At 41.1% G+C, this 144,179-nt stretch overlaps 2 long non-coding RNA genes and 1 other non-coding gene across 3 annotated transcripts; 2 read left to right on the top strand and 1 right to left on the bottom strand.

Annotated features, from left to right (window-relative positions):
* Positions 1–38,736: 38,736 nt before the first annotated feature.
* LOC108351238 (uncharacterized) lies at positions 38,737–40,623 on the bottom strand. The gene is made up of 3 exons (XR_015623041.1): positions 40,340–40,623; positions 39,373–39,548; positions 38,737–39,005 (listed from the first exon to the last, which is right to left on the bottom strand). It is a non-coding gene; the product is annotated as an uncharacterized LOC108351238 (long non-coding RNA).
* A 679-nt stretch (positions 40,624–41,302) lies between these two features.
* Positions 41,303–41,433, top strand: LOC120093450 (small nucleolar RNA SNORA17). The gene has a single exon (XR_015623619.1). It is a non-coding gene; the product is annotated as a small nucleolar RNA SNORA17 (small nucleolar RNA).
* A 10,926-nt stretch (positions 41,434–52,359) lies between these two features.
* Positions 52,360–131,203, top strand: LOC148005253 (uncharacterized). Its single transcript, XR_015623042.1, has 4 exons — positions 52,360–52,585; positions 68,642–68,747; positions 81,355–81,532; positions 127,642–131,203. It is a non-coding gene; the product is annotated as an uncharacterized LOC148005253 (long non-coding RNA).
* The last annotated feature ends 12,976 nt before the right edge of the window (positions 131,204–144,179 follow it).

The following is a 144,179-nucleotide window of genomic DNA, read 5'->3' as shown; positions in this document are numbered from 1 at the left end:
CACACATACACACACACACACCCTTCATTGTCAAGGAAAGTACACTGAACACAACATTATTTATTTCTTTCAAAGCTAGCTTTAGAGACCTATTCAGTGGGGTCACAGAACGAATCAAAAGGTCTAAGTGTGGGAAAGAGACCTGTAGGAAGTAGAGAAGTAACAAGGAGGCTGGGAAAGAGAGGAAACGGCAGGGACTGAGAGTAGACAATGGACAATATAAAACTGTCAGAGAACAAGCTTAAGCAATAAGAGTAATGTGCAATGTGCAAGAAAGGAAAGTCATCTAACCTCCCCTAACTTGTGGTGGCCAGTTTGTCAATACAAATTTATCATTATGTATAGATTAGTTCTTGATTTCAGCTAAGAACAGGTGCTTAGCCTTATATATCAGTTTCTGGGATACATACATACATACACACACAATGTATATCGATCTACTATTGATCAGTATCTGGATAAGGATGTGTGTAGACAGCTTTAAGACAGTATTGTATAGCATGAACAGAGAGTAAAAGAGGAGCTAGGTCCAGAGCCTGGGTATCTTGGCTAAACATTATCCCCATTTATTAACTTTATTAACATTTATTAACACTTTATTAACATTTCTCACGCACTGTAGATTCAGATGGAGCAATGGCCTAGCCATAAAATTAGTCACTAGATATAATTCATGAAATATAAGTTCATGTAAAGGCAATGCTGAAATCTCTATAGCTTTATGGCTCAGATTATGTGTATGTGTGTATTAAGTTCATTGACATTCATCTCCACTGTTATGAATTATGCGTTAAGTGTGGACATGTGTGTTTCCGTATGTGTTTTAAGTGTTAGGCATTAAGTTTACAGTCTCACACACACTACACACATGCAATCTACATCCCTAACATGATTTTTCTCATAGCAAACATTTATTTAAAAACTAAGTTTTATGTTTTAAAAGAAATTAAAAATATACTTAAAAAGAAAGAATTAGCATTTTGTAAATTCTTGTTCATCTTTTGCCTATCTGTATGGAATTCTCAAAGCACTAACAAAAAGGTTTGCAGTGGAAAAGCAAAGAAAAAATTTAATCCAATCATAACTTTACTGATGTCTACACTTTACGTCTAAAATGTCATAGATGAAAGTTTTGCTTTTTCGTTGCATCCAAGTAGCCACGATGGTTTAGTAGGAGAGATTTAAAGACACTGACAAACACTAAGTCAACCATGCAATTTGTGGGAATCTGAGGTGAGCAAATTGTATTTTCTGAAGTCTGTTTGTCTAGGTCAGCTGCTTCAGTCAAAGACACAGCAATTACATCATCCACACTTGGACCGTGCGTCCTTCTAAAGAGCTACAGCCATCAAACATTATACTTACATAAGCCACGTGCATCCAGGACCTAGAGCTCTGTGGATGACCCTTCCTGCCTCCTACTCTTACCCACCAAGGTGTGGTTCTGCTGGGATGGGGCCTGCATCTTCCAGAGGACCTAGGAAGGGACTCTCCTACAAGTGGAATTACTTTACTTTAACCACAGTGAGCTGGGTGATAATGTGACTCTGTTGGTGTCATTTTTGCTAAGTTCGTTATCATCAAATCTCTTCCTGGATTCTAACCATATTGCTAGTACCTGCACAGATAGCCATCAAGAGCTATGGAAATGTGCTTGCTCCACCAACTGGTCAGCTATAATATTTTATTAGAGAAACAGAAAGAAAAAAATATTGTTTACCTATGGGAGAAGTGAACAGCAATTACAAATAAAAATTGAAGTGAGTTTTAAAAAAATAAGTCTCAAGATCTTTTTGGAAGCCCATAATTGTGAAATCAACTATTATTTCTGGCTTTTTTTTTTTTAAAAAAAAATCATGTTTTCTTTCCTATTTCTGAAATCTCATATATTTACAAGGTTTTATGCTCTTGTTCCTTGCATGAGCCAATAACATTTTCCAGGGGTGTGAAATATTAAATGAGAACTCAACTCCCAACACATGCCAAATAGATTAACTCTATCACAGAGCGCCCTCAAACTCCATTAATATGTGCATTGTCTCCACATATATGCATACTGGGCCTGACTGACATCTTTAGCTGTTTCTTTGAGATTTTCCTGGGCAAGTGCTGTGCTCCAAGCCCTAAAGGGACTCCAGACAGTCAGTCATCTGTCTCCATGCTTGCAGAAAGTGTGGGGGAATCAAGTCATCTCACAAAGCTTACTGTTATCGAGTGGAAATGTCGTTATTTGCTCATTCATGGCATATCCTGAGCACTTACTGAATTCCAGTCTCCGAGCAAGCAAGGAACATTTGCATCAGAGAAAGAAGGGACAACTGAGGAAGAGAATACTTTAGTACAGGATAACCTTTAGCACAGGGTAGCCCGGCTGGGACAATTTATTTTGGAATGCCATCCACTAAAATGCTGCTGTTGTGTGATTGTTTTAAGTGCTGACCCTGCAAAGAAACCAATTTGTGCCTTTTACAAGCGTTAAAATCAGAGAACGTGGTGGAGAACAAAACGTGGGGGTGGTAGTTCCGAACACGTAGCCTGCCTAGACCTTTGTCTGGAAAACAGTATAGAATCTGGCAATATATCACTTAAATGGAATGCGCCAAATAATTGCTGTGTTTGAAGAGTCAGAGAGGAGGCAGTCACTAAAGCAGGAAGATAAACCTGAATGAACCTAAAATCAGAATAAATACAAATACCCCAACTCAAAGCAATTAGGCTCCAAATCATAATGTTTCATCATAATGGGAGAGACTGAGATGGCGCAAGAGGATTCCGAAGCTCCGAGTACCTCTGACTCTTTTGTTACCTGATTTATCACCCAGGGAACAGCGTCTGCTCACTCCCACACACTGTCTCACCCTCTTGTATTTGAAGGTGCTGACCGTGACTCAGCCTGCGCCTCGTCTTGCTTTCAAGCCTCCCTACACAATGCATGCCAGTACTTCAGGATTCAGCTTAGCAGCACGATTCAGGCTGTTTCCATTTTCCACATCATCTTTCCCCACCCGAGGACCATCACCTGCCCTCGCTTTTGCGGTAGCCGGATCTGGGTGAATACAAGGACCACTGAGTGAATGATTGCTCTCTCTCTCTCTCTTGCTCCGCTCTGCGGCCTTTCTAACTTCCCACAGGGCACGGCTTGCCTGCCCTCGTTGCTTTTGCACAAGGTCAAATGTGAAATAGCCACATTTCAGGAACTGCTTTTGTAGAAACAGGACACGCATGGAACCCATAGCAAATGCCTCAGAAGCCAGCACCTTGCAGCAGATAAAGGACGAGTGTATGTAGATCCCATGGCTCCTCTCGAGCCCATCTTGGTTATTAGGGGTTCTGTCTATTCTCCTAGATGTGATTGTTACATACACTCTCTCTCTGTCACTCTGTCTCTGTCTCTGTCTCTGCCTCTGTCTCTCTCTCTCTCTCTCTCTCTCTCTGTCTCTCTGTCTCTCTGTCTCTCTCTCTCTCTCTCTCTCTCTCTCTCTCTCTCTCTCTCTGTGTGTGTGTGTGTATGTGTGTGTTAAAACAAAAGTGCAGGTTTGAAGGAACTGAAGGAGTTTGCAACCCCATAAGAACAACAATGCCAACCAACCAGAGCTCTCAGGGACTAAACCACTACCCAAAGTCTACACACGAACTGACCCACGGCTCCAGCTGCATATGTAGCAGAGCATGACCTTGTTGGGCACCAATGGGAAGAGAAGCCCTGGTCCTGCCAAGGCTGGACCCCCTCAGTATAGGGGAATGCGGGGATGGTGGGGTGGGGAGAGGGGGTGGTTGGGGAAGGGGAACACCCTTACAGAAGAATGGAAGGGGGATGGGATAGGGGGCTTATGGCCAGGAAACCGGGAAAGGGAATAACATTTGAAATGTAAATTAAAAATATCCAATAAAAAATCATAAAAAAACAAAAGTGAAATCACTTTAAAACTTTTTATTAAGTATTATTTGTGTATTTGTGTATATATATAGTATATATGTATATGCATGTTTATGAGTCTGTGCACATATGTACATATGTGTGTATAGGCCAGACCACCACATCAATGGTCACACCACATGGTATAAGTCGGTATGGTCTATCTTTCCTGACAGGCTGCTGTTGTAGTATTCAGGGTCCACCTCTGTGGGAATCCATTGGTGACCTTTCTTCCCTGTAAACAAATCTAGCTCTGGGAGCTGCTTTAGCAGGTAAGGGCAATCTGGGGATACAGCTGCACATAGTGGTGTGTATCTGTAATCCCAGCACTGCTTGTGAGATCCCAGAAGCTCCCAGGCCAGCTAGCCTGAAGTGTGTAAATTAGCAGTAGAAAACAAGAGTGACCCTACTTCAACGAGGTGGAAAGTAAAAACTGATTGCCAAAAGCAGTCCTCTGACCCCCACATGTAACATCCCCCGACTAAATAACTATTTTAAAAGAAATCAAATCTGTCTTCCCCAAAGATAGTAAAAATATATGCTTGGAATATCATTCCAAAAGTGCCAGGTTTGATTCCTAGCAAAAAAAAAAAAAAAAAAAAAAAAAAGAAAAAAAAAAAGAAAGAAGGAAATGTTTTTTGTTTTTTTTTTAAGTACTGAATGTCTCCATTCATGCCCTCACCCTTCCCCAGTCTGACAAATGCTAGTGAACATCTGAGTTTCCTTGTTAACCCCGAATTTCTTACACTGAGATTTATCATCAGGTAAAATAAGAATCTACTTCTAATCAAGCGATGCATTTTCACAGAGTCCCGGAATTTACCCTTTGAGCTGCTGCAACTTGGTTGAATTTAGCTTTCCCTCTGCTAGGTCCATAGCCTTAGAGCTACATAGTCAAAACTGTGGGCAGTGACACCACTGTGCTCTGTGCAGGAGACAGGGAGAAGAAGAGGGAAAGGGTGGCTTTGCCTTACAGAGACTAAAAGGAGCACAGTAGTTGTTTCTGCTGTTAGTGATAATGATGATGAGAGTGATGTAACGGCGATGGTGATGGTGATGTGATGGTGATGGTGATGTGATGGTGATGGTGATGGTGATGGTGGTGGTGGTGGTGATGGTGATGGTGATGCCGTGGTGGTGGTGATGGTGGTGTGGTGATGGTGGTGGTGGTGGTGGTGGTGATGGTGATGGTGATGTGATGGTGATGGTGATGGTGATGTGATGGTGATGTGATGGTGATGTGATGGTTATGGTGATGGTGATGGTGATGGTGATGGTGGTGGTGGTGGTGATGTGATGGTTATGGTGATGGTGATGGTGATGGTGATGGTGGTGGTGGTGGTGATAGTGATGGTGGTGGTGATGGTGGTGGTGGTGATGGTGGTGGTGGTGGTGATGGTGGTGGTGGTGGTGGTGGTGGTGGTGGTGGTGGTGGTGTGGTGATAGTGATGGTGGTGGTGATGGTGGTGGTGGTGATGGTGATGGTGATGGTGATGGTGATGGTGGTGGTGGTGGTGATAGTGATGGTGGTGGTGATGGTGGTGATGGTGGTGGTGGTGGTGATGGTGATGGTGGTGGTGATGTGATGGTGATGGTGATGGTGATGGTGATGTGATGGTGATGTGATGGTGATGGTGATGTGATGGTGATGGTGATGTGATGGTGGTGGTGGTGGTGATGGTGGTAGAGGTGGTGGTGGTAGTGGTGGTGGTGGTGGTGGTGGTGATACAAATTGAACTGCTGTCTAGTCTGAGAAACAGAAGCTAAGTATTATCCCAAGTACTTTGCATGCAACATGTCATTTAATTCTTATTTGTAGAGCACTCCCTTTGTGTCCAGGCCAAGTTCCCGAAGCAGTTCTCTATGAGGTCTGTATACAGTGAGGGGGTGGGTTTGTGTTGAGAGTTGTCCATTGTGGAATGTACACGAAATAGAGCATTGCAGCACTGTGATTCTTCACTCTGCTGTTGGGGATGTTGTGAATGTGATTGAATGCTTGCTTTATGTTAATTGGGTTTCCAAAAATTAGTGAATGTGGTGCTGTGGGTCCCTGCCCTCAGCTGGTTCTTTTCTTTCTTTTTTTTTTTTTAAATTGGATTTTTTATTTACATTTCAAAAGTTTTCCCTTTCCCAGTTTCCTGTCCATGAACTCCCTGTCCTCCCCCTCCCCTTCTTCTCTAAGGGTGTTCTCCTAATCCATCTCCCTTCCTGCCCCTTCTCCCCAACATTCCTTTATACTGGGGATCCAATCTTGGCAGGGCCAAGGGCTTCTCCTTCCATTGGTGCCCAACAAAGCCTCTGCTGCATATGCAGAGCCATGGGTCTGTCTTTGGGTAACGGTTTAGTCCCTGGAAGCTCTGGTTGGTTGACATTCTTATGGGTTGCACACCCCTTTGCTTTCAATCCTTTCTCTAATTCTTCCAATGGGGGTCCAATTTACAGCCGCTAGCATTCACCTCTATATTTGACACGCTCTGGCTGTGTCTCTCAGGAGACAGCTATATCAGACTACTGTCAGCATGCACTTCTTAGCTTGATCAATCTTACCTAGTTTTGGTGGATGTATACATATGGGCCACATGTGGGGCAGGCTCTTAATGGCCATTCCTTCAGTCTCTACTTCAAATTTTGTCTCCATATCCCCTCCTATGAATATTTTTGTTTCCCTTTTAAGAAGGACTGAAGCATCCAGACTTTGATCATCCTTCTTCTTGAGCTTCATGTGGTCTGTGGATTGTATTTTGGGTAATTTGAGCTTTTGGGTTAATATCCACTTATCAATGACTGCATACCATGTGTGCTTTTCTGTGACTGGGTTACCTCACTCGGGATGATATTTTCTAGTTCAATCCATTTGCCTAGGAATGTCATGAAGTCGTTGTTTTTGATAGGTGAGTAGTATTCCATTGTATAGAGGTACCACATTTTTTAATCCATTCCTCTGTTGAAGGGCATCTGGGATCCTTCCAGCTTCTGGCTATTATAAATAAGGCTGCTATGAACATAGTGGAGCATATGTCTTTGTTATGTGCTGGAGCATCTTTTGGGTACCTGCCCAAGAGAGGTATAGCTGGGTCCTCTGGTAGTGCAATGGCCAATTTTCTGAGGAACTTTCAGACTGATTTCCAGAGTGGTTGTACCAGTCTGCAATCCCAGCAACAATGGAGGAGTGTTCCTCTTTCTCCACATCCTCGCCAGCATTTGCTGTCACCTCAGGTTTTGATCTTAACCATTCTGACTGGTGTGAGATAGAATCTCAGGGTTGTTTTGATTTGCATTTCCCTGATAACTAAGAATGTTGAGCATTTCTTTAGGCACTTCTGAGTCATTCGATAATCCTCAGCTGCAAATTCTTTGTTTAGCTCTGTACCCCATTTTTTAACAGGGTTATTTGGCTCTCTGGAGTCCTTTGTATATTTGGATATTAGCCCTCTATCAGTTGTAGGATTGGTAAAGATCTTTTCCCAATACATTGGTTGCCATTTTGTCCTAACCACAGTGTCCTTTGCCTTACAGAAGCGTTGCAGTTTTATGAAGTCCCATTTGTCGGTTCCTGATCTTAGAGCATAAGCCATTGGTGTTTTGTTCAGCAAATTTTCCCTAGTGTCCATGTGATTGAGACTCTTCCCCACTTTTTCTTCTATTAGTTTGAGTGTATCTGGTTTGATGTGGAGGTCCTTGATCCACTTGAACATAAGCTTTGTACAGGGCAATAAGAATGGATCGGTCTGCATTCTTCTACATGCTAATCTCTAGTTGAACCAGCATCATTTGTTGAAAATGCTATCTTTTTTCCATTGGATGCTTTTTGCTCCTTTGTCAAAGATCAAGTGACCATATGTGTGTGGGTTCATTTCTGGGTCTTCAATTCTATTGCATTGATCTACCTGCCTGTCTCTGTACCAATACCATGCTGTGAGGAGCTGTCCGAGGAGCTGTCCTCACAGATGTGAGGAGCTGTCCGAGGAGCTGTCCTCACAGATGTGAGGAGCTGTCCTCACAAACTCCATTACAAGATGGCACCGGCATCCGGCAGAACGCACCTAGTAAAATGGGCAATACGCAGGCGCCTGGTAACTTCCCTACTCAAAGGGACACGTACGTTTTGGTACGTCATCTGGCATAATTGGCAGCGACCAGTCAGAGAGTGACACGTCCTAGGCGAGGATAGTTTCCTATATAAGGGACGGTTATTCCTCACTCGGCGTCTCCGCATTGTAAGCTTATGCTCTCCCTCTCAAGATGCATTAAAGCTTTTCTGCAGTAGGATCCTGTGTGTGCCGCGTAGTTCCTGCTGGCGAGACATAGCGCGGGACATCTGGTGCCAAAAACCCGGGAAAGACCTCGCCATCGTCAGCACCTTCGGAGATCCCTTGGCAACAAGGAGGATTCAGAACTGCAGTTAGATACGTTCGGAGAGGCAGCCCTCTCTTGGACTTTGGTCTGGGGTTGTCACCGCCTTGGGAAGGATTTGTTGAGGCTATAGTATTTGTCCTGGGAGCCACCCTACTCTTTATGTTCTGTTTTCACCATTTTCGCTGTTAAAAGGACGATCACAGCAGCTGAAGGCGCATCTCAGTCTCTCGTATATAAGTGAGGTTCGCGCAGCTCCCTTTTACCTTCGATTTTGACTGTTGAGGAACAAGGACGCGATAAGGCCGACGTAGATAAGCGGCACCGTCCGGGGAGACGCGTGTAAGACTCCCGTACATAAGAGAGCAGCGTGTCCGTCTCTACCCTTTCACCTCACGCCTTGTCAGACGGACGTAGATAAGCCGCCGGCGTTCCTGGCCCATCATGGGATCCCCACAGTCTGTGGTCACGGCCTTGGAAACAGTGTTAAAGCAGAGGGACATCAAAATTGGAGGAAGAACACTTAAAAACTTTGTGAAGGAGGTGGAGAGGGTGGCGCCTTGGTTTGCCTGTTCAGGCTCGTTTACAATTGCCTCATGGAACAAACTTGGAAAAGACCTTGACAGAAAATTGGCGGAAGAGGATCTGCGCCTAGGGACCAAAGCTATATGGAAGCTGGTTAAGAATTGTTTAAAGGATGAAACGTGTAAGGCAGCAGTAGTAGAAGGACAGGCCACTCTCGAGGTAGTCCGGGAAAGTCTGTCAGAAACCGAACGTAGTGAGAGGTTGGGCGCGCGCAAGAAAAAAGACATCCTAAGAAAGAAAAAGGGCCCTCCCGGTAAGTCCGCAGACAAGGGAGCGTTGAAATTTTCAGATTCCAGCACTTCCTCCTCTACACATAAACCAGGAGGGGGAGCCAGCCTATACCCTGTGAAAGAGCTAGAAGCACTGAACCTTGACAGTTCTGAAAGCTCTGAAAATAAAACCTTAGACTCAGAGGAGGAGGCCGAGCTTGTGCTGTTAGTATTCTTGAAACCGCCGGTATAATTAAAACCACTAGTAAGGTGGCAGATATTTTCCGAAAAATCCAAATTATCCTATTAAATAGAAGATTCCCTGTATACATTACTCATATACGGGCCCATTCTGGACTCCCTGGCCCAATGAGTTCAGAGAATGATTTGGCTGACAAAGCCACAAAAATGATAGCTGTGGCCCTGGCCTCTCCTTTAGAGGCCGCTAAAGCCTTTCATGGCAATTTCCATGTCACCTCAGAAACTTTACGCTGCCGCTTCTCTATAACTAGAAAAGAGGCACGTGATATAGTCACCCAATGCCAACAGTGCTGCCAGTTCCTCCCAGTTCCTCACATTGGGGTCAACCCAAGAGGAATACAGCCATTGCAAATCTGGCAAATGGATGTTACTACAGTATGTGCATGTATAGACACATGTTCTGGCATTCTACATGCCACCCCACTTACAGGAGAAAAAACAACACATGTCATTCAGCACTGCCTTGAAGCATGGAGTGCTTGGGGAAAGCCAAAATGTGTAAAAACTGACAATGGCCCCGCCTACACATCTCAAAAATTCCGTCAGTTTTGTGCTCAGATGCAGGTTACCCACCTGACGGGCCTGCCCTACAACCCTCAAGGACAGGGAATCATAGAGCGTGCTCATCGGACGCTCAAATCATATTTACGACTTACTCGGAGCATCACAGCAAGTGATCAAGAAGGGACTGGGACTCTTGCACCTCCTCACTCTTCTTCCATGGATGCCAGCAACGGTGCAGGGCGAGCTACGATGGGGAATAATGTCAACCTTTCCACTCCCGATGCCGGTGATATACCACTAACAGGGATTTAGGGTTGGCCTATTTACCTAAGGATCCACAGGTTGAACGACTAAAAGAAAATAGGACTATTCCCCTTAAGGGCAACCTTTGTTTTGGCATATTCAACAAAACATTTTTTGATCTCCCTTGCATTATGTTATATAATCAATCTTCTGCTTGGTTAAGGGAGGCCACATGGGGAACTGGTGAGGAGGACATTGTGGCTAACGCCACAGTTCTCTATGGTGGTGGCCTTACATTGCGTTAATGGTAGCTGCACTGATCTTACGCCCATGGCGATGCTACTTGGAGGAAAGGGCGAAAAGGGATGGTTGTCATTTTCCTGGATGGGGAACATCAAACCTGCTGCCTCTGTCTGGACAGCTACTCATATAAAATATCGCAGTAGTTACCCGCATGCCTCGCTTTATCCCGATCCCTGTTGATGCCCTGGGGATCATGACCTTATTTAGAGGAAAAAGAGATTTTGGTACTTCTGCAATTATTGCTGGCATTATTGCTACGACAGCAGTCGCTGCCTCGGTTACTGCCTCGGCATTGGCCTTGTCAAATTCGGTACAGACAACCCAAACTATCAATGATTTATCGGCCACCATCTCTGTGGCTCGGGACAGACAGGCCTTGGCCAATACTCAGATATAGGGAGGCCTTATGCTTGTCAACCAACGTATAGATCTGGTCCGAGAGCAATTAGACATTCTATGGCAACTGGCCCAGCTTGGCTGTGAGCAAAAACTCCCAGGCCTTTGTGTCACCTCCATATAATATGACAAATTTACCCGAGCTGCTAATCTGTCTAAGAGTCTTTCACAGCATCTGTTACAGAATTGGACCTCGGAGTTTGAACAGACACTTCGAGAGCTGAGAGCGACCATCATTCAAGTAAATTCTACCCGACTGGACCTGTCTTTGACGGAGGGATTGTCGTCCTGGATCACCTCAGCAGTCTCTTATTTCAAGGAATGGGTGGGAGTGGGACTTTTTGGAGTGATCCTCTGCTGTGGATTAGTGTTACTCCTCTGGTTGCTTTGCAAATTGAGATCTCAAACAAGAAAGGACAAAGTAGTGATCGCCCAGGCACTTGTAGCCCTTGAACAAGGAGCGTCAGCCGATATCTGGTTGACCATGCTCAAGCAACAGGTCGTCGGCTGGACAGCTCTTGCACTCCTAGAACCTCGGTTCATTGCACAGGATTAGAGTGTCCAGCTTGAGCAGCCCATGAGGGGTAACGAGCTTAGCATCGCACAGGGAAGTTCTACCAAATACGCTCCCTGGAAGGCATGTCATATTACATGAGGGTTTCTGCCCCAGTTTTCCCTCCCTCGAAAAATGGCAGTGCGACGGGTCGGGGGTGCCCTGGGTCCCAACAACAGCCTAAGGGCATCTCTCTTGTACAGGTTCGCCAACTTTGTACAAGGATATGACCTCTGTCTTCGCCCTCCTATATCTGGGTGTCCTGTTTGCTTAAAAAAACAGAAAAGGGGGAGATGTGAGGAGCTGTCCGAGGAGCTGTCCTCACAGATGTGAGGAGCTGTCCTCACAAACTCCATTACAAGATGGCACCGGCATCCAGCAGAACGCACTTAGTAAAATGGGCAATACGCAGGCGCCTGGTAACTTCCCTACTCAAAGGGACACGTACGTTTTGGTACGTCATCTGGCATAATTGGCAGCGACCAGTCAGAGAGTGACACGTCCTAGGCGAGGATAGTTTCCTATATAAGGGACGGTTATTCCTCACTCGGCGTCTCCGCATTGTAAGCTTATGCTCTCCCTCTCAAGACGCATTAAAGCTTTTCTGCAGTAGGATCCTGTGTGTGCCGCGTCGTTCCTGCTGGCGAGACGTAGCGCGGGACACCATGCAGTTTTTATCACTATTGCTCTGTAATACTGCTTTAGGTCAGGTTCTTTTATTGTTGAGTATAGTTTTTGCTCTCCTGGGTTTTTTTGTTATTCCAGATGAATTTGCAAACTGCTCTTTCTAACTCTATTAAGAATCGAGTTGGAATTTTGATAGGGGATTGCATTGAATCTGTAGGTTGCTTTTGGCAAAATGGCCATTTTTACTATATTAACTCTGTCAATTCATGAGCATGGGAGGTCTTTCCATCTTCTGAGATCTTCAATTTCCTTCTTCAGAGTCTTGAAGTTCACTTGCTTGGTTAAAGTCACACCGAGGAATTTTATATTATTTGGGTCTATTATGAAGGGTGTCGTTTCCCTAATTTCTTTCTCGGCTTGTTTCTCTTTTGTGTAGAGGAAGGCTACTGATTTGTTTGAGTTAATTTTATACTCAGCCACTTTGCTGAAGGTGTTTATCAGCTTTAGTAGTTCTCTGGTGGAACTTTTGGGATCACTTAAATATACTATCATATCATCTGCAAATAGTGATATTTTGACTTCTTCCTTTCCAATTTATATCCCTTTGACCTCCTATTGTTGTCTAATTGCTCTGACTAGGAATTTGAGTACTATATTGAATAAGTAGGGAGAGAGTGAGTAGCCTTGTCTAGTCGCTGATTTTAGTGAGGTTGCTACAAGTTTCTCTCCATTTAGTTTGATGTTGTTGACTGGTTTGCTGTATTTTCCTTTTACTATGTTTAGGTATGGGCCTTGAATTCCTGATCTTTCCAGGACTTTTATCATGAAGGGGTGTTGAATTTTGTCAAATGTTTTCCCACAATCTAATGAAATGATCATGTGTGTTTTTTTTCTTTGACTTTGTTTTTATAGTGGATTACGTTGATGAGGTTCTAAAAATTGAACCATCCCTACATCCCTGGGATGAAGCCTACATGATCATGATGGATGGCCATTTTGATGTGTTCTTAGATTCTGTTTGCAAGAATTTGATTGAATAATTTTGCATTAATATTCATAAGGGTGATTGGTCTGAAGTTCTCTTTCTTTGTTGGGTCTTTGTATGGTTTAGGTATAAGCGTAATTGTGACTTCACAGAAGGAATTCAGTAGTGCTCCATCTGTTTCTATTTTGTGGAATAGTTTGGACAGTATTGGTATGAGGTCTTCTATGAAGGTCTGATAAAATTCTGCACTAAATCCATCTTGTCCTGGGTTTTTTTGGTTGGGAGACTTTTAATAGCTGCTTCTATTTCTTTAGGAGTTGTGGGATAGTTTAGATGGTTTATCTGATCCTGACTTGACTTTGGTACCTGGTATTTATCTAGAAAATTGTCCGTGTCCTTCAGATATTCCAATTTTGCTGAATATAGGCTTTTATAGTAGGATCTGATGAGTTTTTCTAATTTCCTCGGCTTCTGTTGTTATGTCTCTCTTTTCATTTCTGATTTTGTTAATTTGGATACTGTCTCTGTGTCCTCTGGTTAGTCTGGCTAAGGGTTTACCTATCTTGTTGATTTTCTCAAAGAACCAGCTCCTGGTTTTGTTGACTCTTTCTATAGTCCTTCTTGTTTCTACTTGGTTGTTTTCAGTCCTGAGTTTGATTATTTCCTACTTTCTACTCCTTTTGAGTGTATTTGCTTCTTTTTGTTCTAGAGCTTTTAGGTGTGTTATTAAGCTGCTAATGTATGCTCTCTCCTGTTTCTTTCTGGAGACACTGAGAGCTATGAATTTTCCTCTTAGCACTGCTTTCATTGTGTCCCATAAATTTGGGTATGTTGTACCTTCATTTTCATTAAATTCTAAAAGTTCTTTCATTTCTTTCTTTATTTCTTCCTTGACCAAGTTATGATTGAGTAGAGTGTTATTCAACGTTCATGTTTATGTGGGCTTTCTGTCATTTTTGTTGTTATTGAAGACCAGCCTTTGTCCGTGGTGATGTGATAAGATGCATGGGATTATTTCAATCTTCTTGTAACTGTTGAGGCTTGTTTGTTACCGATTATATGGTCAATTTTGGAAAAGGTACCAAGAGGTGTTGAGAAGAAGGTATATTCTTTTGTTTTATAATGAAATGTTCTGTAGATATCTGTTAAGTCCTTTTGGTTCATAACTTCTGTTAGTTTCTCTATGTCTCTGTTTAATTTCTGTTTCCATGATCTGTTCATTAATGAGAGTGGGGTGTTGAAATCTCCTACTATTATTGTGTGAGGTGCAATGTGTGCTTTGAGCTTTAGTAAGGTTTCTTTTATGAATGTAGGTGCCCTTGTATTTGGAACATAGATGTTTAGTATTCAGAGTTCATCTTGGTGGATTTTTCCTTTGATGAATATGAAGTGTCCTTCCTTATCTTTTTTGATAACTTTTGGTTGAAAGTCTATTTTATTCGATATTAGAATAGCTACTCCAGCTTGTTTCTTCTGACCATGTGCTGGGAAAGTTGTTTTCCAGCCTTTTTCTCTGAGGTAGTATCTGTCTTTGTGTCTGAAGTGTGTTTCCTGTAGGCAGCAAATTGCTGGGTCCTCTTTTCATATCCAGTCTGTTAGTCTATGTTTTTTTATTGTTAAGAGATATTAACATATAGTGATTGTTGCTTCTTGTTATTTTTGTTGTTAGAGGTAGAATTATGTTTGTGTGTCTCTCTTCTTTTGGTATTATTGCAAGGAGATTTCTTTCTTGCTTTTTCTAGGGTGTAGTTTCCCTCCTTGTGTTGGAGTTTTCCATCTATTATCCTTTATATGGCTGGATTTGTAGAAAGATATTGTGTAAATTTGATTTTGTCATGTAATATCTTGGTTTCTCCATCCATGTTAATTGAGAGTTTTGCTGGATATAGTAGCTTGGGCTAGCACTTGTGTTCTCTTAATGTCTGTATGACATCTGTTGAGGATCTTCTGGCTTTTCTAGTCTCTGGTGAGAAGTCTGGTGCAATTCTTATAGGTCTGCCTTTATATGTTACTTGACCTTTTTCCCTTACTGCTTTTAATATTCTTTCTTTGTTTTGAGCATTTGGTGTTTTGACTATTATGTGATGGGAGGAATTTCTTTTCTGCTCCAATCTATTTGGAGTTCTATAGGCTTCTTATATGTTTATGGGCATCTCTTTAGGCTAGGGAAGTTTTCTTCTATAATTTTGTTGAAAATATTTACTGGCCCTTCAAGTTGGGAGTCTTCACTCTCTTCTATACCTATTATCCTTAGGTTTGATCTTCTCACTGTGTCCTGGATTTCCTGGACGTTTTGTGCTAGGAGCTTTTTTGCATTTTAAATTATCTTTGGTGGTTGTGTCAATGTTTTGATGGTATCTTCTGCCCCTGACATTCTCTCTTTTATCTCTTGTATTCTGTTGGTGATGCTTGCATCTATGATTCCTGATCTCTTCCCTAGGTTTTCTATCTCCAGGGTTGTCTTCCTTTGTGCTTTCTTTATTGTTTCTATTTCCATTTTTAAATCCTGGATGACTTTGTCCATTTTCTTCACCTATTTGAAGGTGTTTTCCTGTAATTCTTTTAGGGGTTCTTTGAGGGATTTTTGTGTTTCCTCTTTAATGGCTTCTATTTGTTTACTTGTGTTGTCCTGTATTTCTTTAAGGGAGTTATTTATGTCCTTCTTAAAGTCCTCCATCATCATCATAAGATGTGATTTTAAATCCAAATCTTGTTTTTCCGGTGTGTTTGAATATCCAGTATCTTCGTTGGTGGGAGAACTGGGCTCTGATGATGCCAAGTACTCTTGGTTTCTGTTGCCTAGGTTCCTACACTTGCCTCTCTGGTGTTAGCTTGTCTTGCTGTCTCTGATAGTGGTTTGGTCCTCCTGTAGGCCTGTGTGTCAGCACTCCTGTAGACCTGTTTTCTTTCAGCGGGATCTGGGGACAGAGAGCTCTGCTTTTGGGTGTGTAGGCACTCCTGGCGACTGGCTTTCAACTCTTGGCACAGTTAGAAACAGGAAGGGTCCTGTCCCTGACTGCTCCTAGGTCCCTGTGTCCAGTGGGCATAGATGGCATGAAGCAATTTCCTCTTGGGTCAGGAATGTGGGCAGATAGTATTATTCTCTTCTGAGTTCTTAGGAGTGTCCACACTTCTGAGGGTCCAGCTCTCTCCCTCACAGGATTTGGGTGCAGGGAGCTGTGGGACTGGTTCAGTTCAGTTCTAGGCAAAGCCAGAAACCTGGAGGTTTCTGCCACTGACTGCTCCTATATTCCTGTATCCAGAGGCACTATGCAGTTTCCTCTTGAGCCAGGAGGAATGTGGGCAGAAGGGGGCAGAAGTGGGCAGAAGTGTTGGTCTGTCCTGAGGTCTTAGGATTGCCTGCACTTCTGAGGGTTAAGCTCTTTCCCCCACGAGAATTGGGTCTTGGGAGCTGTGGAATCAGTTCAGTTCCCCTCAGTTGGTTCTTATTGGTAAATAAACTTATTTTCGGCCAATGGCTGGGCAGTGAAACAAGGGTGGGATTTTAGATTTCATTGGAAAGGGAATCAAGGGTGAAGAAGGATTTAGAATCAGATCTAGGCTTGAGAGTGGCAGGAAGAGAGGCATACCAGCCCCAGGGGGACCCCTGTTGGGTCTAGGGTAGTAAAGATGGAATATAGATTTTAGTAAGTAATATCTCACAAATATTAGAGAGGAAGCATTAGCAACATGAAAGTTTGGGAGTGGCCCAACCATTGAGCTGTTTAAGGCACATTAAAATAGAAGGCTGCGTGTGGGTATGCGTATGCGTGTGCGTGTATCTCTCTCTCTCTCTTTCTCTCTCTCTCTCTCTCTCTCTCTCTCTCTCTCTCTCTGTGTGTGTGTGTGTGTGTGTGTGTGTGTGTGTGTGTGTTTTGAGAATCCAGTTCATTGGGGCAGATAACAAGGAACTCACACCACTGTCACCACTGTTGCCGCCACTGCCACCAGCAATTAGAGCACATTAACCAACTACAACTTCAAGGAGAAACTGTAATTCTCTTCCATGTCTATTTTGTTTTTGTTTCTTTGGGACCACAGATTGGCCTCAAATTCCCTATTTCCTTGCCTCAGTTTCCATAAGTGCTGGCATCATGAGATTCAACCATCACATGTGAGTCTTTCCTTCTGACTTGGTGAATTCCTACTCATCCTTCAACATTCAGTTCAAACATCACCACTGTGGAGTCTTCCATACAAAAAAAGGCACAGAACTCTCTTGATCAGATAAACTTAGGGTTAATGTAGCAGCAAATGCAGACAATCATGTGCCAGCACTCCTGGGATATTCAAAGCTCTTTCTTCCATGTCAATACCAGCATGTTCTGTCTGTGGAAGATGGGCATCATTTCCATAAAGAATTGCTTTATACATGCAATATGCAAAGCCAGGTGATGTTTCTTAAACACAACATTAAAAGCTATCATGTGGTTTATTAAAGCATCAGTTTTGTTCAGTCACCAGAATAATTAGGATACTCCAAAATCATAGTAATTAGCTGATGAATGATGTTAAATATCTCAACAATGATCTTATTTCATTATGAAAAAGTTTAACTACAAAGCCTAACGGATTTTATAATGGACATCCATTTATCCACATCTAGATTTTACTATCATATAATTACTATACTTTTTCTAACAATACACAAATTTATTAGCTATTTCTCCCCATTTTATCTTTTGAAGCATTTCAAAGAGTTAACTATAGCTATTAGTAGAATAAGAACATCATTAATTGTAGTTCAAGTTTTAAATGTTCCATTTTTAAAGTAGCATTTGCACACAACTGATGCACGGTGCAAGTGCATTGTGCTTGACAAATGCACGCACTTGCATAGCCTAAGCGCTAGGGTGTGGAGGATTAGCCAGCGAGTACCAGCATCACAGGACCCTGTTAACCTCTTCCCATCCCCTATCAATAAAAAAAAAAACTTCAGTATAATTCCAACAACTCACTATATTTACTTCCTATTACTAATAATGTGCCCAGAATCTTACAGTGCATAAAATTCACCCAATTAGATTAAGTTTTGCTTTGCACTTGCCCCTGACATCTGCTAAGGAAGAATATGGCTAGCTTTATGCTTTGTCATTAACAGCATCCTCTCTCTTGCTTTTGTTTGTTTGTTGGTTGGTTTTTGTTTTGTTTTGTTTTGTTTTCTGAGACAGGTTTTCTGACTGTCCTGGTACTTGCTCTGTAGACCAGTTTAGCCTGGAACTCAGAGATCTGTCTGCCTCTGCCTCCCAAGTACTGAAATGGAAAGTGTGCACCAATACAGGGTTTCACACTTTATCCCCTAAACTGGTTTAGAACTCATCACAATCCTCTTGTCCCTGCTCAAATTCTTGAATTCCAGGAGAGAGCCATCATGCTTGGACGTTAATGACATAGTCTTTGCAAGATTACCAAACAAAATCCAAATATCATTTTTTGCTTATACATTTGTCTAAATCATGATGAATCTAAAAAAATAAATACCATTCTCTATATGATTTAGCATTTATAGTTCAAGGTTGCACAATACATAAAGACAATAAAATGATTACTATAGTGAAATGAGCAAACATAATCATCTTTCAATTTGTAGCATGTGTATTGTGTGTGTGTGTGTGTGTGTGTGTGTGTGTGTGTGTGTGTGTGTGTGCATGTGTGTACCTTTAGGAAAAAATCTTTGCTACAATACGCTAACATTTGTTACTGTACTCCTATTGTATTTTAGATCTCTGGATGTATTCATCTATATCTGCCACTTTGTTTCCTTTGATATACATTTCCCCATTTCTTCTCCTCACCCTACCTCAAAAAGTTAGTTTTATTCTCTGTCTCTGTAAATTTGCATTTATATAAATGGTATAACTCAAAGTCCCTTGGGAAACTTTATTCAGTCTCATTCCTGTAATTTGGGAACACGATGACAGAAGGGAGCTGTCCATACTCCTCAGACCGTTCCTCTCTAAGGCAGTTCTCCCACCTCTTTCACTACTGACATTTTTGCCATTTTACCTCAGTGTTGGAAAGGAAGGATAATATTCCAAAGAGCTGCTGTTCAGTTGGGTTGTAGATGAGCTCTAGGAAAGGATGTGTTACTGACAAGAACTCTCCTGCAGCTGAAATAGAATGAGTAAGGCAGAGCATGTGTCTCCACTTGGGTTTGGACTAGAAAAACACCAGAGGAGAGAAAGGAGCAGAAAGATAACAGTAAAGGTGGAAGGAGCATTTAAGGGGATTGCCTTCATTGCCTTATACACGTATCTTCCAGCACTTATTGTCAGTCCCTGCATGCTGAGGGCTGCTCAGACACGCCACAGTGACCTTTCTGTTTGTCCCCTGTATGCAGCTCACTCACTAAGGCCCAGAATCTTTGGCTTCTTCCTGTCCCCACTACCAATGGGGTATGAGAGAGTTTTCTCACTGCTCCAGTCAGAGAGTGAGACAGGTAAACAGTGGAGCTGAAACAATCTAGCACCATACAGCACTGTAATTCTGACGGTGTTCCTCTGTGGTTGGTACAATCATTGCTTGAGGATAGAAACTATACACTTCCAATGTGCAATAGAAGCACATCCATTTTCAACATCATAGCTTAACATCCATACCAGCTCTAATGAATGTAACCAATTGCTAATTGAGCTGTGAATCGTCTGCCTTTGAAACCACTTTGAATAGACACTGTAATATACATTAGGGATGTCGTATATACAATGTTATAATTGTTCAAGGAACTTACTTTCAACATTTGAATTGGTTAACAGGTTAATTAATGCACCAAATTGGGAACAATGGTACCACTCCAAGTCATCAAACGCCCAAGACTGATAACTTCAGAAAGATGTTCTCTTTGATCTTAGTTACCCAGTCTTTGCCTTTTGAAGTACAATGGTTCTTCTTTTATTTCAGACAAAACTGTTGGTAATGAACTCTTTACTTTCATTAATATTTCTAAAAAGAAACTGGGCAATGCCTTTAATCCCAACACTCAGAGGCAGAGACAGGTGGATTTTTGTGAGTTTGAGGACAGCCTTATTCACAGAACAAGTTCCAGGACAACCAGGGCTACACTGACAGAGAAATTCTGTTTCAAAAAACAAAACAAAAGAAAGAAAGGAAGAAAGGAAGGAAAGAAGGAAGGAAGGTAGGAAGGAAGGAAGGAAGGAAGGAAGGAAGGAAGGAAGAACTTTTCAGAGAGATACAACCACAGAGTTCAATTTTACTTCAAGATCCTCAGTCAGCCTCCCTCTTTTTTTTTTTTTTTTTTTTTGGTTCTTTTTTTCGGAGCTGGGGACCGAACCCAGGGCCTTGCGCTTCCTAGGTAAGCGCTCTACCACTGAGCTAAATCCCCAGCCCCGTCAGCCTCCCTCTTAACCTCACTGTGTCCAACCCACTCCCTCCAACACAGCACACCTCACCTTCTTGTATTTGAGACTTTCCCAACAAGACAATGAGCTGACCCGGTCTCAGTTCAATCTCAGAATTAGAAGGTCCTATGCAATGCAGGATTGATGAAAGCTACAGATCTCTGGTTGATGGCAATAGGGTGAGCTCACTGCGTAGCTCAGAGCAAGCAATTGATAAGCCACAATGGAGGAAATGAGGGCCAGTGGGAACTTTACAACAATCTCTGCTCCCAAAGGACTTCTGATCTTCTTGGGTAGTCAGAAAGCACTTGCATGTGCCAAGGAAACTCTGAGAACAACTTTTCAAGACATACCACTTAGTACATCCCAGAAAGGCCAATGAGCAGCTCTAGAACTACAGGAAGTCAATTTATAAAAAAAAAAATTGCCCAGGGAAGAGGACTTTGAACTTAATTCAACAGTAGAAGATTATAGCAAAGGCTGAACAAAAAGAGAGGCGAAGGAACAGGGGCAAGACAACTGAGTGGATGGAGCAAAATATTCATTCATCAATAGTGAAAAGGTAGAGCAGTGAGGTGTTTTAAGGGCCATGGTGTGGGGACATTGTGAGTATATCCTGGTTATGAAGAATCACAGGGAAACAGTCTTTTTTGTGGTTGGCTTTGGATCAGCCGACTTGGACTTAACTCTGGCTTCTCATTGGCCATGTGACTTTACTTATTCCTAACTCTCACTTCCTATCATCTTGAAGATAGGAAGAAGACAAGTGGTGACTTTCTAGATCAGGGCTCTTAACTCAGCTGTCCCTAGTTCAGCAGCACAGCTCCTAGGATCTCCAGCTCCATGCCAGACAGACCGAATCAAACACTCAGGGTGAGGTGGGGACCAATACTACGATTTAACACCTCTGAGGTGATTCTAATGTTTGCTAAGATTTGAGAGCCACTGTTATAGGGTAAGCATTAGATACTTAGAAGTCAAGGAAGTAGCATCCATATACCAGTGTAGGCCTGGAACAAATTAAGTGGACAGGAATTTGGTAATAGAGGTGGTAGTGTAATCACCTTGACTATGCAGATTAAGGATGTAAATTAGACAACCTGGTATGAATGATATCTGCCACTCCATCAACCTGCCTGTCCAGGTAGCTGTCTCCTTTCTCCTTAGCACTACATATGTGTCCTTCCCAGAACTGGACTCTTGGAGGAAGAGTTTGGCCTTCTCTATGGAGTAGGAGCAATCTGTGGTCCAGGAGGCATGAGTAACTGTGCTTCTCTGCTAGAAACCCCAAACAAGTCCCCCAAAGTGGATCAGGAAGGTTCCATTCTACAAGGTTACCAAATGGAGTGGCCTATTTTCAAAATAGTAAAAGCTCATAGAGTCACTCCATAAGTAAGCAAAGCAAAGTTTCTTTTCTAAAGTTGCTGAAACACAACTTCAGACTGTACATACCAATTAGCTGGCAATAGTGACAGGGAAAAACAGACTCTGGACAGAATTCCCACATGAGATGCAGTCAAATCAATTGACCTCTGTCAGTAATTGAGCATAGATTTGTGGACTGCAAGGTAACTTACCTAGAAAACAAGTCAAAAAACAACCAGTGTCTTGACTTCTTTTTTCTCTTTTTCCTTTTTTAAAAATTTTTATTGGATATATTTTTTATTTACACTTCAAATGTTATTCCCTTTCCCGGTTTCCTGTCCATAAGCTCCCTTTCCCCTCCCTCTCCCCTTCTTCTATAAGGTGTTCCCCTCCCTATTCATCCCCCTCCCTCCCCTCAACATCCCCCTATGCCAGGAGTCCAACCTTGGCAGGACCAAGGGCTTCTCCTTCCATTGGTGCCCAACAAGGTCATCCTCTGCTACATATGCAGTTAGAGTCCAGGGTCAGTCCATGTATAGTCTTTGGGTACTGGTTTAGTCCCTGGGAGCTCTGGTTGGTTGGCACTGTTGTTCTTATGGGATTAGAATCCCCTTCAGCTCTTTCAATCCTTTATCCAATTCCTCCAATGGGAACCCTGTTCTCAGTTCAACGGTTTGCTGCTAGCATTAGCCTCTGTATTTGACATGCTCTGGCTGTGCCTCTCAGGAGACATCTATATCTGGTTCCTGTCAGCATGCACTTCTTAGCTTCATCAATCTTATCTAGTTTCGGTGGCTATGTATATGGGTGGTTCAGGCTACCAGTCTAGCCATGATAGCCTCTAATGTTTGTGATCAACGTGGGGTGCAGTTTGCATTAGGACTTTGGAAATAATGACTTTCCTGTTCTATGATGGGGGATAACAGCTTAGGTTCCCTGCCCCTCTTGTTTCTTTGGGTAGCACTCCTTCAGTATAAGGGAATAAATACATACCTTCAAGTGGGATTTTACTCTGACTTGTGAATAAGGGATCAAGGCAACAAAATGTAGACCAATAAATACTATATAATTTTATGGCTTTCTATCAGTTTATTTAAGAAATAGTTTTGACTGGTCTTCAATAACAATAAGGGAAGAATGCCCACATATACGTGGAAATTGAACAATGCTCTACTCAATGATAACCTGGTCAAGGAAGAAATAAAGAAAGAAATTAAAAACTTTTTAGAATTTAATGAAAATGAAGATACAACATACTCAAACTTATGGGACACAATGAAAGCTGTGCTAAGAGGAAAACTCATAGCGCTGAGTGCCTGCAGAAAGAAACAGGAAAGAGCATATGTCAGCAGCTTGACAGCACACCTAAAAGCTCTAGAACAAAAAGAAGCAAATACACCCAGGAGGAGTAGAAGGCAGGAAATAATCAAACTCAGAGCTGAAATCAACCAAGTAGAAACAAAAAGGACCATAGAAAGAATCAACAGAACCAAAAGTTGGTTCTTTGAGAAAATCAACAAGATAGATAAACCCTTAGCCAGACTAACGAGAGGACACAGAGAGTGTGTCCAAATTAACAAAATCAGAAATGAAAAGGGAGACATAACTACAGATTCGGAGGAAATTAAAAAAATCATCAGATCTTACGATAAAAACCTATATTCAACAAAATTTGAAAATCTTCAGGAAATGGACAATTTCCTAGACAGATACCAGGTATCGAAGTTAAATCAGGAACAGATAAACCAGTTAAACAACCCCATAACTCCTAAGGAAATAGAAGCAGTCATTAAAGGTCTCCCAACCAAAAAGAGCCCAGGTCCAGACGGGTTTAGTGCAGAATTCTATCAAACCTTCATAGAAGACCTCATACCAATATTATCCAAACTATTCCACAAAATTGAAACAGATGGAGCCCTACCGAATTCCTTCTACGAAGCCACAATTACTCTTATACATAAACCACACAAAGACACAACAAAGAAAGAGAACTTCAGACCAATTTCCCTTATGAATATCGACGCAAAAATACTCAATAAAATTCTGGCAAACCGAATTCAAGAGCACATCAAAACAATCATCCACCATGATCAAGTAGGCTTCATCCCAGGCATGCAGGGATGGTTTAATATACGGAAAACCATCAACGTGATCCATTATATAAACAAACTGAAAGAACAGAACCACATGATCATTTCATTAGATGCTGAGAAAGCATTTGACAAAATTCAACACCCCTTCATGATAAAAGTCCTGGAAAGAATAGGAATTCAAGGCCCATACCTAAACATAGTAAAAGCCATATACAGCAAACCAGTTGCTAACATTAAACTAAATGGAGAGAAACTTGAAGCAATCCCACTAAAATCAGGGACTAGACAAGGCTGCCCACTCTCTCCCTACTTATTCAATATAGTTCTTGAAGTTCTAGCCAGAGCAATCAGACAACAAAAGGAGATCAAAGGGATACAGATCGGAAAAGAAGAGGTCAAAATATCACTATTTGCAGATGACATGATAGTATATTTAAGTGATCCCAAAAGTTCCACCAGAGAACTACTAAAGCTGATAAACAACTTCAGCAAAGTGGCTGGGTATAAAATTAACTCAAATAAATCAGTTGCCTTCCTCTATACAAAAGAGAAACAAGCCGAGAAAGAAATTAGGGAAACGACACCCTTCATAATAGACCCAAATAATATAAAGTACCTCGGTGTGACTTTAACCAAGCAAGTAAAAGATCTGTACAATAAGAACTTCAAGACACTGAGGAAAGAAATTGAAGAAGACCTCAGAAGATGGAAAGATCTCCCATGATCATGGATTGGCAGGATTAATATGGTAAAAATGGCCATTTTACCAAAAGCAATCTACAGATTCAATGCAATCCCCATCAAAATACCAATCCAATTCTTCAAAGAGTTAGACAGAACAATTTGCAAATTCATCTGGAATAACAAAAAACCCAGGATAGCTAAAGCTATCCTCAACAATAAAAGGACTTCAGGGGGAATCACTATCCCTGAACTCAAGCAGTATTACAGAGCAATAGTGATAAAAACTGCATGGTATTGGTACAGAGACAGACAGATAGACCAATGGAATAGAATTGAAGACCCAGAAATGAACCCACACACCTATGGTCACTTGATTTTTGACAAAGGAGCCAAAACCATCCAATGGAAAAAAGATAGCATTTTCAGCAAATGGTGCTGGTTCAACTGGAGGGCAACATGTAGAAGAATGCAGATCGATCCATGCTTATCACCCTGTACAAAGCTTAAGTCCAAGTGGATCAAGGACCTCCACATCAAACCAGACACACTCAAACTAATAGAAGAAAAACTAGGGAAGCATCTGGAACACATGGGCACTGGAAAAAATTTCCTGAACAAAACACCAATGGCTTATGCTCTAAGATCAAGAATCGACAAATGGGATCTCATAAAACTGCAAAGCTTCTGTAAGGCAAAGGACACTGTGGTTAGGACAAAACGGCAACCAACAGATTGGGAAAAGATCTTTACCAATCCTACAACAGATAGAGGCCTTATTTCCAAAATATACAAAGAACTCAAGAAGTTAGACCGCAGGGAAACAAATAACCCTATTAAAAAATGGGGTTCAGAGCTAAACAAAGAATTCACAGCTGAGGAATGCCGAATGGCGGAGAAACACCTAAAGAAATGTTCAACATCTTTAGTCATAAGGGAAATGCAAATCAAAACAACCCTGAGATTTCACCTCACACCAGTGCGATTGGCTAAGATCAAAAACTCAGGTGACAGCAGATGCTGGCGAGGATGTGGAGAAAGAGGAACACTCCTCCATTGTTGGTGGGATTGCAGACTGGTAAAACCATTCTGGAAATCAGTGTGGAGGTTCCTCAGAAAATTGGACATTGAACTGCCTGAGGATCCAGCTATACCTCTCTTGGGCATATACCCAAAAGATGCCTCAACATATAAAAGAGACACGTGCTCCACTATGTTCATCGCAGCCTTATTTATAATAGCCAGAAAATGGAAAGAACCCAGATGCCCTTCAACAGAGGAATGGATACAGAAAATGTGGTACATCTACACAATGGAATATTACTCAGCTATCAAAAACAACGAGTTTATGAAATTCGTAGGCAAATGGATGGAACTGGAAAATATCATCCTGAGTGAGCTAACCCAATCACAGAAAGACATACATGGTATGCACTCATTGATAAGTGGCTATTAGCCCAAATGCTTGAATTACCCTAGATCCCTAGAACAAACGAAACTCAAGACGGATGATCAAAATGTGAATGCTTCACTCCTTCTTTAAATGAGGAAAAAGAATACCCTTGGCAGGGAAGGGAGAGGCAAAGATTAAAACAGAGACTGAAGGAACACCCATTCAGAGCCTGCCCCACATGTGGCCCATACATATACAGCCACCCAATTAGACAAGATGGATGAAGCAAAGAAGTGCAGACTGACAGGAGCCGGATGTAGATCGCTCCTGAGAGACACAGCCAGAATACAGCAAATATAGAGGCGAATGCCAGCAGCAAACCACTGAACTGAGAATCGGTCCCCTATTGAAGGAATCAGAGAAAGAACTGGAAGAGCTTGAAGGGGCTCGAGACCCCAAAAGTACAACAATGCCAAGCAACCAGAGCTTCCAGGGACTAAGCCACTACCTAAAGACTATACATGGACTGACCCTGGACTCTGACCCCATAGGTAGCAATGAATATCCTAGTAAGAGCACCAGTGGAAGGGGAAGCCCTGGGTCCTGCTAAGACTGAACCCCCAGTGAACTAGTCTATGGGGGGAGGGCGGCAATGGGGGGAGGGTTGGGAGGGGAACACCCATAAGGAAGGGGAGGGGGGAGGGGGATGTTTGCCCGGAAACCGGGAAAGGGAATAACACTCGAAATGTATATAAGAAATACTCAAGTTAATAAAAAAAATAAATAAATAAAAAAAAAATAAAAAAAAAGATAAAAAAAAAAGAAATAGTTTTGAACCAATGCAATATCCCAGACCTAATGCTACAAAGACCCTTTAAGATATATTAATCAGATTGTCAGATAACTAATTTAAAACTATAATAAATAATAACAAGAAGTATTGTGTGGGCCTGTATAATGGAATTAGAACTGGGTCTTAAGTTTGGGTGATGTTTCTCTGTATAAGTAAGCTGGATTTGAGATCCACTTCTAAGGTGGACTCCTGAGCTTGGCCCTTTGGCTTAGTGCTTAGGCAATCTCTTCTTTGGGTAGAGTAAGGCTCCTGACTTGTTTCTAGTTAACAGAACATACACTGGTGACCATAGCTGTGATCAGACTGTATATACTCATTAGACCAAGATGCCGGCATTAGTGATGGAGAAAAACAGGTTGGGAAAAATAAGGTAAAGTTGATACAACTTTGTGATTGTGTAAAGTTAATGGTGTGTGTGTGTGTGCGTGTGTGTGTGTGTGTGTGTGTGTGTGTGAGGGGGGGGGCGGGATGGTAACTCCTCTGTTTCCATATTTGCTGTTTTTGGAAAGAGAACACTAAAAGATGACTAGATATTAGGCAAGAAGCAAAGAGTTGTTTATGGTTGTTGTCTGAGGTTCCTACAGGACATCTAAAAGATGTCAAGCACTTCTGTGTAGCAGTCCAGGGCTCAGAGAACTGCCTGGGCAGAGGATGAACATCTGAGGATTTTGTTAGGGGTATAGACTCCCCCCGCTCTTAGGGTGAGAGGTAAAGGGAGAGGACAAATCCTATCTGAATTTTGTGGGGTTCTCCCACATGATGCTGAGTAAAGGCAGTGCAGGGAGAAAGTTGCAGAGGATGGGCAGGGGAGCAGGGAGGGGGGTAGGGCAGCTAGCTTCATGAGGAACATTACTTAGCCTGTTTGCTTGGCTGGAGGCAGCTGAACTCTCTCCTCATACTTAACTCACACAACTTGGTGCTCAGCATGCAGAGTAGGCACTGGTCAAACAGTTCCTAGGAAAAAAAAATGGAGTGAATAAATGTGGAGACTTATCCTCCAAGCACAGAAATACGTAAGCCGCGTACAGGATACTCTCTTTAGGTAGAAGGCAAATATACAACTACGTGACTGAAATAGTTCAAACGCCCTTTCAGCAGTGTCTGCTGCAGAAATATGCTTGATCAAATGTTTAACCTCCTAGAGATTTGGAGCACTGATAACAAAATGAGCCATTGGGCCCCACATTACAGTCAGAAGTTAATTATTGCTCATGCCTTTGGTGTTCCTTGTTTCAGATCCTTCAAGAAGGTGAAGTCCCAGAGAAAAGGGTCTTGGGGAAGATCATTGACTTTTTCAAAGCTTGAATAATGAGCTCACTGCATTCATTATTGGACACTGACCCAAACTCACCAGCCGATAGGGGTTTGGACCTCTTAAGACTGAGTCTTAAAATCCCTTGATGCCTCCTTGGGTTTTAGAAGATAACAAATATAACCAGACAAGGTAACTAAATTCAGACCTCTTAGAAAACAAGTGTAAGAGAGCCCACCTAGACCCTGAAAACAAACAAGCAAACCACTTTGACATTATCAACCACAACCCACAAGGGACATGCTTGTCTTGGTTTTTGAGCTGCTGTGATAAGTCACCACAAACCACACAGGTTAAATCACTAGATGTATGCTCCCTCAGTTCCAGAGGCTGACAGTCCAACATAAGGTGTGAACAGCACTCTGCTTACTCCAAAGCCAGGAGATACCTGTTCTTTGTCTAAATACTAGGAGCTCTAGATAGTCCTCAACTCATAACTCATGATTTACAGTGTTCTCCTCTACCCATGACTCTCTCTCTCTCTCTCTCTCTCTCTCTCTCTCTCTCTCTCTCTCTCTCTCTCTCTCATGCACACATGCGCGCATGCGCGCGCGCGTGCGCGCGCGCGTGCGCACACACACACACACACACACACACACACACACACGCAGACACACCACATACCCATGTCTTCTTGTCTGTCTCTCACAAAGGCACCTGTCATTGGGCTCATGTCCTACCTGGGAAATCCAGGTTGAGCTCTCCTGGGCATCTGTCCCTTAATTAAATCTACAAAATCTGTATTCAAGATTAGATGGCATTCTGAGGTTCTGGATGGGTATAGCTCTTTGCCAGCATTCAGCTGTTCAGATCCTCATACTATCTCATGAAGTAAGCAATTATTTTTATATAAAGGATAGGTGGGAACCTTGGATTTTCCAGCATGTTATAAACCATTTGTCTAAAATAATGAAGACCTCGACTATAAACTTATGTCTCCAAATAACCTAATCTGCTACTAAATAATAACCCATATGTTTGGGGGACTCTAGTCCACGCTGTCATTAATGTTTAAAATAAGATAGAAGATATAGTCAAGACTAATGCAGTTTGTAAATTCATCAGGTTGTACTACCTAGTCTGCCCAGTGGTCTGGAATGCCACATTGGGAGAATTGTATATGGCCAGAGAAAGTCTCCTGGTGGCCTGGAGGAGGATAGCATGCCTGGGATACCAAAGAAACCAAGTGGCAACCTGCCTGCTCTTAAACTTGTACCAGGAGGCAATGCTCATCTTTCTCAGTGGAGCCAAATGATACTACCATGATGTATCATCCTTTTTCTTATTTTTCAAAATAAGGTTGTGGTATCTCGAAGGGAACTATTGAGGTTTATGTCTTTTACTGTCTATTGTAATGCTAAGTGTAAGCCACCCAAGACCTGGATTCTGCACATAGCCCCTGGGACCCTGTCCCCAAGTTAATTCTGATTGGTGAATAAAGATGCTGACAGCCAATAGCTAGGCAGAAGAGAGAGAGAAGTAGGGTTTTAGTTTCATAGGCTTGGAAGAGGAGGAGGAAGAGGAAGAGGAGGAAGAGGAGGAGGAAGAGGAAGAAGAGGAGGAAGAAGAGGAAGAGGGGGAGTAGGAGGAAGAAAAGGAAGAGGAGGAGGAGGAGGAAAAGGAAGAGGAGGAGGAGGAGGAAGAGGAGGAGGAAGAAGAGGAAGAGGAGGAGGAGGAAGAAAAGGAAGAGGAGGAGGAAGAGGAGGAGGAGGAAGAGGAAGAGGAGGAGGATGAAGAGGAGGAGGACGAAGAGGAGGAGAAGGAGGAGAAGGAGGAAGAGGAGGAAGGGGAGGAGGAGGAGGAAGAAGAGGAGGAAGAAGAGGAAGAGGAGGAGGAAGAAGAAGAGGAAGAGGAGGAGGAAGAAGAGGAAGAGGAGGAGGAGGAGGATGATGATGATGATGAGGAGAAGCTGCCGCTACCATGGGCTAAAGGCCAAGATAATGTGGCTCAGAAGGCTGTCTGGTTGGAGCTGAGAGCAGCCCAGGAGGAACACAGTAAATAGTGAGTGATGGCTTGGGGTTATCAGTGGGAAGGTAGATTCTAACAGCATGGAGAGTAGGCAGGTACCCAGCTACTGTGCTGCTAAAGGCATATTTAAAAAGATAAGGCTGTGTGTGACTTTCATGTGACAGTCTAAGGTGGGTAGAAACCCCATGCTGAGACATTCCGTTAGAGGTGGTGACTTCTCATGCTAGAGTCTCAGGGGCTAGAGATGCCAGCACTGAGATCTTCAGAGTCCATCCTTAGAGTCCCATCTTCTCAACTCACCCATCTTCTCTGTGCTCTACCATGGCAGGCGAAAGTAAAACCTCAGGCAATGGCTTGAGAGGATGGGAAACATAACTTCCTCATATTTGTTTGTTAATTATAGAATTGGACCTCTTGTATTAAAGGTTCTCCTTTCTATTGTTGGCTAGTGTAGGAGGTCACACCTGCACTTCTGAGGTCAACGCCTCATCCTGTTCCTGGAGATCTGCACTACCTTATGTCAAACCAAACCAAACCAAACCAACCAAACAAACAAGGAAACAAGAAAACAAAACACAAAAATAGCTCTCACAGTCCAAGGAGCCAAACAAGCCGAGGAAAGAAGTAAAGAGACACCAATGCTGTATGAAGGCAAATCGTCCCTAAGCCCCTCAGGACGGAAGAGGGCCACAGTGAAAACAATGACAGTTTCTATCCCCCGAGCACCTGCAGTCTACCAGGCACCGTGCTAAAGGCTCCCCACATGCAGTCTCATGCAGGGCTCAGCATTGTTAGGGGCTTGCTGCTAGAACATTCTACAGGTAAAGCATTGAGGCTGCAGAGATCAGATGGCCATGGTCACCCAGCTAAAATGTGGCAAACTAAACCTTCTGCCTCTAGACCACAGCAAGTGCACAGATCAGACATGGGTTGTGGTCAGGAGATGTAGCAGTGTGGCAAAGGTAACCTGAGTTTCAAAAGGCTTACCCCTTCCCCCAACTTAATTTTTTTAAAAGGTCTTTTAACACATTCACTGGTTACTGTCCCATATTCCGTATGGGAGACATATAGCTTTCCTTTACTAGTCCTTAACATTTCTAAGTGACTGCCATCCTACAGCTCAAGCCCACCTACACTGTGCTGAAGAAATGAAGGAATAATGGGTTATTGCAGGAATCCAGACAGGAGGAGAACACGGGCAGTGACGGGAACCCAAAACACCTGTCACTGAAAAGCTTTGCCATCCTACAACGAAGGCATGAGTGGGGGAAGTTTAACTCACTAATTTTCTTCCCATGTCTGAGCTCTCGGTGAGTCCCTTCCCTTCAGACACATTCTAGAATGTGTGGGGCCACTCCAGGGAAATAAAAGAGGGAGAGCTGGAGAGGAACAAACTCAGTTTGGGAGCCTCATACAAATTGTCATCCTGCAGTGAATTTCCTGGAACGTAATGACTCTCGTCCTGATGCGTGTGCACGGAGCCACTGACTCCCTAAAGCATCTTCAGAGCTCAAGGCAACGCCAGGCTCAGTGTTTGCATGCCTGGACTGTTCTCCCGAGGCAGAGCGAAAAGTCCCTTCTGATTCCTGCTTCATCCATAGGAAAAAAAAATACATACTAGAAAAGTCCTTAGTGGTGACAGCACTGTCACCGAGCATAATAGAAATATTTAAAAGATAAATTTCTTCCAGTTTCTGTGGCCTTTTATCTGGCAACCCAGAGGAGGGTGTTAAAATTGATAAGCAGATTTTCTTCTCTGTAAAATAAAATACCCAAGGCAGCATAGGAAGAATGGCCACGCTTAGGTTAGCTAAAATAAAGGGCTTGGCTCTTGTACGTGTAGATCTACTCAAGGTATCACTGTCTATCTTCTCCCAAGCTGATTTACCTGTTTTCTCACCCTTGCAAAAAGATCTCAGAGAAGACCTCTTGATTTTCATTTGTATTTTGAATAAATACAAATGCTGGCGGCAACTCCCCTGCATTCATCGGGGAGGGAGGCACAGTGCGCCCGAGGAGTCTTTTTCTGGAACCTAGTCGCCAGTTCTCAGAAGATTAGGATGAACAAGTATTTCAGGTAGACTCAAACCCCCTTTTAAATGATAGTCTCCAAAGGAGCCCTGGTAGCTCCTTCAGGAGCTTAGATCTCCTCTGTGTGCCCGGGAGGACTTGCACTTTGCCCTTCCCCCATCTTCAGCCTTCCTCTCATGACTCACAGTGGGCCTCATCGGAAGGCAGGGGGACAGATGCTCCCAGAAGGAAGGCAATCCCAACCTTGCAATGCCAACTTCCTGTGGCTTTGCGTTGGCCACCTCCCACCCTCCACTTGGCAGTCCATGGATCCCCGTGGAGGAGCAAAGGGGAAAATGTAGCCAGCATGTCTCCACTGAAGTCAGGGAGGGCTGTCTCATCCACAGTGTCTCCCTGCCGAGCATTTGGAACTCAGAGTTAAACATTCTTTTTTAAAGCTTAAATTTTTTAAAAACTCAATTATATTTACTCACTGATTGCGCATGTATACAGGTGTGTGTGTGTGTGTATGTGTGTGTATGTGTGTGTATGTGTGTGTATGTGTGTGTGTATGTGTATGTGTATGTGTGTGTATGTGTGTATGTGTGTGTGTATGTATGTGTATGTGTGTGTATGTGTGTGTATGTGTGAGTGTATGTGTGTGTATGTGTGTATGTGTGTGTATGTATGTGTATGTGTGTGTATGTGTGTGTATATGTGTGTGTATGTGTGTGTATGTATGTGTATGTGTGTGTATGTGTGTATGTATGTGTATGTGTGTGTATGTGTGTATGTGTATGTGTATGTGTGTATGTGTGTGTATGTGTGTGTGTGTGTGTGTGTGTGTGTGTGTGTGTGTGTACACATAAGTGCGTCTAAGAATATGATCCAGATGACTCAGGAGACAGCAGATGCCTTTTTTCCTGCTCAGTCATCTTGCCCACCCTTGTCAGAGTTCTTGATAATGCTCTTGCTTTTTTTCCGGGGGGGGGGGGGGAGGTGTTGTCCCTTAGCTTGACCTGATGAGTTTGTTCTATTTGAATTGCATCTTGCATGGCTTGGTGCAGATGTGTTTTGAGAAGTGGAGGAACCCTGGATAGCTCACATTTGAAAAGTGGTTATCATCATTCTTACCATGCTGATCATCACCTAAGGAAAATCAACCCAGGAAAAGCAACCTTCCTAATGCTTCAACTGTCTAATACAGTTCCTCATGTTATGGTGACCCCCAACCACAAAATTATTCTGTTGCTACATCATAACTATAATTTTGCTCCTGTTATGACTCATAATACAAATATCTGATATGGGGCCCCACAAGGGTTGCAACCCACAAGTTGTTGGTTTAGTGTCATCATCATACTGAAAGATTTCTAGCCCAAAGCTTTTGGTCTTAGATCAAGATTAAAACAAAGAAAACCTTTCGCTCATTTATATAGAAATCTTGTCATCAGCAAACACTTTCAATGGGGCCTAAGTCACCTCAGTTTGTTACCTCTTCTTCCCAGCAACCATCCCCACGTTGTGATTTTATGTACATGAGTACACTGTAGCTGTCTTCAGACACACCGGAAGAGGGCATCAGATCCCATTACAGATGGCTATGAGCCATCATCTGTTTGCTGGGGATTGAACTCAGGACCTCTGGCAGAGCAATCAGTGCTCTTAACCACTGAGCCATCTCTCCAGCCCCACCCCCACATTTTAAAAAAATGACAGCCCAAAGTAAAAAAACAAAAACAAAAACAAAAAACATCCTGTTCTATAAGCAGAGCTACAGGAAGTAACAAGAACTAGAATAAGAAAACAAACCGTGACAGAGTCAGTAAGAAGTGCTAACAGCCAGGGTCATGGGTAGGACCTACAGTCTGGAGGCATATGGCTTCATCTGAACAAATCCTGACTGGGCAACAGACAAGGTTAGACCTCATTCTTCCTCAGTGCAGATGAGGAGGCAAGGACTTCTATAATTCATACCTTCATGCCCTTTTCCTGTTTTCCTGTTATCAGTTGACATTCACAAATTAATAAAGCAATTTTATCGGAATATTTCTGTTGAAGGGACAGAAAGAATTTGCCTTTGAAAGGCCTGTGGCTAAAAACCAGATGAAGTAATTCACTAAAATGCCCACCAAACTAATGAAGCAGAAGATATAAAGAAGTGAGCGAAGGGGCTGGTGGGATGATTCGGTGGGTTAAATAAAGGGCCTGTTGCCCAAGGACCTGAGTGTAATACCTAGAACCCCATGGTAGAAGGAGAAAGAACCTTGCGAGCTGTAGCATTCGCACTTCCTCTTCCTTACAGGTGCACACACATTCATACACACACTAAATGAATAAAATGCAAAACGAGTGAGAAGAAAATAGGACAACTTAAGGCAGAAGGCAGTGTGTACAAAACTTGCTTATGGTTCAACTACCCTCATCTGCAGTCAAGACGTTGCCAACAGAAACGCCCCTTTAAAAGAAGCAAACATGTCTGTTACACTAAATCCCTCAAAAGCGAGGAGAGAATTCTTAAGGGGTACACTGAGGCAGCTGTGGAGGTGGGAGGTGGTGATGGTGCACGCATGTTATCTCAGCACCAATCAGTCGTGACCCTGTCTGCTTAACTTTCTCTAGACCTGAGGTTTACCCTAGCTAAGATGGTAATGCCCGCTTTTGTCTACAGAAATCAATAGACCCCAGGAACGGGCTAAAGGATGTGAATCCCATATATTTCTGACGTGGAGCTGGATTTTTAAGATCATGTCAGCTACTAACCCACGGCATCTTCCTTTTTATTTGCACCTATATATTTGAGAAAGGGGGAGGGGCACAAACCCAAGTTTACTTTTTTAAAACTAAATAGCATTGCCTTGTGGCACTCATATTGTATCTATTACACATTTCACTTCAAAATCTCATCTCCCCTAAACCCTCTTCAATGCGCTTGAAGTAGCTCTGCCAAAGGAAAGGAATTTTCTATTTAACTAGAGCACTGACATTCTGTTACACAATTCGATCTTATCTATTTACCTGCTCTCAAAAACACAAGACACTAAACACGAAATGCTGAATGCATGGAGCCCGCGGTGCCATAGGTGTCTGAATGCATCTGCGGCTCCTCTCTCACTCATCAGTGTAATTGTTGCCATGTTATTCCATTTTTTGATTAGTCTAGTCCCTCAAGCTCAATGCTTTTTTTTCTGGCCCAACGTTCTTCTGCTGGTTGTCATGGTGACTGAATTGTTAGAGAGGAGAAAGGCTCTGTTGTCTGTCATTGTTCTGTTGTGGTTTAGGTAACGCAGGAGGCAACACAAGTGAAGTGGATGGACCTTTTTTGCTCTGCATCATTTCAGAGTATTGAAAAATCTCACATAAAAAAGGAGCAAATAGGCCCAACCAAAGAAATAACCAAGCTTTTTCTAAAGGGAAGTGCACATTATTATAAAGAGGCAAAATGGCACTAATGATGAACTGGGTAGTCTATGAGAAATGCTGCTGGGTACTGCATTTATTACTAGAACAATTGCTGCAACTTATACATCGCATACAATACCCACCATTTTGCAATTTAGAGTAAATATAGTTTTTAACTGTGCAATTGTCACGTAGGCTCTTGGGCTCGGGAGGCTGTACTGCCTTAACCTTATGTTCTGTTTAACCTGAAGATACCACGTTAGATGTGAAGACTGAACCAGAATTAGAATTAGTGGTTGGGTAAATTGTCTTTGGGTGATCACATAGCATTATGGTCAAATTCTACTTTGGGGATGTAGAGATGATTTCCTTTTTAATTCAAGAGCTAACTACACAGATGTTTTATTCAAGTGACAGAAGTCTTTTTGGAGATAAATAATACAGGTACAATCCTGTTTCTATTTACCAACTTCCGTGATTTTTAGGATTAGGAAATGCACATGTGTAACACCCCCAGATGATGAGCGATACCATAGGGTAATTAATAATGGCTCATGTAAACACCGCACTGATCACTCCCATCACGGCTTCATTAGACACACACCCTTCCTAATCAGTAATTATTTGCATTAGTAATAGTATAATCTTTCACTGTAAACATTTTCTTTCCAAAATTTGGAATGATATAGTTTTTATTTAGCTATTTCATTTAATTAAGTAAGTTCTGCATAGCTTTAAGCGGGTAACATTTAGTGAAAATATTACTCGAAAACAGAAAGGATTAAAAAGGTTTCCTGTGAAAATATTTCTTTCTTTGTTTGAAACCCGTCCGTCCAGCTTTCTCTTCTCCATGCCCTCTGTCTCTTAGGGGTTTTATTTGTTTGTTTGTTCTTGTGGGTTCCCACAGTTTCCTTGTGCAAGACTTGAAAACGCTAACATAAGTCTTAGCTTACTTGCTTTATGCACTTGGCGTCATACTGTTCACGCGGCTGGGTGCTGCTTCTCCATAACGTTATATTTAATAGTAACTTTGTACCAGAGCACATCCATCTTTCTGTTTCCCTTTCTTCTTTTACAACAGCACAGCACTGCACCATGTGGGTGCACTGTAGTTTCTTTGGTTCGACCCTGTTGGTGGCCATTGGGGCTGTCCTCCATACATCCCTTTTATAAATAAACGCGTGTAATTTCTGCGTCTTATATATGCAAAAATATGTGAATGATAAAATCCCAGAACTGAAATTTCTAGGTTAAAGAGTACATTTGCATTTGTAATTTTGATGAAAATTGTTAAACTCCCTTCTGTGGAGGTTTATTCCAATCCGCACTCCCTCAGTGCCGCTGATAGCTCCTCCTTTCCGTCCTTACCCACCACGGATAAATTAAACTTTTGAAGTTTTGCTGGTCTGACAGCAAGAAACAGTATTTTGTCATTATTTAAGCTCATTGTTAGTGATGTCACTTTTTGACCTGTAGAGTCGTTTTAAGTTAGTCATTTTTATAGATATTTTATTCTTATTTCTTGAGGAGTGTTGATTTTCATGTTTTGGAAATTGTATATTTTGATTGTGTTATGTGTTGCAATTTTTTTTCCTCCAATTTGTCATCTGTCTCTTGAATGCTTGAGCTCCTTCTAGGCTAAATACCTGACTTGATAGAGTCATAAAGTGTTTTCTTCTATATTTGTGGCTTTTGTCTTTCCTTTTGCACCAAAAATATAAAGGATGTTCCCATGTGTTTTTCTACTGTTTGGTGGCATCTTTAAAGTTTACTTCTTAACTCTTGAGCTTTCCCCAAAGAAATGAGATATGGATTCAACATTAGGCTTTCCTAGAGAGTTAATCATTCATCCTTTAATTTCAACTATGAGATATCACCTATTTTTTTTCTGCTACTGATTTGTGATCACCCTCTGTGAGGTACTGAGGTCCGCAGTGCCTTCGATTTCATCCTGATCTTCAGAAGTCAGAGTCCTGATCTTCTACAGAAGTCAGAGTCACAGCACTAAAGATGCACCGTGTTCAGAGACGTTCTGAAACTGCACATGTATAAATATATTCGATCATTTCTATATTTCGCACCACAAGTCTTCTGTAGCGCTTAAACCCTGGTATATGGTTCTAAATACCTGCACACACAAACTCCCTCCCTCCCTGGGTCCCTGAGGAGGTGTGTCTGTTATGTTAAACGGCTCACTGACTGTCACTCCATTTCTGAGAAAATACGACTGAGAGATCACCAGTTTTTCCATGAAAACTATAGACCAGTATGTATGGCTGAAAGCATTTCCACTCTCTAAAGATGGACGCCTTTAAGGGACCAGAGTTGCAAGGCGGTTACAATTCATAGTCAGCCCTCGTCAGCCCCTCGAGGTGTTTTACAGAGAGGAGCACGCTGCTCTTGGATTGTGAGGGTGCTCTACGATGACTTTAAAGTCTGTCCATTAAAGAGCATTTGAAAGGCACTTACTATTTAGTACCCAGTAAACATATATTTTGATTTTTCTTTCACACTGTTTAATGGCATAATATTCAGCAAGGATCTGTGGAAAGCAGCTAGCAATCACAACAGACACTCTTCAAAGAGCAGTGCAGGCTCTCCCCGGATCATGCTCCCTTCCTCCTCACAGCAGTGGGGCTTCGGCCAATCTCATCATCATACAAAACAGTCACAGGCTTGTTGTCTGTTATTGGCTTAATGTAGTACCTTCACCCAGATTGGCGTTGATTTTCAGTCACAGCCTCTAAATAATGTTCCTTGGCTGTGATCTCGAGGATTTGAGATCATCTTCTTGCCTCCAAGTCCCCTCTTATGCTGGGGGTCGGGAGAGATTGATGTCCTTGCGACAGGAGATAACTTCTGTAACAGAATCTCTACCCAGTGATCAGAAGTGACTAGTGGATGAAGGCAGGTGGTGACCTCTCTCAGTGACACGAACAAGAAGCAGCTTGGAGAAGTCTTCCTTTTTGTTTAGAGTGTCCAAACCAGTCATTGCACGAAGTGTTTGGCTACCGATCACTTCTCCAAGGCCCATTACTGGAGGTGAGCAAACAGAGAGCTCTCCCCTTCCCTCCCAATTAGTTCAGATTGCAGCCGACCTTCAGAGATATCTATTGCACAGGTGTTTTTCTTGTGATGATGCTGTGAAAATAATTTTCTTTTTTGAAGAGCTTTCTTGCTATCCTCTCCCCATGGCAACTTTTGAAAATTTGTTAAAACGCACACACGCACACAAACCTCTCAGGCCATCCACAGGCTCTCTAGGTGAGTGGGGACAAATGGCAGGCTATCAAAGACGTGTACCCAGGACAATCACGCAGTTGTGATCATTTGAGGAGTCTACACCCTCTCTCCTGCAGGCCCCACTGCATTGGCTTTTTCTTTTATTTTCTCCTCCTTTTCCTAGTACACAGTGAGACAAGGTAGGCTTAAGCCAAAGGGAGAGATTAGGCATCTGCATTATTAAGTAAAATGCACAAGAAGCAGTTTGATCCACATCCTTTAAAACCGACAAGGGAGATTTCATGGTGTCCGTCTCTGCTCAGGATGGGTAGCAAGTGGGTTCAGTCATTGGTTTCTTCAGGGAACCTTGTCCTATGACACGGAGGCTAGAGACCTGATAGTTCCGTGTGCTTCTAGAAAGAAAAAGAAAATTATAGAGCAGGTACATCAAGGGTCCAAGGAAACCCTATTCTATCCTGGAGAGTTGGGATGCTCTAGTATGAGCTACAATACTCCAATGACAGTGAAACTCATTACATTATATTAACAGACGCCTCCTCAAATAGATGCACATCCTTGGTGTGGGAGAAAAAATAACCCGTGCCTCAGATTTTGTTAAGCAATGGACTCATTTTAAGCACCCCCCACTTCTTATGGATGTGACTTTGTTAGGGACCCTTATCTAAAAGCACCTGTATTGAGAAAGCCAGAGCCACAGTACACCACCATGTAGTGTTTATTTCTTGGAGAGATAAAAAAAAATGGCTGTTTCTGTCTTACCTTTTTGGCCTTGACATGAGACTGTCAATCGGGGAATTATGCTGGAGCTAGGATTTAACGGCAACGCCAGGAATTGGAAACAGCAGCTGAGGACCAGATTTAAAACCCAACGGATGGTGTTTCTTGGTGCTTTCATGGAGCATGAATGAAGAGGTAATTTTAAAATAAGCCGCATCCTATTTGAAAAGATTAAGAATTAGCTTGGATGTGTGTAAATGTTTGGGCTAAATATGGCCAAGGGCTGCACTGCCTTTAAATGGCTTGGCACTCTGAAAATGATGGAATCAGGCGTCGCAGTAATGCAAGTGTCCACCTAATGGAACTAAATTTGCAAGATAGGTGCACAGTGGAAAAGAAGGGCAGACAAGTGGTGCCGAGAATCTGAGTGAAACGGCACCAAAGAATGAGACACATTGAGTTTAATGACTGACCTGGTCGGGAGCCTCACCGCTCTGACAATGAGATTGTGAATTATCCTATTATGATAAGCAGGTGGATCATCTTATTAACGCGCCCCAGCCTTTCACATTTGTATTTAACTTTAAATTGAATGGAACAATCTCAGAGCACTCTCCCATCCCTTAAAGGAAATAGAAGCTAATGCCCCGACGTTTTTTCTCTGTCGCTTCATACATTTTCCCCCTTCCAGAGACACACGTTCAGCCCTGACAAACTGTAATGCGGAGGCTTTCATTTGGATATAGCCTGGTGTCTGGGAAGTTTCCCTGCAAATTCCCTTAAATCCAGAGGAGCTGAAGGAGATTCTAAGAAGCTGTGCCCCTCTTAATGACTCCACATGACAGCATCCTTGGAATTCTGATTTGGAGGCTGTCAGCCACTCGATAGCCTCTACTCTACAGAGTGGCAGATGAACCAGGATCCAATGTTTTCTGAATACATCCCCAGCATAACTCTCCTCTTAGCCCCAAATTAGGCAGTGAAATAATATTGGTTTAGAAACACTTACCAGTCACCTGCTTAGTACCATAAATTCTAGCCTGGCAGAGCCTTCACACAAAGAAAACACCATCCCAGAAGCTTGATACCTGTGAGTCCGGGAAGGAAAGGGCTGTTTCAGACTCCCCAGGTATCAAGGAAAGGGCTGTTTCAGACTCCCCAGGTATCAAGGAAAGGGCTGTTTCAAACTCCCCAGGTATCAAGGGAAGGGCTGTTTCAAACTCCCCAGCCTAAGCGGTCTGCTCTCCTCCCACTCCACGTCTTTCCCCCCTCAGGGTTTTGTTTCCTTTCAGCATATTTTTTGAAACGAATCAGCCACATAAAAGGTACCACTGTTAATCTACTGTTTGTCTTGGTCTTCACTGCAGCTTCTTAGAAGAGAGAGTGCAAACAAAGCAAGAATTAAGGTCATTCCATTTAAATCCTCCAGAGAGGAAGACAAGGGCTAAGTTATTGCTGAGGACTGCAGACAGGAGGGCTGAAAGAAGCAGGATTTAAAAAAAATAAAACCACCCTCGCTGTTTATTATTTCCCATCCACAGAGAACTCCCCCACCCCCATATTTGTGAAGGGATTACCTCTGGTCTTCAGAGATTAGTAGAAAGCCTAGACAATCCCCTGGCCCTCAGTCTACCCTGCTTCAGAGAGCTTTTTTTTTTCCAGAAAGGGTGTGCGTGCTAGACCCCAAAGCTGCCAGGGGTATGGAAACAAAGGTAACTGTAGAACATTCCGGATAGACAGGATCACGTCCTCAGCATCCGTCTGAGTTAACGAAAATAATTTATGAGACAGCACCATAGTAGCCATGTTGTAAACACTGGCCCTATTCCTGGTTTTGTTGGTTTTGGTTTAAGTCAGTTGCCATAATTATCTACCAAGCATAACTAAAATATATGAGCGTTTGTTGTTCAATCAGCAGGTCTGCCTATCTGAGCGATACACTGTAAAATCGCGTCTTTTAAGAATCAAAGTCTATGCCCCTAGAGGCATAGTGGGTGTGGCTGCTGTGTCCCCTGAACGTCGGTAGGTGGCTGAGAAGAGAGAGGATATGTCTATACTCCATGTTCTGACCGTGAACTTCTGAATGACTACCAGCCTAACACTCCCTGAGAAGAAGTGAGCCTGAGACAACCATGAGTCCAACCTCAGGGGTCCAGTGCTGCATATGCCCAGACAGCTCCCAGGACCAGGAGCAAGCTGGAGACAAGAAGAATCGCGACAGGAAGTGAACCCGAGGCAGACGACTCTCGCGCTAGGCCACTTGGGAGGGCTGGATGAGAATTGAGCCCAAGATAACCAGACCAGCGCCATAGGACCTGGATGGGGAGCACCAGTGGGCACTACCCAAGCCTGGGGAACATACATGCCGGACACCTGCCTGGTGCCATAATGCAGAAGTGGGACATAGCACTCCTGAGATGAACCCAGATACCCCAGGTGCCTCTAAGAGGAGCAAGTAAGTAGTGGAGAAACGGAGGAGAAAAAAACAGAAGAATGTGGGTACAGTGAAGAGAGGCAGAGCTGGAGACTCAAAGGTAGTAAGGAACAGCCTGATGTGAGCAGCTGGCAATTCCACATGGGACCATGGTGGGGTCCTGGCCTGAAGTGTGCAGGGGCTGTTACCACCAAAGGCCAGGCAGACATCCCTGGTCTGGGCTGAAGGCTGTGCAGAACTGGCTCCACCCCTCACCTGGGCATCATGGAAGAACTGGCCCTGGGGGCATGAGATAGGAGAGATAACTCACCCCTATCTGTCTGTGTAGTACTTGGGAGAGCACTAGCACGTCGTGGGAGTTGTTGGTGAACCAGCCCTGAGGACACAAGTGTGGGGTGGGCACTGAATCTTGCCTGGGCAGCACAGTAAGCTGGCCCCACAGGAGCAAGTGTGGGAGAGTCAGCCCCACCTCTTGCTTGCTATGTGGTGATAAAGGAGAGATCTCTTCCCTTTTGCCTTCACCAACAGTAGCAGGTGGGAGAGTTGGAGGAGAATAGGGAGGCATCATGAGAGCAGGAGAGCTGGCCCTGCACCTCACCTGCTGCAGCATTTCGAAGAGAAGGCTTCGCACCACAGTAGAGATGGCTCTGGATGTGGAGGTTGTGGGTGAGCCACCCCGAAGGGCATGAGTGTAGGAGAGCTGGCCCTGTCTCTTGTCTGTTGGGCAGTGGCACACATGAGGATGAGGGAGAGATATCTCCTCCCCTTCCTTGTCTCTCACCATCTCTGGCCAACAGGAGAGCTGGAGCCAGGATCTTGAGAGTGGGAGGACTGACCATGTCCCTCACCAACTGCAACTCTCAGGAGAGTGGGCCCTGCACCTTCCTTGGGGACCAGGGTAGAGCTGGCCCTGGTTGTGGGGGTTTCCGGTGGGTCAACTCTGAGGCCACGAGTGTGGGAGAGCCAGGGAACTGACCAGCTCAGATGCCTCTCATACAAATTAAAGTTCAATTTGTAGATGATGAACTCAGTCTAGAGAGGTGGAATAACTCATCTAACGCCGTGCAGTCAAAGAGAAAACCTGGAATCTGAAATCCAAAGGATCAGAGTCCAGATTCTTTACTTGAATCTTGGTGTTACATTTCCTTTCAGCACAGTCATAACCTGTCTTCCTCACTGCAAACTTGGAAGGCAGGGATTGTTCTCTTTAATTTGCAGTTTCTCTTGTGTGGTCCTTTCAAGAATCCATGAAGTGGGCATAAACCAGACATCCTCACGAATGGTCAGTGCACATCACATGAGAAGATGCTTGTAACAGCATTTCATGAAGGGCCTCAGGTAGGGTGTGATGTATATGGGCATACGTCCCAGCACCTAAGATACACAGAGGAATTTGTGCTGAGTGGGTCTCAGGGCCACTGTTCCTGCCCCTCTACCTCCTGCCAGTACCCAGGTCCTTGGGACGGAGCCTAAGGCAGGTAGCTCCGGTGGGGGAGAGGACATTGGCTACTACCAAGGCACATCGAGGACGCTTTCTACTTTTAAATCTAAACAACAGCAACACACAAAACTGAAAGCAAACTGGGAAACCTGCTCCCAACAACAAAAACCGAAAGCCAGGAAACAACCTGCTGTCATTAGGAAACAAATTTCTAAGCTCAGTTATTGAATAAGGGTTTTATTAATTTTTATTTCTAGAACTTGGGCAGTTTGGCATATTCTAGACCCACGATGGGCAGTTGTTGCGCGGAGAGAAAATGTTTGCATTTTCATTGCTTTAACAATAGCAGCAGCACTGGGCATTGCAGCACACAGCTGTAAACTGAGCACTCTGAAGGTGGAGGCAGGAGGATCAAGAATTCAGGCCAGCCTTAGCTACATAGCAAGTTCAAGGCTAGCTTGAGCTATGTGAAACCCCATCTAAAAATAATATAATAACAAAGCATAAATATAATAAAGTGCACTCATTTATTTATAATAAACATAATAAAAATAAAACAATGGTACTTTTAATAACTGCCACTGTTTATGGAGCATCCACAGTGTGCCAGGCAGTAAGTTCCACACACTGCCTGTTACCTCACTTTATTCTAACACCAAGACCGTGATGTTTTTATCATTACAGATAAGGGAAAACCAGCGTTCGGTGACTCATCATAGTCAGTAGCAATGTTGCCCATAGGGCTATGCTGTCTTTTTCCAGACCCTGTTCTTACACTAGGCTGCCCCTTCAAGGGAGCCGTTCCTCGCTGGAGCTGAAAAAGAGTCCAGATCGTTTCGGATCCTGGCCTTTTCAGTAGATGGAGCAGTTTTCGCCAGGCGGACCTTTAGCGAACACTCGGGTTCAGAAGAGCTGTCTGTTTCAATTGTCTGCTCAAGTCCCAGAAAAAAAAATAGAGAATCACCTTTGCAATGCTTTGGGGGGAATCCCATTCGTGTGTAGACCTCCCTCCGGAGGGAGCGGGGCTCCTCCCCTCTCCCAGAGCATTGAGTTTCCCAGGCAGGGCGAGATCTGTTTGCAGCACCCTTGGCATTTGCTGGGTCGGCCCAGCAGTCCGCAGTGTTTGATCATGGCTTGCCCTGTTAAATCATCACATTGTATGTTCACCCTTTCTTGGAAAACGGATAGGATTAAGTTGCGTTTTAAAGCCTTAACAAATCACTGTTGATTTAAATCAAAATAAAGCCAAACGCTGAGATAGGTTTTCTTTTTAAAGATGAAATTCCAAACACTTCTGGCCCAGCAGTCATTTTCATCCAGAGACTTTTCCATTCTCTCAGAAATCGCAGTACACAGTTGTAAGCATGTTAAGCTCTTGGTAGCAAATATAAGAACCATGATCAAAGATGCTATCACCAGAGAAAAGGCTGCACATGAAATTGCCTCCTTTTAAATGATATAAAAAATTTTTTTACTAAGAGTCCAGCCTATTCTCCTGCAAACTTTATTAACTTACAAACTAAGGCAAGAATGAATTATGTTATATCTATTTATTTATTAACATCCTTTCTTCTGAGGAAAATGCTGAGAAACATTATAGGGACCAAATGGAAGAAAAGATATCAAAACACTAGCATTAAATATTTCTAAATAAGATAGGACTTTGGGCATTTGATTTCTGTGGAACCATTTGTTTTTGTAATATTGTCATATGATTAGCTGCAAATTTTCGAGGCTGAGAAACTAGAGCTAGTCCAGGAATGCTGAGTTGACCACAGCAGTGATTTAGAGTCTGTGTTCCACAGTCCACAGATGGCAAACAAGACGGGACTAAGCTTTCAGTAAGATGTATCAGTCCAGTCATTAGACGAGTTCTGGGGCTTTCCTGTTAGCAGATTGTCTCTCCTTAGAGTGAGCTGGATAGAAAAATAAGACCAATATGGCTGCCTAATGACTTCTTTAATAAAAAATTCCTTTCAGAAGACAATGTAAAAATTAAAACACCTACTACTATCTTTCTCTATTCAAAATAAAAGAAAAACAAAATCCAGACAATTAAACTTCTTTTATGATTTCTAGGTACTAATGTAATTAAATATCAGACTTAAAATTATTAGAAATTGCCCAGTAAAAAAATTCTCTTCAAGGTGAGGTAAGTGAACAGTACACAGAATACTCTTTTGCCATTGACTGTGGTGATGAGTGGCAGAGCTAAAAGAAAAACTGTAATACTGGGGTATCAAAATGCACTGTATATTTTCAATATGGATAGAGGCATATGGTTCTTATAGCCGATAGTTCAACTTAAAAATTCATCTACTGTGCAGTAGTAAGGGACCATGCAAATTCACTAGACACCTTCCAGCTTTGAGTTTTGACCTTTCCTGATATAGGCTACTATCTTAGTAACTGTTCTCTTGCTGTGAAGAGACACTGTAACCAAGAAAACTCTTATAAAATGCAGCATCTAACTGAGGGCTTGCTTATAGTTACAGGTTGGTCCAATATCCTCACTACAGGAAGCAAGCACGGCGGTACCCAATATCCTCACTACAGGAAGCACGGCGGTACCCAATATCCTCACTACAGGAAGCATGGCGGTACACAAGGCACTGGAAGAGTAGCTGCAATCTACATCCCTCCGATAAGGTCACACCTCCGAATCCTTCAAATCCTCAAACATTCCCACTCTCTTGTGATGAAGCATTCCAGTGTGAGCCTATGGCTACTTTCATTTAAACCACCACAGACACTCTACGATGGGCAGCTCTCTGCCCTACTGTCACTGGGTGAACAGCAAATGCCCTACAGGACACTCAGCTACTAAGCTAAGGTTGTGCGTAGTAAATACATATGTGGTATTTAATATTTTCAGTTCAAAACGGGCTTATTAAAGTGTATGTCACCCCGAGTCAAGAAGTGTCTGTGAATCTGATTGCCTTTCCCCGGAATGTTGTAAGCATTGATTTCTACAACTGCATGAGACAATGTCTAATTTGGACACCCAGGACCGCTTTACAACTTATGTTAATCTAATAGGGAAAACCTCTCTTTAATTTGACACTACTTGGTTTTCAGATGGGGTTTCACAGGCTATGTGTGAGTCAGCTCCTCTAATCACTCTTCAGAGCAAAATCAGAGTGCCACCATGGAGTCATCCTCCGCCCAGGACGGAGGCGCTTGCGTGCCACATTCTGTGTGCTCTCCATCTGTCCAAACGGCCTGGGGTTACTCAGATTCTACCCTTGTCCTTCTTGAGACGGTCAGTCTGGGCTTACTAAGTGCTTTGAGGCAGACCTCTCCAGAAGCTCTCAATACTCGAGGAGGAAAGTGGGTTCCCTGGCAGTCTGTCCTATTATTAGAACAGTCCTTTTAGTCAACCCCCTTTTAGTAAACCCCCTTCTCCCACCTTGCCCATCAGGAAAACCCTCCCAGAGCCCATCTGCAGGGTTGAACCTCACTGTGCACTCACTTCTGGTTTGAGTTGTGCTTCTTTCCCTTTGCCGCTTTGCTCTCAGCAATGCCGTCTCCTTTGATAGGATATTTTTAGAGATTTTAACCTGCTGATTGAAATATATGTTTTTAATAAGCCCAGGAACTTACTTTTAAAAAAAATAATCTGTCTTTTTAAAGGTTGGGACTAGGAATGAAAGCATAGCATGTTTTGGTCTACAGTTCCCTAAAGAGACATTGACCCAGTAGTTTGCAGATAATTTATATACACCCGGAGTTGTATTCAGAAGCCAGTAGGACATACAGCTGCATGGCAACTCACTGTTAAATTGCTACTCTGTACTCTTGAAATGTTTTAATGATAAAAATACTGTCTATTTGGTGTCTGGTCATGTAATCTGCAGGCTTTATTTTTTTAAAAAAATAAATGTTGATATTCCACAGCACCAATTTAATGTCTTTCTGCTGTTGTCCCCCCTCCTCTGCTACACACATCAAATCTGTCTGTCTGTACTGTCTGGTCACCAGGGCTAAAATCCTGGGACTCATCTAGGAGTTGATCACGATTTATTTATCAGGTCCATGCGCTGAGCCTTGGTGTCAACCTTGTGTTAGTATTAAAATGTGTTGGAACCTTTGAGAGGAAAAGCCTAGTGGAAACACATTAGGTCAATGGAATGAACCCTTAGAGGGAATTTGGTCATTGGTACTTCTCTCATTGCCCCCCTGCAAGGTGAGTTAAGTAGCTTCACTCTATTATATACTTTCAGCCACGATGCTCTGTCTTGCCACGTGTCTGGCAACAATAGAGACAATTACCAAGAACAGAAACTGAGCCGAAATATATTAAACTGAGTTTGACTGGTACTACATATATCGACAAAAGTAAATTGACAGACTTCTTGTTGTATCTGACTTTTCCTAGTTAAATCTTCCAAACCTTGGTTTTTCTTTCTTCTTTATTCTGTGTATGTGTGTGTGTGTGGTACACATGTGTGTATATGTGTTCATATATATACATACATGTGGAGATCAAAAGATAAAATGGCCTGCATCTTTTGGAAATTGTCAGTCTTTTTTGGCAAAGGGGGTTTCTTACTGGCCTGTACCTCCCAAAGTCAGTTGTCTGACCAACAAGAAAGCTCAGCCAGTCAGCTCAGTCTCTGCACCCCTGGTGCTGGGATTATAGACACTCTCTACTACCTCTGGCCTTTTAAAATGCAGATTCTAGCTTCCTGTCCAGACGACCCAGTGACCATAGGGCAGAGAGCTGCCCATGGTAGAGTGTCTGTGGTGGTTTAAACCAAAGTAGCCCCAGAGGTTCATTTTGGAATGCCTAGTTACAACAGAGTGAAAGTGTGTGTGTGTGTGTGTGTGTGTGTGTGTGTGTGTGTGTGTCCATTCATCTGTCAATGGGTACCAACTTGAGTCTGTATCTTAGTTACCGTGAGAAGCATCTCAAGCGTAAGCATGCAGTTGTCTCACTCAGGTTATCTCTTGGCTGCATACTGAGAGAGGTAGCCAGACCATTTTTAGTTTTCCAATGGAACACCATCCCATTTTCTATAACGGCTGCACTGATTTACCCTCCCATCAACTGCGTGTAGAAGTTCCCCTTTTCCCACATCCATACCAGCCTTTATTATTCTCCAAGTTTTGATGAGAGCCATTTTAACTGGCAAGGCTTCTCCATAAATGATGACCGACTTTAAACAAGGTACCAGTCTGGCTTTTCATAGTTACTGTTCGTATACTAAAAACATAAGTTGAATGATTGCATAATGGAAGACCTTCTGTAGCTTTGACCTGAGGTTCTCTGATTTGCCCTCTTGGTTTATCCACTGTATTTATTATTTTAAGATAAACCTCAAAGCATTTGCAAGGTCCCATATAATCTAGTTACCAGATAACTTGGACGGGCTTTCCTGTCTCAATTTTCTCCCTAATAAAATGTCAATACTTGAGCTTCTCCTAAGGTCCTAGTTATCCCCTTTCCTCGGTGTTTCTCTTGCTTGAGTGCTTCTAACAAGGCCTAACCTGTGCTACCACTTTCTCTAAGCCTGTCAGACTCTGGCACAAAGATCCGACCCCCTTTTTCAACTGCCTAGGATGCACATTAGAATGAACTTTCTCTCAAGCCCCGTGTTTCTGTGTGCTGCTTATGTAATGGTGTTGTGCTCGTGTCCCAAAGGACATGCTCCCAGAGGTAGGAACCATGTCTTGCTTATTTTTGTTTCTTTCAGTAACTATCACAGTGCTTGGCCCAGAAGGCTTCTCATAAATGTTGATTGACTTCAAATGAGAAGCCAGTCTGGTTCTTTGTTGTTTTGTTTTGTTACTATCTGCTTCTGTTCATATACTAAAAACTTAAGTTGAAAAATAACTGTGTAATGAAAGACCATCTCAGATGATATGGTTGGAAATATTTGCTAGATATAAAATTACCCCATGAATATAAATTATCATTGCAAAGGCCCAAATATCTAAAGTAGTGTAAAATAAGAAAGAGGAAAAAGAAAATTTTAACATTTGATGGGAGCTTCACTTCACTTTTGGTTGCTTGCATTCAAATATTAGGATGATTCTTATATATAACCTTTGAGTGGTGTTAAAAGATAATACTAGCTTGAGGTCTATGTAGAAAGTAGGATCAAGCAGCAATGATGGTCTGGTAGGATGGCTGAGTTGGCAAGGGTGCTTGTCCTCAAGACCGATGACACAGACACAAGCATACAGAGAGAGAGAGAGAGAGAGAGAGAGAGAGAGAGAGAGAGAGAGAAGAGAGAGAGAGAGAGGAGAGAGAGAGAGGAGAGAGAGAGAGAAGAGAGAGAGAGGAGAGAGAGAGAGAGGAGTGAGAGAGAGGGGGGAGAGAGAGAGAGAGGAGAGAGAGAGAGGAGAGAGAGAGAGAGGAGAGAGAGAGAGAGAGAGAGGAGAGAGAGACAGAGAGACAGAAGAGAGAGAGACAGAGAGAGAAGAGACAGAGACAGAGACAGAGGAGAGAGAGAGAGGAGAGAGAGGACACAGAGAGAGACAGAGAGAGAGACAGAGAGAGAGAAGAGAGAGAGACGGAGACAGAGACAGAGGAGAGAGAGAGGAGAGAGGAAAGAGGGGGAGAGACAGAGAGACAGAGAGACAGAGACAGGAGAGAGGGGAGAGTCAAAGAGAGAGAGAGAGAGGGAGAGAGAGAGAAAATATTAATTGTAAAGCTAGGAAAGCAGGAGGAGAAAGATGAAAAGAAAACATGCCATCTATGAACCTGAGAGGGGACAAGAATTTCTAAAAACCACAGCACGCTCTTGAAAAGGAAGCTTCCTACACGTTTTGGTGAAACCAGAGTGTAACATAAAGACGGCATTATCATTGCAGCATGCAAATATTGACTGCACCAACAGTGTCCTGTTCTCCGGGGTCTGCAGGCGCAGCTTTGAGTCCACAGTCTCTTGAGCTGGAGCCAACAGCCGTCGGAGCGGTAGATCAAAGCCTGGATACACACATAGCCGGCAGTTTGCTATTGAACAACTGATAAGAGCACAAAAGAAGCCCCTGGGCACTTTCACCACAATTTGAACAGCAGCTACTTAATTGGGTTGATAATAGATTTCAACATGTCATATGATGTATGATGTCATGGCTCTAGAAGGTGCAACTTCTCTTGGCCCAACTTGGAAAACTGGACTTTTGTTTTTAAGGAGCAAATTTGAATACCATTTCATTATTTGTGCTTCTTTTCATCAGAAGAATTTGGTTAGGCATAGTTTTAATGCTATCTTTAAGTTTATTTTAATAAAAAAAGAATATAATTTTATCTGCATAATTTACGTAAGGTGCTGATCAGCCAGTAAAGGTTCTCACCCAATGCAAATAATCAAGGCCTGAATTCATTAAGGATTATGCAGATGCTGTTGTTTGCAGGGCTTCTGAGGAGAGAGAGAGAGAGAGAGAGAGAGAGAGAGAGAGAGAGAGAGGACACAGCCTTATTCATTCCAAAACCATAAACAGTGACGTGAAATACAGACCATTCTCATCCTCTTGACATTTTTGCCTAAAAAGTATAACATCCAACTATCTAGCATTTTGAACTAAATCAAATTTTAGAAAAATTGAGTGTGCTCGTGTTTTTAATGTAAAGATCATATAAGTGAAAAGTAAAAATGATAATTCAAAATAAATTTCTTTGGCTAAGAAACTCACAAAGATTCTAAGAGAGACTCTATGTCCTGCCGGTCTGGTCTTTAGCACCTTTTAGCATCCCCTGAAAGGTTAAGAAATGGCTTCCTCAGGCCCAAAGAAGTAGCAAACCCTAGCCAAAAGTTTGTAACCTCGAATAGACAACACACGAGGGAGAACCGCGCCCCCTCCCCCACAGAAATTTTTTTTCGGCCAATGCTGTTAAGAAGTTGGAAATAAATACTCTTGTCAGTAGGCCTTCAGCAAGCAGGTACCTGCCTTAGAGCAACCACAAGGTAAATCTCAGGAATCCCACTTCCCTTTTCCAGATTTTATAACTAAATCACAGCGCCACCTACTGCTTAGTGCTAACATTACAGTGCCCGGTGACTCAAAAGTGACTTTGTTTTAAACAGGGGCATCTATCTTCAGTGCTGTTGTGAAGGCACCGGGATGCGAGGCACATGTGGCCATGGGCCAACTCGTTCTTCGTTTAAAAACTCATATTTGTTTGCAATGAGCTGCGGTGGAGTGGAAGGTGACGTGTGGAAAGATGTGGAGGGTTGCGCTCTTGAGCTAGCATTGTTTGACCTCGCTTTTCTGGTTAGGCTGCACCATCCTGCGGGAAATGAGCCTTAGGATGTCACATGGGCTCCCGAATGAAGACACAGACACCTTTCAAAACTGCTGAGGTTTCTTCAGTTGACAGCGGGAGTAACTTATTTTTTAGGCTGATATTATCTCATACAAATAAAATTTTCTAGGTAGAAACTAAAATATAAATATAAATAAAATATAATCGCTTATAGTTTGTTTGGTAAAGCCTGTATCTGATAAAAATGGAAAAAAATCTACCTATGAATTGATCATGTGGATTATTTTTTAAACATGCCCCACAGTATAGAGCACTGAGGAAAACCTAACAGCGTCTAATACAGTATTCTTATCATGTAATTAAAACCTCAATCTGACCAAGGGAAGCAGCAAGACACACTGGATTGCAGCTCTCAAAAATGTCAGCATTGCGTAAGACGAAGGAAAACTGAGGGCTTGTTAGATGTGAGGGGATAACGAAGAAGAATGAGTAAAGGCAGAGTGAGACCCAGGGTCAGTTTTTGGAAGAAGAGAGACGCCCACCTAGGACACATTAGAAGAAGAGGATGATCTTTAATGTAGGCTCCCAACTCGGGGTTGACTCACTTGAATTTGATTCTCTCTGTGAGAAAACGTCACTGTAATTGGTAAATAATTGTGCAGCATCATATAGCAACGGGGAGGCACGCAGACCAAGACTAAAGCTAATCTCACATGTTACAGGGAAGTAGAAAGAGGAGGGTGGTAAGACATACAGACAAGAGATTAATAACTGGAGAGCCCTAGTCAAAGCCAAGCAGGAGTCATTTGTATTATTCTTATCACTTGGTTTTAAATTTGAAATTATTTCAAAATTCTAAAAAAAATGTTAGGAACTCTTTCCTCAACATGAAGGCATTTTTTTTTTTTTTTTTTTTTTTTTTTTTTTTTTTTTTTTTAGGATACTGAGGACACTAGCTTGCATGCTTTCCTCTACAGAGAATCTTTCACCTTTAAGGTCCCAGGAATGCAGCCAGAGGTTGCAGCATCAACAAAAGAACTTGTCCTGGCCGCCATGTGCAGCATCCTTCCCAGCAAGCCACCCAGACTCACAGCGAGGACGCCAGAGCCAGTTCCCTAGCTCAGGTGTGGTTGTCCCACACCATCTCCCAAAGCCTCTTGGTCAGGTAATTCATACTCAAACACTCTGTCAGAAGCTTTTTGGGGATGAGATAACAATGATGAAACGCCCAGTCGTCTCCCTTGGGGAGCTCAGAGGTGGTGAGGAGGTCATCCTGTATACACAGCCCCAACTGCGGCCTTTGATCTGATTTTAAGCCTGAAACTACATGTAAAGAGGTCAGCTCTTGGGTTAACAAAACAGTTGCAGGTATTTTGTATAGATAGCACATTTTGTTCATTTGTGTCTTTTGTTGTGTGATAAAAGATTGTAGAATCAAAAGTACAAACGCCGGGGCTCTTAGAATCCAACACTAATGCCCTCTCCAGACTACAGGTTTCCTTCACTGTACAATCAAAGTCATTAGAAGAGAAGGTGAATGATCCTGCTCCCTCTGGTAAAGTGCCAGGAGCCACAGAGAAAGAGGAGAGGAGAAAAAATAGATAAAGAAAAATGTCAAAAGCAAGAGTCTCTTGGGTGACCGATGCAATTTTATTGTGTCTTTATTTCTTTTAACATACCAATTAAAAAGAAAATCCTAAGTAATAAAATGCTTTCGTTCACGTCTAAACTAAGCATAGATTCCTCTTGTTGGTGCCCTGACATATGTGTTCCAGTTACCTACCGCAGACTCTAGGAAAGGGTTCATTCAATATGTGCATGTTAATCCACACATATGAGAGTCACAATTAACCATTAAAGGGAAATGATTGTTCTTCCTAATGTTCAGATGTCTTATTAATCACATGAAAGGTTTGTTGACTAACCAGTGTCTCACCTGTAATTGCTTCAACAGGATTCACACTCCATATTCCCCTAGCACCAAAACTTGTTATGATAATCTTTCTTCCATGTGTTTTCCTCTGTTGACAGTTCAATCAACACATGAACCAGAGACTGTAAAAACACTGAAGCAGTCAGGGCCAGGATGTGATCCTATGTGCAATGTTACAGACATGGTGTTTGTGCCCCTGAGGGTCCTCACATGCCAGATGTGATCACAATCCTCAAGACCATAATCACAGATATGACTGAACTAGACACAGGTTCAGAGGCATCAAGATACAGTTTCCGGAGTACCTACCGGAAGTCAACTTACAGTAGAAAGGCAAGATAACCTGGCATTAAGCAAGACGGCCCCGTGGTGAGCCCTACCTTTACCCTTTACTATTTTCTCAGTATCTTGGTTTCCTCATCTGGAAAACAGGGTAAGATTCGTCATCCAGATTCTGAGTCTGGGGCACAGAGCAGGTGAGTGTCAGCTATTCCCATGAAAAGCATTACCAATTGAAATTTCCCCACAGAAGACTCATAGGATCCTTTTTTCCATGCAGGAGTATGCAGGTTTCCTGTGTCAACTGCATGGATTTGTTATTACTCTAGGGATCCAGTCTAGATTGAATTATTAGAATTTTATGAAATAGGCTCTTGAACTGTGTGCCAATATTTTACTCAGGACTTTGAGACCCAAGACAACGTGTTTTTCTCTTATACCTGCTACTTATCTTGCTGTTTTTTTTGTTTTGCTTTAAAAATAAACCCTTTATCATGGTAAGGATGTTTCACATGAGATTTGCACCCTTAACATGTTGTTTGTGTGAAGTAGAATACTGCTGACCGTGCACAGTGTTGTGTCACGGACCTATAGAGCTTACATGACTGAAATTTTATTTTTATTGATCAGCAACTCCTCCCACTCATTCCTAGTTCCTGGCAGCTGCCATTTGCACTGTTCCTGGGAGAGTGATGGCTTTAGATACTATGCTATAAATGGCTCATGTTATATTTGTCTTTCTGTGACTGACTTATTTTACTTAGCTTATTGTCCGCCAGATTCATCCATATTCCCATATATTGTAGAAATTGCTTTTCTTTTGCAAAGATTTTTGTTTTTTTTCAGGTAAAAATACATAAAGATTATTTATTTATTTTATGTATATAAGTACACTTTTGCTGTCTTCAGACACACCAGAAGAGGGCATCAGATCCCATTACAGATGGTTGTGAGTCACCATGTGGTTGCTGGGAATTGAACTCAGAACCTCTGGAAGAGCAGCCAATGCTTTTAACCTCTGAGCCATCTCCAGCCCAAAAGTGCTTTTCTTACATGGTGAACATCCATTCATCTGCCAATAAGGAAATAAACCTGTTCCTACTGCTTCACTGTCATGCATCGTGCTACAGTGAACACGAGAGTATTAATGCTTCTTTAAGATCAGATTCAAAATTGAAGATGCATATTTAGAAATGAAGTTGAAAGGTCGTGTACTAGTTCTGCTCTCTTGGCTTTCTGATGCCCCTCCTACTCTTCTCCATAGCAGCTACATTTTCACGTTGTACAAGAATGCCAGTGTCTGTTGGTTCCAATCACTCAGAATTAAGTCTTCTGGGATTTTGATAGCAGCCATCCTAGTAGGTGGTATTGATATTTGATTTGTGACATGGACTGTCTTTTATACACCCATCAGTCATTTGAGAAAAGCTAATCCAGACAACCTGAAGGGAAAACAGTGTTATCGACCAGTAATATCTTCCTTATAGAAATGTTTCTTCAGAGCCATAGCTCATATTTAAATCAGATTTTGTTGTTGCTGGTTTGATACCGGGTTAAACAGGTTGTATTTGCTATTGAGTTAAAAGTAGTCTCTTATGTTTTGACAGGTAGCCCCTTATCTGATATAAAGTTTTGTTAGCCTTGTTTTTCCTTTATGAGATTGTTTTCATATTTGGTGTTTTCTTTGGCTTCATATAAATTTTAACATCTTTTTTTTATATTAGAGAAAATGTCATTGGAAAATTGACAGAGATTGTTTTCAATCTGTAGATCATGTTGGGAAGCATAGACTTTTTTGTTTGTTTGTTTGTTTGTTTGTTTGTTTAAAAAAACAGCGTTGTTTTAAAATCCATGAACATAAAATAGCTTTCATCTGTTCATATTTTCTTCCATTGACAGTTTTCCACTTTCTGTGAATAAGTCTTTGACATTAAGTGTATTTCTAATATCTTATTCCCACTTTTCTTTTCAAATGTTTTGTTGCAAATGTTTAGAAACACAATAATATTTTTAATTGTGATTTTGAATCATTATTGAATTCATGTGTTAATTCCAATTCCTTTTTGACTTCTGCCCTGGAAATCTTTGATTTCATTTTCTTGCCTAGTCCCTCTGAGCAGGACTTTCAGGACTGTGGCGGCCATCTTACCTTATCTTTCAGAAAGGAGGTCCTTTCTCACCATCTGAATCACTCTGAGATTTTCATATATTCTCTATTACATGGAGGCAATTTTCCTTTGCTAGTTTGCCGCACATTTAAAACACGAACTTGTATGGAGCTTCACCAAATGACTCTGTTTTTGCCCGTCTTCACATTAATATGGCACACCCTACTGATGAGGTCAAATGGCAAAGCATCTCTCATCTCAGGGACGGACTCCACTTACTCAGTTTGTGTGATGGCGAGTTTTATTTTCCAGTGTTTGGCCTGAGAATTTTTGGATTTGTATTCACTATTTTCCTCATTTATAACCTAAATTTAATGTCTCACAAACCACGATGCCCAATGATAAGAAAGCCAGACCTAAATAAATTGCTGTTGCCAAGGATTACATGCATAGTATACCCAAGCCTAATAATGACATTCTGGCTAGCAAGTATTTACATAGTAAACTCATTAAAAGAAAAACAGCTCAAGATATTTCCTAGGTTTATGACACTGCATCAATAGTGAATGTCTACTGACAAAAATCAGCATTTTTCCTCTAGTAAATTATTTCCACACAAGGAGTGGAAATCCTAGACTGTCGGGCCAGGATCCTCCAGAACACCTTTTATGTACCTTACAAAGGAGCTTTCATTCCTGTGATAAATATTTGAGTATTTCTGCAATTCTGGCAGTTAGCCGGCGTCTGTCTATCAAGGCTCATCTGCAGCCACACTTGTGACTCCAGCTCCAGTCCTATGCAAGATGCTTGTGAAGGTTTTGTGCTTGTGTTGGGCAGAGCAGGGATAAAAATATGGAATTTTAAAAAGAAATAATTTGCAGAACTGATGCAAACAGAGGTCAAAACCAACTGAAATGATACATGCTCACATCTTTCTCCTTAATCATAAAAGAAAGAGAACAAAGACTCGGGTAGTTGTGCCTACACTGTCAGAAACTGGCAGGATCCGGCTGACAGGACTCTCTGTGGGGATGGAAAAGGGACACGCCATTGTATCTGTTCTTTCAACATGTGACTATATTCTCCTCCTGGCTTCCAGGAACCCAAGAGGCCCTTGAAAAATTATTTACCACAAAAACCAGTCTAGTCCCAAATTCTGACTCTGAGAGCAACATCAAAGCACATTGAGTGTGACATCGGATGCTGGCCTCTGAGCTGAGGACTGGGCCCTGTGTGATTGATCTCTGTTCTTATTAACTTGCCCGTTCGGCACGTTTAACTTGCTTGTAGAAAATAGTTTGTCCAGTCCAAAAGAAATAAACAATGTCAGGCTCTCGCTGTTTGCTTGTGATTTTCCTTAGACAAACTCATTTGTCTGAGTTTAGAGTGAATTGCGTCTGTTCCCTCGAAATCGTGAAATTGTGGTAGTTTCATTGATTCCTCACAAACATTAAGTACTTTTCCTATTTACTTCTCTTTTCACATGTATTTTTAGCTGTCACTGCAAATCACCACTGTTGCCCCAAAGACTGATGGTGCCTTGCAATAAATAGTAGAGACCAGAGAAAGGAAACTTAAAGTCCCATGGACTTCAGAAACCAAATTGGAGAGGCTTACTTTCCTCTCCCCTCAATTTACAAATGCCTCTGATAAGTTCAGTCTGGAAATAATAATGAAACCCCAGAAGGGCTTGCTGCACTCACTCTCGTTGGAAATAAGAGAAGCCAATCTCAGCGATTTGTTGCCAAGTGAATCTGTCAGCCAGCATCTGTAGTCCACACCACCACCCTTGCATTCTGCATTAAGCCCACCATTTCTTACCTTCTAAACTCCTAGATCAATCTTTATCTGAAATCAATTTCATGCTTTTCTGTGTAAAATTTGGCAGCCAGAGTTTATCCTCCTCACCGCATGGTGTGACACAGAACCATCTCTGCACATATGGCAGCTTCAGCTGGGTTTGTGTCCCCTCTTTTATCCTGCTCCCCCCTCCGCACGCCCCCCTGGGATAGATTTCTCCTCCACAGTATCTCTGTTTGCTCATTTCATGAGTGGTGCTGAAGCGGTCAGTGGGATTTTCATTTGTACACAGCATCATCTGATGCTGCAATAAACATATGGAAGGAAAAAAGGCACCACATTTTTAATTTAATTATTTTTTAAACATTTGTAATTGTGTTTTTGTCTTCATATAAGTAAACACAAGACTTCCTAAAAGTTACATTAAATATTATGAAAGAAGTTGATAGCCTAATTAAATGGGAAGATAATGAAACATTGGGAAAGGTGCCCACTGCACAGCCTGAGGGTCTGCATTTGGAGCCTTCACACCCGATTGGTGGTCCATATCTGTAACTCTAGCACTGTGGAGAGTCAAGACAGGTAGATGCCTGGACTCACTGTAGCCAGTCAGCCAAATGGTTAGCAGCAAGCTCAGTGAGCAAGCCTACCTCAAAAAACGTAAGGTAAGGTGGAGAGCAGCAGAGAGACCCTGGACATCAACCTCTGGCCTTCACAGGCAAGGACACACATGTACACATGCACCCACGTGCACCTGAACACACACACACACACACACACAAACCACACACACAAACCACACAAACCACACACACATACACACACACATACACACACAAACCCCTCACACAAACTACACACACACACACACACACAAACCACACACACATACACACACACACATACACACACATACACACACAAACCCCTCACACAAACTACACACACACACACATACACACATACACACACATACACACACACACAAAGCACACACACAAACTACACACACGCACACAAACCCCTCACACAAACTACACACACACACACAAACCCCTCACACAAACTACACACACACACACACAAACCACACACACATACACACACATACACACACATACACACACAAACCCCTCACACAAACTACACACACACACACAAACCTCACACACAAACTACACACACACACACAAACCACACACACACACACACACCCCTCACACATACAATCTACATACACATAAAACAAATGTTATATGTTTGAAAATAAAAGAAAGAATTGAGACCCTCCACCAACAAACTGGTGTTGTCTATCCTGTGTCTTTTCCTCTGCTCCTCTTTCCTCTCCTCTCCTCTCCTCTCCTCTCCTCTCCTCTCCTCTCCTCTCCTCTCCTCTCCTCTCCTCTCCACTTCTCTCTTCTTCCTTCTTTTTCCCTGTCCTCTTCTCCCATCTCCTTTTCTTCTTCTCTCTTGTACTCCCCATAGCTTCTATATTCTCCTCTTCCTTCCTTCCTTGCTAATAATCGTTCTATCAGATGTCAGGATCAGTCAATGGCCACTCATTCCTAAATAAGGGTTTAGCATGGCTTCTGAGCTGAGAGTTTGGAGGGCAGCTGTTTAGGTAAACATCTCAAAAAAACTGGTCTTAGATCTGTAGCAGCAGTGGCGGCAGCAGCTGAGAACCTGTTAAGGGAAAGAACTCAGTCCCTCAAAAAAAAAAAAAAAACTGTTGAATTCAAAGCTCTGGTTCACAATGAACACTAAAGTTTGATGTCAAGGGCAAGCCTCAGCTTGGTCAGGGGTCCTGAGTAAGGAGTGTATGGGAGTGAATAAAACCAGAAACAAACATTATTTGAAGTCAAATCATGGGTACAAGCTGACAGCCCTGTCATCTGCTTGAGATGGCTCCATCGACAGCTCTCTGTAGATGGCTCTTGGTTCTGTAGTCTATTCAAGAAGCTTTCTGCTCTAGATAGCTCTCTCTGCTTGAGACAGCTCTTGTTTGCTAGAAAAAAAAATCTAAAAACTCTCTGGATATCTCATGGGTTTTCAGCTCCTATAAAAAATTCTTGGATTTTCTAGGGAAAATGCTAACAAGAGCTATGTTCCAGAGATCTCCAGACAGCTCAGCTCTTGCTAGGAAAATTTTTTAAAAAGAATTGCTATTGCTTCTGCTAATGCATCTCATGCAGACCAAAGGCAGTCTTTTATTGACATAACAATTTAGTCATTTACTCCAGGTTCGATCTTGACCATCCCATGAATCAGTATCGTATGTGCTTAGCCCCTTGATTCTTAGAAGACAGCAAGTATACTTAAAAAAAAAAAAAGGCAGGGCAAATGAATTCAGAGATTGTCCTGGCCCTACAAGCACAAACAACAAACTGAGCTGGGTGGGATCCCATCCTGAGTTTACCATTCTGATCATGCCTGGATCCTTAGCTCTATCCCAAGCTGACCTTGAACTCAGGAATCTGCCTGCCTTTGTATTTGCCTGCCTTTGCATTTTCCGACAAGCTGGCTCACAACACAGCTGCCTTTGTTCTTTTAGGTCCATGAAGCTCCTCATAAAATTCACATTGCATCTTCATATTTTGCATGGTTGAGAATTTTTATTTTTCAACTCATGTTTTCAGAGTTCTTTCCCACAGTCCTAAGGGCTGTTCTACCATTCTACCATTTTGCTGAGACATTAGACACACCCTCACCTCCTAGACTATTTCTGATTATCATGGAGTCATTAACCTTGGGAGAGAGGACATTGCCCTGAAGGAGGAATATAAAGTAAAATATTTAAACAAGCTCTGCACCTAGCAACTGTTAACACCGGTGGAGGCCCATGTCCTGCTGGCTCTGTTCTAGGGACAGGACACCATGTCACACTGTCCCTCACACTTGGCCAAGCAGGACTTGGCAATTTGACAATGACTAGACTAGAATAGGTAGGGAAGTACTACTACGAGTCACACAGGGTATGGTATTGGGGTTAGGGACTGGCTTAGACCCTACAATTAGAGAAATGACTGTAAGAAAACTATTTTATAAAAAGCAAGAATAGTAGTACTGGAGAATGGCTTGAGTGCTTGTCTAAGGATCAAAGTGTGGTTCCCAGAACCCCTGTTAGACAGCTCATAATCATCTATAATTCCAACACCAGAGAATCCAATACCTTTGACCTCTGCAGGCACCTACACTTGAATGCACATACCCAGGCACATGTGTCTTCACACAAACACAAGTGCGCACACACACATACACACACACACACACACACACACACACACACACACAAATAAGACGAATAAACTTTTTGTTTAAAAAGAAAAGAATTAAATGCATGTGCATGGCTATGTGTACTTCTACTCAGCACATTCTTCCTGTGCTCCCTTCCTCCATCATTGACATTTAACATTAGTAACCATAGAGAGAGAGAGAGAGAGAGAGAGAGAGAGAGAGAGAGAGAGAGAGAGACAGAGACAGAGACAGAGACAGAGAGACAGAGACATACATACAAACAAAAAAATAAACATAAGACCCCAAACCAACCAAGCAAACAAAAAACATGGAGTGGTATTCAAGATAAAATGGTAATCTAAACAAGTTAATACTGGGATTTGTGAGGAAAGGAAGTATCTGCCATTGACACCTGAATGTCTGGCAATTTGGCAGTAAAAGAACCACAGGCTGAAGTCACAGTGAGTAGCTGCTGGTCTTTTTAAGCAAACAGAGGCCTTGGTTTCCTCTCCAAGGTGATTATTGGTGGCAGCTTCTCTGAGGTCATATTCAGCCCTCAAATATTTTATTATCCTATGTGACTCTGAGATTGATCTGAAAGCTAGGTTTTGTGATTTTTAAATAGGGCATGCTATCTCCCAAGGAGCCATCAAGATGTGACTTGCAACCAATTCCTTTAGTGTGGGTAGGGGAGGTATCCTAGTGTTACAGTCGTTGCTGCAAAGCATTAAGGCCTGACTTTGGATCCTTAGCACATACAGGAAACATAGGCATTGTGGCATATATCTGTAATCCCAGCAGTTGGGAACAGAGGCATAGAGGCTTCAGGGTCCACTAGCTAGCCAGTTAAGCCAAAACAGTGAGAAACACTGTTTTGAAACTGTCTCACAAAATAAGTTGGAGAGCAACAGAGAAAGACACTCAGTATAGACCTTCAGCTTCCAGGCATGTGCACAGTACACACATACACAGAAAAGGAGAGGGGGTGCACATGTGTATGCAGAGTTCCTTTGGTATGAAGCCATGGTATTAGAAAGGATTCTAAAAGAAACTAGGGCCAGATGTTATCAGGAAAGACTTGTGGGCATAGTCTGAGTTATTAGAAAAATATGTGTCAAGGACATTTCGGACATAATTCCTTATTCTTCATCCATGCATTATAGCTGGGACTTCAGTTCATCAGTGAAAAATTCTGGCTAGAGATTCCCTGAGATTCTCAAGTCGAAAGTCAATAACCAAAGGCAAGGAGAACAAGCAAGACAGAAACAAGGAATTAAGTGAGAAAAAAAAAACAAAATAAAACAAAAACATGAAGACTTCCAATACCATCTAACAAATTCGTATGTTCTCTGAGACTATCAGTGGGGGCAGAGAGGAGAGGAGGAGAAAAAGATAGCCATAGTCAAGGTCAAAAGTGTTTCTAGAACAGTGCTTGGCAAAAGAGTCTCCTTCCTCTTCCTCCCTCCCAATTCCATCAAATCGTACCCAAAGCCACAGGGCAGAGGAGGCCCCAACACCAGTCCTCGCATTTGTGGAAATCCTTTCTAAGGGACCCAGCCTGCACCCACTTACTTACTGTCTACTACTCAGTTGACTCAAAACATCAACCTGATTTCATTCCCAATTTGGTTTTAAACACCTTCCAATTCCTCCCTCTCTGGAGTCATATCAAGCAGTAATGTGTATATAAACTGGCTTCTCCCAGCACCAGCCTGGCATCCCTATGTGTATGGGGTATGGGGTCAGGGGACATCTGCCACATTTTTCTCATTGTCCATTCCAAGAAGAAATAAATTTTATTAATGTTTTTAGTTGGGGGTCAAAGTTTGAGAAGACTTTTTCAAAGGCTGAATTTTCTCAGAGTTTACTGGGATTAGTGATTCTGACAAGCTGTTATGCATTTATTTTAATCTCTTGCCAAAGAGAATAATTTCTCCACAGATAAAAGCGTGCATGCAAAGCAGCTATTGTGTATGCACAGTAGCATATTTTTAAACCCTGTCCTATTAAGGAAGAGAGGATAACAACCAAATGTGCCCTAACAACCGAGTTCATGCTTTACATTACTGGGTGTTAGGCCATTAAATCAGTGCATGCTGGGTGGGAACTTTGCTCCTAATGTGTGCACAATTTTATAAGTTCTTCGACTACAGAGCAAATTCACAGGTACTGTGTGGCTTCTTAAGTCTATAATTCTTTAATAGCTTTTGCTTTTAACGTTTCTCTCCCTGCTTGCTCGGTAAATGGTTCAGTTTGGATTGAAAGTCAAAGATAATTGAGCAGGAAGTGCTGAGTTGGTGTTCCTTTCTAAAAGGGTTAATGGCCAATAGTCAATGAATTGAAATTAAGGTGAGAGGGTATTAAAAGGGGGCTGGGTATACCTTAATTTTTTTCTTTTGAGATTAATTGATTGTATATATGATGATCTATACACCAAAGTCAGTTTTAATATGTGGTGTTGAAAACCAGACTCTGACAAGGGAGGCACAATCTCTCTGAACTCTTTATATTAAAGGGGTCAAGGTGAGCTGGAGAGATTCAATATTGAGCAAGAGGATGATTGAAGAACAGGGGAGAAAGGGAGACCTTGGAAGGCTTTATAATGAAGATGGAAATCCAGCATCTTATTCCTACTTGGGAGAGGAGAGACCATGGTCTAATGGAGTGTTTTCTGAGCTTTGGTTGGAAAGCTTGGTTAAATAAAGAAAAGAAAGATATTATGTGATGCAAGAAAATGGAAGAAGAGTCAAGGTAGCAAGATTATAGAAGTGGTATAAGGAGAAAAGCTAAAGGGTTTCTTAACAGAGGAATGGCTAAAGTTTTCAAATGGGAGAGTCAGATCCAGCTTCCTTTTTAAAAAAATTATTTATTTATTTACATCCCAAATGCTACTCCTCCTCCAAGTCTCCCCTCACAGACTCCTTCCCTCTGAGAGACGGGTGCTCTCCTGGGTATCCTCTACCCTGCTGCAGGATTAGACACATCCTCTCCCACTGAGGCAAGACAAGGCAGCCCTCTGCTACATATGCAGGCCTTCATCTTGTCCATGAATGCTCTTTGATTGGTGTTTCAGTCTCTGAGATCTCCCAGAGGTCCAGGTTAGTTGACTCTGCTGGTCTTCCTGTGGTGTTCCCATCCCCTTCAGGGCCCTCAATCCTTCCCCCGACTCTTCCATAAGCGTCCCTGACTTCTGTCCAATGTTTACCTGTAGGTATCTGCATCTGTCTTAGTAAGCTGCTGGGTAGAACCTCTCAGAGGACAGTTATGCTAGGTTCCTGTCTGCAAGCATACTGGGGTATTATTACTAGTGTCAGGAACTGGTGCTTACCCATGGGATGGGTCTCAAGTTGTACTGGTTATTGTTTGACCATTTCTTCAGTCTCTGATCCATCTTTGTACCCGCATTTCTTTTAGACAGGACAATTTTTGGATCAAATATTTTGTGGGTGGTTGATGTCCTTGTCCCTCTACTGGGAGCCCTGCTTGGCTACAGGAGGTGGCCTGTTCAGTTTCTACATCCCCACTGTTAGGCATCTTGGCTAAGGTTACCTGCATTGGCTCCTGGGAGTCTCCCCTATCCCCAGTCTCAGGGACTGACTACTGTCTATAGATCACCCCCGCCACTACCACTACCACACATAGCTGCAGATTTCCTGAGCTTTCAGTCTCAGGGCCCTGTGGGCCTCTCTCCTGTCTTTTCCCTCACTGGATCCTGCCCTCCTATTCTCCTCCTCCTTCCCTCTCCTACTCAGGTCCCTCCCTCTCTCTGCCTCCCATAACTATTTTGTGCCTGGTTCTAAGTGGGATTCAAGCATCCTTACTTGAACCTTCCTTCCTGTTTAACACCAATCAGAATGGCTAAGATAGAAAACTCAAGTGACACCACAAGCTGGTGAGAATCTGGAGAAATTGAAACACCCTTCCATTGCTGGCAGGAATGTAAACTTGCACAACCACTCTGGAAACCAATCTGGTGTTTTCTCAGAAAATTGGAAATAGTTCTATCTGTAGACCCAGCAATATCATCACTCTTTGGCATAAACCTGAAATGCTCTACCATATCACAAGGACACAGGCTCCACTATGTCCAGAGCAGCCTTATTCGAAATAGCCAGAAACTGCAAACATCCCAGATGTACATCAACCAAAGAATGGATACAGAAAATGGAGTTCATTTCATGATGGAATACTATTCAGCTACTAAAAGTAAGGGCATCATGAATTTTGTAGGCAAATGGATAGAAGTAGAAAATATCATCTTGAGTGAGGTAACCCAGTCCTCAAGGACATGCATGGTGTGCACTCACTAATAAGTGGTTATTAGCCATGAAGTACAGGATAGCCATGATACGCCCCACAGACCCAAGGAGGATCCATTTTTAAGCTGTCTATTCTATACAACCTGCCAAGCAGAATTGTCAGATTCATTGTAAATGATCCCTTAGTCACCTGCAATTACAGCAAGAGTAAAGACCGACTCCCTATCCAAACCAAACACCTAATAAGGCCTCTCTTCTCAGAGATCTGGAGATAACTTTTCATACTGGAATTTGTAGGTCTAGTCATCCATAAATGTCCAAAGTTGACAAGGCTCTAAGAGCACCAGGTTGAGGATTCAATATAGGCAGCTGTGATGACACTCAGCTCTCAATAGGACAGTTTGTCCAGAATGCCAGACAAGAAAGACTAACACATGTTCAGTATGGGAAGAGGAAGAAATCATTCAAGGAAGTTTGTGCTTGGTGTTTAATTAAGATGCTCTTCTGTAAAGCCTTGAGAACTGAAATATGGTTTTCACTTTGCTCTCCTTAAATAGTCCTCTTTACACAGTCTGTTTAAAGAAAAAATATGTAAACTAGATAATTCAAGAGAAGAATTCTCCTTGTCAACACCTTTCAACCACACACCAGAGTTCTACTCACGTGTTCTGTTGACTCTACAAATTCATTGCTACACTCAACTTCAGATGTATTTGTGTTCTGAGGATGACTGAATTTACCAAGCAGGACTTGGGATCTGTAACATGTGAGAGGAAATTATGAACTCCAGGGCTGTCCTTATCTTTATTCACATCTTTCGTGCTATCTTTTATACCTATCCTTATTAAACATTCTATTTAATTTCTCTGCTGGGGAAATACATAGTGCTGGTTGATCTCTTTACTGCCTAACATACTGCTGTGAGACCCCCTTATAAATAACTCAGTGTTTCTGATGAAAGGAACAAGATAAATTAAATATTTCATTATTGTGTTCATTGTTCATGTGCTTCCTTTGGCCCCAGTCTGTGCGCAGCATTTTATTATTGTCACATGAGGTTAATAACAACTGTGTCCCTTTTTCCTTTGCTCTCAGCAGCCCATGCAGAAACAATCAAATGCCTATGATTTTCTAATATCTTTACTATCAATCACTATTAGGCTATTTTAGGCCCATTTTCATTCACAAGATCATATATGAATAATATTAATGGTAACACAGAACTCAGAAACACATCACTGTGCTAATGAAAATAGAAGAATCCTTTTCTCGCTCTGCAACTCCGGACTAATGGAAAATAATGTGCTTATTGTAGATACCTAAAAATGTGGCTTTTAGCAAACTTTCTCAAGGCAAATTCCTTTTTTTAAGAAAAATCTCATGTCTCTTCTTCTACACTAGGCAATGTGCTCATGGTTTAGTTTCATTTTAAAGATTATGACTTTAAAAACCACAATAAATGTTTTATTAAGCATGAAAAGATTCTAAACAAGACCTAGGGAGATGACTCACTTGGTAAAGTGAGGTCCTCACAAGCATGAGGACCTGAGCTTATTTTCTATAGTCATGTAAAACCAGCTACTGTGACAGTGATGTGAACCCATAATCCTACTGCTATGGAAACAAAGACTGGCATGGTTGCCAGAAAGAACTGATATCAAATATTAAATGCTTGAAAACTATCAACAGACCAACATCTCAAAGTTAGGTAACGATGCTCAGTCATCAGTGGCCAGGGGAGCTTCTTAGCGCCCTCATGCTTGCGTCTCCACCCACACAGACGAGGGAAGTTGGAACTATGTTGGAGTTTGAGTTGCTGTTGCATTTTCAAAGGGAAAAACAGAAATGCATATTCATCCCAAATAGGACTTCTACAGACCAAAGAAATTATGTTGTCTAGATCCAAAATCCAGCCTGATAAACCAGTGAGATTGGGGTTTTACTTAAAGGAGTATAATGACACGTAAGATACCTTAAGTACTAAACATCTCTACTGTTGCATAAGTGACAGCTCATGAAAGCTGCGGTACTAGACCCCCTACCCCAGCAAACCTTATAGCTTCTATCCTTCCACACACAACTAGGTTAGGATTATAGACGTCTCATGAAGAAATGAGTGGTGATTAGAGCCTTGAGTGAGGATCTAATGACTCTCTGTCCCTTCTATTAGGGGATGAGAATAGACCCAGTATCATGGGGGTTCGGTCATGGTTTGCTGATGTCATACTCCTCTCCACTCCTTAATCTGACTCTCATGTTCTCACTTCCTCTTCTTCTGCGATGTTTCATGAGTCTTGAAAGGAAAAAATGTATCTGTGGTTATATATATATATACATATATATATACACATATACATATACATGCATCAATATGTATGTATTTATTTATATACAGTATATTAGTGTTCTATTGATGTGAAGAAACACCATAACCAGGGTAACGTGTAAAGGAAAGCATTTAATTGGGGGCTTGCTTACAGTTTTAGAGGGTTAGATCATAACCATCATAGCAGAAAGCAGATAGGCATGGTACTGGAACAGTAGCTGAGGGCTTTACACCCTCATCGATAACTAGCAGTCAGAGAGAGAGAGAGAGAGAGAGAGAGAGAGAGAGAGAGAGAGAGAGAGAGAGAGAGAGAGAGAGAGAGATTGAGCCTAGCACAGGCTTTTGAAACAAATCCCACCCCTAGTGACACACTTCTTTAAAAGGCTCACACCAACTTCAGTAAAGCCATTATTTCTGAATTCTTCCCAACAGTTGACTAACTGAGAACCAAGCATTTAAATATATGAGCCTACAGGGGCCATTCTCATTTAAACCACCACAAACAATATAGAGTATATTCCGAAGGGTTTGGTCAGTTATGAATTTCTGCTAAGAACTAGCACCCACCATAAAATTAAGTTTCCTCTTACTATAAACAACGGCATCAGACATCCAACATATAAGTACAAATATTTAGAAGATAATTTGAAAAGTGATCATAATCTCTTAAAAAAGATAACAGCAGGAGCTTCCCAGATAAGGCCATGGCTTCTCCAGATACAAGTTGTTTGGGCTTACAGTACCAAATATGACTTTCTTCCTGTGAAGCAGGTCTTAAATCCAAGTAGAAAGTCATTAACTGTACCTAGAAGCAGTGTTGTTACAATTTCTCCTGCAGGCACATATTGCCTGGCATATAGATGTTATTAACACACAGAGTCCATAGCATAGCTGGACCACAGAGCCAAATCTTCCCTCAGCGCCTTCTCGCACTATAGATGCTACCCAACAAAGAAGGAGCTTCCAGTTTAGTCACAGCTTGATTTCTCCTTGTCAATCAGAGCACACAGTGTGCCTCAGGGATGTGCCATTGCATTTTGGCATCCAACCAGCAGCAGTGGCAGTAACATATAGTGTGTGTGTGTGTGTGTGTGTGTGTGTGTGTGTGTGTGTGTGTGTGTGTGTGTATGTGTGTGTGTGTGTTCAACGGCTCAGTAGAGAGGTAACCCACCCCAGCATTGGGATTTTTCATTTAACAGCCTATGTCTTATAGGTGTGCCTCTCCCATTGACAGGTTGCCTTCTGCCCTTAACTGGTTTAATGGCTGTTTTTATATTTACAGGCTCAAGCTGTCATTGGATTTTCCGAATACCTTGCCAGATATCACCTGTCTTATCCAACTACAAAACTCCCAAGACTTTTACAGCTGTGCCTGGACCTTGCACCCTGTAAGGTTTGAGTTCCCATCTTCATTCATTTCATTGTGCTTTCTTGTGTTTTAGATGCTTTTCTAAATCGGTAAGACACTCGGAGGCTGGCATTTTCTAAAGAAACCTATTTTACAAAAGGTAGGCAGGATCCCCGACAGCCCATTCCAATCAAGTGCCGATTGGTCCTGAGACTGAGCAAAGAAGAGTATAATACAAGTTAGCATGGTCTAATAATACAGTACGGGAAGCCCCCATCAATCCTATCAATTGTTCTTCCTGTTTATATCTGAAGACCAGTGCTGTCCTTGGCCTTGATCGAAGAAGCTTACTTGTGCAACAAACTGGGGTTAACGCAGACACTCATGGCTGATCAAGATGCTGAGAGCAAGTGACCCTTGAGTGCACCATATTAGAAGGCACACATGTGTCACCTCCTCCTAGGATCAGGGCACATTGCAGAATGGAGTGGGGAGGACGCAAGATCAGAACAATGAGGAGGACTGTGAAATGTGCCATCTTATGGGCCCAGCATGGCACAGCATAGCTCTCCTAAACTCACACCAGCTATAGGTGCCTGCACAAGAGACTACACAAGCCTCAACCCCTAGACATTCAGTCACAGATCTGTAGAGCTCCTGGTGCTCTATCTGACCCAGGGGTGCTACTATCAGTCAGGAACTACTGAGGACAGGAAGTGAAGTAGGCACTGGTGAGCTTCTTGTGTTCCATGGGTTGTTTCATGCTCATGTCCATACACATAGGGCAGTGAATCACAAAGAAAAAAAAATGTGGAAAAATGGGAAAGGGTTTGAGTGGGAGGAAGCTGGGGAGAGGCTTTTCAGGACAAGAGAAAGATATGAGTGGGAAGGGATAGGTGTGATCAGAATGTTTTATGTACGTGTATGAAATTATCAGAGGACAAATTAATTTGAGAAAAAGAGCGATGTTAGGGTACAGCAGCATAGATGAGGGGTACTGCCCTGTTTATCCTTCTACAACACATATTCATTCTTTGTGAGCCATATCTCTGCTTCACTGACCACACCTGGCTATTGGAGGGGCCCCAGCAGTATGAACAGGTCCTCACAGGCCCTGTAGTTCACATTATTCTCCCTTTTTTAGTGATTCTGGGTTTCAAATCATGTACTCCAACCCCAATCATCTTCTAGTCCCTTCATGTCTGTTCTCTGTCCTTGTAACCTCTCCCCCAAAGAAAATAAAAATGAAAATTTAAAAACAAACAAAACAAAGCCTAAAAATTCTCTCTGCGGAAGTTGCAGTGTGTCACAGGGTGTCCCACAGTATACTCTTGTCTACATGTCTTTATTTGCAAATGTTCATTGCAATAAGTCATTGGTCTGGCTCAAGGTCTCTGGCTTCTGCTACGTCATCCATACTGGATCCTTACCCACACTCCTCTCAGATATTATGTTGTTGCTCTTTGCCATGGAGATCCTGCAGCTTTGTAGCTGCAGGACCAGACCTTTCACACGCTCTAGTGGTTCATAGATGAGGTATGTATTGGGGTGAGCTAACTCAAAGCCTTGAATCTGGGGTCTGGCTAGTAGCTGAAGTAGTCAGTCCACCAACTCTCCTGCTCCCTCACCACCAGGACAAGCTCTCCATCACTGCCCTGGCTATATCACATAATGCCACAGCCAGCAAGGGGCAAGGCCAGCTTTTCCCCTCATGGACCTAGACCAGAGCCAGCTCTGCTATGCTGCCCAATGGAGGTATAGGCCCACTCTCCCAAGTGCTGCAGCTGGTAAGGAGTGGGCCCAGCTCTCTATAGAGTTCCACAGCCAGTAAGAGGTGTTCATAGCCCTTGGACATCAACATGATCCCAGGTGGCAGCCCAGATCTGGCACACATTGTGTAGGTCCCAGCAGGAGAGACATTCACACAGTGTAATGGAGGCAGGAATGACTGTCTACTCTGAGGTAAGCCTAGCCCTTTTTATCTGTACCACTACATCTCCATATATGTTTACTGCTTCACATTGATCCAGGTGCTCTGGAGGCATCCATGAACCCAGAAACTCCCAGATACCTTCATCCACCATCCACCTGAGCCCAAATACACTGTCCATTGATACAAGGCCAGTAAATCCACAATTCAACATGTAGCTTCTGGCCACCCAGAGCGGTCCTCACCTCTAGGTACCACTGGCCACCTTGTGAGGGAAGTCCCTATGGAAGTTCCATCCTGTGACGTCACCTTCTTCTTCCGTCACAGCAGTGGGGATGGGAGAAGGGTGCAGTAGGACCACTGGAATATCCCAACCATTTACCCATTTAGTAAACCTCTCTCTATTATTGATACTTCATGCCAAATCACATGTGACTATGGGGGACGAACCCTGTATGTTTATTTCCCCCTTACACCTGTGCAAGTTACCTCTGGGCAGACAGTTCACATCAGTTGCATGTTCTATCATTGATATTAGGGAATGTGAAACTGTTATCCAGGTTTCCTTACAATCCCATTCTATACATGTCACCATCAGGGATTTCAATATAATCTCTAGTCCTTTTTTTAAAATTTTTATTATGAAAATCTCCCTGTATATATATTATACAACATGTATAATTCTACTTGAATGTCTATTTTCAGGGTTGATATTTTGTGTTAGGTAACTCATTGATGTGCTATTCTCTGAGAAAGAATATTTCTCTTGCTTTCCGCATTCCTTGGTTATCTATAGTTTCTTTGTCTTGGGATGAGGTTTCCTTGGTTTTCTGTCTTTCTGGTCAGAATGCTATTGGTATAGTCCACATTTGGGTCATGTTTAGAAATTCATGTTGTTGATGCTTTATAGGTGTAGGTTCTCTGACAGTTCACAGCAAACTCCCTGAACCTCCGGCTCTTACAACTACCACAAACTTTCACAATTAGGTGCAGAAACTGTTTTGTACATGTATCAGTCGGGACTAGGCTCTATAGCTTTTGATCAGTTGTAGTTTTCTGTAATAGTCTTCATCTATTTCAAAGAAAAGTTTCTTTGATGAGAGGTGAGAACTACACTTATCAGTGGGTTTAAGGGCAAACAATTAAAACACAATTAGGAATTATGCTCATTTAGTGAAGGGGTGGTTGTAGGCTCACCTCTGAGATCCAGGAATTCACTAGCTCCAGAGAGTTGACCAGGTTTCTAGTACCAGGAATAGTTTCTTTCCTGTTGATCAGATCTTATGTCTAATTAGACAGCTCTTGTTAGCAACAAGGTATGTGTCCTGCAATTGTATCTTGGTGTCTTCAATCCCTGACAGTCATGGTTGTGATTCATGGACATTGTAGTTGGGGAAGACTATTGGTTGCCTCCCTCCTTTGGAAATTTGCTTGCACAGAGTGGAGGCTTTCAGGTCAGATCCAGCTTGGGTCCTTTATGCTGTGTCCAAAGTGCACAGTGTCTTCAGTAATAGGGAAATACCGTCCACATCTGGGGCATCCAAGGGCAATAACAGTAACCTATAAAGCTTTGGTAGTTTCATGGGCAACCCAGACCAACAACTCAAGGAAGGACTTCCCTCCTACCTGGCCTTGGGGTTTTGATACATAGTCTATGGCTTATGGGAGGAGCATGTTGGCTCACATGAGAAACTTTCATTTAACCACATATGTCAATGTTTATACCAGCTTACATATATTATAGATATTTTTAAGTAGATAGTTAATCACATGATTTCTTATGACTTTTTGGACATCCGTACTATTACTTTTCTACCTCCTTCTGTATTTATCTCTCACCCCCTCCCTAATTAAAGGCACCCCCATTTTTCTCATTCCTCCCTTCAGATTACTTGCACTCTATAATTCCCCACCCCACTCCCCATCTCCCTCCTCCACTGCTCCCCCGACAATGGTTCTCTTTTACTTTCCTGCTCTCTGCAGTTTCTTAAGGCTATGTACGCATATCTGAAGATTTGGAAACAGTAACCCTCTAATGAGAGAGAGAGAACATGACTCTCTGGGTCTGGGTTTCACCATTCAGTCTTTTTTCTTTTCTTTTATTGGAAATTTTCTTTATTTACATTTCAAATGTTTTTTCCCTTTCCCAGTTTTCCCTCTGGAAACCCCCTATCCCATCTCCCCTTCCCCTGCCTCCATGAGGATGCTCCCCGACCCACTCACCTACCCACTCCCTCCCACCTCCCCGCCCTGGCATTCCTCTACACTGAGGCATCGAGCCTCCACAGGACCAAGGGCTTCTCCTCCCATTGATGTCCGACAAGGCCCATCTTCTGCTACATATGCACTGGGGTCATGGGCTGCTCCATGTGTACTCTTTGATGGTTTAGTCCTTGGGAGCTCTGAAGGGTCTGGTCGGTTGATATTGTTGTTCTTCCTATGGGGTCGCAAACCCCCTCAGTTACCTCAGTCCTTTCTTTAACTCCTCCATTGGGGACTCCATTCTCAGTCCAGTGGTTGTTTGTTTGTTTGTTTGTTTGTTTGTTTGAATATATACCACAGTTTCACTATCTGCTCGTCTATTGCAGGATATGCAGGTTGTTTCCATTTTCTCTCTGTTGTGAATACAGTAGCAATGAGCATTGCCAAGCAAGTGTTAGTGGAGTACAGTGTCAAGTCCTTTGGGTGTACGTCAAGGAGTTATATAGATGGGTCATATGATGTGACAGACTGTTTTAGCCTTTTGAGGTTTCTCTACTCTGATTTCCAGAGGGATTGGACCAGTTTACAATCCTACAAATAGTGAACAAGGGTTCCCTTTTCCCACATCTTCCCCAGAATTTGTTTTGTTGATCTTTGCCGTTCTGACTGGAATGTGATGAAATCTCAAAGATGATTTGATTTGTATTTTCCTAATTGCTAGGAATGATGGACAATTTTTTGAGACCTTTCTCAGCCATTTTTTATATCCTCTTCTGAAAACTCTGTTTAGACCCTATGCCATATGTTTTTTTGAATAGGTCATTTTTCACTGTTGTTATTGTTCTTTCTGGATATTAATCCTATGTCAGATACATAATTGATTTTCTCACATTCTGTGGTCTGTATACCCTACAAATTGTTTCTTTAATTATTCAGAAGCTTTTTAGTTTTAGGAAATGCCACTTGTCAACTGTTGGCCTTAATGCATGGGCAAATGGAGTCTTCTTCAGAAAACCCTTCCCTACACCTATATAATGTAGGGTACTGTTCAAGTTTTCTTCTAACAGTTTTACTGTTCCAGGTTTCATATCATTTAGGTCTTGGATCCATTTGGAGTTAGTTTTTGTGTAAGGTGCTAGATATGTTTCTAATGTTATTCTTCTACATGTAGACACCCAGTTTTCCAAGCATCACTTGTTGAAGATGCTTTCTTCTCTCCAGCATATGGTTTTGACAGCTTTTTCAAATATTAAATAAAATAAGTTTTATGTATTCAGGTTTGGGTCTTTGGTTTTCTTCTACTGTCTATATATCTGATTTTGTGTCAGCTCCGTTTTGTTTACTATGTCTCTGTAGTATAGCTTGAGATCTGGAATGGAAATCCCTTCAGTATTGTTCTCTTTGCTAAGAATGACAGAACAGAGTCTCTTCTGTTTCATGGGAAGCTTAGGATGAATTTTCTATGTTTTTGAAAAACAAGGTACAGATTTGATGGGATTTCATTGAATCTATAAATAATTCTTGTTAAAATGATCCATTTCCACAATATTAATTCTACTGATCTCTATTAGATGTCTTCTCATTTTGTGGTATCTTTATCTCTTTTTCTAGAGGTTTAAAGTTTTCATTGTAGACGATCTTCACGTCTTTGGCTAGGTTTATTCCTAGATATTTTATTTTCTTTGAGGCTACTGGGATGGGAGTGTGTTCAACTTTGCTAATATACAAAAAAAGCTACTGACTTGTGTAAATTGATTCTGTATCCTGCCACTTTTCTGACTTTGTTTATAATTTCCAGAAGTTTTCTGGTAGACTTTTGAGGATCTTTTATGCATAATATCATGTCATCTGCAAATAGGCATGGTTTAACTAATTTTCCTTATTTGTATCCCTTTAGTTTCTTTTTCTTGCCTCATTGCTCCATCTAATGATTCAAGCAAAACATTTAAAAGGATTGGGCATAATGAATATGCCTGCCTACTTCCTGATTTCAGTAGACTTGCTTCAATTTTTCTGCTTCAAAATTTTCTCCATATAGGTTGGCCATGGGTTTCGCATATATAGCTTCTATTCTTTTAAATTATATTCCTTCTGGTCCTGCTTTCTCTAGAACTTTTATTATAAAGGTATATGGAATTTTGCCAATCTTTTTCTGATCTATGAGATGATGTAATTTTTGTGTTTACATCCACTTTTGTGGTCGATTACATTTATTGCTTATGCTGAACCACCCTGTATTTCAGGGATAAAGACAACTTGGTTATACTGTATAATCTTTTTGATGTATTTTTGTATTCTGTTTGCAAATATTTATCAAGTATTTGTGAGTCTAAGTTCATCAGGGATATTGACCAGTGGCTTTTTTATTTTCATCTTTATTAACTTGGGTATTTCTTATTTACATTTCGATTGTTATTCCCTTTCCCGGTTTCCAGGCCAACATCTCCCTAACCCCTCCCCCTCTCCTTCTCTATGGGTGTTCCCCTCCCCATCCTCCCCCCATTACCGTCCTCCACCCAAAAATCATGATCACTGGGAGTTCAGTCTTGGCAGGACCAAGGGCTTCCCCTTCCACTGGTGCTCTTACTAGGCCATTCATTGCTACCTATGAGGTTGGAGCCCAGGGTCAGACCTTGTATAGTCTTTGGGTAGTGGCTTAGTCCCTGGAAGCTCTGGTTGCTTGGCATTGTTGTTCATATGGGGTCTCAAGCCCCTTCAAGCTCTTTCAGTCCTTTCTAAGATTCCTTCAACGGGGGTCCAGTTCTCAGTTCAGTAGTTTAATGATGGCATTCGCCTATGTATTTGCCATATTCTGGCTGTGTCTCTCAGGAGAAATCTACATCCGGTTCCTGTCAGCCTGCACTTCTTTGCTTCATCCATCTTATCTAGTTTGGTGGCTGTATATGTATGGGTCACATGTGGGGCAGGCTCTGAATGGATGTTCCTTTTGCCTCTGTTCTAAACTTTGCCTCCCTATTCCCTCGCAAGGGTATTCTTGTTCCCCTTATAAAGAAGGAGTGAAGCATTCACATTTTGGTCATCCTTCTTGAGTTTCATGTGTTCTGTGCATCTAGGGTAATTCAAGCATTTGGGCTAATAGCCACTTATCAATGAGTGCATACCATGTGTGTTTTTCTGTGGTTGGGTTACCTCACTCAGGATGATATTTTCCAGTTCCATCCATTTGCCTATGAATTTCATAAAGTCATTGTTTTTGATAGCTGAGTAATATTCCATTGTGTAGATGTACCACATTTTCTGTATCCATTCCTCTGTTGAAGGGCATCTGGGTTCTTTCCAGCTTCTGGCTATAATAATTAAGGGTGCTATGAACATAGTGGAACATGTGTCTTTGTTATATGTTGGGACATCTTTTGGGTTTATGCCCAAGAGAGGTATAGCTGGGTCCTCAGGTAGTTCAATGTCCAATTTTCTGAGGAACCTCCAGACTGATTTCCAGAATGGTTGTACCAGTCTGCAATCCCACCAACAATGGAGGAGTGTTCCTCTTTCTCCACATCCTTGCCAGCATCTGCTGTCGCCAGAGTTTTTGATCTTAGCCATTCTCACTGGTGTGAGGTGGAATCTCAGGGTTGTTTTGATTTGCATTTCCCTTATGACTAAAGATGTTGAACATTTCTTTAGGTGCTTCTCAGCCATTCGGCATTCCTCAGCTGTGAATTCTGTTTACCTCTGAACCCCATTTTTTAATAGGGTTATTTGTCTCCCTGCAGTCTAACTTCTTGAGTTCTTTGTATATTTTGGATATAATCCCTCTATCAGTTGTAGGATTGGTAAAGGTCTTTTCCCAATCTGTTGGTTGCCATTTTGTCCTAACAACAGTGTCCTTTGCCTTACAGAAGCTTTGCAGTTTTATGAGATCCCATTTGTCGATTCTTGATCTTAGAGCATAAGCCATTGGTGTTTTGTTCAGGAACTTTTCTCCAGTGCTCATGTGTTCGAGATTCTTCCCCACTTTTTTTGATGGGGTGTCTTTACCTGGTTTGGGTAAAAGAATGATACTGGCTTCATATAGTTTGGGAGTATTTATTCTATTTCTACATTTAAAATACTTTGAGGATTGGCTGTAGGTCTTTTAAAGTCTGGTAGAATTCTGCTTTAAATCTACCTGAGTCTGCACTGTATTTTAGTTGGAAGTCTTTATTTTAATTAATTATTTTATTTACTTACATTCCAGCTGTTGCTCCTCCTACCCACCCTTCCACAGTTCCTACCACAGTCCCCTCCCTTTGCTTCTGAGTGGGTACTTCTCCTCCAGGTATGCCCCTTCCCTGGGGCCTCAAGTCTCTCCAGAACTATGCACATCTTCTCTCACTGAGAACGGACTAGGCAATCCTCTACTAAACATGTGCCAGGGGCCTTGGACCAGCTTGTGTGTGCTTCCTCATTGGTGGCTCCATCTCTGGGCAATCCCGGAAGTCTGGGTTAGTTGAGACTGCTGGTCTTCCTATGGGGTTGTTCTCCTCCCCTTCAGCTCCTTCAATCATTTCCCCTAATTCCTCCATAGGGGTCCTAAACCTCAGTCCGGTGGTTTGGTGTAAGGATCTGTATCTGTCTCAGTCAGAGGCTGGTAGGGCCTATCAGAGGACAGCCATGCTAGGCTCCTGTTTGTAAACATATCATAGCATCAGTAATAGTCCCCCACCCATGTTATGGGCTTGGATGACCCTGTGTCTCCGGCCCTGTCATCTGTAGAATACACATACTCCCGGGCTAACAACTTAATATCTGTAGCTCTTTGTCATGATGCTCCATGTTCCTGGCATCTCTGTTATCCTGAGGTCTCCCCTGAAACCTAGGCTTCATCTTCACAATGTGGGAAAGCCTATTCAGGAGCTCCGTGCAGAGGAGTAGCCCTGCTGTGTGTTTCATTGCCTTCACAGCTTCCTGGATCTACAGTCAAAGCCTCTAGGGACCCACAACCTTTACATTTTGCATGCCTATAAATCAGCATTGTATTGACAATAATGTCTAATTCTGCTGCCAGCGTAAGATATGGCCTGGATCTCTTGGGTCACTCAGCTGAAAATCTGAGTGACCTACTTGGGGCTCTATTTCTGTAGGCAATCCTTGGAACAGGTACCCTGAGGCTCTGTCTTCTGAGGTGCTCTTTTTGGGCAGTCTTCTTTCAAATAAACTTCTATTTTTACATGTTTCGACATTGGAATCTTACTGGCAATGTACTTTTCCTATTGTCCTGATGTAAAATGTGGCATTCCTATTAAGCTGTGCTAATGTAATCATAAGCATGGCTTCGTCCTCGCCAGCCTTATCTATAACTTAACTGGATCTATGCTATATTTCTAACCAAACTGCATACTTTCCTGCTCTACTCTCTGCTCTGGCTCAGTATAAACCTGGCCAAGAACATCAAGCAGGAAAAGCGCCATAGCCTGAGTGCTGTGCTGTCTTGAAATGTCTTCTGCCAAGTAAATTAGTCCACTACTTTTTAATTTAGCCTCACTTAGATTTTTAGAAGATTTTTAGAACATAGCCAGATGCTTTGTCTAATATAGCATGAACATCCTGTGTTCCAACCAATAGATTCTTTATTACCCTCTCAAGCCTCATGAGTGGTGTCCGTACCGTGTCCCACATTGCGATAAGCGTCCTGGGTTTATGCACTTCTACCAGAGTGGGCCATAAGACTCCGCTGATAGCTTATTCCAGGACTTCTAGTCTGCGTCTCCACATGCTCTTTCTGAATCCAGTTCCAAAGACTTAAAAGCCACATGATTTATTACAGCAACAACTCTACCCATGGTACTAATTTCCATAGCAGATAGTTTTCTATGGTAACTTTTCAGATCAAATTCTGTACCGAATTTTAATATTATAGATATACTCTACTGTGATTTCCGACTTTACTCTTATGTTTAAATAGGCCTTCTCTAACAAGAGGTTCTAGAAACACTCACTAGGGAAGCAGAAGCTTACTGGTGGCTAATGGAAAACACTTAGAAAACTACTAATGGAATATTGGGAAAAGGAAAATTCACTGGTATTCTTACCAGTTCATAACAATCACTGTAAACATTTGGTGTATGTCTTTGCATCTGGTTTGTCACAATGCAAGGCCACATGGCTGAAATTTGTAGATAATTTCAACACTGAGAACCATTCTGGAATAATCTTAAGGCAACTATACCAAGTATATGCCAGGAAAGGAAGTTTAAAAGTGTTGACTGATTTTCATTATGCATCATGTGACAGAAACACATGGAAAATTTCAGTAAACAATGTATGAACGTGGACATCCAATAAAAAAGCTCACCACTGGTAATGTTGTAAGAAGTGAGAGAGCTCCCCTAACTGAGCCTCTTTGTCTGGCCTCAGTGCAAGAGGATGGCCCTAGTCCCACAGACACTTGATGGGCCAGGGATACCTGGGTGGGTGGATACCTGGGGAAGGGTGCCCGTCTCTCGAGGATAAAGGGATAGAAAGAGGAGCTTGTGAGGGCGGGACTGAGGTGGGCAGTGATCAGGATATAAAGTGAATAAATCAATTAATGGAAAAAAAGAAGCACCATGATGAGGACTTCGTTATTATTAAGTAACCTGTCCACACTAGGACAAAATGTTTTCTAGCTTAACTCCACAAACATCACAAGACTTTGATTGTTAAAACTGTTTTTTTAACCTACTTTAAAATGAAGCAGCATGTAAAAAAAGTATTAATACAATGTTGGAATCTATTAGATTACATCTAATAGTAGTGATATAGTTATAAACATTGCATAAGCATCCTTATAAGTTTTTATACATTTCTCTCAGCAACTTATTCAATGGAATGACATCATTTTCCATTTCCCAGTATCCCCAGGAACTATTATGATAAAGTATTTACATAAATTTAAGCATTCTTAATATGAAAATTTTGAAATCAACCCAACAAATATAATTTAGAATGCCATGACATTGTGAGCAGCATGCAGAACACACCCTTCATTTATCAGCATCCTGGATGGAGGTTCTAAAAGGACATTAGACATATTCTTGCCTCTGAGAGCAGTATTTTAGCTTCTAAGGCACCAAATGAATTACCAGCATGTGGTATTTGTCAGATATTTCTTCTAATCTTCCACACCTTCAGTTGAGCCTTTATTTCTTCTGATGGAGTCCCATTCCTCCCTCGGCTATTTAGATTCAATGTACCCCCCCAACCCCGCTTTCCCAGGTTTCCAGAAACCAAGAGTCACTATCACTGTTTATCTAACCAGTCTTGTTCCACAAACTGCTGAGGTCGTTCCAGGAAAGAGACAGAGACCACAAATGTTCAATCTCTCTCTCTCTCTCTCTCTCTCTCTCTCTCTCTCTCTCTCTCTCTCTCTCTCTCTCTCCTCATATAAAGCCATCACCTTCTGTCATAAAAGCTGGACACTGTGGTGATTGACACATCATTGAACTTTCCATCAAATCACTTTGTTGGAAGTTATAATGTTGCTATAAACGTATTTTTAGAGAAATTTTAAGTAGAAAAATCAAAGCGTTTTAACCATTTGCTCTAAGAGCTCCTCTAGAAGAGAAACCTGCTCTCTTGTTTGGGAGATAAGTTAGCAATTTTTTTTTAATGGACATGGGCAAACACCAGGAGAGCCTGGGCCTGAGATTATAAGCCTAGAAGAAAGCCAAGTTTCTCTGCATCAGAAAGTCACAGGAATTTTGAGTGTGCTCCCCCTACCACTACAGGGCTAAGGAGAGTCAGACCATGAAAGGGGGTTTGAGACAAGAGGCTTTCTTAGAATCTCAAGAGTAAATATCAGGTTCGCCGAGTGAGAGGGAAGAAGAAAAACAATCTCTGGAGTAGAGATCACAGATAACTTAGCAATAGTGAGGCTGGTGCTGCCGTTCCTCTGGATGGTGCACATAAGACAACAAAAGTAACCAAAGGTTGTTAATCATAGGGGAAATGGTTTGAAGAAGAGAGGGCTGAGTCTGTATCTTGAAGGAAAGAAAAGTTAATGAGGCTACAGCAGCCTATGGTAGTGGTCCTGGGGAGAGAAGAAATTGAGTTAGGAGCAAGAAAGAGATACTAAGAACTAAGTTACAACCCCAGAATCTGCAGAGAAATTAAAGGCAGTGTGCGTGAAAGGGTTATTAAAGAAAGACTAGGAGTGGTGGTGGGGAATTTTAAAGTTATGTGGGTAGCTCCAGTATAAATGTACCGTCATTGCTTAACACCAGTGGGCTTTGGTGTTTACCAACATTTTCCTAGTCTAGAAATAAAGGCATAGAAAATGAGGCATGAAGCTCATTCTTAAAGTTTGTCCAGTTAAATTGTGACAGTGAAGGCAGAAACAATAACATACAATGGTGTGTGTGTGTGTGTGTGTGTGTGTGTGTGTGTGTGTGTGTGTGTGTACTACATATGGAAATGAGAAAACTCACCAAGAAGTGACTTTCTTGTATTCATCCATTGCTACCCTTTGTTGCTTTATTTCACTGCCCTATAGCTGTGCCCATGGCTACTTACAACCTCTTTCTGTACCTTATAGGCTCAATTCCAGAAATTCCCCAGGCAAACCAATGATGTGTACTCACCTTCAAGCATGGAGAAATAGTGTATCCAGCTGAAATAACAGAAGCTGGCTTTCTGGTACAAACTTCCTCCTCAGATGTCACGGGGCCTACAACATCTGAAATTTCTGGCAGTCAACTGTGAAACACTGAGAGGTAGGATGGATTGTTGATGGCCTGTGGGGAAAGTTTATCTTCAGAGATAAATAAACTTCATAATTGAAAGACAAAGGGACAGATGAAATAGAGAGACCTGAACCTGGTGTACTTAATTTACTCTGACTCCAACTCTGCTATAAAAGAAAGTTGTTCTGGAAAAAAATTGGGAGCTAGGGAAATAGTTCAGTTAGTAAAATGTTTATCAAATAAGCATGAGGATCTGAGATGAACACTAAGCTTCCAAATCAGAGCCAGACACAGTGTCACATGCCTGTAGTCACACCTCTGAGGAGGTGGAGACACACAGATCCAGTCAGCCTCGGCTAATCAGTGCATTGTAGTCCAATGACAGACCCTGTGTCCCAAACCAAGCCAACAGCAACTAATGACTGACACCACAGGTGACCTCTGGCCTCCACATACATGCATAAACATGTAGATATGTGCCAGTATATACATGTGCAAAGAGGGAGGGAGGGAGGGTAAAATGGAGGGAGAGACAGAGGCAGTAAGGGAGAAAGAAGGAGAAAAGAAAGAGGGAGGGGAGAGGGAAAGGGAGGAACCCTCCAAAATTTGCCAGGCCTGGTGCCAAATGCTTGTGTCTTCTGTACTCAGGATCATGGTTTTGGTTCTTTTTTTTTTTTTTCCGGAGCTGGGGACCGAACCCAGGGCCTTGCGCTTCCTAGGCAAGCGCTCTACCACTGAGCTAAATCCCCAACCCCAGGATCATGGTTTTAAGGATAGCCTAGGCTACAGAATAGACTCAAGGTCAAGCTGATCCATATAATGAGGCTATCTCAAAAGATAAAAAGGCAGTCAGCCACTCTAACAACCAAAAATCCCTTCAAAGTTATTATTCCGGTCACAAAATTGAAACAAATCTAGTTGAGCAACAACAAAACCTGCAGCAGCAAGAATCCTCTGCCTCAGAAATCCCAGAAGACAGCAGTCAAAGCAAAACATACATAAAGATTTACTATTAGGGTTTCGTGAGGTTACTCCAGTTACCTGAAGTAAACGCAGTTAAAATACAGTGTTAGGTACAAGGGCACAGAGTTAATTGTTAGACCAGACATTGCAACTCTACAGAGGAATGGGTTTCTCTTATTCTCAATTTGTTTTAAAAAGCAAAAACTTTAGTATTTCAAAACACAATCTCCTTGTAGGAGGCACTTTGGTAAGTGTGGCCCATAGGAATTGAACTTAAAATGATCTAACACAAACCTTCTTTTAATTTTTGCAGTTTTGTGGCATTTCATAGACAGTGTCATGGGGCATGAGTTTCTTTCCCATATGGAAGTGTGACTTAGCTAGGATTGAAAAGATGTAACCTCCCACCATGGTGGGGTGCCCCCAACCCTAACATCTCAGGAATGAGATAGCAAGACCCTCGAGAAAAGGTAAAAATGCATGAAGTTGCCCTCCAGCTTTTCTCCTCAGAATGATTTCCTGCCCTTGCCTCAGAGATCTAGTCTTAACAGAAAGGGCAGTCCTAGTCAGGGAAGAGAGCAGACACTAGGGTTGCTCAGGGTGTACAAAGAATGTTGAATGTGGTGGAAGCCAGGATAAGGATGTGTGGGGTAAAGCAAAGCAAGCAGAGACTTCAAAGATGTTAGATATTATGAACCCATTAAGACACAATTAAGACACTAGAGGTTGTCAAGTGTTTGGGGAAAGCAGTAAGAAGTTATGTCAGAGTTCAGACTTCTGACCCTGCCAAATAATGAGATTCACTAGCATCTCCTTAAAACTCCCAAAACAGAGCCAAAAACATCTCAAAGACTAAGTCTTAGGAATAATAAATATGCCCTGCCTCCAAAGATTGAATTCTACCAAGATAGAAAATCTTGAGAAAGACTTTGGAAATTGTATAGATCTCCACCAGCAATGCAAAACAAGTAGCCCACATGTTAAAATGATCAGCCAGGAAAAGTGTAATGGTTCCTAAGAGAGCATGTCATGATCTCCTTAGATAAAACTGCACCTTCTTCAGAGAAGTCCAGAGAAATTAGAATCTCTACAACGTGCTACAAATTTTAATTAAAAATAACTGAAAGAAAACTGTGTTAAAAGAAAACCATAGTGTTAATGAGTGATCAAATAGGAAATGGCACAAAAGTAGAGACTATAAAGATAGCCATATGAGAATTCTAGAAATAGAAGGTATAGCAATTGAAACTTTAAGCATTGATGAGCTTGGCAACATAACAGAATTACTAGGGTCAAGAGTCAGTGAACTTAGACACAAAACAAAAGAAAGTACCTACCACAAAGGGGAGAAAGGGAAAACAATGATTAAAGGAAGGAAAATAAACAGAGCCTCAAGGACCCATGAGACAGTATTAGGGAACTTACATCGTAGATCATTGAGTCCCAAAAGAGGAAAGGGATGCAGAGAAAAAAGATGATTTGACAGCACAAGGCCCTCACACTCTGCATTGTTAAACGCTCCAAGGTAGGACAGTGAATCCATCTAGGATAAGCATCAGGAAAACCACCAATGCACAACCAACAAAAACTGTTGAAAAATAACTACAAATAGAAAATCCTAAGAGTAAAAAGGAGAGAGAAAAAAAACACATTTATACAAGGAAAAGGATAAGACCATCACTGAGTCTTCACCAAAAACAATGGATACTAGAAAACACAAAAATGACTTCTTGAAAATACAGAAGAAAATTTGTTCTCAACCTAGCACTTCACATTCAGCTAAAACAGTTTTGGGGCCTGTGAGATGGCTCAGTGATCAAAGGTGCTTGCCATTAAACCTTATGACATGAGTTCAATACCTGGGTCCTACATGGCAGAAAGAGAGAACCGGTTTCTGCAAGTTATCTTCTGACCTCTGCTTTTCTTCTTCATTCCTCATCAATCAATCTACATATTTACATCCCCATATATCAACAAGCACACAAGCAAGACTTTGTATCACCTACTCAGGTACATTTACAAATTTGTTCTATATGCTTTTAGTCACAAAGTTCAGTAACTTATGAAGAGAAATGTAGAACACAGTAGAGAAAAAAATGTTCTTCAGTTCAAAGTGGGTCATCTCCATTGAACATATAACTGCTTTACATAACACAAAGCAAATTGTGCTTTACCCACAGAGTCTGACAAAATGGCCAACTGTAAGCGTTCAATGATTTTTATTTCAGTTTTAAAGCTCTCCCTATTTCTTTTTGTTCCATTTACTCATTCTGTTAATTCCAGAGCAATTTTATGCTCTCAAAAATAATAGGCGGAAGACTATGAACTACTTTATTAAGAATATAACCATACTTAAAAAAAACCTCCTCAAAGAAAATATTAAGCTTTTTTAGATTAATGGGAACCAATTATTTTTAAATAATCACAACGGATTTTTTGCTACAAAGACAAAGACAGATCCAGCATCATAAATTTAAAACTCTGAGGACCTCACTGAGGTAGGAGAATGTAGCATCAGGAACTCACCACTAAGTTTCCTTAGTGGGTGATGGATGCTCTGGGATTGGGAGACCATAGAGGACCAATCAGGTACTAAGAAATGGAAAAAAAATGGTGAGTACCAGTTATGGATGGAATCCAGAGGTCATAAGAAGCAACAGCAAAATGCATAGTTTATGAGACAATGAAAATCCAGCACTTAAAATGTAGTGCATAGAGTGTAGCTGGAAGGCTAAGGGAGAGCGTTTGAAAATAAGCAGCATTGAGCAAATGCTCAGAATTGGGGAGGGGAGTAAAGAACCTCTTCAGCCACCACCATAATTTTCTATAAATTCCCAGTGGCTCTAGTAGTTGCAGAGTTATTTACATATTTTTATGCTCTGGAAATTAAATGAAACCATTTTTATTTTCCTGTTAATTTAAGAAAAGAACTAATCAAAGACCATTAGAAAAAAATTTGAGCTAAACACTGATCCAAAATTTTTAAATTCTAATTAGTAAAGACCAAAATCAAAATCCTCTATATTTTTAGTTGGCAGAATGGATGAGCACAATAAATACCTTATACATTTTCATGGGTTTGTATGTTAAAAATACCAAAAACCTCCTAACCATCTATAGTTTTTAATGTATTTACGTGTCCAATCCAATCCTGAAAGCCCACGAAAACACAAGTTCAGATTGCAATCCTGTTATAGTGCAAGCCAGGCACAAAAGCCTTCTAATGATCTTTGATTAGTTCTTTATTAAATTCATCAAGGGAGCAAAGAGAATTTAATAATCTTCACCAGTTGTCATCTTTCTGATTAGAGTTTTGATTAGAACTTTCAGCTTTTATTTTCTTCCTTGCTAGCCTTCACCAGAGCCTTACTGTTGCTCCTCACTGAGGAGGAAGAACAAGGCAGATGGGGCATGTTAAATCTCTCCTACTCGTTACAGTTCCCTGGTCACGCGTGTCAGCGGCTCACGGAGGGAGAAAGTCAGGAGGGCTTTGCGCATTTCTTCCCTGCCACGGCGCCAGCCTCTTCATATGACAAAATGATTTTTTTTAATCAAGAAACTTTCCGCTCTTACCAGCTTCCCTATCTGGAAGCAGTTTGCTTGCTTTTGAGGGCTGTTCCCTGCAATGTTCAAAAGTCTTTTTCTTTTAAAGACTTAAATATACAAATAAACATTCTACTGGGGGTTGGTTATAGATATTATATACATTGCAGGTATGAAAGCAATGAGATTCTAGGAACCACCATCCACAGGTATGTGAGAAATTCCCAATTAGATTTTTCAGAATAAAGGGCTCAGAAAGGCCACTCTGTCTGGGATGAAAGGCGTGCTCAATGAACCATAATGGTGTTTACATTTCCTTTCTCGTACAACCTATGAGGTGATAATGACATTCAGATTTCTATACAGTACATCTCTACCTAGTATTCAGAAATATTGCCTCAATTATCTTTCTATCATTGTTGAAAAGTAGGAGCCGTGTGGGTATTATCATCTCTGTTTCCTATTATGCTCCATCAAGCTATTTTAGTCCCGGCTACCAGAAAGGAAGAATGACAAGGGAGTGTGTTTATAATCACATTCAGTCACCATTAGCCTCGGGGCTGGAGGGAGACAGTGGGAAGGAAGGTAAAAAGAAATGATAAAAATGTAAACATGAGAAATTCTTAACCTACAAAAAAATATTGTTTCCTGAAAGTTCCTTTATTATGCTATTGTTTGAAATGCAAAATAATCTATATTTCCATGGAAACACTATTCTCAGTGCTAGTTAAGTTCCAGGACTAGCCTACCCAGCCCGTTTACTGATGTTGTTGAAAATACAAGTAGGTTAAATTATTCTGTCCGAAATGCATGCAGGTTTAAGTACATGCAATGTAAGCTGAACTCTCACAGGCTAATCTAGTGGCTAATGTCATTTTATTACCCCAACTCAATACATCCTACCCCCAAGTTAGCTCCTTGCTAATAATGGACACTTTAGCAAGCATATTCCCCAAATAAACTCTCAACTGCAGACTCCTCAGAGACAGACTGACTACCCATCAAATGGACACTTTCCTGCTTTATCTCCCTGAATGATATACACTGGGCGGCCAAAAAAAAAGGCAAGTTGGCATCAAAGAATTCTTCTGTCAGAGTCTCTGAGGAAGTTCTACTTCAAAACAGATTGCTCACTCAAATGGGCTCTATCTGGTCAATTAAACTCTAGGTTGTTATCAAAACACCCTGGGAATAAGAAACATGGCAGGTGACGCTATGCTGAACAGAATACAAAAAAAAAAAAAAAAGCAATTGTGAGCGCCAGAAAGCTTATAATTGAAATATATGGATTGTATAAAAATAAATAAATACTATAGTATGTAATGTCTTACGAACAGAGTACATAAAAGGACAGGGGACTGGATGTTTCACTACCAATGAGCTTATAAAAATCTGCCTGAGAAGAACTGGTTGGATGACTTATGAAGCTAAATGAGTTCTCTTTCCGAGTACTGAGTAGAGGCTCTTCTTTCCTTATGGCTACTGAGAAATTGGGCTGAGCTCAAGCCGTCAGGTATTTGGTGTGTATTCAGGGCCTTGTGTCTGCAAGAAGAGAACACAGACAATTGCAAAAGAGAAACAGACATGCATACTGCCCTTCTTCCTCTGGCATGAGAAAAGGTCAAGCTATTGGAAACACACAAAGCTGCTGAAAACCTCAAACCACACTGCTCATACGTATGCACAGAGCACCATTTCTGGGCACAGTTCCACACTGGACAACTCATGATTCTAGAGTTTTCATAGACACTTGTAGTATAGTGCTTACTGAGTGAAACAGTAAGTATCACTTAGAAATCTAACCCCTCCACGTGCCAATGAGCTCTTAACAAACCAGGGCTGTATTTACTTCCTTTTGTGTCTCTGTGCCTTGCAAAGGGTAAGATGTTGAAGCTCTGCTCCAGCTCCTGACGTCTCCTTCCATGAACAGGGAGCTCTGCCATCCATAACACTCCCATCTGGGCCTTCTATGTCTGCTTTATCTTATAAAGAAACTGTGAGAAGCAAGGGGCCTTCCCTTTTTGCTCCCCAAAACTCAACTAGATCTGTAGGTGAAATGACAGATTTTAAAAATGGACATGCCCTCCGTTAGTACTGCCTGCCTAACTTGCCTCTAATTCTATAATCACCAACCAGGGGAAAAGACCAAACACATCTAAGCCTTAAAAAGCTTATCTAGTCAAAGCTGATGCCAGAGATAGATAAAGTATAAATTCTGGAAGTTCTATTAATCTCTCAGAGGAACTTAAGAACTTACATACATACATTCGCCACACACACACACATGCACACACACACACACACACACACACACACACACACTACTCATTAAAGAACTGAGACACCATTAGTAATACATATTCATAAATGTTTTTTAAAATGCATCATTTATGCAATCGACACAAATAGAACTTTGAGTGCTATTCTGATCCTATATTACAATTATATATTTAGGACACTTTAAGCATTGGTTTAAAAATTCAAAAAGAATGCTTTTAAATGCACTTTCCCCCTCAAGGTAAGTTTCTTCTTTTTTTTTTTTTTGGTTCTTTTTTTTTTTTTTTTGGAGCTGGGGATCGAACCCAGGGCCTTGCGCTTCCTAGGCAAGCGCTCTACCACTGAGCTAAATCCCCAACCCCTCAAGGTAAGTTTCTAAATGTCAAATACCAGAATTTAACATTTAACATCAGAAGGTTTCTGAATCAAATGACAGATTCAGCACCTCTTACTACAAACAGTTTCATGATTTGAGACAGAAATCATACTCCACATATAATTTCTGTTGGTGTAGAAGAAAGCCAACTTCACGGCTCCTATTTTAGCTCTAAGGTTTCATGATTTTAACATAGTAATATTTCTACACTGTCCCAAGCTTTTCTTAAATACCCACCCTCCCTCCCTTCTTCATTCCCTCCCTCCCTCCCTCTGTCTCTTTCCTCCCTTCTTCCCTCCTTCTATCACCTCATTCCTCCCTTCCTTTCTGGGTTAGCCTCTGTGCTTTGATTGACACTGCTTCTCCCCAATAGAAAAAAGTAGGTTACACCTTCCAAAATTTGGGAGGACTCTAAATCTAGCATCTAACTAAATATTTCTGAAGCCTTGATTAAAAACTAGAAAACATGCAATAAAAATCAGACTTGGTAGCCTAATCACCCAATAATGTTTTAGTAGAAGAAATCCAAGGGTATGGTCATTTATCAAAGAAGAATAAATGCCTTGCATGGGGTAGATATGAGTGGAAGAGGGCTGTTGGGAGGAGGAGTAGAAAGCAGTAAGGGGGAGGAGGAGGGGATGGCGAGTAGTGAATATGATCGAAGAACATGATTTGTGTAAGAAATGAGTAAGTTATTACAAACTCATCACTTTGTACAATGAATAACACTAATAAAAATTTTAAAGGAAGAAATGTAATCAGCAAATTCCACTTCCCAGAACACAGAAAACATCTATGAAAGTGGCCTGACAAAAAGACAACTTATTCATTTATTCAGTTATCACACAGAGAAAATCACCAAGGTAGAAAATACGACATTTAGCAGCAATAGTTCTAAGAATTGGGTGCAGCAACAGAATAGCGAGAGTTTTACCTCAAGCTACCACCCTCCTGGGAGCTAGGAGTATGTGACTCACGTGCCTTGAAACATGCAGGGCCACCAGCAGGGGAGGAGGGACATGCAGGGTCATTGGCAGGGGAGGAGGGAGTATCATTTAAGAAAGCATGACATTTTCCCAAGGTATGTTCTCCAATGCTCTGGCAGAACTTCAGTGTGTAAATACTGAGGTAAGCACTCTCTTTGTTGTAGTTCTACAGAATGCTAAGCACTGTATTTTAAAAATCTTAACACTTAGAGTGCTTAAAATGAGTACTCTTCCCAGTTAATTGGAGGCTTTTTCCCCCTCCAATAGGTATACTATAAGGTTTCCTAAGTGGTTTCCCTAAGTATCAGAATCAAAGAGCTTTGATTGGTTCTTACGGTCACAGGCTTGATTTCTTGTGTGGGATGATGGCTTGGCTTTTCATGTAGCCCTGAGAGAAAGGGATTTGTTTGCATTCTTCTGGGCTCTAGAAGGGGGCTTGGGTCTCTAAGGAAGAAGGCAGCTATAGATTATACAGAGAAGCTAGGACTCATGGTAAATAATGGGACTGCTTTCTACTCAGGTCTTACAACAACCACCCAAGTTAACCTCCTCCTAGTATTTGATTCAGGATTGAAATTTGGCATAGACGCATTGTGAAAGAAGTTGAATCCTTTCCTTGTGGTTCTGGAGGCCCACACAGCATAAACCACTTACAATGACATAATTAACTGTGGCATCTATAGAAGTAAGTATCAGTACATTTTCACCAGGAAAGAAGGCAAAAGAACTAGGAAGCCAGGAAGACATCACTAGTTCTGCCCTCCCTGGTACTTATCAGTCAAAAAATTAAGATTTCTACATAACTTACATACCAATTGGTGAAATACCAATAGTAGTAATCATCCTGCAAAAAAGGAAAAACACCATTGAAACGACTGGCTATGCCTTCCTTTTGGTGGGTTTCAAATGATGTCTTTTACACAGGTGCTTCTTACAACATGCAATAAGTTGACCTTCAAGGCCAAAGGGTCACCAGCCAAAGTCATTCCATATCAAATAAAGAAAGAATTCTGTCGTCTTTATTGTCTGCCTTAGAATCCATGACCAGAGGATCTGAACTGCCGGTCCTGAGCCAGCTTAGTGGTTAGCCTAAATCACAGGTGGAGCATTCTCTGATACTTGCAACAATTCCCTGTGGAGAAATTCCCTCTAACCTCCCCCAGTAGGCCAACCATGCTCACAGTTCTGTTTATATTAACATTTCAAACCTCCATCGGAAGGATCAGTTATCTAGAAAGGAAACAACCAGGAAATGTAGGCTTAGATTTTTCAAAGCCTACTTTAATAAGGGCTCTTAAATCCTTTAACGTCCCTTCTAGCCTACCACCCACCAGAGGAAGTGGAAAGGAAAGGCTAATAGGGCAAAGGGGGATGTGGACCTGTTTAGAAATAGTTCTTTGAAGCGATTCCAATCTTTATTGTCAGGATATCAACAGTTCAGTTCACACAAATCAGCAGTGGTGGCTCAATCCACTTGCAAACACCATTCACACATCAGCAACAGCAGTTAGATCTGGATGAAAATGCAGGGCTCTACCAAGCAGCCAGACTCTAAGGGAAGTGACAAGAAGCCAACAGAATATCATGAGAAGTTCTTTGGTGAATTTCTCTCTACAAAGTCACAAGGACAACAAGCAATGATCAGTGAAGACCAGCATCAGAAAAGACCAATGAAGACCAGCAAAAAGTAGCAAGGCAAACCCATGCCAGAGCATCACCCACTGTCTGTTGGGTTAGACTTACACCCTTTCCCAAAACCATGTGTGCTCTCAAGAGTCTGCTCCAACAAAACATGACATGTTCTTTCACTGGTCAACTTCCAGGAAAACACGATGTGTCTGTTCTCAGCAAATATCCTCTTATGAGACAGTTCTCAGAAGAACATCACATGACACAACCAAGTATCCAAAAAACCCAGTAATTTTCACTTCAAGAAAACATCTTCTTCTGCCAAATCAAGACTATGCCTATTAAACAAACAAAAAATGTATTCCCTAGAAACCATAGAGAGAGGCAGGGTAAACTGCAGTGGTGAAGTATTTCTCAGATATGCTAAGGGTGAAAAGTCAGGTGCAGTGTCTTGAAAGGGCTTCTATTGTCGCGAAGAAGCACCATGACCATAACAACTCTTATTAAGAAAACGAATTATTACATTTAGTCTGTTATCATGGTGGGATGCATGGTGGCATGAAGACTCATATGGTGCTGAGAGTTCTACATCTGTATCTGTAGGCAGCAGGGAGGCAGAGAGTCTGGGCCTGGCTCGAGCATTTGAAAAATCCAAAATCTATCCCCAATACTTCCTCCATCAAGGCTATACCTACTCCAAAAGGCCACACCTCCTAATACCGCTCCCTAAGCATTCAAATATGAGTCTAGGGAACCAATTCTTTTTTTGTTCTTTTATTGGATATTTTCCTTATTTACATTTCAAATGTTATCCACTTGCCTGATTTTCCCTCCAAAAATTTCCTATCCCATCCCTCTTACCCCTGCTTCTGTGAGGGTGCTCCTCCACCTACCATAAACTCCCTCCCTCCTCCATGTCCTGGTATTACCCTACACTGGGGCATCAAGCCTACACAGGACCAAGGGCTTCTCCTCCCATTGATGCTCAACAAGGCCATCTTCTGCTACATATGTGGCTGGAGCCATTGGTCACTCCATGCGTACTCTCTGGATGGTGGTTTAGTCCCTGGGAGCTCTGGGGTGTCTGGTTGGTTGATATTGTTGTTCTTCCTATGGGGTTGCAAACCCCTGCTGCTCCTTCAATCCTTTCTCTAACTCTTCCATTGGGGACCCCATTCTCAGTCCAATGGTTGGCTGCAAGCATCTGCCTCTGTATTTGTCAGGTTCTGGCAGAGCCTCTCAGGTGACAGCTATATCAGGCTCCTGTCATTATGCACTTCTTGGCATCCACAATACTGCCTGGGTTTGGTCACTGTATATGGGATGGATACCCAGGTGGGAGAGTCTCTGGATGGCTTTTCCTTCAGTCTCTGCCCCATGTTTTGTCTCCATATTTCCTCCTGAGTATTTTGTTCCCCCTTCTAAGAAGCCACACTTCGGTCTTCCTTCTTCTTGAGCTTCATGTGGTCTGTGAATTCTATCTTGGATATTCTGGGCTTTTGGAATAATATCCACTTATCATTGAGTGCATACCATGAGTTCCTTTTGTGACTGGGTTACCTCGCTCAGGATGATATTTTCTAGTTCCATCCATTTGCCTAAGAATTTCATGAAGTCATTGTTTTTGATAGCTGAGTAGTACTCCATTGTGTAGATGTACCACATTTTCTGTATCCATTCCTTTATTGGAGGAGATCTGGATTCTTTCCAGATTCTGACCATATAGGGAACCAATTCTTATTCCACTACATAAAGCAAACCTTCTTCAGAGACATGAAAACTATTGTAGAGCATACATTTTAGTGGAAAGACATGCCACAAACACTTAAATGGCACTTTTGCTTTGCCTGGGAATAGTGGAACTTTTAACAAAGAAAAATATATTAATGATACTTCCATTTAAATAGAACAATTTAAAATACATGGTATGAAAACATGAGACACAGTCACACCTTAATAATGCATATATATTGCTTTGACAGAACCCTGTTTTATCATCATATTTTCTAATATTTCTAACAATAACCCTAACCCTAACCCTAACCCCTAAACCTCTAACCCCTAACGCCTAACCTTAACCACTAACCCTAACCCTAACCCTAACCCTAACCCTAATCTTGAAAATGCATGAAGGGTTTAGGACTTCCCTGAGGTCAGAAAAAATTTGCAAGCAAGTTGTTTCTTTCTAGTGCTTAATATAGCACTTAGCAATAAATCCTGCACACATAAGTATTAGAGGGAGGGGTAGATGTTCAGGCAACTGAACAAATGGATGAATGAAGCAATAACACTAAGACCTTTGACCCAGCCATTCATCTTGATTGATAAGAGAAGCTTATTGATAAGAGAACTCTGGGGTGACAGTTCATTGGATTTTGATTTTGTAATGGCTTAGAATTTCTCTAAGTCTCTTCAGTGTCTCTGGCTACACTTGAAAGCAAGCTCATTGCTTTGCTCACTGACAGCTTTTCAGGGTTTGTATGCTCAGTCACATGAGTGCTACATAAATGTAAAGGAATCTCTGAATGTAGAAAGCCACTTAAAAATTGGGCTCTCCAAACCAAACACGGTTCTCCTGCTGACTCCAAATCACTAGTTTCACAATCCTCCTGCCTCAGGTATTCAAAACCTCACATGCTTCTGTAAAAGTAAAAAGGGGAAATACATAGGTAAGGAAATACCTCTGCAGTTGTTTTACTAAAACAACCTTTGACACCATGGTTGAATTAAAGAAATGATAGCAAAATATCTAAAACACTAACTTCTTAAGAACCTGTGACAACCATTTTTCATTTTGATCCATCCTTAAATTTGTAATTTTTTTTTACCTAGAGATTGAAGCAAGAAGTTTAGCTTTGAACTCTCAATACTCTGTCATCAAAGGATTTAAAGGTAAATAAATGAGGACAGTGAAAAAATTTTAAATAATGTCAGAGAGAGAGAGAGAGAGAGAGAGAGAGAGAAGAAGAAGAAGGAGGAGGAGGAGGAGGAGGAGGAGGAGGAGGAGGAGGAGGAGAGAAGGAGAAGGAGAAGGAGAAGGAGAAGGAGAAGGAGAAGGAGAAGGAGAAGGAGAAGGAGAAGGAGAAGGAGAAGGAGACAGGTGAGGTGAGTAGGGAGGGAGACAGGAACAGATTGACAAAACAGAGAAACAAATATGGAGTTAGGTCCTAATTTGGGAGAGACAGTTGTCTGTGACTCAAAGAAGCTTACAAAGAGGAGAGCGCTCTCTGACAGCCTTCTTAGAGTGTCACATATTACACACATCTGTTGCTTCTTCTACTGTAGAATGTTCTTTCATCATAGTCCAAACATCTTACGAACAGTTCTACCTACTTCCCTATTTTTCTACATCCAGCCAGTCTGACTGACCTGGTATCCCAGTGAATACTCCCTCACCTATGCAGAGTAGTCAACAAACCACTCTGGTTTCTTATCTGTAAAATAAAGTCATTAGCTTGAGCGGGCCAAGATTACTTCCCTGTCGAACATTAAACACATGCTCTCTGTGTAGGATTATTTCACTCACCAGCAGTATAGCTAATCACTCATTGTCATCATCCTGATGATGTTCTTGATTCTTACTGGCAAACTGTAAACTGACTTCACAAACCATGTCTCAATAACTCAGGTGACTGGGTGTCTTTATTGATGACTGAAGCAAATCAGGAAGGCTACCACTGGCTCGTGATCTCAAGAAGAGCAGAAAACATACGTGAGCGTGTATAAGATAGAATGATGCTCCTGATTGACGTTTAGCTATTATCACTATCAAAATTAAAATGGTAATAGGTTGGCTTAAATTATATGAACTTATCTTTAAGGCAGATATTCCCAATAAATCTATAGAGATTGTTATTGAAAATTGTGATTCTGTCATGCACTTTTCTAATAACAGAGGGAGCCATCTGTGACTGGCTTTCACAAGTTGATCAAAAGAAAATGTGATACTGCCTAGGAAAATGCACTGTTGTATAACATCAATTCAATCAAAGCCATATTGTGACAATATTTCCAATATCAACTGACAGTAATGAAGAATTTCTGCATATTTTAGTTGAAGTGGGAAGACATAAGGTGTAATAGGAAGACTGTATATTAGTATCCGATGCTTTAAAATTTTAGTCTAGATCAGGAAGAGAATCAAATTTACAGATGTCTGTGAGTAGTCATTTTACTGGAATACAAATTTTCCTAAATTTAATTCACTGAAATTTTTCCTGGAAAATTTTCTAATTGTCTTGATAAAAAGAATGATTGGTTTTAAAAGTGCTGTTGAAGAGGCAAACTCCCTTTAAAACAAAGTAAAACATACATGCAAGCCCAATTCAGGAGTACAGCTTTGTGATTGCTTGAAATCTTTTCTACCAATGAACACTGAAATCCATAACAATTTATAGTCCTCAGACAAGTGTTTTATTCTCAGTTTTTATAGTCCCTCCCTTTACATCCTCTTCAGTAAAATGTCTGCTCCCCAGAAAGACATTTAGATAAAGCAGGATTCATATCACTATCTCATTCCTCCTGTGTGGCTCCTACGTCTTGAGGACAGGTAGAAATTGCCCATATAAAACTGCTTCTGCCTATAGTTTCCTGAATATTTCAGTATTCAATTAACTACAGTTTAAATTAATCAGAACATGCAGAAAATGAACAGTGGTAAGAATGAGTAAGGCTGGGAACTTGATTGTGTTATACATGAAATTCAGCTATTCAGTGAAATTCCCCAATTGTGGTAATTCTTCTGTCCTGATTACAATTATTTCATCTATGTGGTGCATATATATTTTAATCTTCCTCTGACAGTGTCTGTTGTTATAAATGAATTTGTCTGCCCAGCTATTCACAAAATACATTTGCATTATTGAGGTCATGTCTGACTATGGGTCTTAGTTCCATGATTTGAACAATACTTAATCTTCACTCCTGGAATTATTTTTGCATTAGATGCTAATTGACTGGAACCACTGATAATAATAAAGATATCATTTTCTGCTAATGACTCCAACAAAGGAGGTTTTATATCCATATATTTTTAAGAAGAAACATTTTTGACCTTGAATGTGTTATTAGAATTACTTTATATTTTCAACAATGACAATAGGGTGTTAAGATTTATCATTTCAGTCAAAAGGTCCACATCATATATGTATTGCTCCTCTAAAATTATGGCTCAAACACACTGTCTGTTGATAGGGTCTTGACACCTGCATGTTAATTCCTTCTATTAGAGTCTACATCTATATTTTCTACTCTTCCTTGATTCTCTATATAACTTTATTTTCCTCTTATGGCACTGGAGACTAAACCTGGGGCCTAATGCTTGCTAAGCTAACATCCATCACCCACCAAGCTAAATCCTCAACCCTTTCCCTTCTTTTTTTGATTCTTCCTTAGTCTCTTCCTTTCTTTCTTTGGTCAATTTATTATTTTCTCTTAATTATTGTCATTCTCCACTGACTATTAACATTGTTAACATCAACACTACTAACATTGTTAACATAACTAATATTGTTAACATTCATAACAATAGTAAGATAATTAACAATGCTAACATTATTAACATTGTCTGTTAACATTCCTAACATTGTCAACATTCCTAACATTGTAACACATGACACTTGTTAGCATTATTAGCATTGTTAATATAATTAACATTATTCATTTAATTAACAATAGTAACATTGCTAATGTTGTGACATTAGTAGGGTTAACATTATGGTCATAGTTAATATTGTTAACAATATTAACATCATTAACATTGTTAATATTATGATCATTGTTAACATTCCTAACATTGTTAATAACATTCCTAGCATTGTTAATATTAACAGTGTTAATGCTGTTAACATTACTAATATTGTTAAAATTATAAACATTAACATATTATTAACATTGCTGAAACTAGATTTCATATAGGAAGAGCTAAAGACATCAAAACAAGCAAGCAAACAAACAAAAAAATGTATAATTAAAGGAGAAAAGCAGGGAAGACTTAGGGTAAGCCACATATTGTCCAGGGTCTCCTTTCAATTTTTCCACTCTTACTTAATTAAATTTTTTACTTTCCTCAATTTACACTAGAAAACTGAAACAAGCATTCTTGTTTTAGAGTACTGTAATGGTTGGTTTTCTGTGTCAACTTGATACAAGCTGCAGTTATCAGAGAGAAAGGAGCCTCAGTTGAGGAAATGCCTCCATGAGACACAGCTGTAAGGCATCTTCTCAACTAGTGATTAAGGGTGGGAGGACCCAGCCCATGTGGGTGATGTGGCCCCTGGGCTGATAGTCTTGGGTTCTATAAGACAGCAAGCTGAGCAAGTCAGGGAAAGAAAGCCAGTAAGTAACATCCCTCCATGGCCTCTGCATCAGCTCCTGCTTCCTGACCTGCTTAAGTTCCAGTTCTGACTTCCTTTGGTAATGAACAGCAATGTGGAAATGTAAGCTGAATAAACCCTTTTCTCCCCAGCTTGCCTCTTGGTCATGATGTTTATGTAGGAATAAAAACCCTGAGTAAGACAATTGGCACTGGGAGTGGGGTGTTCCTGTGACAACCTGACCATATTTTGGGGAGGACTGTGGAAGACTTTGGAACTTTGAGCCAGAAGAGTTCTATGGGATGTTCTGTAGGAGCTTGGAAGATAATGTTGAGGACAGTGTAGAAGATGGAGGCATGGCTTGTGAAATTTCAGAGGGAAGATTAAAAATTCTTTGCAGGGATATTGCTGCTTTGTTTGTGATGATTCTGTGGTTTTGGTTAGCTGGGGCTGAAGAATCAGTTGTGATTAACAAGATACCAGAACTACTAAAGTGAAATCTTTACATTACTGGGACTATTGATGCTGGTCAGCTAGAACTAAGAAATTAGTGGTGTTTAAGAAGAGACCAGCGTGAAATCTTCTGGGAAGTGTTTTCTGAGCGCACAAAGAGGCTGTGTTCCAGAGATAGCCAAGGTTGTGGACTTGGTAATGTATAAGAGTCACCCATGTGGTATTAATTTTGAAGGCATGGAGGGATCATGAAGAACAGCTGAGGCTGGGCACTGTGAGAGGCCATGGAAAGACATTGGTGAAGGTGCACCCTCAGTTGCAATTGATGGCCCAGGACTAAAGGGGTCATGCAAAGGAGTTGAAGCTTGGCACCATGAAGACAGCCTATGAGAAGCCTAGTTGCAGCAGAAGACAGCTGCAACTGTTTTAGAGATGCCAGTACCATGAGATGACCACCAAGAACAGCAGCAACAGTGGAGAACAGGCAGATGGGGCCTAGAAGACAAGGTGTGTGCTACAAAGGGCAGAGCTGGAGAAGTGATCCAAGCCCTTGGAGGAGCCTAGAAGATCATGGGCGGATCCCAGACATTGGACAGTTAGGGTTTGATTTTGCTTTTCATTGTGACTGTTCCCTGATATTTTTCCCTCTTGAAGGAAGAAAGTGGAGCTCCCAGTTAAAAGATTTTGAATTAAAAAAAAAAACTTTGAATTTTAAAAGATATTAAATATTTTAAAGGGATTGAACTTTTAATATGTAAAGACTGTGGGACTCTGTTTGCATAAAATGCATGCTTTGTTTGCATAAAGTGAACAAATCTTTTTCTTTTGCATAAAACAGGTCGAATGCACCACTATTGTAGAACTATTTAGCAGGTACTTTTTTTTGTTATGTCAATAGGCAATTTGTCCTCATTGTCAGAGAGTTTTCCTTTGAGCTGATATTCTAAACTTCTGTTGAGGATAAGGGCCAATGTATTCTCTTTGGTAATTGCTTCTTGGCTGATGTTAGAATACCATTGCCAGCGCCCAGGAAGGCTGAAATGTTAGTCAAAGATCAGGAGGACATTATGAAAATGTATCAGACACCACCACATCAAAGAATTTGATCATTTATAAGACAAATAGTTATTAATTTGTCTTAATTTTTAAAGTTTAAAACAAGTTAGTGGCTTTTATAAGATTAGGATTTACATTTTTACCCCTTTTAAGTTTAGTCTTAAGGAATTACAATTTTTAATTGAAGCGATTTTAGTATCGAGATAGAATTTTAAGTCATGAATACAGTCCATGAGGAGACTGAAAACTTTACTTTCCTGGCCCTTTTCTGATGGACCATTACAGAATGCCATAGTTCATTGTATGACTCAGTTTATCAAAGCATCTACAAGCTTAACAACATTAGCAAAGACAAGGAGACTAGACATACATTCTTAAGTCAATCTCTGTTAGCCCAAATAGGCCTTAGGTAAGGGGAAACATTCTATAGGCTCTTGTCAGATTGCTTAGACCATTGTCTTGCTGAATCATAAGATAGGGAGATCCCAGTTTCTGGTGGTTAGAGTTGGGTGTTTGTAGTTGTGACCCTAACTTTAGTCAGCTGATCATTTTACTGGGATATTTGGGATTCCAGTGTAGCCTGAAGCCTTTTTCAGTATGGGCCTTTAAACCCAAAAAATATGGTTTCATTGATGTTGTTTATTAGCTGTAGGAGTTCTGTCTAGTAGAACTCATACAGGAGTTTAGTGGTCACTTATGCATACTATCATATCATCAACAAATAGTGATACTTTGACTTCTTCCTTGCCAATATATATCCCCTTGATCTTCTTTTGTTGCATAATTGCTCTAGCTAGGATTTCAAATACTATATTGAATAGATACGGAGAGAGTTGACAGTCTTGTCTTGTGCTTGATTTTAGTGGGATTGCTTCAAGTTTCTCTCCATTTAATTTGATGTTGGCTATGGGCTTGCTGTATATTGTGTTTATTAGGTTTATGTGTGAGCCTTGTATCCCTGATCTCTCTAAGACTTTTAACATGAAAGAGTGCTGGATTTTGTCAAAGGCTTTTTCAGCATCAAATGAGATAATCATAATTTGTTTCCTTTAGTTTGTTTATATGGTGGATTATGTTGATAAATTTTCATATATTGAACCCCTGTATCCCTGGGATGAAGCCTACTTGATCATGGTGAATAATGTTTTGGATGTGTTCCCAGATTCAGTTTGAGACTATTGAGTATTTTTCTATCTTTGTTCACAAGAGAAATTGATCGAAAATTCTCTTTCTTTGTTGAATCTTTGTGTGCTTTAGGTATCAGACTGACTGTGGCTTCATAGAATGAGTTTGTCAATGTTTCTTTTGTTTCTATTTTGTGGAATAGTTTAAGGAGTATTGGTAGTAGCTCATCTTTGAAAGTCTAGTAGAATTCTGTACAAAAACCATCTGGCCCTGACCGTTTTTGATTGAGAGATTGTTTTAGGATTATAGATATAGATATAGAAATAGATATAGATTTAGATATATGATAATGAATACACTGTAGCTGTCTTCAGGATCCTATTACAGATGGTTGTGAGCCACCATATGGTTGATGGGAATTGAACTCAGGACCTCTGGAAGCGCAGTCAGTACTCTTAACCACTGAGCTATCTCTCCAGCCCCTGGTTGAGAGATTTTTAATGACTGCTTCTATTTTCATAGGAGTTATAGGACTGTTTAAATAATTTACCTGACACTTGATTTTTGACAAACAAGACAAAACCATACAATGAAAAAAAAAAGCATCTTCAACAAATGGTCCTGGTCTAACTGGATCTCTGCTTGTAGAAGTATGCAAATAGATCCACATCTATCACCCTGCATAAAGCACAGGTCCAACTGGACCAAAGACCTCAATGTAAAATCAGACACACTAAATCTAATAGAACAGAAAGTGGGGAATAGGCTTGAATTCACTAGTATAGAAGACAACTTCCTGAATAGAACACCAATGGCTTATAGTATAAGATTAACAGTTGATAAATGGAACCTTATGAAACTGAAAAAGCTTCTGTAATGCAAAGGACACTTTCAATAGAACAAATCAGCAGCCTATAGATTGGAAAAAGATCTTTACCAACCCTATATATTTATGGTTTTATTGCTGTGAACAGACACCATAACCGAGGCAACTTTTACAAAGGTCAACATTTAATTGGGGCTGACTTGCAGCATCAGAGGTTCAGTCCATTATCAAGATAGGAGCATGGCAGCATCTGGGCAAGCAAGGTCAGGAGGAGCTAAGAGTTCTACATCTTCACCTGAAAGCTGCTAAGAGAGAACTGGCTTCCAGGCAGCTATGGGGAGAGTCTGAAAGCCCATACCCACAGTGACACATCAACTCCAACAAGGCCACACTCCTAATAGTGCCACTCCCTGGAGCCAAGCATATACAAACTATCACAAATAATGTCCAAAATTTATAAAGAACTCAAGAAGTTAGATAACCAACAACCCAAGTAACCCACTTAAAAATGGGGTACAGAGATAAACAGAATTGTCATCAGAGGAATCTTGAATGGCCTAGAAACATCAAAGAAATGTTCAAGGTTCTTAGTTATCAGAAAATGCAAATCAAAATGACTCTGAGATTCAATCATACATCTGTCAAAAAATGGCTAGGATCAAAAACTCAAGAGATAGCACATGCTGACAAGGACACGAGCAAGGGGAACACTCCTCCATTGCTTGTATGGAGTGCAAACTTGTATAAGCACTTTGGAAATCAATTTGGCATTTTCTCAGAAAACTTGGAATAGTTCTACCTCAAGACCCAGCTGTACCACTTATAGACATATACCCGAAAAGTGCCCAACTGTACTACTGGGACACTTGCTCAACTATGTTCATAGCAGTTTTATTCATAATAGAAACAGGAAATGACCTAGATGTCCCTCAACTGAAGAATGGATAAAGAAAATGTGGTACATCTACACAATAGAATACCATTCAGCTATTAAAAACATGAATTTTGCTGGGAAATGTATGGAACTTGAGAATATCTATCATCCTGAGTGAGATAACCCAGACCCAAAAGGACATGCATAGTATGTATTCACTTATAAGTGGATATTAGTCATAAAATACAGGATACCCATACCACACTTCATGACCCAAAGAAGCTAGTCAAGAAGAAAGGCTCAAAGATGTTTGAATCTTACTTAGAAAGGTGAATAAACTAGTCATAGGAGACAGACTGAGGGAAGCAATTGGGTGGGGGAAAGGGGATTGGGGGTGGTCAAGATCAGGCATGAGGAGAAACAGGAGAGATGGCCAGATGGCCATGACAGTGAGTAAAAGTATGCAACTGGCATGGAGGGGTGGGCATCTCAAGGTCATGTCAGAGACCTGGCATAGGAGAGGCTCTCAAGAATGAATGGGGCAACCTCAGCTGAGATTCACAGAATTGGGGATATGGAGTAATAGCGACACCAACCCATCCACAAAACTTTCAAACCCAAATATGTCCTGTCTACGAGAAGTGCAGAGATTTCTCTGCAAAAGAGCAGAGAGTGAGGGAATAGCCAAGCAATAACTGGCCTAACTAGAGACCCATCCCATGTGCAAGCACCAATCCATGTCACTATCCATGAACTGTTGTGTTGGCAAACAGGAGTCTAGCATGGCTGTCCTCTGAGAGACTCCACTCAGTAGCTGTCTCAGACGGATAGAGAGACCCGCAGCCAAACACTGGATGAAGCTTGGGAACTCTTATGGAAGAATAGGAGTAAGGATTGCAGGCCCAGAAGGAGATAGGAACTCCACAGGAAGACTAACAGAGTCAAATAACCTGGACCCTTAGGGGCTCTCAGAGATTGAACCACCAACCAAAGAGCATACATGGGCTGGACCTAACCCTCCTGTAGCAAATGTGCAGTTTGATCTTCATGTGGGTCCTGAACAACTTGAGTGGAGGCTATGTCCCTAAAGCTGTTGCCTGTCTGTGGAATTTGTTCTTCTAGCTGGGTTGCCTTGTTTGGTCTTAGTAAGAGAGGTTGCGCTAAGTCCTACATACACTTGACATGCCATGGTGGGGGGAGTTGTGGCTGGGGGGGACTATGAAAGGCAGTGATTGGGATATAAATTGAATGAATGAATAAATAAATGAATGAATGAATGAATGAATGAATAAATAAATAAATAAATAAATAAGTAAATAAATAGGAAAAAACATGGTTTTGGTTGACATATTTCAGTTAACAAGAATAGTTAGCCAGAAGCTGAACTACAGGAGTTAAAAAGAAAGCCTAGTACCTTTGGAGACTTTCCAAGAAGAATGGACTTCAATGGACTAGATTTTTGGTTTGCTTTTGTTGTTTTGTTTTGTTTTGTGACTAGGTGCTTTCTATATGTTGAGTTTTACAGACTGAATGGTAAAGTTACCTATGCATAAATTTCTAATTATCAACCTTGTGTTATAAGTTTTAAATCAACTTTTGTTACAAATTCTACAGAGTTGTGGTCATATCCAAGAAGACAGAGCAAAAATAACAACAGGAACAATGACCAGAACAGTGGTCATTCAAGATTAATCATTTCCAACAAAGAGGTTTTTGTTTTGTTTTTACAAATAGGATGTCTTTTCTCAGCTGCCTTTCTGCACAACCCTGGTGCTGGGAACCCACCAGAGACTTCCTAAGTATCAGGTTTGCCATGGCTCAGCTAGGCCAGACCTATCCAGGTTCCATTTCAGCTCCCAGTTACACTGGATGACCTGCATTGGACCTGTCCCATATCTTGTATAATTCTATTTTTATGTATTTGTTTTCAGGGCTAAATACTTGATCTATAAAAAAATTGGTGTGGGCTTCCCTGGGGAGGACTTTGTCTCCCACTCTCAGCATTCTTTAGTTGCCTGTAGATCTGCTGCATTATTGAGGCCTTGTGGGATTTACTCCATCCACTTTAGCAATGTCCAGTTCTTGTCAATTTTAAGCTCCCGTTTAAGTCTTATTGGTGAGACTTCATGGGAATAGTGTCTGACATTACTAGGAGAAAATGTTCCAGCAGATTTCCTGATCCTCTGACTCTTATATTACCCTGCCTTCCCATTTTTCACAATGTCCCCTGAACCTCAGGTACAGTTGTTTTGTAGATGTATCCATTGATACTGGGGTCCACAACTCTGTATTTTGGTTGGTTGTGGTTTTCAGTAATGGTCACAGTTTTCTTGGCTATGGAATGATGCTAGTGTCTACTTGAATATCCTTTAGAAATGTGAAGGGGTAGTGACACAGTGACTGCTTCCTCACCTCTCAGGACTCTTCTTCCACCTCCGAGGCACAGTAGGGCAACTGGGAGCCCCTATCTAGACTTGTTATTCTTGTTATGACAGTGTTCAGCCCTGATTTTGACACCTGTTACTACAGAGACATCTTTGGGTTTGCACCCGTCCCACATCCCATACTACCTGTGATCAAGGGTTGTTCACTCCCACCACAGTTCTGTCTCCAGGCAGCCCCACACTGGAGTCCAAGTGGCTAAACTGAGCCCCTGAAGGGAAAGTGACCAGAGCTAAGGACACTACTAGACTTGGAACTTCTGTGCTGCCTATCTGGGGTTCTTTGGGCTAAGTGGACCAGGGCCCCATTCTTATCTGGTACCTATTTGTCCTGATGGGCCCCTTTCTATTGTCCAATTACAGCCCCTGATCTGAGAATTTGGGACTTATTTTTCTGATTATAAAAATAAAACATGCCATGCTATTAAAAAAAGTGTGTCTTCCCACTTGAAATGATTTAATTAAAAAGATATCCCTTATAAATGTGCCCAGCCAATCGGGTTTTAGTTAATTCCAGATGAAGTCAAGCTGACAACCACAAACAGCCACCATAGCTCCCTAGTGCTGGGTTACAAGCATAGGCTAACAGGCCCAAGCCAGTTCATTTGACATTTTAATCTGGATGTACTGGCATTCTGGGTAATGTGGCAGATTACACATATTTGAAATGTGACATAGTGAGTGAGAAGAGTCAAGATAGCAAAGGAAAGACTCTTCCAAAGTGAGAAAGATTTATGAGAATCAAAAGTCTTAAGAGGAGTAATAGGAAAGCTTGGAATATAGAGAAGTAGGTGACACAGAAAAAAAAAAAAAAGGAGCAAGCGCCAAGTGATCTCACAGCTCCTAGTAGGGGGTAAATTTAAAACATCATGCAAACGGTTAGCCAATTTACCAAAGACACTCTTCAAATAATGTGAGCAAGAATATGAAAATTGATATGGAAACACAAAATACTCCAGCTAGCCAAAGCAATCCTGACAAAACAGAACGATAGAACAAAGGGATGGGGACAAAAAACCTTCATGTTACCCACACAAAAGTAGACACATAGACCAGGAATAAAATAGAGGTCCCAGAAAGAAGACTATGCAGCAACAGTGGCAAAAGCAAACACTGCAGAAAAGACAGCCTCCTTAACAGTCTGGGGAAAGAAAACTTCCACACATAGAAGAATGAAACCCATCCCTATATCTCACCCTGTATAAGAATCAATTCAAAGACCTTAATGTAAGTCTTGAAACTTTGACAACTCTAGGGAAAATATAGATTAAAAAAAAGTCCAAAATACATGTATAGGCAAAGACTTGACATAAAGGATAATACCTAAGGGGAAAATAGCAAATGGAATGACATGAAATTCACAAGCTTCTGCCTAGTAAAGGAAACCATAGACAGAAATAAAAGGCAGCCTACAGAGTCAGCCCATTGTACATCTGATAAGGAATTAATACCTACAATCAACCCAAAACTAAAAAAGGAATTGAAAAAAATCAGTCAATAAAAGGGTAAATGAACAGAGCCCAGAAGAAGATACACAAATGACCAATAAATGCATGATAAAGTATTTAACCATCTTAACTATTAGAGAAGTTCAAATAAAAAATGCATAGCGCTTCTCTTTCCCCTCAATCATAAATGCTCCCATCAAGAGAATGAATGACAACAAATGCGAAGATAGACAGGAAGAAGGTCCTGTATAGCCTGGTAGTAGAAATGTGACCTTGTTCAGCCACTATGGAAATAAGTAAAGACATTCCTCAGGAAACTAAAAATAGAACTACCATATGATTCAACTACACCTCTCCCTCATATATACCTGAAAGAATCTAAGTCTTCATACCACCAAGTATTTATTGAAGCATAAACACCAAGACATGGAACCAGCTTAGATGCCTATCAACAGAAGAATGGATGAGATTAATGTGATTGATGTGTGTATGTGTGTGTGTGTGTGTGTGTGTGTGTGTTTATGTGTGTGTGTGGTGTGTGGTGTGTATGTGTGTGTGTTTATGTGGGGTCTGTGTGTTTATGTGTGTGTGGTGTGTGTGTGTGTGTGTGTGTGTGTGTGTGTGTGTGTGTGTACAATGTAGCTTGATTCAATCATGAGGAAGAATGAGACTGTCATTTGCATAAAGGAAAATGGATGAAACTAAAGAATGCCATGTTACACAAAAGAAACCAAACTCAGAGTGATAAACAATAAAATGGCTAATGTTTTCTTTCTTATGTAGGATTAAAGTGTACATTCCAAACACACACACACACACACACACACACACACACACACACACAATCAAAGTAGAAGGCAATATGTGAGGAAAAGAACAGAACTTAAGGGAGAGGAAAGGAGAACAGTAGAAGACAAGGAGTTGTAGAGAAAGTCCACCACCACATATCTTCTCTCATATTCAGATTTCTATCATGTCATCCATGAATGCTTAGAAGAACTCTTTGGAGGAAGGAAGCCAGTGGAGGGTAATGAGGGGGTGAAGTTTAAGCAAAGTACAGTGATAAATGGTATGATGTGATATGATAGCCATTATTTTGTAGGTGAAATAAAAATTACCTAGCATAATAGTTTGAAAGAGAAACTGTTCTGCTTTTTGAACTCTTCTATTTGAACAGTTGGTCCCCAGTTGGTGGTTTAGGGTAGTCTGGAAGTGCAGCCTTGCTTCAGGAAGTGTGTCACTGGAAGCAGGCTTTGAGATTAAGATCCTTGTGCTATTTCCAGTCCAATCCCATTCTGCTTCATACACAGTTCAAGATGTGAGCTGTCAGCCTCCTGATCCAGCTACCCTGACTGAGACCTACTGCCATGCTCCCCAACTATTATGGACTCTGGGCCTCTGGAAGTATAATCCCAAGATGACTTTCTCTCCTCTATAAATTTCCTTGGTCATGCCATTTTCTCACAGCAACAAATAACGAATGGCAAGAAATAAAACATAAAGGTAAACAAAAATCCTGGTAGTGCTCTAGCTTTAACTGTCACCTGACCCAGGCAAGCTCAGACGTGCCTAAAAAGGAACCCTCCATTGAGAAATTATCCAATAAAACTGGCCTGTGGGCATGTACAGATAGTCCTGGGCTGTACTTCTCGTTGTTCTTCGTTGTCTAGAATGGCTTATGGTATGTTAGTGTCTATAGCTCTATCATTAGAGAAATGGGCAGTACTTCCTTTTAACCCTCCACATGCTTCCAAATTGGGTCACTGAGCACATAGGCCTAGGCTGTATAAGAATGCTAACTAAGCAAAATCCTATGAGTAATGCATTAGACAGCATTTGTCCATGGTTTCTACTGTGTGTCCTTGCTACATAAGCCTCATAATGAGGTCAACCCCAGAACCCACATAGAGTTACAAGAAGACAGACTCCAGTGTTGTCCTCTGACTTCTACACTGAGCCTGTAGAGCATGCCCCCAATACCAGTCACAGATCACATACTAATTAGTAGACTGTTTTTTAAATACAACAAATATCAAGGCTGTGAATCTCAATTTATCAGCAATAATGTTGATCATCTCCATGTTATTTTTTTATTGCTTTGATTATACACCATGACTAAAAACACTCATAAAGGAAAGCAATTAAGATGCTTATGGTTTCAGAGGGTTAGAGTCCATAATGACAGAAAAAAAAAAAGGAACAGTTGAGAATGTACATCTTGATCTATAATCATGAAGCAGAGGAAAGCACTGGGAATCACAAGAGTCTTTTGAAACCCCCCCAGGCATAGGATCTTCCAATAAGGCAACATCTCCCAATCCTTCCAAAAACAGTTCCAGCAACTGGGGGACGAGTACTGAAGTATATGAGCCTCTGGGGGTCATTCCCATTCAAATCAACACAATCACCAAAACCTTTAAAAGAGTAGGGCTCAATGGTAGGGTACGTCCTGGCATGTACAAAGCCCTAACTTTGGTTCCCAGCACTGAACCAAATAAGCTTATGGACAATCATAAGCACCAGATATAAGAGGCTAATGATGCTTTTAGACACCATGGTTTTTCAGTCAGCCATCTCAGCTGTGAAATGCAGTCACATCTATGAAGATGATACTCCTCTACTAGGAATTGACCTACTTCATTTTTTAAAGGGAGGATAAGCTATAGAACTATGTAATATTTGTGTCAGATAAGTACATGTATGGTACCAGCATAGTATAAAAAACAGCATCAATTAGTACAACTAATGCATATTAACAATTATAATTTTAAGAAGAGGCTACTAAACAAATGATTAAACCAGATTTAAACTCATGCTTCCGATCAATTTTTGATCTCTAAGAACATGTGGCTTCTTCCATTGCTCACAGACTCTTGGCGAAATTACCCATGAACACACACAAATGTAAATTTTATTCATATTAAAAATGCTTCCGTGTTTGCCCATCCATGATGGTAATAATAGGAAGTAAGAGGTCTTTCATTATAAAGTAAACTTCTATTTTTTTCCTGGCTATATTTTCAGATTTTCCTCTAAAAGTCTTTAAAAGTACTTTTCGGTTGTCTTTAGTTGTCTAGAATGGCTTATGATGCATTAGCGTCTACAGCTCTATCATTAGAGAAATGGGCAGCGCTTCCTCTTAACCCTCCACATGCAGGCAAAATTGGGTCACTTTAAAGGGCAAGATGTCAAAAGCAGATAAATCCTTTGTACTATAATAAGCATAATGATGAATAATGGCACTTATGTGCAATGAACGATGCCCTGACCATAAACAGCCTTTCTACCTAGATACTCAATTTAATTCAATAATATATTCCAAGTAATTTGTGGAGCTAGATGAGAAATTACCTTAAACAGTAAGACTGTGGAACTTACTAAAATATACTGCTGAAAATAATTAATGGAAGTGGGGTTTGCTGAAGTAAGATTGCAGCATTAAAAAGCATCATTGCAGGAGTGTAGCTTCCAAGCGGCCTGCCTTACAGCAGGTGTAGATGAGGGTTTGGTGGTATGGGCAATGGAGACAATACAAGGCTTGTTCCAAACAACAATGTTGTCAGGTTTTCTTCATCGTTAGCTTCTACCTAGACCACTCCTGGACCCAACTGAGCTCCTCCTTACTAAGCAATGTTTCACAGAGTGATCTCCAAAAATACATAAATCACATCACATTCCTCTTTACTTCAAATGCTCCTAAAGGTTTTGGACCAAAATAACAACAAACCCAGAATGCTCATTATGATCTGTAAAACCCCACCAGGACCTATTTCTAGCCTTCCTCACTGCCACTGTTTTCTATTGTTTTCCACTTTATCATTTTATAATAGCTACCATTGCTATATTGCTAGTCCTTGAATATTCTAGAATATCCAGACCCTGTGTACCTGTTCTTTACCAGAAACATTTTTGCATGGACTGCTTCCTCCCAATGCTCCAGTCCTTTTGGACTTGCTTCTATACCACTTCCATTATTCCAACTGCTATTTTCAGCATATAGCAAACTACAGACTATCCCAAGAGCAACACATATTTTAATGGAGAACTTTTTAGATCATAGAAACAAACAAAAGTCTCTCCAAAGTTAAGGCCCACCTTAGGAGAAATGACTCATCCCTGATAATCTAGATCTGTGCTGCCCAATGTGTCCCTCTGCCACAAGCAGCAGACATTTAAATGTAAACTTGAAGGAGGATACTATTTCAAAGTAAAAAGAAATAAAAAGGTATCCTGCTGTGTTGGTGGCTCAACAGGCTAAGGCCCTCTCTGAACCACACTCCCAAGAAACTCAGAGCAGGTGTTACTGGCAGAACTGTACCCTGAAACCTCACCATCAAAGCTCTTCTATGCTGTGACAAGCAAACTGTGAGTCAGCTGCTCGCACATTCACCAAGATGAAGAGCTGATAGGAGCCAAGTCTGCAAGAGAACTTTGACATAGACGATGAGCTGTACTGGCAACATTAAGAGCTGCTACACAGGGTCAGGACAGCATCAGCAGTCAGAGCCCTGAAGGAACACACAGGGATGTGAGGGGCATCTACACTCCACCTGTGAAACCTACCCCTTGGCCAGGATCTGAATCTGTTACCTGATTGTTCAGAGGAAGACCCAGAAGGCAGTGAGGAGGCCTATTGCAGAGGAACTCCTAGGGGAGGCAGACTTGTGGCAGCTGGGGAGGGAATGCTTAGACGGAGATGAACAATTGAAACCGGGCAATTTCCATATCATCACCTGGTTATCTCTCCACTACATCTATTTCTCCTTTATTTAATACTCAGTGTCAACTCAGTCGGTCAAGTTGTTTTTGCCCTGTGCCTCTTCCCACCATCCTTACTCTTTTATGTTCCCTTTAATTTTTTTTCATTTTCCCTTTCCAGAGAACACAGACTAGCATGGTTCACAGGTCCCCATGGGTCAGACTGCTGAGAGATGGAGCTATTCTATGTCATCTAGTAGCATAATTCTATTGTTCTTTTTCTCTGGCAACCTTCAGCCAAAACTTGGCCTTGGTTCCTGTAGTTCCCCTTTCTATTTACTTCCCCTGCTCTAATTTCACTTTCTCAATCCAATATTAATTACTAGACTTATTTTCCCCCTTTTTATTTACTCCCATGGAAACGAATATATTAGGAACTATCAGTGTTTGTTTGCTCTGCAAAGTGATTGGTATTTCAAGGATTTTCTTCTTAGTTGACTATTATTCTATTTTCTCTATGGGTCTATGTCTAAACACCCAATGGTTTGAAAGAGAAGACAGTATTCTATTCTTGACACAGAGCATTAGAGATACAGCCTGGTATCCTGAACACCAGCAAAACATAGGAAAATGAAATTTCAATTTCACCCACAACCCAGTCACACATGAATGTTCTACATACTCCCATGGAATGAAGAAATGAGAGAAAAAAGCTTACCTCAACCAATGACCTAACCTCAGATGCTCAAATACCAGTGCAGAAAACACAAATAAAACCAGAACAATGCGTCTCCTAATTAATTTTAATTTGGAGACAGGGTCTTGCTATGTAAACCACAGTGGCCTCAGAATCATAGAAATCCACCGGCAAGGTACTGGAATCAATGCTATCTATACACTATGACATCTAGATCTTCTTGCATTGCTTGCTAGATTTTATGTATCTTTGTGAATGCATGTATACATGTGTGGGACATGAGTGGGCACATGTTATGGCACATTTGTAGATGTCAAAGCACAACTTTAAAGAGTCAGTTCTTCCTACCTTGCAAATGAGGATTATGAAATCACTAAGTGCTAAGAAAAATGGCAAGACATAATACATTCCTTTTAACAATAATTCTGATTATTAATACTGAAAAATTCCTAATTGAACATAGACTAGAATATTGTGTATAAAAATGAGATTCAGACATGCCTGGGAAACCAGAGGACTACTCTTTGCCCACATTTCTGACTCTAGAGGAAAACACCTAGCACCATCAGGGTCCCCTGCACTCAGGGACCCGTCTGGTTGCTGCCCTCATGGAGAGCTGAAACATACCCCTGAGGAGTGAGTTCAGGCCCAAGACCAGAGGTAAGACTAACTTTTCTGCTCCAAGTGACCTGCCTGGTGGACTTAGGACACACACCCACAGGAACAGCTGAAAGCCAGTAGACAGGAATGACTACACGCCTGAAACCAGAACACTCTGTTCCCATAACTGGCTGAAAGAGAACAGGAAAACAGGTCTACAGCACTCCTGATGCACAGGGCTTTGGACGGTCAAGCCACTCCTAGAAATAGCAGAACAAGGTCCACTGGAGACAACCTGATGGCGAGAGGCAAGCGCAGGAACCCAAACAACAGAAACCAAGACTACATCACATCATCGGAGCCCAATTCTCCCATCAAAGCAAACACTGAATATCCAAACACACCAGAAAAGCAAGATCTAGATTTAAAATCACATTTGATCATGATGATGAAGGACTTTAAGAAAGCCACAAAGGACTCCCGTAGAGAAATGCAGGAAAACACAAGTAATAAGTAGAAACTCTTGGAGAGGAAACACAAAAATCTCTGAAAGAATTACAGGAAAACACAATCAAACAGGTGAAGGAATTGAAAATGGAAATAGAAACAATAAGGAAAGCACAAAGGCACCCTAAGAGAACACAAATGCCAGCCCAGGTTACTGTATCCTGCAAAACTCTCAATTAACATAGATGGAGAAACCAAGATATTCCATGACAAAAGCAAATTTACACAATATCTTTCTACAAATCCAGCACTACAAAGGATAATAAATGGTAAAGCCCAACATAAGGAGGCAAGCTATACCCTAGAAGAAGCAAGAAACTAATCGTCTTGGCAACAAAACAAAGAGAAGAAAAGCACACAAACATAACCTCATATCCAAATATGAATATAACAGGAAGCAATAATCACTATTCCTTAATATCTCTCAACATCAATGGCCTCAACTACCCAATAAAAAGACATGGATTAACAAACTGGATACGCAATGAGGACCCTGCATTCTGCTGCCTACAGGAAGTGCACCTAAGAGACAAAGACAGACACTACCTCTTTCAAAACAACTTTCCAAGAAAATGGTCGGAAGAAGCAAGCTGGAGTAGCCATTCTAATATCAAATAAAATCAATTTTCAAGTAAAAGTCATCAAAAAAGATAAAGAAGGACACTTCATATTCATCAAAGGAAAAATCCACCAAGATGAACTCTCAATCCTAAATATCTATGCCCCAAATAAAAGGGCACCTACATACATAAAAGAAACCTTACTAAAGCTCAAAACACACATTGCACCTCACACAATAATAGTAGGAGATTTCAACACCCCACTCTCATCAATGGACAGATCATGGAAACAGAAATTAAACAGAGACGTAGACAGACTAAGAGAAGTCCTGAGCCAAACATGTTATAGAGTTATAGAACATTCTATCCTAAAGCAAAAGGATATACCTTCTTCTCAGCTCCTCATGGTACTTTCTCCAAAATTGACCATATAATTGGTCAAAAAACAGGCCTCAACAGGTACAGAAAGATAGAAATAATCCCATGCGTGCTATCAGACCACCATGGCCTAAAGCTGGTCTTCAATAACGATAAGGGAAGAATGCCCACATATACGTGGAAATTCAACAATGCTCTACTCAATGATAACCTGGTCAAGGAAGAAATAAAGAAAGAAATTAAAGACTTTTTAGAATTTAATGAAAATGAAGGTACAACATACCCAAACTTATGGGACACAATGAAAGCTGTGCTAAGAGGAAAACTTATAGTGCTGAGTGCCTGCAGAAAGAAACAGGAAAGAGCATATGTCACCTGCTTGACAACACACCTAAAAGCTCTAGAACAAAAAGAAGCAAATACACCCAGGAGGAGTAGAAGGCAGGAAATAATCAAACTCAGAGCTGAAATCAACCAAGTAGAAACAAAAAGGACCATAGAAAGAATCAACAGAACCAAAAGTTGGTTCTTTGAGAAAATCAACAAGATAGATAAACCCTTAGCCAGACTAACGAGAGGACACAGAGAATGCGTCCAAATTAACAAAATCAGAAATGAAAAGGGAGACATAACTACAGATTCAGAGGAAATTCAAAAAATCATCAGATCTTACTATAAAAGCCTATATTCAACAAAACTTGAAAATCTGCAGGAAAATGACAATTTCCTAGACAGGTACCAGGTACCGAAGTTAAATCAGGAACAGATAAACCAGTTAAACAACCCCATAACTCCTAAGGAAATAGAAGCAGTCATTAAAGGTCTCCCAACCAAAAAGAGCCCAGATCCAGACGGGTTTAGTGCAGAATTCTATCAGACCTTCATAGAAGACCTCATACCAATATTATCCAAACTATTCCACAAAATTGAAACAGATGGAGCACTACCGAATTCCTTCTATGAAGCCACAATTACTCTTATACCTAAACCACACAAAGACCCAACAAAGAAAGAGAACTTCAGACCAATTTCCCTTATGAATATCGACGCAAAAATACTCAATAAAATTCTGGCAAACCGAATCCAAGAGCACATCAAAACAATCATCCACCATGATCAAGTAGGCTTCATCCCAGGCATGCAGGGATGGTTTAATATACGGAAAACCATCAACGTGATCCATTATATAAACAAACTGAAAGAGCAAAACCACATGATCATTTCATTAGACGCTGAGAAAGCATTTGACAAAATTCAACACCCCTTCATGATAAAAGTCCTGGAAAGAATAGGAATTCAAGGCCCATACCTAAACATAGTAAAAGCCATATACAGCAAACCAGTTGCTAACATTAAACTAAATGGAGAGAAACTTGAAGCAATCCCACTAAAATCAGGGACTAGACAAGGCTGCCCACTCTCTCCCTACTTATTCAATATAGTTCTTGAAGTTCTAGCCAGAGCAATCAGACAACAAAAGGAGGTCAAGGGGATACAGATCGGAAAAGAAGTCAAAATATCACTATTTGCAGATGATATGATAGTATATTTAAGTGATCCCAACCGTTCCACCAGAGAACTAGTAAACTTGATAAACAACTTCAGCAAAGTGGCTGGGTATAAAATTAACTCAAATAAATAAGTAGCATTTGTCTACACCAAAGAGAAACAAGCTGAGAAAGAAATTGGGGAAACGACACCCTTCATAATAATCCCAAATAATGTAAAATACCTCAGTGTGACTTTAACCAAGCAAGTAAAAGATCTGTACGATAAGAACTTCAAGTCTCTGAAGAAAGAAATTGAAGAAGATCTCAGAAGATGGAAAGATCTCCCATGCTCATAGATTGGCAGGATTAATATAGTAAAAATGACCATTTTACCAAAAGCAATCTACAGATTCAATGCAACCCCCATCAAAATACCAATCTAATTCTTCAAAGGGTTAGACAGAACAACTTGCAAATTCATCTGAAATAACCAAAAACCCAAGATAGCTAAAACTATCCCCAACAATAAAAGGACTTCTGGGGAAATCACTATCCCTGAACTCAAGCAGTATTACAGAGCAATAGTGGTAAAAACTGCATGGTATTGGTACAGAGACAGACAGATAGACCAATGGAACAGAATTGAAGACCTCGAAATGAACCTACACACCTATGGGCACTTGATTTTTGACAAAGGAGCCAAAACCATCCAATGGAAAAAAGATAGCATTTTCAGCAAATGGTGCTGGTTCAACTGGAGGGCAACATGTAGAAGAATGCAGATCGATCCATGCTTATCACCCTGTACAAAGCTTAAGTCCAAGTGGATCAAGGACCTCCACATCAAACCAGACACACTCAAACTAATAGAAGAATAACTAGGGAAGAATCTGGAACACATGGGCACTGGAAAAAATTTCCTGAACAAAACACCAATGGCTTATGCTCTAAGATCAAGAATCGACAAATGGGATCTCATAATACTGCAAAGCTTCTGTAAGGCAAAGGACACCATGGTTAGGACAACACGGCAACCAACAGATTGGGAAAAGATCTTTACCAATCCTACAATAGATAGAGGCCTTATATCCAAAATATACAAAGAACTCAAGAAGTTAGACCGCAGGGAGACAAAGAACCCTATTAAAAAATGGGGTTCAGAGCTCAACAAAGAATTCACAGCTGAGGAATGCCGAATGGCTGAGAAATACCTAAAGAAATGTTCAACATCTTTAGTCATAAGGGAAATGCAAATCAAAACAACCCTGAGATTTCACCTCACACCAGTGAGAATGGCTAAGATCAAAAACTCAGGTGACAGCAGATGCTGGCGAGGATGCGGAGAAAGAGGAACACTCCTCCATTGTTGGTGGGATTGCAGACTGGTACAACCATTCTGGAAATCAGTCTGGAGGTTCCTCAGAAAATTGGACATTGAACTGCCTGAGGATCCAGCTATACCTCTCTTGGGCATATACCCAAAAGATGCCCTGACATATAAAAAAGACACGTGCTCCACTATGTTCATAGCAGCCTTATTTATAATAGGCAGAAGCTGGAAAGAACCCAGATGCCCTTCAACAGAGGAATGGATACAGAAAATGTGGTACATCTACACAATGGAATATTACTCAGCTATCAAAAATAATGACTTTATGAAATTCGTAGGCAAATGGTTGGAACTGGAAAATATCATCCTGAGTGAGGTAACCCAATCACAGAAAAACACACATGGTATGCACTCATTGATAAGTGGCTATTAGCCCAAATGCTTGAATCACCCTAGATGCACAGAACACATGAAACTCAAGACGGATGATCAAAATGTGAATGCTTCACTCCTTCTTTAAAAGGGGAAGAAGAATACCCTTGGCAGGGAATAGAGAGGCAAAGATTAAAACAGAGACTGAAGGAACACCCATTCAGAGCCTGCTCCACATGTGGCCCATACATATACAGCCATCCAATTAGACAAAAATGGATGAAGCAAAGAAGTGCAGGCCGACAGGAGCCGGATGTAGATCTCTCCCGAGAGACACAGCCAGAATACAGCAAACACAGAGGCGAATACCAGCAGCAAACCACTGAACTGAGAATAGGACCCCCGTTGAAGGAATCAGAGAAAGAACTGGAAGAGCTTGAAGGGGCTCGAGACCCCATATGTACAACAATGCCAAGCAACCAGAGCTTCCAGGGACTAAGCCACTACCTAAAGACTATACATGGACTGACCCTGGACTCTGACCTCACAGGTAGCAATGAATATCCTAGTAAGAGCACCAGTGGAAGGGGAAGCCCTGGGTCCTGCTAAGACTGAACCCCCAGTGAACTAGATTGTTGGGGGGAGGGCGGCAAGGGGGGGAGGGCGGCAAGGGGGGGAGGATGGGGAGGGGAACACCCATAAAGAAGGGGAGGGGGAAGGGGGATGTTTGCCCGGAAACCGGGAAAGGGAATAACACTCGAAATGTATATAAGAAATACTCAAGTTAATAAAAAAAAGAAAGAAAGAAATGATAAGGAAGTGTAGGCTTTAATTTTTCAATGCCTATTTTTAATGATGCTTATTAAATGCTTTAACCTCCCGACTAGCCCATCACCCAACAGATTTAGTATAAAAGGAAGGTTATAATATTATGGGGAAGTGGACCTGTTTTGAAATGGTTCTTTGGAGCAAACCCCATCTCTTTGTCGGGAAATCAGCAGTTCGGTTCACAGGTCAGTGGGTCATCCCCCTTGCAAACACTTCACAGATATATCAGCAGTCCAGTTAGGTAGGGTCAGGATAGCAGCAGTCGTGGCATGACCTAGCAAGAACAGCTAGGGCTCAGCTCAGCACAAGTCAGCAGGAGGGACCAGGGCCCTCTGCCAATTGGTCCAAGTCTGAGGAAGCAGCAAGACGCTGCAGGAACTTCTCAAGAAATTTTTGTTTGTTTGTTTGTTTGTTTTTGTTTTTGGTGCATTTCTCTCTATGCAGTCAAATCAATAATTCACGTAAGGGGAACCAATACATGTATGTCGTTAGCTTTAGCAAAACATTCTTTCACCTGTGTCTTCCTAAAAGAAATGTTCCTCTGTGTGTCTGCTTTAGCAAAATACCCTTGTGTTCACTTTAGGGAAAGTCCTTCAATGTGTTTGCCCCAGCACAACACCATTTGACACAACTGACTTTCCCACTTCATACCCCCCTTTCTGTTTAGGAATCATCCTCTTCTCTATACACAATAGAAATAAGTATAAGAACCATCACATTTTCAATTAATGGCTATGTATGATATAGTTGAACCATAGTCTAACAAAGCCACCTTAAATTTCTATCAATATATAATAATTAAAAATACTTTAAATTTCTATCAATACAGAATATAATAATTAAAAACCCTAAATTTCTATTAATATAGAATACAATAGTTAAGCAAAGCCTTGCACTTCTATTCATGTACAGTAACTAAAACAAAACTACTTTAAATTATCAATATGCAACAATTAAACAAAACAACTTACCATCCTAGATGATAACACCCATAACACACCAAGTGACCAAATCACTCACCCCAATTTAAGGGATTGGGACTATGGTCTTCTTTCCTTGCTGAATTGGGGTGAAGAATTCCTTTTTGGGCCCCAAGGGAAAAAAACGGTTAGTCTGAAAAAAGCTAGCTGTTGCATTTATTGCCCAGTCCCTATATTTACCCAGTCTCTGTACTGTCTTTCCAGTCTCTGTATTATCTAGTCTGTGTTTATCCAGTCTCCGTGTGATCAGTCATTAGGATTAGCCCTTTTGAAGTTGATCTGTATGACTTTCAGGAGAAATCATTAACAGACAATTTGTAAACCACGTGGGCTATTTGCTATGGAAAGCGTCCATCTGCCAGATGTCATTTCTTTTGGTACCCTGAGGATTACTACTAGCAGGCAATAGAGTTCGGTTGTATAAAGAACAAGTAGGAAATTTTTTAATTATTTTTTTGGCTTGTTGTTAAGCGATGGAATTTTTTTTCTTTAAACCTTCCCCATTAACATGTTTCTCATGAAAATTTGAGGCTTCTAATGCATTTCTTATTATTAATTGGTTAATTTCATCATTTCCTTGAGCTAATGGGCCTAGTAAACCTGTATGAGACTGAATATCAGTAATATATAATGGATAATTTCTACTTCTGATAGCCTGTTTTAATTTTATAAATAACAAGGTTAATTCTGAGTTAACAGGTACAAATTCAGCTATCTGTATATGCAAAACGGCTCTGCATATAAAGCATCAGTAATTATGTTAAGAGATTCAGGATAGTCTAAAAATACCATAAGGATAACATACAATTCTGATATTTGAACTGATATTTATGGACATTTGACCACCTTGCTTTTTTCATCTGACTTACCACTATCTTGTTTACAACAGTATAAAATGTGTGCCTCTGCAATTGTTCTCTTTACCATATTTGAAAGAATCCAATTAGTTCTCTTTATAAACTGTATATATTTGCTTTTTGTATATTTGTTATTAATTTCACCCACGAAGTACAACCTTTTTGCCAATCTTCACTGATCACCCATAAAGGCATAATCTTAGCATATTTGTAAGAGGTACTAAAATTTCAGCTGAATTTGTTCCTGCCTATTGACATAGTCTTATTCTACCTTTTATAATTAATTCAGAAATTTTCTCTCTATATGTCTTCAATTTTTTACTTTGTTTATGAGCTACTAAAATCCATTCTAAAATACTATCTTCTTACCTTGGCATAATGAGTCTAGTAGGCGAATGAGTTGAAGGTAAAATGACCAGAATACAATCAAGTTTTGGATCAATTCAATCCACAAATTACTCTTGCAGTCTTTGTACTACAGGAGTTTAGTCTTTTTCTGCTTCAGCTGTTAGAAATTGTGGGCTATTTACATTTGAATCTCCTTATAATGTTTGAAACAAATTACTTAACTTATATGTACTTAATTCAATTGTCAACCTTAGTCAGTTAATATGTCCCATTAATTTTTGAAAATTGTTAAGAGTTTGCAATTGGTCCCTATAGATACCTGTACCTTTTATGGTCAAATTTTTTGTTGACTGATTTTATACCCCAAATAACTAAGTGAAACTCCTTTTTGTATTTTTTGAAGCAATCTATAACCCCCAGCATGGCAGATTTTTTTGTGTGCTATCTTAAGTATATTCTCTAAAACATCTTTGTCAAAATCAGCCAACAGAATATTATCCATATAATAATAAATGATAGACCAAGGAAATTGTTTACAAATTATTTCTAATGGTTGTTGCACAAAATACTGACATAAAGTTGTACTACTTAACACTACCTGCCATTGGTATTTCTTTAGTGGTTAACTATTATTCAAAGTACTGAAAAACCAAATCTTTTCCTATCTTTGCCATGCAAGGGTATTGAGAAAAAACAATCTTTCAAATCTATTATTATTATAGGCCATGATTTTTGTAACAAAGATGATAAAGGAAGTCTGAGCTATAAAAGACCCATTGGCTGAATTACTTTGTTACCTGCTCTTAAATCCATTATCAACCTTCATTTTCCTGATTTCTTTTTTACAACAAACAGAAGAAAATTCCATAGACTGGTAGACTTCTATATGTTGAGCCTCTAGCTGCTCTTGTACTGGTTGTTCAAGTGCCTCCAATTTTTCTTTTATGGGCCTCTGCTCTTGTCAGAAAGGCTGGTTTGATAACAATTTTAGGGGTTGTTGGTATGTCAGCAGTGGCCCCTTTTATAAATTTAGAAACAGTCCTGAGTGCCCTGTTTTTTGACCATGGTCACAGCTTTCAATTATTCTCTATATCACCTGCATCAATACCTTCCCCAAGAGCAACTACCATATCACCCCTATGGTGAGACTATCTGGAGTTATCTTTGGCTGACTTCTTGCTTGTGATTACTCATGAATGAGTTGACTAACACCTATCTTTGTTTTTAGTTAAGACATGTTTCATATTCTGCCATGTTTCTCCACTTACACATATGTCCTTACAGACTGTCCAAGCCTGAAGAAAATGTGATGAGTCAAACTGTACTAGAAGCTCGCCATCTAAGCATTTGTGGTTATCATTTAACTTTATAGAATTGATCATGCTTTCTGCTGCTTGCCTTTAAAAGACACTGAGAAAATATACTTGCTGTTTGTGTACTATTGACCCACAGCCCTCCTATATCTGTCTCTTACATCTTCTTTCTGCCTTTTTGGTTTCCTATAATCATCCTCACTCCCCCAGTTGTGATTTTCATGTTAATTGACTGGCAGTCTCCAGCAAGTGGTGCCCATTGTAAAGGCTCCACTAAGGGGAACACAGTGAAGGAAACTGCTAGAAGTGAAGTGCTAAGGAAAAGTGAAAGTGTTGGCAGTGGTGAGTAATGGTCAGGAGTAAAAGACATAGGAAAACATAGATAAGAGAGCTGAAAAGTAAGGAAGTCAAAAAAGGTAAGAGTGCTCAGTAAAAACGAAAGACAGACAAAAGGAAAAGATAAAAGAAAGAAGAAACAAGAAAAATGGGAAACATTGGCTTGCTTTTTGTACATATGCTCAGAGATATGTCTAGAGCATGGGGAGCTAAAAGAAGCCAGAAGCAGTAGCTCAAGTTTTTAGATTTTGTAGAGGAAATAAGCCCTTGGTTCCCTGAAAAGAGGACCATAAATTTAGAAACTTGGATAAAGGTAGGACAAAATATGTATGATCATTATGATACCAATAGGCCTGAGAAAATCCAAAATCGAAGACACTTTTAGCTTGTGGGCTTTAATTAAGGACAGCCTGGACACTAGACATGAGAAGGAATTGGTCCAAGTGATATTAGATCCTCCAGCAGTGATTAGATAAGCCCAAATTAAATAAAGATAGTGCTTCCAAGCCGACTACACCTTCTCTTTATGAGGATACTAAAAAGGCTATAACAACACTGAAAGAGGAACCTCTTGATCCAGAGAAAGAAGACTTAGAGGAAGAAGCTGCAAAGTATCATAATGAGGATTGTTTGTAGAAACTCATAGACATAAGGGTAAGGATGAAAAAAAAGAGCAACTTCAACAATTCATGCAAGGTCTTACTCATATAATGGGGAAAAATTAGGGAAGTTGCAGACTGAAGAAAAGGAGGAGGATATTATTGTGCCTAGTATTTTAGCAGTTGTATATCCACCTATGAAGAGACAGAATCCTTTAGTGACATTGATGAACATTGGGTGGGGGTGGCGGTGGAGGAAAGGCTCTTGCTCTTTATTTTCCCATCTTTATTAAATTGGGTATTTCTTATTTATATTTCAAATGTTATTCCCTTTCCCAGTTTGCAGGCCAACATCCCCCTTACCCCTTTCTCTCCCCTTCTACATGGGTGTTCCCCTCCCCATCCTCCACCCATTACCGCCCTCCCCACAAGAATCCCGTTCACTAGGGGGTCCAGCCTTGGCAGGACCAAGGGCTTCCCCTTCCACTGGTGCTCTTACTAGGCTATTCATTGCTATCTATGCAGTTGGAGACCAGAGTCAGTCCATGTATAGTCTTTGGGTAGTGGCTTAGTCCCTGGAAGCTCTGGTTGGTTAGCATTGTTGTTCATATGGGGTCTTAAGCCCCTTCAGCTCTTTCAGTCCTTTCTCTGATTCCTTCAATGGGGGTCCCGTTCTCAGTTCAGTGGTTTAATGATGGCATTCGCCTATGTATTTGCCATATTCTGGCTGTGTCTCTCAGGAGAAATCTATATCTGGTTCCTGTCAGCCTGCACTTCTTTGCTTCATCCATCTTATCTAGTTTGGTGGCTGTATATGTATGGGCCACATGTGGGGCAGGCTCTGAATGGGCGTTCCTTCAGCCTCTGTTCTAAACTTTGCTTCCCTATTCCTTCGCAAGGGTATTCATGTTCCCCTTTTAAAGAAGGAGTGAAGCATCCGCATTTGGATTATCCTTCTTGAGTTTCATGTGTTCTGTACATCTAGGGTAATTCGAGCTAATATCCACTTATCAATGAGTGTATACCATGTGTGTTTTTCTGTGGTTGGGTTACCTCACTCAGGATGATATTTTCCAGTTCCATCCATTTGCCTATGAAATTCATAAAATAAAAAAGAAATTATGTCTTTATTGTAGGCAGGATTGCAACATGCTCTAGAAATACAAGGATTTTGTTTACAGTGCCCTGTTTTTGAGGAGCATGATGCACAGGACAATCTTGTTAGAATTCATTTACCTATACTTTTTTTTAAATAGTTGAAGAAATTAAAGGCTGAATGAGCCCAATATAGGCCTACCTCTCCTTTCACTATGGCTATACTTGAGAATTTAGCTGCAGATGCTTTACCTTTAGTGATTGGTAACCGCTGGCTAGAGTTTGCTTAAGTGGAGAAGGCTAATTTACTTTGGAAAACAGAATTTGTTGAGCATTGTCAGTCAGTGAACTGCTGAACCAAATGTCTGTGCTAATAATGCTGGGGTACATTATGAAATGCTGGCCAGAGAAGGACGATATGTAGGGACATCCCAGCAGTTGATGTACATAACCCTGGAGTCTATGCACAGATTAGCACTGTTGTGAGTAAGGCTTGGGGTGCTTTACCTACTGCATCAAGACATATCAAAAAGAAGACAAGGGCCAGATGAGCCTTTTCAGAAATTTGTGGATCGACTTCTGAAAGCTGATGCCAGAATTTTTCATAATTCTGATGATGACCTTTTACTAGTAAAGCAGCTAGCATATGAAAATGCAAACCCTGCTTGTCAAGCACCAATTCACCCACACAGAAAGAATGGAGATATTTCTGAATATATCCATTTATGTACAGATATAGGACTATCCAATACTCAAGGATTGGCTATGGCTGCTGCCTTGCAGAGAAAAACTATTAAACAAATTTTGTTTCAGCAACAAAAGCCTCAAAATTTTTTTAGATATTCTGGGCATCCAAGGAAATGTTTTGGATGTGGAAAAAATAAGGCATCAAACAAAGCAATGTCCAGAGAGTGGTGATAAGGTAAAGTCTAATATTGCTCACATAAAGGATTCAGGCTTGTGTCCCCATAATAAAAGAGAAAAACATTTGGGCTAAGGAGTGCAAATCTAAGAGAGATAACCTGGGTAACGTACTTCCTTCAGGAAATAGGGGGAGGGGGCAGCCCCAGGCCTTGGAACAATGCTATGGGGAAACACAATATGTCCCACAGCAAGGAAATCCATTTGAGGCCTCTGTCGAGCCACCCCAGGAAGCACAGGATTGGACCTTGGTCCCTCCAGCTATTCATTACTGACCCCTGAAATGGGTGTGCAAACATTGCCTACTGGCGTCTGTGGTCCTATCCCCCAGGGAACAGTAAGTTTATTGTTAGTAACCCCACGAGCAATTGACTCAGAATATGGAGGAGAAATAAAAATTATGACCTCCTCTCCTGGGACCATATCTGTATTGTAACCAGGGCAGAGAATAGCTCAATTATTCTTATTACTCATAATAAATTCACACAATAGAAGCAAAATAAAACACTGAGGGAATGCTGGTTTTGGATCCTCTGATGCCTATTGGGTGCGGACTATTTCTTTTTAATGATTAGAGCTTATTTTAAAAATTAATGGGAAATTTTTTCTAGTCTTTTAGATACTGGCACATGTGTCATTGCTGCTGAACAATGGCCTAAACAGGCCACTATGACTCAACTACAAGGGATGGGGCAAAGTCAAATCTCTGAACAAAGCAATGATCTCTTAAATTGGGAGGACTTATTATGAGGGGCATAGTGGCAACTTCAGCCATCTATTGTTGCTGGACTGCCTCTCAATTTATGGGGAAGGGATATTATGAAAGAAATGGGTGTTGTGCTATTTAACCCTAATGATGTAATCATGCAACAAATGTTTAACAAGGGCTTTTACCAACAAAGCCAGGGCAGAAAGGACCCTATTATACCTGGAACGTGGAGATCCTGAACCTGGTTAGGGTATCTTCAGTAGAGGTCATTGACTGACCTGCTAACCATGGTGATAACATTACCTGGGTCACTGATTCACCTGTATGGTAGATCAGTGACCTCTTGATGTAGAAAAAGAAATACTGCGGTAGAACAGCTAGAGCAGGAGCAACTTAACAGCAGTCTTATTGAACTCTCCAATTCTCCTTTGAACTCTCCTATATTTGCAATTAAAAAGAAGTCTTGGAAGTGGAGACTATTGCAAGATCTAAGAAAGGTCAATGAAACTATGGAATTAATGGAGGCTTTACAACCCAGATTACCTATACCCTCTGATCTTCCCTCTAATATTTGTAAGATTATACTAGATTTAAAGGATTGCTTTTATAGCACTATCCTTCATCCCCAAGATTTCGAACAATTTGCCTTTAATGCCCCATCTACCGACTTTAAAGAACCTGTGAGAAGATACCACTGGAAAGTTTTACCATAGGGAATGGCTAATAGATCTGCTTTATGCCAAAAGTTTGTAGCTCAAGCAATTGCCAGTGTTAGATATATTTACATGTGTCTATAGTTTACTATATGGATGCTATATTTTTAGCTGAAAATCAAGGTTCTTTGCTGCATGCCTATGTCCAATTACTGCAAGCATTGAAGGAAAAGGGGTTGACTGTTGCTCCAGAGAAAATTCATCATGAGCCCCTCTATAAATATTTGGGACACCAATTATACCCCAAAACTATTTTACCTCAAAAAACACAGCTGAGAAAAGATAAAATAAAAACTTTAAATGATTTTCAGAAACTATTAGGATTGTTTGGCTTAGATCAATTCTTAAAGATAACTATGGATGAATTACAGCTATTATTCAACATCTTAAAAGGAGATTATGATCCTTTATCTCCATGGTTTATAACTGAGGAAGGATGTCAAGTATTATATTTAGTTGAAAAGGCTATATAACAAGTAACTCATTGTATTGACTATGCTGGGCCATGGGTAGCTTACATTTTACACATATGCCTACTGCAGTGTTGTGGAAGAATGGCACATTACTCTGGTTACATCTATTGGTCTCTCCTGCTTAAGTAGTTACTCCTTACTATGAAGGGGTCGCCATGTTAGTGGAACTAACCAGGGGAGAATCATGCAAATATTTTGGAAAGGATTTCAAAGAAATCCTTGAACCTTTTACTGAATTGCAAATTGATTGGCTATATCAAAGTATGGAGAGTTGGCTTATGATATTTACCAATTTTCAGGAAAAAATGACAATCATTATCCTTGCCATAAATTGTTACAATTTGCTAGGGTTCATGAGTTCATATTTGCCCATAATTTGAGCACTACGCCTATAAAATAAGCTGCTTTAGTCTTTACTGATGGATCTTCTAATAGAAGAGCTGCCTATATATTGGATTTGAAAAGTAACCTTCTGTGGGATGTCACAGGTGAGACAGGTACAAGATAGAATGAGGCCTGTCATTGGCCGAGAAGGATGGTTGCGAGAAAAGTTTGAGGAAAGGGGAAGAGATGGGAATGGAATGGAGGAGGAGAGGAGACGGGGAGAGTTGCCACCGAGAGAGAACATGGAGTCTGACATTAATATTGTAACACACTGTACCTTTACAGGTTGTTATGAATGTTCTTAAGGGATGGATGTGTACAGGGCTTTGTATGTGTAGATGGGCAATTATATCTTATCAATTAGATCAGAGGTTATTGTGTTGTGTGCTCTTTCATGTGGCGATTTCAGTTTAAGAGAATTTGTGGCGGCTGGAACACTGAGCTGCTATGGAATTAGGATGTATATTTCTGCCATGGTGGCAGCCTGCTTTGGGAACTGGATGGGCAGAGAGATTGTTGCCAGGCTTAGAGAGAGGCCTTCTGCAGTGTGGTATGGGATGGAGCAAAGCGGGTGAGAGGCTGTGCTGACTGAGACTAAGATATCTACTAGATATCTTGGGACTCTGTGGTGCCAGATCAAGTGTGGGTAAAAGAAAACCATTTATTATAATTTTACAATGACAACTTTCTCATTTTAATTTCTGTATACAGACAGCCAGCCCATTGCTCAAGTTTTACCAATGCCAGAGCCTGTCTTTTATCTAAATTCTCAGAATAGTCAAATTGTATAATTGTTTCAGAAAATTCAATCTAGCATGGGGAACAGAAAACATCCATATTATGTGGGGCACATCAAGGCCCATACCAACCTCCCTGGCCCCCTGTCTGAGGGAAATTCAGCAGCAGATACATTAACTTGTGTTGCTGCTATTTCTCTAACAAAATTTGAAGTTGTTCAATGATCACATGCTCTTCATCACCAAAATAGCAAGAGTTCAAGCAGGCAATTTCAAATTTCTCAAGAAGCTACTTGAACCATTGTTAAACAATGTTCTCAATGTCCACAACCTTCTATATCCCATTATAGTGTGAATCCACAAGGACTGCTGCCTAATCAACTTTGGCAAATTATTCATATTCTCACTTTGGGAAGCTAAAGTATATTCATGTCACAATAGATACATATTCAGGATTTATATAGGCATCTGTCTTGACAGGAGGAGCTATTAAACATCTTACAACTCATTGTTTAAAATGCTTTGCTATTTTGGGCATTCCTAAAATCATAAAACTCGACAATGGCACTAGATATACATGTAAAGTCTTTCAAACCTTTTGTCAGCAATTCAATATTTTCCATAAAACAGGAATTCCCTATAACGCATGAGGGCAAGGAAGTGGAAAGATCTCATAGAGTACTGAAACAACAAGTGCTAAAGATAAAGGGGGGAAGTATACTCCCCTACACCATATAACTATCTTTATCATGCTCTATTTATTTTAAAAACCAGCAGCTGAACATTTCTGGCACCCTCAAACCCAACAAGATTTTGCAGATGGAAATATCCTTTGACAGAATTATGGCATGGGTCTGACTCCATATTGATATGGGGATGAGACCACAATGTGTTTTTTCACAGGATGCTGAAAATGCCAAGTGGCTGCCAGAGTGATTGGTGAGACATGCTGATGTTGGGACAAAGGACCATGATCTTGCTGAGTGCCCTGACAATGGCGATAAGGAAGCTGTACTGAGCACGTGTTCCTGATTCACCTTTGCTACATACTTCTTTATGGTCAAGTCCAGAAGTACTTGTGATCTCTGATAGTACTCATCTGTTAGGGTTTCCTTGGTCTGAGAGTAAAAGTATTGCAAATTAGTGAATTACACTGCTATGGGTCAGGGCTTACCTATTTGTTTTTCTAGAAATAGAACCAATGCTGGATGTGTTTCTGTGGACCCTCAGACTCAGAATAAGAATATCTCTAAGACTGTAGTGTAACACATTAACATAGGAGTACCTATATCCCAGACTGGACAAGCTGCCTTGCCTCAGGCTTTTAGACTTTGTGAGACAGAGAACACGGAGACTGTGGAACCTGCCTTCAAAAAAAATCAATCAAATGGAAAAGTTGTTAAAATGACCCTCCTCTTTCCTTTAATGTGACTAATTGTTCCAACTCAACCAGAGACTGGTCTGGAAATCAATCCAGTATGGGACAAATGGAAAATGACAGTGGGCATTTGGAGTGCTGGTTGTGAACATTTTCAAACTTATTTGGAAATTGGCAGTAAACTTGCATGATATTTTGTTTGCTGTGGATAAAAATTGAACAGGTTCTGGGGTTAAGGAAAATGTGACATTCTTTGTTACCCCTCTTAATCTTTTATTAATGGGAATGTTACCAGTTATTGGCTCTGATAATGAGTTCAATGTCTCTTGTCTTTTGTCCAATTGTGTTTCCGCACTGGTGTTCAATCTGTAATGGTTGTATACCAAACAGCTTTTGTGAAGATTTCTGTAAACCTATCTGAACCTTGGTATTCTGAAAGGGCTTACAAATATTAGAAGAATTAGATCATGGTCTTGCAAGGAGCAAACATATGGTTGGGCTGATCACTGTCGGTGTTGTTGCTCTCATAACTCTTATAGCCAGCACTACTACCTCTGCATTGACTTTAGCAAAAGAGGTACAAAAAGCTAGTTACATTAACCATCTTGCAGAAAATGTAACCAATGCCCTGTGTATATGAGAAGATTTGGATAGACTGCTAGAGCAAAGAATAGATACATTATATGATATAGTGCAGGTCATGGGAGATGAGGTACAAGGAATGAAAGTCAGAAGCTATTTGGGATGCCATCCTCTATATCTTTGGATTTGTATAGCTCAAAAAAAATGTGTAAAAAGAATCAGCATAACTGAAAGTGAAAGGGCACCTTCAGGGTTTTTGACATAATATGAATACTTCTTTAGATTTGTTAGCCCTGGATAAGGATGTTATAAGTTTAAGAAATGCAAAACCTTTGTTTTTTTGATGCTGCTGGCATTGCAAATGATATTCTGAAAAAGTTACAGGCTGTTTTTCCCTCATGATCCTCATTTACATCTCTCTTATTGGGTGTAGCAGGACTTGGCTTTGCAATACTTTGTATGGCATGTCTAATACATGTTCTTTTGAGAGGAATCATCAGAGCTTTTACAGATGTCAAATCCGAATTACATTGGTTCAAGCTCCAACAACTTCCCTAGCAGAAGTTGGTAGTCAATGATGAATAATCATATTGAAAACCTTCTCAATGTAAGACAGTCCATGAATACAAGAATTCATATGCCAATGATGGATAAGAACTGTGTTTTCCAGTGGCAACCTAAGACAGCACTGATAAAGTACCTCTTATACACACACACACACACACACACACACACACACACACAAAATTGGGTAACATTCTCTCACAGGTGGATCAACCTAAGACAGGATATGACTGCTTGTACCAACCGATGACAGGTAATGAGGTAAGGCCCAGACTTCTTGAGGGGATGCCTAAGACAGGCACAGTCTTTCCACGCCAATAGCTGAGACAGCTTTGGCTTATATAGATAAAAACAAGGAACATGTGGGGAGCACTTCTGTAGTTAACTTTGGCTGACTTTTTCTTGTGACTAATCATGAATGAGTCTGTCAACATCTGTCTTTGTTTTTAATTAAGACATGTGTTATACCTTGCCAACTTCCTCTTTTTGCACATACATCCTTGAGAGACTGTTCTAGCCTGAAAGAAATGACCTTAGTCAAACACAGATAATGTGTACCATAAACTTGCCCTTGAAGCATTTGTGGTCATTGTTTTTCTTACTGGAATTGGTCATGCTTTGTGTTGCTTGACTTTAAAAGACACAGAGAATACACTTGCTCACTGGCATGGTATTCACCAGCTTCTCTCCCATACCTGTCTTTTGCATCTTCTGGCTCCCTTTTCTATAATCATCCTCACTACCCCAGTTGTGCTTTTCCCACTGACTGTACCAGCTGGCACCAGCACCTAAGCCGCATTGGGCACCACCTGTAGTCTTTAATTTTTTCCCAATTCCTACTTTTAATAATGGTTCTTCAACACTTTAACCTCCCTTCTCTCCCTACATCAGAGGTAATGGGAAAGAAAGGTTATTGGGATATGGGGCAACTGGACCTGTTTTTCAAATGGTTCTTTGGAGCAAATCCCATTTGTTTTGTCAGGAAATTGGCAGTTCAGTTCACAGGTCAACAGCAGCAGCTCAATTGACTTGCAAACACTTCACAGATATATCAGCAGTCTAGTTCAGCAGTGTTGGGATTGCGGCAGTGGTGGCATGACCTAGCAGAGATCAGCCAAATCAGCATGAGTCAGTAGGAGGAACCATAACCACTAGAGATACCAGGGGAAATTACTGACTATGCCTCTCTCAGCAAAGTGGAGATCAAGAAGTATTATCAAGCTAGCTATCCTAGCAAGCCAAGCTCCCATTGGGTAACACAAATTGGGCAGCCCCATTGTCCATTGAGTCCTATTTATACTCCCTCCAAATGTCACATGTCCTCCACTGGTCTTGCCTCACCACATGTCTTGCTTCAGCATGTGAATCTGTCTTAGCAAAATTCCACATGAGTCTGTATCAGGTGACATCACTCTGCCAATTGGTCCAAGTCCGAGGAAGAGGCAAGAAGTTGAAGAAACCTCTTGAGCAGGTTTTGGTATGTCTCTCTCTAGAGAGTCAAATCAAATAGAGCGCAACAGTGCATGTAAGTCAAACCAGTGTATGTCATTAGTGAAGATTCCTTCAGCACTCATCTTTTTACCTGCTTGCTTTAGCAAAACATCCTTTCACTTGTGTCTGCTTAAGGAAAACACTCCTTCACATGTTAGTCCCAACACAACACCATGTGTCACAACTGACTTTCCAAAGAATCCTTAAGTTTTCACTCCAAAGAAGGTCACTTCATACTGATTAAAGGAACAAACCGTCAAGAGGACAATACAATTTGAAATACACTGAACACAGGTGCAACAAATTTCTTTTTTTTTTTTTTTTGGTTCTTTTTTTCGGAGCTGGGGACCGAACCCAGGGCCATGCGCTTCCTAGGCAAGCGCTCTACCACTGAGCTAAATCCCCAACCCAACAAATTTCATAACACAAATTCTACTAACTACTGACTACAAAAAAAAAAATCACAGATTAACCCCAGGGCAATAATAAAAGATGACTTCAATACCTCACCTCAACCAATAGAAAGATAATCCTGAAGAAAAACAGCTAATCAGAGAAACATCAGAATTAAATAATATCATAGAGCAAATAAACCCTTAAAAACATATAAAATGACCGGAAGTCCCACACCCGCGGATCCCGGCCCGCAGCAGCTCTCTGCTCCCAGACCCGGTGAGAGAGAGACCCAACCGCCTGGTCAGGTGGGCACTCCTGAGGCTGCAGAGCGGAAGAGACCACCAACACTGCTCACCCCTGCCCACATCCCTGGCCCAAGAGGAAACTGTATAAGGCCTCTGGGCTCCCGTGGGGGAGGGCCCAGGAGCGGCAGGACTTCTGCGCCTGAGACACCGCCGGAACCTGAAAGAAACAGACCGGATAAACAGTTCTCTGCACCCAAATCCCGTGGGAGGGAGAGCTAAACCTTCAGAGAGGCAGACAAGCCTGGGAAACCAGAAGAGACTGCTCCCTGCACACACATCTCGGACGCCAGAGGAAAAAGCCAAAGACCATCTGGAACCCTGGTGCACTGAAGCTCCCGGAAGGGGCGGCACAGGTCTCCCTGGTTGCTGCCGCTGCAGAGAGCCCCTGGGCAGCACCCCACGAGCGAACCTGAGCCTCGGGACCACAGGTAAGACCAAATTTTCTGCTGCAAGAAAGCTGCCTGGTGAACTCAAGACACAGGCCCACAGGAACAGCTGAAGACCTGTAGAGAGGAAAAACTACAGGCCGGAAAGCAGAACACACTGTCCCCATAACTGACTGAAAGAGAGGAAAACAGGTCTACAGCACTCCTGACACACAGGCTTATAGGTCAGTCTAGCCACTGTCAGAAATAGCAGAACAAAGTAACACTAGAGATAATCTGATGGCGAGAGGCAAGCGCAGGAACCCAAGCAACAGAAACCAAGACTGCATGCCATCATCGGAGCCCAATTCTCCCGCCAAAACAAACATGGAATATCCAAACACACCAGAAAAGCAAGATCTAGTTTCAAAATCATATTTGATCATGATGCTGGAGGACTTCAAGAAAGACATGAACACACTTAGGGAAACACAGGAAATCATTAATAAACAAGTAGAGGCCTACAGAGAGGAATGGCAAAAATCCCTGAAGAATTCCAGGAAAACACAATCAAACAGATGAAGGAATTAAAAATGGAAATAGAAGCAATCAAGAAAGAACACATGGAAACAACCCTGGATATAGAAAACCAAAAGAAGAGACAAGGAGCTGTAGATACAAGCTTCACCAACAGAATACAAGAGATGGAAGAGAGAATCTCAGGAGCAGAAGATTCCATAGAAATCATTGACTCAACTGTCAAAGATAATGTAAAGCGGAAAAAGCTACTGGTCCAAAACATACAGGAAATCCAGGACTCAATGAGAAGATCAAACCTAAGGATAATAGGTATAGAAGAGAGTGAAGACTCCCAGCTCAAAGGACCAGTAAATATCTTCAACAAAATCATAGAAGAAAACTTCCCTAACCTAAAAAAAGAGATACCCATAGGCATACAAGAAGCCTACAGAACTCCAAATAGATTGGACCAGAAAAGAAACACCTCCCGTCACATAATTGTCAAAACACCAAACGCACAAAATAAAGAAAGAATATTAAAAGCAGTAAGGGAAAAAGGTCAAGTAACATATAAAGGGAGACCTATCAGAATCACACCAGACTTCTCGCCAGAAACTATGAAGGCCAGAAGATCCTGGACTGATGTCATACAGACCCTAAGAGAACACAAATGCCAGCCCAGGTTACTGTATCCAGCAAAACTCTCAATTAACATTGATGGAGAAACCAAGATATTCCATGACAAAACCAAATTTACACAATATCTTTCTACAAATCCAGCACTACAAAGGATAATAAATGGTAAAGCCCAACATAAGGAGGCAAGCTATACCCTAGAAGAAGCAAGAAACTAATCGTCTTGGCAACAAAACAAAGAGAATGAAAGCACACAAACATAACCTCACATCCAAATATGAATATAAAGGGAAACAATAATCACTATTCCTTAATATCTCTCAATATCAATGGCCTCAACTCCCCAATAAAAAGACATAGATTAACAAACTGGATACGCAACGAGGACCCTGCATTCTGCTGCCTACAGGAAACACACCTCAGAGACAAAGACAGACACTACCTCAGAGTGAAAGGCTGGAAAACAACTTTCCAAGCAAATGGTCAGAAGAAGCAAGCTGGAGTAGCCATTCTAATATCAAATAAAATCAATTTCCAACTAAAAGTCATCAAAAAAGATAAGGAAGGACACTTCATATTCATCAAAGGAAAAATCCACCAAGATGAACTCTCAATCCTAAATATCTATGCCCCAAATACAAGGGCACCTACATACGTAAAAGAAACCTTACTAAAGCTCAAAACACACATTGCACCTCACACAATAATAGTGGGAGATTTCAACACCCCACTCTCATCAATGGACAGATCATGGAAACAGAAATTAAACAGTGATGTCGACAGACTAAGAGAAGTCATGAGCCAAATGGACTTAACGGATATTTATAGAACATTCTATCCTAAAGCAAAAGGATATACCTTCTTCTCAGCTCCTCATGGTACTTTCTCCAAAATTGACCATATAATTGGTCAAAAAACGGGCCTCAACAGGTACAGAAAGATAGAAATAATCCCATGCGTGCTATCGGACCACCACGGCCTAAAACTGGTCTTCAATAACAATAAGGGAAGAACGCCCACATATACGTGGAAATTGAACAATGCTCTACTCAATGATAACCTGGTCAAGGAAGAAATAAAGAAAGAAATTAAAAACTTTTTAGAATTTAATGAAAATGAAGATACAACATACCCAAACTTATGGGACACAATGAAAGCTGTGTTAAGAGGAAAACTCATAGCGCTGAGTGCCTGCAGAAAGAAACAGGAAAGAGCATATGTCAGCAGCTTGACAGCACACCTAAAAGCTCTAGAACAAAAAGAAGCAAATACACCCAGGAGGAGTAGAAGGCAGGAAATAATCAAACTCAGAGCTGAAATCAACCAAGTAGAAACAAAAAGGACCATAGAAAGAATCAACAGAACCAAAAGTTGGTTCTTTGAGAAAATCAACAAGATAGATAAACCCTTAGCCAGACTAACGAGAGGACACAGAGAGTGCATCCAAATTAACAAAATCAGAAATGAAAAGGGAGACATAACTACAGATTCAGAGGAAATTCAAAAAATCATCAGATCTTACTATAAAAACCTATATTCAACAAAACTTGAAAATCTTCAGGAAATGGACAATTTCCTAGACAGATACCAGGTATCGAAGTTAAATCAGGAACAGATAAACCAGTTAAACAACCCCATAACTCCTAAGGAAATAGAAGCAGTCATTAAAGGTCTCCCAACCAAAAAGAGCCCAGGTCCAGATGGGTTTAGTGCAGAATTCTATCAAACCTTCATAGAAGACCTCATACCAATATTATCCAAACTATTCCACAAAATTGAAACAGATGGAGCCCTACCGAATTCCTTCTACGAATCTACAATTACTCTTATACCTAAACCACACAAAGACACAACAAAGAAAGAGAACTTCAGACCAATTTCCCTTATGAATATCGACGCAAAAATACTCAATAAAATTCTGGCAAACCGAATTCAAGAGCACATCAAAACAATCATCCACCATGATCAAGTAGGCTTCATCCCAGGCATGCAGGGATGGTTTAATATACGGAAAACCATCAACGTGATCCATTATATAAACAAACTGAAAGAACAGAACCACATGATCATTTCATTAGATGCTGAGAAAGCATTTGACAAAATTCAACACCCCTTCATGATAAAAGTCCTGGAAAGAATAGGAATTCAAGGCCCATACCTAAACATAGTAAAAGCCATATACAGCAAACCAGTTGCTAACATTAAACTAAATGGAGAGAAACTTGAAGCAATCCCACTAAAATCAGGGACTAGACAAGGCTGCCCACTCTCTCCCTACTTATTCAATATAGTTCTTGAAGTTCTAGCCAGAGCAATCAGACAACAAAAGGAGATCAAAGGGATACAGATCGGAAAAGAAGAGGTCAAAATATCACTATTTGCAGATGATATGATAGTATATTTAAGTGATCCCAAAAGTTCCACCAGAGAACTACTAAAGCTGATAAACAACTTCAGCAAAGTGGCTGGGTATAAAATTAACTCAAATAAATCAGTTGCCTTCCTCTATACAAAAGAGAAACAAGCCGAGAAAGAAATTAGGGAAACGACACCCTTCATAATAGACCCAAATAATATAAAGTACCTCGGTGTGACTTTAACCAAGCAAGTAAAAGATCTGTACAATAAGAACTTCAAGACACTGAAGAAAGAAATTGAAGAAGACCTCAGAAGATGGAAAGATCTCCCATGCTCATGGATTGGCAGGATTAATATAGTAAAAATGGCCATTTTACCAAAAGCAATCTACAGATTCAATGCAATCCCCATCAAAATACCAATCCAATTCTTCAAAGAGTTAGACAGAACAATTTGCAAATTCATCTGGAATAACAAAAAACCCAGGATAGCTAAAGCTATCCTCAACAATAAAAGGACTTCAGGGGGAATCACTATCCCTGAACTCAAGCAGTATTACAGAGCAATAGTGATAAAAACTGCATGGTATTGGTACAGAGACAGACAGATAGACCAATGGAATAGAATTGAAGACCCAGAAATGAACCCACACACCTATGGTCACTTGATTTTTGACAAAGGAGCCAAAACCATCCAATGGAAAAAAGATAGCATTTTCAGCAAATGGTGCTGGTTCAACTGGAGGGCAACATGTAGAAGAATGCAGATCGATCCAGGCTTATCACCCTGTACAAAGCTTAAGTCGAAGTGGATCAAGGACCTCCACATCAAACCAGACACACTCAAACTAATAGAAGAAAAACTAGGGAAGCATCTGGAACACATGGGCACTGGAAAAAATTTCCTGAACAAAACACCAATGGCTTATGCTCTAAGATCAAGAATTGACAAATGGGATCTCATAAAACTGCAAAGCTTCTGTAAGGCAAAGGACACTGTGGTTAGGACAAAACGGCAACCAACAGATTGGGAAAAGATCTTTACCAACCCTACAACAGATAGAGGCCTTATATCCAAAATATACAAAGAACTCAAGAAGTTAGACCATAGGGAAACAAATAACCCTATTAAAAAATGGGGTTCAGAGCTAAACAAAGAATTCACAGCTGAGGAATGCCGAATGGCTGAGAAATACCTAAAGAAATGTTCAACATCTTTAGTCATAAGGGAAATGCAAATCAAAACAACCCTGAGATTTCACCTCACACCAGTGAGAATGGCTAAGATCAAAAACTCAGGTGACAGCAGATGCTGGCGAGGTTGTGGAGAAAGAGGAACACTCCTCCATTGTTGGTGGGATTGCAGACTGGTAAAACCATTCTGGAAATCAGTCTGGAGGTTCCTCAGAAAATTGGACATTGAACTGCCTGAGGATCCAGCTATACCTCTCTTGGGCATATACCCAAAAGATGCCTCAACATATAAAAGAGACACGTGCTCCACTATGTTCATCGCAGCCTTATTTATAATAGCCAGAAAATGGAAAGAACCCAGATGCCCTTCAACAGAGGAATGGATACAGAAAATGTGGTACATCTACACAATGGAATACTACTCAGCTATCAAAAACAACGAGTTTATGAAATTCGTAGGCAAATGGTTGGAACTGGAAAATATCATCCTGAGTGAACTAACCCAATCACAGAAAGACATACATGGTATGCACTCATTGATAAGTGGCTATTAGCCCAAATGCTTGAATTACCCTAGATCCCTAGAACAAACGAAACTCAAGACGGATGATCAAAATGTGAATGCTTCACTCCTTCTTTAAATGAGGAAAAAGAATACCCTTGGCAGGGAAGGGAGAGGCAAAGATCAAAACAGAGACTGAAGGAACACCCATTCAGAGCCTGTCCCACATTTGGCCCATACATATACAGCCACCCAATTGGACTAGATGGATGAAGCAAAGAAGTGCAGACCGACAGGAGCCGGATGTAGATCGCTCCTGAGAGACACAGCCAGAATACAGCAAATACAGAGGCGAATGCCAGCAGCAAACCACTGAACTGAGAATAGGTCCCCTATTGAAGGAATCAGAGAAAGAACTGGAAGAGCTTGAAGGGGCTCGAGACCCCAAAAGTACAACAATGCCAAGCAACCAGAGCTTCCAGGGACTAAGCCACTACCTAAAGACTATACATGGACTGACCCTGGACTCTGACCCCATAGGTAGCAATGAATATCCTAGTAAGAGCACCAATGAAAGGGGAAGCCCTGGGTCCTGCTAAGACTTAACCCCCAGTGAACTAGTCTATGGGGGGAGGGCGGCAATGGTGGGAGGGTTGGGAGGGGAACACCCATAAGGAAGGGGAGGGGGGAGGGGGATGTTTGCCCGGAAACCGGGAAAGGGAATAACACTCGAAATGTATATAAGAAATACTCAAGTTAATAAAAAAAAATAAAAAAAAAAAAACATATAAAATAATGTTCTATCCAAATAATTCTTCTCAGCTACCCACAAAACTTTCTCTAACATAGGCTATAGACTTCTTGGTATGCAAAGTATGTCTCAACACTATAGATATACTGAAATAATTTATTTTATTTCATATAATCACAATAGAATAAAACTAGGTATAAAGTGTAAGAGAAATTAGAAAAAATACACATTGTAGTGTAGATTTAAAAGACACACTTGAGACACCGCCTGAACCTGAAGGAAATAGACCGGATAAACAGTTCTCTGCACCCAAATCCCGTGGGAGGGAGAGCTGAACCTTCAGAGAGGCAGACAAGCCTGGGAAACCAGAAGAGACTGCTCTCTGCACACACATCTCGGACACCAGAGGAAAAAGCCAAAGACCATCTGGAACCCTGGTGCACTGAAGCTCCCAGAAACGGCGGCACAGGTCTTCCTGGTTGCTGCCACTGCAGAGAACCCGTGGGCAGCACCCCACGAGCGAACTTGAGCCCCGGGACCACAGGTAAGACCAACTTTTCTGCTGCAAGAAAGCTGCCTGGTGAGCTTGGGACACACGGAAGCAGAATTACTCTAGGACCAGGCATGTTCTGTGTTTACTGGAAGTCCCACACCCGCGGATCCCGGCCCGCAGCAGCTCTCTGCCCCCCAGACCCTGTGAGAGAGAGACCCAACCGCCTGGTCAGGTGGGCACTCCTGAGGCTGCAGAGCGGAAGAGACCACCAACACTGATCACCCCTGCCCACATCCCTGGCCCAAGAGGAAACTGTATAAGGCCTCTGGGCTCCCGTGGGGGAGGGCCCAGGAGCGGCAGGACCCCTGCCTGAGACACCACCTGAACCTGAAGGAAACAGACCGGATAAACAGTTCTCTGCACCCAAATCACGTGGGAGGAAGAGCTGAACCTTCAGAGAGGCAGACAAGCCTGGGAAACCAGAAGAGACTGCTCTCTGCACACACATCTCGGACGCCAGAGGAAAAAGCCAAAGACCATCTGGAACCCTGGTGCACTGAAGCTCCCAGAAACAGCGGCACAAGTCTTCCTGGTTGCTGCCGCTGCAGAGAGCCCGTGGGCAGCACCCCACGAGCAAACTTGAGCCTCGGGACCACAGGTAAGAGCAACTTTTCTGCTGCAAGAAAGCTGCCTGGTGAACTCAAGACACAGGCCCACAGGAACAGCTGAAGACATGTAGAGAGGAAAAACTACACGCCGGAAAGCAGAACACTCTGTCCCCATAACTGACTGAAAGAGAGGAAAACAGGTCTACAGCACTCCTGACACACAGGCTTATAGGACAGTCTACCCACTGTCAGAAATAGCAGAACAAAGTAACACTAGAGATAATCTGATGGCGAGAGGCAAGCGCAGGAACCCAAGAAACAGAAACCAAGACTACATGGCACCATCGGAGCCCAATTCTCCCATCAAAACAAACATGGAATATCCAAACACACCAGAAAAGCAAGATCTAGTTTCAAAATCATTTTTGATCATGATGCTGGAGGACTTCAAGAAAGACGTGAAGAACTCCCTTAGAGAACAAGTAGAAGCCTACAGAGAGGAATCGCAAAAATGCCTGAAAGAATCGCAAAAATCCCTGAAAGAATTCCAGGAAAACATAAATAAACAAGTAGAAGCCCATAGAGAGGAGACACAAAAATCCCTGAAAGAATTCCAGGAAAACATAAATAAACAAGTAGAAGCCCATAGAGAGGAGACACAAAAATCCCTGAAAGAATTCCAGGAAAACACAATCAAACAGTTGAAGGAATTAAAAATGGAAATAGAAGCAATCAAGAAAGAACACATGGAAACAACCCTGGATATAGAAAACCAAAAGAAGAGACAAGGAGCTGTAGATACAAGCTTCACCAACAGAATACAAGAGATGGAAGAGAGAATCTCAGGAGCAGAAGATTCCATAGAAATCATTGACTCAACTGTCAAAGATAATGTAAAGCGGAAAAAGCTACTGGTTCAAAACATACAGGAAATCCAGGACTCAATGAGAAAATCAAACCTAAGGATAATAGGTATAGAAGAGAGTGAAGACTCCCAGCTCAAAGGACCAGTAAATATCTTCAACAAAATCATAGAAGAAAACTTCCCTAACCTAAAAAAAGAGATACCCATAGACATACAAGAAGCCTACAGAACTCCAAATAGATTGGACCAGAAAAGAAACACCTCCCGTCACATAATTGTCAAAACACCAAACGCACAAAATAAAGAAAGAATATTAAAAGCAGTAAGGGAAAAAGGTCAAGTAACATATAAAGGGAGACCTATCAGAATCACACCAGACTTCTCGCCAGAAACTATGAAGGCCAGAAGATCCTGGACTGATGTCATACAGACCCTAAGAGAACACAAATGCCAGCCCAGGTTACTGTATCCAGCAAAACTCTCAATTAACATAGATGGAGAAACCAAGATATTCCATGACAAAACCAAATTTACACAATATCTTTCTACAAATCCAGCACTACAAAGGATAATAAATGGTAAAGCCCAACATAAGGATGCAAGCTATACCCTAGAAGAAGCAAGAAACTAATCGTCTTGGCAACAAAACAAAGAGAATGAAAGCACACAAACATAACCTCACATCCAAATATGAATATAACGGGAAGCAATAATCACTATTCCTTAATATCTCTCAATATCAATGGCCTCAACTCCCCAATAAAAAGACATAGATTAACAAACTGGATACACAACGAGGACCCTGCATTCGGCTGCCTACAGGAAACACACCGCAGAGACAAAGACAGACACTACCTCAGAGTGAAAGGCTGGAAAACAACTTTCCAAGCAAATGGTCAGAAGAAGCAAGCTGGAGTAGCCATTCTAATATCAAATAAAATCAATTTCCAACTAAAAGTCATCAAAATATAAGGAAGGACACTTCATATTCATCAAAGGAAAAATCCACCAAGATGAACTCTCAATCCTAAATATCTATGCCCCAAATACAAGGGCACCTACATACGTAAAAGAAACCTTACTAAAGCTCAAAACACACATTGCACCTCACACAATAATAGTGGGAGATTTCAACACCCCACTCTCATCAATGGACAGATCATGGAAACAGAAATTAAACAGAGATGTAGACAGACTAAGAGAAGTCATGAGCCAAATGGGCTTAACAGCTATTTATAGAACATTCTATCCTAAAGCAAAAGGATATACCTTCTTCTCAGCTCCTCATGGTACTTTCTCCAAAATTGACCATATAATTGGTCAAAAAACGGGCCTCAACAGGTACAGAAAGATAGAAATAATCCCATGCGTGCTATCGGACCACCACGGCCTAAAACTGGTCTTCAATAACAATAAGGGAAGAATGCCCACATATACGTGGAAATTCAACAATGCTCTACTCAATGATAACCTGGTCAAGGAAGAAATAAAGAAAGAAATTAAAAACTTTTTAGAATTTAATGAAAATGAAGGTACAACATACCCAAACTTATGGGACACAATGAAAGCTGTGCTAAGAGGAAAACTCATAGCGCTGAGTGCCTGCAGAAAGAAACAGGAAAGAGCATATGTCAGCAGCTTGACAGCACACCTAAAAGCTCTAGAACAAAAAGAAGCAAATGCACCCAGGAGGAGTAGAAGGCAGGAAATAATCAAACTCAGAGCTGAAATCAACCAAGTAGAAACAAAAAGGACCATAGAAAGAATCAACAGAACCAAAAGTTGGTTCTTTGAGAAAATCAACAAGATAGATAAACCCTTAGCCAGACTAACGAGAGGACACAGAGAGTGCGTCCAAATTAACAAAATCAGAAATGAAAAGGGAGACATAACTACAGATTCAGAGGAAATTCAAAAAATCATCAGATCTTACTATAAAAACCTATATTCAACAAAACTTGAAAATCTTCAGGAAATGGACATTTTCCTAGACAGATACCAGGTATCGAAGTTAAATCAGGAACAGATAAACCAGTTAAACAACCCCATAACTCCTAAGGAAATAGAAGCAGTCATTAAAGGTCTCCCAACCAAAAAGAGCCCAGGTCCAGACGGGTTTAGTGCAGAATTCTACAAACCTTCATAGAAGACCTCATACCAATATTATCCAAACTATTCCACAAAATTGAAACAGATGGAGCACTACCGAATTCCTTCTATGAAGCCACAATTACTCTTATACATAAACCACACAAAGACACAACAAAGAAAGAGAACTTCAGACCAATTTCCCTTATGAATATCGACACAAAAATACTCAACAAAATTCTGGCAAACCGAATTCAAGAGCACATCAAAACAATCATCCACCATGATCAAGTAGGCTTCATCCCAGGCATGCAGGGATGGTTTAATATACGGAAAACCATCAACGTGATCCATTATATAAACAAACTGAAAGAACAGAACCACATGATCATTTCATTAGATGCTGAGAAAGCATTTGACAATATTCAACACCCCTTCATGATAAAAGTCCTGGAAAGAATAGGAATTCAAGGCCCATACCTGAACATAGTAAAAGCCATATACAGCAAACCAGTTGCTAACATTAAACTAAATGGAGAGAAACTTGAAGCAATCCCACTAAAATCAGGGACTAGACAAGGCTGCCCACTCTCTCCCTACTTATTCAATATAGTTCTTGAAGTTCTAGCCAGAGCAATCAGACAACAAAAGGAGATCAAGGGGATACAGATTGGAAAAGAAGAGGTCAAAATATCACTATTTGCAGATGATATGATAGTATATTTAAGTGATCCCAAAAGTTCCACCAGAGAACTACTAAAGCTGATAAAAAACTTCAGCAAAGTGGCTGGGTATAAAATTAACTCAAATAAATCAGTTGCCTTCCTCTATACAAAAGAGAAACAAGCCGAGAAAGAAATTAGGGAAACGACACCCTTCATAATAGATCCAAATAATATAAAGTACCTCGGTGTGACTTTAACAAAGCAAGTAAAAGATCTGTACAATAAGAACTTCAAGACACTGAGGAAAGAAATTGAAGAAGACCTCAGAAGATGGAAAGATCTCCCATGCTCATGGATTGGCAGGATTAATATAGTAAAAATGGCCATTTTACCAAAAGCAATCTACAGATTCAATGCAATCCCCATCAAAATACCAATCCAATTCTTCAAAGAGTTAGACAGAACAATTTGCAAATTCATCTGGAATAACAAAAAACCCAGGATAGCTAAAGCTATCCTCAACAATAAAAGGACTTCAGGGGGAATCACTATCCCTGAACTCAAGCAGTATTACAGAGCAATAGTGATAAAAACTGCATGGTATTGGTACAGAGACAGACAGATAGACCAATGGAATAGAATTGAAGACCCAGAAATGAACCCACACACCTATGGTCACTTGATTTTTGACAAAGGAGCCAAAACCATCCAATGGAAAAAAGATAGCATTTTCAGCAAATGGTGCTGGTTCAACTGGAGGGCAACATGTAGAAGAATGCAGATCGATCCATCCTTATCACCCTGTACAAAGCTTAAGTCCAAGTGGATCAAGGACCTCCACATCAAACCAGACACACTCAAACTAATAGAAGAAAAACTAGGGAAGCATCTGGAACACATGGGCACTGGAAAAAATTTCCTGAACAAAACACCAATGGCTTATGCTCTAAGATCAAGAATCGACAAATGGGATCTCATAAAACTGCAAAGCTTCTGTAAGGCAAAGGACACTGTGGTTAGGACAAAACGGCAACCAACAGATTGGGAAAAGATCTTTACCAATCCTACAATAGATAGAGGCCTTATATCCAAAATATACAAAGAACTAAAGAAGTTAGACCGCAGGGAAACAAATAACCCTATTAAAAATGGGGTTCAGAGCTAAACAAAGAATTCACAGCTGAGGAATGCCGAATGGCTGAGAAACACCTAAAGAAATGTTCAACATCTTTAGTCATAAGGGAAATGCAAATCAAAACAACCCTGAGATTTCACCTCACACCAGTGAGAATGGCTAAGATCAAAAACTCAGGTGACAGCAGATGCTGGCGAGGATGCGGAGAAAGAGGAACACTCCTCCATTGTTGGTGGGATTGCAGACTGGTAAAACCATTCTGGAAATCAGTCTGGAGGTTCCTCAGAAAATTGGACATTGAACTGCCTGAGGATCCAGCTATACCTCTCTTGGGCATATACCCAAAAGATGCCTCAACATATAAAAGAGACACGTGCTCCACTATGTTCATCGCAGCCTTATTTATAATAGGCAGAAGCTGGAAAGAACCCAGATGCCCTTCAACAGAGGAATGGATACAGAAAATATGGTACATCTACACAATGTAATATTACTCAGCTATCAAAAACAATGACTTTATGAAATTCGTAGGCAAATGGTTGGAACT

Source organism: Rattus norvegicus, chromosome 6, assembly GCF_021556685.1.
Source record: "Rattus norvegicus strain SHRSP/BbbUtx chromosome 6, alternate assembly SHRSP_T2T, whole genome shotgun sequence".
Lineage (NCBI taxonomy): Eukaryota > Metazoa > Chordata > Mammalia > Rodentia > Muridae > Rattus > Rattus norvegicus.
Note: the sequence above shows the minus strand (reverse complement) of the source record. Positions and strands in the feature narration are given on the sequence as shown.